At 38.6% G+C, this 144,179-nt stretch overlaps 3 protein-coding genes, 3 long non-coding RNA genes and 1 gene segment (V, D, J or C); 5 read left to right on the top strand and 2 right to left on the bottom strand.

The window, feature by feature from the left end:
* The first annotated feature begins 38,123 nt into the window (after window positions 1–38,123).
* LOC141359386 (GTPase IMAP family member 7-like) lies at window positions 38,124–38,786 on the top strand. The gene has a single exon (XM_073861761.1). The coding sequence runs from the start codon at window positions 38,124–38,126 to the stop codon at window positions 38,784–38,786; it is 663 nt and encodes a 220-aa protein (XP_073717862.1).
* A 366-nt stretch (window positions 38,787–39,152) lies between these two features.
* LOC129454246 (Ig kappa chain V-II region 2S1.3-like) lies at window positions 39,153–51,847 on the top strand. The segment is given in 8 exon segments: window positions 39,153–39,328; window positions 42,995–43,108; window positions 44,673–44,758; window positions 44,954–45,994; window positions 48,751–49,086; window positions 50,317–50,403; window positions 50,599–50,693; window positions 51,282–51,847. Coding segments are annotated over 5 exon segments (579 nt in total).
* Window positions 51,848–54,632: 2,785 nt separating this feature from the next.
* Window positions 54,633–55,844, top strand: LOC141359316 (uncharacterized). Its single transcript, XR_012365734.1, has 3 exons — window positions 54,633–54,715; window positions 54,850–54,944; window positions 55,112–55,844. It is a non-coding gene; the product is annotated as an uncharacterized lncRNA (long non-coding RNA).
* A 6,895-nt stretch (window positions 55,845–62,739) lies between these two features.
* Window positions 62,740–66,837, top strand: LOC129452626 (uncharacterized). The gene is made up of 3 exons (XR_008647194.2): window positions 62,740–62,882; window positions 63,835–63,935; window positions 64,596–66,837. It is a non-coding gene; the product is annotated as an uncharacterized lncRNA (long non-coding RNA).
* LOC141359427 (uncharacterized) lies at window positions 66,835–67,460 on the bottom strand. Its single transcript, XR_012365858.1, has 2 exons — window positions 67,286–67,460; window positions 66,835–67,051 (listed from the first exon to the last, which is right to left on the bottom strand). It is a non-coding gene; the product is annotated as an uncharacterized lncRNA (long non-coding RNA).
* A 338-nt stretch (window positions 67,461–67,798) lies between these two features.
* atp6ap2 (ATPase H+ transporting accessory protein 2) lies at window positions 67,799–75,961 on the bottom strand. Its single transcript, XM_055216606.2, has 9 exons — window positions 75,804–75,961; window positions 75,061–75,191; window positions 74,854–74,982; window positions 74,456–74,551; window positions 73,364–73,501; window positions 71,857–71,910; window positions 71,421–71,570; window positions 69,432–69,551; window positions 67,799–68,530 (listed from the first exon to the last, which is right to left on the bottom strand). The coding sequence occupies exons 1-9, from the start codon at window positions 75,853–75,855 to the stop codon at window positions 68,336–68,338; spliced, it is 1,065 nt and encodes a 354-aa protein (XP_055072581.1). The 5' UTR covers window positions 75,856–75,961; the 3' UTR covers window positions 67,799–68,335.
* A 356-nt stretch (window positions 75,962–76,317) lies between these two features.
* Window positions 76,318–119,537, top strand: bcor (BCL6 corepressor). Of its 5 annotated transcripts, none has more exons than XM_073861859.1 (14): window positions 76,318–76,340; window positions 87,756–87,830; window positions 89,085–92,087; window positions 93,307–93,363; window positions 93,736–93,943; window positions 95,625–95,918; window positions 96,846–97,229; window positions 101,099–101,406; window positions 103,214–103,492; window positions 111,062–111,228; window positions 111,977–112,122; window positions 114,080–114,157; window positions 115,210–115,360; window positions 118,264–119,537. In XM_073861859.1, the coding sequence occupies exons 2-14, from the start codon at window positions 87,828–87,830 to the stop codon at window positions 118,556–118,558; spliced, it is 5,373 nt and encodes a 1,790-aa protein (XP_073717960.1). In that variant the 5' UTR covers window positions 76,318–76,340; window positions 87,756–87,827; the 3' UTR covers window positions 118,559–119,537. The 5 variants fall into 5 exon arrangements, with proteins under 5 accessions (XP_073717960.1, XP_055072580.2, XP_055072579.2 ...); XM_055216602.2 differs by lacking the exon at window positions 76,318–76,340 and adding an exon at window positions 79,939–81,004; XM_055216605.2 differs by lacking the exons at window positions 76,318–76,340; window positions 96,846–97,229 and adding an exon at window positions 79,932–81,004.
* Window positions 119,538–144,179: the final 24,642 nt, after the last annotated feature.

Genomic DNA, 144,179 nt, shown 5'->3' with positions numbered 1-144,179 from the left:
TATGTTTCATCAGAATGTTTTGAAGTTCCCTGTTTACATCAGAAACAGTTGCATGTGGAAGGCAGCACGTAGTTGAGTCCCTGTTGTTAATGTTTCTGATAAGTGAGTCGCCCAATATCAGAGTTTTGGGCTCGGATGCGCTCTGCGCTGAGTGCCGCTGTGTGCTCGATCTTGAGCGGCGGTTAGCATCAGCTGCTGGCTGATTAGATCGGTGTTCAATCACATTTATCACATTTGGGGATTCCTCACTCATATTCATTAATATTTCAAATCTGTTCTCAAGATGTATAGGTGGTGGTAGAAAGTCAGTGTTTGCAATCCTTGTCATAGCTGTATCTGGGGTAGAGGAAGCTACTGCAGCAATATGTGATGCTCGTGACAGTCTGATTTCTCTAGTGATTTTGGGTCTTGCTCCCTGTTTGTACCATTGATTGGTGTGTTGATCATTAGATTCATGGGACTCACCGGCTGTATGCTGAGGGCGTCCATGATGACGAAGCTCTTTTGTGTGTTCAGTCTGGTTTTGTAGTCCTGTAAGTAACTTTGTTTCAAGAACAGCAATCCTTTGTAAAAGTCTGTGGCAGTTTGTGCAGCAAGTAGATTGTTGATGAGGCATTCCTTTTTCTTATCCTTTTGAATGAAGGCAGCTGTGTTTTTCCTTCTGGAATGTAAGCTGATGGCGGTGGGAGGCTAGACAGATGAATAATGCCACTTTTTTTGTAATCCTCCAGTCCCGAAAGTTTAACGTTGATGCCAAGCTTTGTTGTTTGAGCACTATGCTGATTTGCTGATTTGCTGAAGTTAAAATTATAAGATAAAATATAAAAAGCGATAGAGCAAAGCGCGGAGCAGTAAGCAAGAGCGTCCGAACAGTAGCGAAGCAGGAAGTAGAGTGGAACTTAAGAGGCTTACAGCATCTGTTTTTACAGGAATAAAGTTTAACATAAGCATACATTATTTAAATACCAATGTAGTGGGGTCTACGTTTTTTATCTATTTTATTTTGATGTGTCCGATGACGTCAAAGTACCGCGAGAGCGATTCGAAATTAGACCACTACGTGTGATTTCTCTACTCGGTCTCGCGGTACGTTGACATCATCTGCCTGTCGGTTCTTGCAGCGCCGCATGAAGTCGAACGCGCAAACAATTGCTGACCTCCGAGCATTCCTCTCTGCTCCTCGCCATAATGGAGCAGCTGTATTTGCAAATACAAACACACGAAACGAGTTTGCACGAACATAAATGTGATCTTGGAAGCGTTCAGAGTAGCAGTCACATGTAAACATAGGTCGCACTTTTGACGTAGGTGCGAGCTCTGGGCTGGCGCATACATACTCTGTGACGTTGCCTGCTTAAACATCCGTTTGTCTCAGTTTACATGCAACCGTGCAACCGAAGATTTTCAAGATCTCCACTCTGGCCGGAGTTTTTAGAAACAATCGGTTTCAGAGGTGAGTTCTCCGTTTGCGTGTAAACGAGGGGCACAAACGAAGGTAAGTCTCTCAGTTTTTAAAAATAACCATGTACGTGTAAACAGAGCCTTAATGCATTGTCTCTTGTCTTGTGTTTGCTGGATCATTGTCTTTTGTTTGTCATGCCTGGTCCCAGTTTGTTCTTGTTCTCTGTTTCTTGCCTGAGTTTGGATTAATGTTTATATTTGTTTTAATGTTATCCTTTTGGTGAACTCTGCAATTAAAATTGTGTGCCATTTTGTCACTGGGAAGATACCTTTTAAAAAGGTTCTAATGTGTACTATTTAGGTACAGATACCTTTGAGATACCTGAGATGTACCAATATGTACCTTTTAGGTACAAAAGTGTAATTTTTTGAAAAGGTACCACCCCAGTGACAACTTTTGTACCTTCATGTACTTTTTTCTGATTAGTGTGTTAAATCACAATGTGCATTTCTTCTGGACAAATGTTGCAAATAAATTAAGGCATGATTCAGAATACCCCATACATTTTATTAAAAGTGATATGATTGTCAAATATGGTTGCCCATACGTGAAATGTGACTTTTGCATTTAACCCATCCCACACACACATTGGTACGGTATCCATTGTTTTACATTTGCAAGTCTTACAGAGAAAAAACAGATTCAAATGTTTTCAAACATTTAAAAAAAATAGAAATAGATAAAACAAAACATAGTAAAGCTACAATAAAAACACAACTGTCTCTGTGCACTAATCTTTATATAATGTGATCATTTAAAGCAACACTATGTAGTTTGAATGTAAAAATGACTTACAGCTCCCCCATGTGGTTGAAAAGCGCAACAGTGCCTGGTATCAGACACTCTTCTGCAGGCAGGGGGAGGGGCGGGGCTGTGTGCTCTACCCTCCACCGCCACTTTCAGAGTGTGCTTGTAGCAGCTAGGAGGCTGCTCAGGTTGCAGCAACAGTACAATTTGTCCAGTTAAAAGTTGTTCTATCACTGAAATAATTTTAGAGACATTATTTAAAGGTAAAAAAACTACATAGTGTTGCTTTAATTCTCTAGATATTTTAAGAAAACCTGTACAGCAGCTCCAATTTCAATCCCTTAATTATTACTGCTAAGTATTTGTAAAACCTGTCACAAAATCCCAAAAACATTTTACAAAAGCATAATAATAAAGCTTTTTTATTACAGAAACATATAAAAGCCTGTAGAGCAAACTAAAATAAAAGGTTTGTGTTTCACTTCTTTATCGTGCATTCAAACTACAAGGCAAATTAACCAGCTACTTTTTGAAAAACCATCCCAGCAGTATTGAAAAACCTACTGATGCAAACTTTCTCAAATAATAATCAAGTACTACCTCCAGTGTCATATTTTCACGAAGCTTGGTATCTTCCTCTGTGTATATAACAGTCTGAACTTGATCTTCCTCCCTTTGTTTCTGGTCTTCTTCCTGTTTCTTTGCCTGCATTATCTGCAGTATATCATTTGTATAGCAGCCTCCTCCATTTCTCATCACCATATCCTCTATACTCTTGATTATATTTTCAATCTGAACTGTGTTGTTCCTGAATCTGTCCCGACTCTGATTCCAGTATTTACTATCAATAACATAACAGCCACCTCCACACTTATCAACAAAACTCTTCAGTTCAATATTTTCTTGAACAAAATCATGAATTGTTTCATTGGAATCAAGTTCATCACCTCGATTGAACACAATCACTGAATATTTTAAAGCTTCTTCTCCAAACAAATCTTTCACATAATCTACAATTTCTTGTTCTTGTTTAGTAAACCTGCCAACTCTGAAAACAATCATGAAGGCGTGAGGTCCTGGAGAACACATGATCATGCATCTCAGGATTTCTTTTTTCAATGTTTCCTCACTCATTTTGGTGTCAAAAAATCCTGGTGTGTCAATAACAGTCATTTTGCAATAATTTCTGTCTCTGGTTACTGATTTACATTCAGGAGTTTCTGAAGAGGATCCATGAGAGGGAGTAAAAACATTTTCACCAAGTATTGTGTTCCCTGTGCTGCTTTTTCCATCTCCAGTCCTCCCCAAAAGCACAATTCTTAATTCTTTCTTCTGTGTTTCTACTAAGAGAAAACAAATATTACCACTTTATAGGTTTAGAAGTGTTTCTTTGCATTCATGGAATAACCCTGCCCTCATCATATTTAATAAATACATTTCATCAACCAATCTGATGCTAGCAATCCTAAATATACAAAATGTTCAACAAACAGTGAGCTTTTCTGATTTGCATTCTATGCCACGTATTGTCACAAAGATATGTGTAAACAGCATGGGCTTTGACATACACCTGGCACAATGCAGCGCAAGGTACACCGCAAGTGTTTTTGCTAATTTCACTTTCACTTCCAGTGCCACATTGTTTAAATATTAAATGCACTTGCGCCCCTTTGTCCACCCATGGGCATGCTGGTCTGAAAACGATTTGTGTCCTCATTGATGGCGTGTTTCTATTTTGAGGCAACTGAAATAGACTACACCATTGGCCAACTAAAACCAGGTCTAAAGTCAATGGTTGATGCTGGTTTTTGTTATTTAAAATGCCCATGTATTTATTACAGTGAGATTACAGTGATCATGTATCCATAGTTTTTCAGCAATTACAACCCATCGTTAAACTAGCAAAAGTGGATTCGGACATGCCCTAAGGGGCGTATACACCAAAGCATTTAAACTCGGCTAAAACGCCAGGCAGACGGCAACTGTAGGCGCTTGCCAGCTTTTCTTCAGCTGAGTGCTTTGGTTGCTTTGATGCTTCTGCTTTGTTCATCAGTCGTTAAATGATGCGCCGGTTGGTTGTTGTGATATTTGTCTCGCCCTTCCTCCACTGTGATTGAATGGCCGAGTAAGAAGTGACGAGCTGAGCTTTTAACCCAAGGTTGAACCTTTTTCAACTCTCGGCGCCTTAGCGGGGAAAAACACAGAGTGCCGGCCGGGGCTCAGCGTAGACACAATCCGGCAGCTGTTGGTGTTTTTGAAAAGTGTGGCGTTTACATTGGAATCAATTAAAAACATATGCTGTAAACAGTGTTGGGGGTAACGCATTACAAGTAACTGTTTAACTAAGTAATGCAATTAGTTACTTAATATTGTAATGCATTACTTTTAAAAGTAACTTTCCCCAACACTGGCTGTAAATGCTTTGGTGTGCACACCCCATAAGTGAACTTGCACCATCCGCTTTAGACCATGCACTTATGATCGTTAAAATATGTCCCCTTATTTCTACACACTCAGCAATTTGAAACTTTAATTTTATTATTTAAAACCCAAAATAATAGACTTATACTGTAGTACCTGTAATTCCTGCCATCTTCTGTGGTCCTCTGAAGAAGTTGTACACTTTCAGAAAAAAAAGGCACTAAACTGTACCTTTTAAGGTACAATTGGCCATCACTGGGGAGGTACTGTTTTGGGTGGTACACTAGGGGGAACTGTTTCGTACCTCTGGTTAGCACCTTTATAGCTTGTTTTGGGTACATAATTGTACTCTAAGGACCTATTGTGTCTCTTTAAAAGTTACAGTGTGATGTTCCTTTAAGAACAAAATTGAACCTCCACAGTTTTTTTCTGATAGTGTAGTAGATGTATGAAAGTCCTGGAAACAATTATACACTTATGTAAAAGTAATATAAAAAATTGTCTGATTTTTGAAATGATAGACACATAGACACTCGCATTGTATTACAATGCAGTTTGTGTTATATTAGAGAAAATTAATTAATGAAAAAGGCGTATTTGAGAAATTATTTGTTTAAAAAGCAAGATCAATTACAAGAAATGGGAGGAAAAATCGATATGTACTTTACCCTTTTCAAGCTGCAAGTTTAATGTGAAACCACTTCAAAAGTCTTGACCACTCAGGGATAAATATCTTGCTGGAAGAGTTCCTTAAATAACAATAAATGTTATTTTATTTTGCTTTCCAGTGTAATTATAATACTACGCTAAAACATTGCCACAAAACAGCAGAAAACTTTAGCCTACTTGAAAGTTTTTGAAGGTCAATGACAAAACAAACACAGCTGCAAACAAAATAAATGTTGCTCTTTACACGTTTCAGAGACTTAAATCTTATCCTTATAAATCATTACTACTTTTATACTTAGTCTTTCATTTGGTTATTAATCCTATTTGAGATTAATCTTTTTGCAGTAACATTTATAATTAATAATAATTTAATTATATCTACCAAACTGAAGTCACAGACAGTTTTTGGTCATATTTCTTATTTATACAAAAGAAAAATGACAAGGTTTCACTCACCTATCAGTTGACTTCTCTTGTAGATCTTAGATAAATTATCATACTCACTAAGGTACACTTAATATTCATACGTATGTGCCTTTTGTGTCATCAAGGAGGTGCAAACGCAGTGTTTACCTACGGCATTTAGTTCCTTTGAACAAGTTTCTGCTTGTATTTCTGGAACAGCATGCACATGAAACCTGTTTTATTTGAGAACATCAAAGAAACATCATTTAATTGTATTTGCAATCAGTATAATCAAGCAGGACTAGTTTATCAGGTGCATCCCCTTAGATCTAACCCATGATCTTTGAGATGCAAACACACTGACTGCTCTTGTAAATATGATTATGTGCTTTAGTAGATTTAATGAAATTAAATGACTGAACTATATTTTAAAAATTGAATTATTGTTTTTTTAACAAAATATTAAGTTATTAATTTAAGTAATTCTAAATGAACACGTTGTTGTGTAACTTTAAATTAATTGTATCATATATTGTATAATCCATCTAACTTTGCAAGAAAGAAATTAATTTAATAATTTTAAGTTAAAACTTCATGAATGGTTTCAGTAGATTTGTAGTTTGAGCATGCTTTGCATATACTGCATTTGGAAAGTAAATTTAAAAAAATGAAATGCTATTTTGTGTTTTATTTTTGTTTGTTTGTTTTTTCACTAAAAGAAAGACTTGTTAATGTTTTATTTTCATTTATCTTTAAGAGTTTCTGTTTCTCTTTTGAATTTTACATAGTTCAGAAAAGTGGTGCGACTCTGGGGACATGATGATATTCGTGATATTCCTGATGTGTTAATTCATTCAATAAGCAATAACTGTGCTAATGCTAGTATACTGAGAGCAGTCTCTTACTCATCACATTGTGGTATATAAGAATAAATATGTAAAAAAAGCTAAAGAAAAGCAGTTATTTCTAAGTTAGCAGCTTGTGATCTGTTCCCTTAACTTAAGTAAATATTGCATGATGTTTTTGTGATGCAGGTTTAACTAATTTAACAATTTAACTAATTTTACATTATTATATCAGGCAGATTCCATTAAAACAAATAAGCCTTAAAAAGTATAATATTGTTAACTCTATTTTTTAAGTAGATATCACATATAATTGTTTCATGCTACTTGCAGATATAAAAACAGAAATGTATATTCAAAGTAACTTACTCCTATAGAACCTCTTTTCTCTTGCGTGTGCCCCTCCTTGTTTACACAGAAGGCACATACCAGTATAAACTATTTAACTATTGTTAACCCTTCTCCGAAGGCACATACCAGTATAAATTATTTGACTATTTTTAACCCTTCTCAGAAGGCACATACAGTATAAACTTTTTTAACCCTTCTCTGCCTATTGTTTTGCTGTGTTTCTGTGCATATGTATTTATTGTACATTCTTGCACTGTATGATGTCCTTATGCTTTACTGTACAACAATAAAGGGGAAAGTGCTTTATGAGGTATTATTGTTATTATGTCATTAAAAGTATTATGCTGTTGAAATATTTATTGCTATTGAAATAAATATACTATTTCATTTTTAGACATCGTACTATAGTTTAGATTTTTAGAACAGATTCTCAATGATGATCTGGTGAGATATCGTCTCTTATTGCTGTTTTTGTCTATGATTTCATAATCATTTGCTTTCTTTTGACAGCTGTGTTTTAAACAAATGATATTCCAGTTTTCAACAATAGTCTGAGCAGAGATAAACTATAACTTATTCAAATATTAAAACATGCAATAGTCTCTAAAAAACTAAATATATATGAAGAGATTGGTTGCAAAACGAGATAACCACTATTTTTTTTAATTGTTCAGAAATCTCGTTTTTTGGTTGTGCATTCCAATTAATTTCAATTCAACTGCAGTTGTTTTGTTTTGATTTAAACCTTCATAACTTAAAAAATACAGCTAAGTAGCACCATAAAAAAATAAAATAAAATGATAACATAATAATAAACATGTTTTGACAAAAATGTTAAAAAATGGATTTATCTCGTTTTGCAACGAAACTCTTCATATATGACAAAACACAAAGGCTAATAAAACCATAAAACATTTTTTATTAAAATTTTTGTGGAAGATTGTGTATGGCTTAAACATGAATGTGGCTGAAGGAATAAAAATCTCCTTTAAAAAATCCAACATGATTAAAATAATTTATTAGAAATGCTGTTATGGTGAATAAAAATACTGAATACAATTTTTTGTTTAACCTCCAAAATATATGGCCTGTAAACTTTTATTTTGTAATTACATTGTAATATATTCTGTTGCTGATTCCTGCCCTGTCATAATTAGCTGAACCTCTGTTTACTATAAATCAGAGCAAACTTGTCTTACTCGAGGGCCACGTCAGGTTTTGTAGGTAAAGGTTGAACAACAAATGTAGCTTTGTTTATTACAAATAGGGGTGCACCGATAAATGCCAATATAATACGTGGCCGATAACTATTCTGAATCGCATAGCCAAAATTATCACAGCTATTTCATGTACTACGGCTTTTGATCAGTAAGTCCTTATCAATCTGAAATCACTGTTCCCTTTCAGTCGGTCACTACGACGTCACGTCGTGACCGACGAATTGGGAACTCGCTTAGAGAGACCAATCTGCTTCGCACTCTACTAAAACGCCAATGAACTTGGCATTGAGATAATTGCATAATGCTGGCGCCGCCCCACCAGGTGCGCATATAAGCCGCAGGTGCAAATGTGGAAATTAGCTTTTTCGCTTCGAAAGCCGGCATTATCTGCTACTGAGAAGCTACTCTCTGCTCTTCTGGGAACGGTTGCTGAAGTTGATTGACAAGCAGTACTAACACAGCGGACACTCGCAGTATTCCACTGCTCTGCATATTTTTTGTTTTGAGTTTAGTGTGTGCGTTGTCTCTCCCTGTGCGCATCATCAGCTGAGCACCTAAAGAGTGATTTCCCTAAAGAGTGATACGTGAGAGCTCTATGTCTTTTTAAAGACAGCCACTCTCTCGTATATTCGGAGATCAGCGTCCTTTTCAGGATACCTTTTCCTCCGTGCGATCTTGGGTGCGAGAAGTACAGGGATTCCAGTGACGGTCACGAGCGCTGTCTTCGTGCTTGCGCATCGAGCACTCCGAGGCTGCGTTCGTGGAGAGCTCTTGTTCTCTCTGTGAGAGCATAACCCTCTTGGATTGCGGAGACGACTGTCGTTTCAACGGGAACGACGTCCGCGCCTTTGCAGTGCTGAACGCCGCCATGGTGCAGCTGTCAAGCGCGCGCAGGACGCTCTTCGCATCACTACGCTGAGTAGGACGGAGGATGCGTCCTTCACCTACCGGCCTTCTCATCCTCAGCCGGTTGAGGCTCCGGTGGAGACTGCAGAGTCGTGTTCTGCGATTTCTGAAGAATCCATTGGACCTCCTTCAAGTCCCGTCACTTCTGCAGCATCAGAGGGGTGCCCATTTTTCCCTCCGAGGCGGAGTCGTCCCGGAGATGGCGGCCGTGCCCGCTCGAGCGGCGGTAACGGTAGAGTTGGAGGGGTTAAACCCTCTCCGCCCGAACCGTCCCGCCCACATGATTGATACTTCGGAGCTGCCCGGGCCTCTACGGTCCTCACCTCCTGTCCCTGCCTTTCTCGACGGCACGAAGAGCTGACGTGATTTGCGGCCGTCTCGGCCGTTCAGCTTTCACCCCTCACCTCCCTCACCAATGGAGCCGCTAAGGGGGGATCCCTTCAGTGGAGCGCGGGGTTGCGATGCAGCTGCGTTCCTGGAGGGACCACCCAACCCTTCTCTCCCTTGTTTGTATAGACAGTCGTCCGGTTACGGGCGCTGCCCATCAGGCATGCGGAGACGCGGCTTCAGCCCTGCACGCAATAACGTTACTGCAGGTTCACCAAGCGAAGGCTTTAGAGATTTACGAGGGAAGCCGCGACCTTCAGTCGTGCGATGTCCACCCCAGTGTTCAAGATCGCCACCTTTGGCTATGTCTGGCTTACATGACGGACGCAGATGAGAACAACTTCTTGAATGCTCCTGTCTCACAGACCGGCCTCTTCGGCGAGCCCGTGGAGTCGTACAGCTCCGCTGCGCAGACTGAGGCGATCTCCTAGGTCATGCCCCGGCGAAAGAGAGCTGCCCTTGGTCCACCACGCCGGCTCCTCAGTCTGCCTCTCGCCGTCGGCGTCCTGCGGCGGCCACCTCTGTTCCCCTCCTCGGACCCCATCTCGGCAGCGCATGGCAACCGGTCGTCAGCAGCTCGCCCCGCCCGCTTAGCCGCTTTCCGTGAAAATCGGGAGTTTAAGTGGCCAGTAACGGGCGACCCGGATTGGCAGAGGATCACTCTTCAGGAGACGGTGATTCGCTCCTTCCCCCGGTAGAGGGTCGGGTGGAAAATTCTTGGTTTGCGTCTGTTCCACCGGCTGTCCAGCCGGTACCCACTTAACCACACATAAGAGTGCATTACTCTTCCCTCTCCAGGTCTCCAGAGGATCGAGAGAGCCGTGAGCAGGCACACCAGCTCACCCTACCTCTCCTCTATCGCCAGCGGGTGTTTTTCCGGAGTCTGCGCTCTCTGCGCAGGAGACCAGACGACCGTCACCCTCAGTGGGCTCAGGTCAGTGTCACACACACACATACTGTAGATGTTTATGCTGTCACAGCAGACGCACCAGCAGTTTCACCTGTCTCGCTTCGCTGCCCCACCGCGGGTACTTTGGTAGTGTCGTTAATTCTCCTCGTACGGTCTCTGGATGCTTCGCTTCAGTTCCCAGCCCGTCTCGTTGAGTTTTACGCACTGTCCGCCTCGGTTACGAAATACAATTACCGGCACTCCCCCAAATTCTCGGGCATTCGTTTCACTATAGTGAAAGCGTCCGATGCACATGTACTGCGTGCAAAAGTCGATGTCCTGCTGGCGAAGGACATTTCGAGCCGGTCCCTCTTACAGAGAATGATGATAAGGTTTTCCCAGCCTTTATCTCATATTACCCAAAATACGCGGTGGGTTACGACCGATTTATTTACGCACCGGCTCTACAAATGTGATCCTTTAGGATGATACGCCGAGGCTCGTATTTCAATATTCAGATCGGTTTGCAGCCTTAGACCTGTAGACGTGTACTTCATGTGTCCATCTCCCCTCGTCTTAGACCGTTTTTCGCTCTGCGTTCGTGGGGTGGGCATAATAATACTAAGTACACCATTCGAGCTGTCTCTCTCTCTCCCCGTGTCTCCATGAAAGTGCTAGTCACGGCATTAAAATCTCCGAGAGAGAGAGCGTTGTTCACATTCTGATTATATTTACGTCAACTATAATGGCTCGTTCTTGGCAGACGTGCGCGAACACAGAGATTTAATGCTTTAGCATCTCGCTCGTTTAAGTCATCAGGTCAACTGGGAAAAGAGCAACTTTGCCCCGTGCAGAGGATCCTTTTCTCAGTATGGAAATAGACTCGATCGATTTATTGGCGTGTTTTACAAGAGCACGCAACCAGCAGTTCTGACTTGCCTTGGTTTAATTCGAGGGAAGTACGCGGTCTCTCTGAAACAATTTCAGAAGCTCCTGGACATATGACAGCATGCTGCGGCTGTGACACTGCTCGAGCTGCTTCATATGAGACCGCTTCAGCGTTGGTTTTACGATCGAGTCTCGAGGAGAGCGTGTCGCAACGGCATACACTGTGTAACCATTACACCTGCGTGTCATTTCAATTTTACCCCGTGTCAGACCCAGCATTTCTGATAGCAAGATATGCCCCTGAGTCGGGTCTCCTGGCATTCTGTAGCAGATACGATGCCCCCAGCACGGGATGAGCAGCCACGTATGACGGGCTTGCAGTCTCAGGGGTGTGCATAGCCCCCCAACTGCCGCGAGCGGTGCGCTGTATATCTGGGACTTGTACGTTCCGCTATGGAGATGCGAGGGAAGGATGTATTAAGCCTTGTTTATGCTCGCCGCGTCCGCAAGAGCGCATTGGTGCGCGCGGCAAAAATGACGTCAACGCGGAGTGGGCGGTCGCGCGCGTTGGGTGCGCGAGACCCCATTTCGCGTGGCGCTGTGCACGGCATTTTTTGTAACTTTCCGCGCGGCTCCGCATCCGAAAATGACCGAACTCGATTCTGTCCGAGCAGGCAAGCCTGTGACGTATCTCTTTGATCAATCCAAGCAAAACAATGTATATATTTATCTGACACTCAGGAAGTAAAGTATGGAAACTTTGCAGTTTAAAACACGAATTATTTGACATGATTCAGAATGTTTGGCTTATATTTGTATTGAATGAACCACTGGATGAGGAATAAAATACAAACCTTAAGATGTCTGTACTGTTTGTTTGGTAAAAACGTTAATGAAATGATAATGTTTAATAATGACATATTTAAAAGATTGTTGTTTTATTCATGTTCTCATATTTATATATATCAAACTCTAATGTTAAAAGCACTAGGGTTGTTCCAGCGGATGACTTCTTCTATCCTCTTCTTTGTGTTTGTTTTTGACTTTATTGCTCGCGTCGCCGCCTGGTGGTTAAAAAAATAGTGCAACAGCGAGCGCGTTAACTATAAACGCCTCGTCCGTTTGGTGAGACGCGCGCGCGATCCGCGGAGGCTTGCGTTGCGGACCAAAGCGCGAGTATAACCAGCCCTTAAGCCGACACCGACAACATTGCGACTGTTGCGTTATTTACCGTTAAGGCGTTTTTTGCGCTCTCGTCACCTGTCGCATCTCGCTCGTCATCTCCTCCTTTGGAGTCAGAAGCATCTGGGTCCCTTCGTGCCATTTACATCCCGGGTACGCTCAATACAGCGGCAGACACGCTTTCCCGAGCTGCGCGCACCGGCGAATGGCGACTCACCCCCAGACGGTTCAGCTAATTTGGAAGAAGTTCAGTCGTGCGCAGATCTATTTGCGTCACCGGACGATACCCACTGTCGCCTGTTTTATTCACTAACCGAGGGCAGCCTCGGCGTGGATGCGTTGGCACACAGCTGGCCGCGGGGGACGCGCAAATACGCATTCACTCCAGTGAGCTTAATCGCACAGACATTGTGCAAAGTCAGGCAGGACGAGGAGAGCCTTTTATTAGTCGCCCCGTACTGGACGACCAGGAATTGGTTTTCAGAGTTAATGCTCCTCGCGACAGCCCCTCCCTGGCGAATTCCCCTAAGTAAGGACTTTCTTTCTCAAGGAAGGGGCACATTATGGCACCCCGCCCCGACCTGTGGGATTTCCATGTATGGTCGTTGAGCGCGCGCAAGGTTTAGGTGATTTATCGCAAGCGGTATCTAACACCATCGACGCGGCACGAGCACCGTCCACAAGACGGGCTTACGCGCTTAAAAGAAACCCTTTTCGTCATCTGGTGCTCTTCGCAACGTGAGGACCCCAGAGAATGCTTAACATTGTGCTTTTATATATCTTCAACATAGGTTAGATGGTAGGCTGTCACCCTCCACCATTAAAGTTGATATCGCCGCTATTTCTGCTCATCACTCACTTATTAACGGCAGATCAGTTGGCCAGCATGATTTGGTTATTAGATTTTAAGAGGCGCTCGCAGGCTAAACCCCTCGCGCCCTCCCTCTATTCCTCCGAGACCTGTCCATGGTGCTGAAGCCCTACTACAGGTTCCGCGTTCGAGCCTTTGCAGTCTGCGAGTCTGAAGTTTTTTGTCAATGAAAACTCTGACCCTGCTAGCATTGGCCTCCGTGAAGAGAGTAAGGAATTTACATGCATTCTCTGTTGACGATTCGTGCCTTCAGTTTGGTCCTGCTGTCTCACTGAGACCCAGACCAGGCTACGTGCCCAAAGTTCCCACCACTCCCTTCAGAGATAAGGCGTGAGCTTGCAAGCGCTGCCCCGGAGGAGGCAGACCCAACCATGGCTTTGTTATGTCCCGTACGAGCGTTACGCATCTACGTGGATCGCACGCAAAGCCTCAGGACTTCAGATCGGCTCTTTGTTTGTTACGGTGGTCAGCAGAGAGGGAAAGCTGTCACTAAGCAGAGGATGTCTCATTGGATAGTTGATACTATCGCCCTTGCTTATGATCTGCAGGGCATTTCTTGTCCATTTAATTTGAGAGCTCACTCTACTAGAAGTGTTGCCTCATTTTGGGCACTCGCTCGTGGTTCCTCGCTAACAGACATCTGCAGAGCTGCTGGTTGGGCGACACCTAATACGTTCATTAGATTTTACAGTGTTCATGTCGAGCCTGTCTCCTCTCGTGTTCTTTCCTCGTTAGGGGAAGCACAGAGAACAGGCTCGCAGGTCGGCTTGCAGCCTCCGACTGCTGCTCCAAACTGAGCTCAGTATGGAAGGCCATCGAGGCAAAAACGCGTAATAATTTGTTTTGCCTTCCTCCGCTGCTTGGCAGTCTGATGTTGCGGAGCATCCGCTGCCAGCCTCTCACTAGCTGCATCCTCGCGAACCTGTGTTTGGCTCGGGCATCCACATTGCGTCCCACCGGGTTCCTTTGTGAGTATTTTTCCGTGGGGTTAATCCTACTAGCCCACGTTTCCCTCAGCAGAGCACTGCTTTGCTTACACAGCCACGGCTGTCATTTATACCTCAACTACGGTTGACTTTCGCCCACCAATAGCCCTTAACGGGGCGGTGGCTTCCGCAGCGTCCCTATACCGCTCAGATAGGGCGCTTCCCAGTCGCTGGCACTACTGTGGGGTTAAAGGAACATCTAGTGCCCGGCCTTCTGCCTTAAAACCTAATTCTCCTTATCCTTAAAGGATAATTCCGGTATTTAACACTTTGAGTCTCATTTCTGGTTTGTTTTGGATGAACTACAGTGATGGACACAGAAATTTTGACAATGGGTCGTGTCTTGACTTTTCGACTCATTTAGAAGCGTCTCTTGACTGCTTCAGAATGGAAGTCAATGGCCATGCACAAAATGTCATTAAAACAACACTTAACATTCATTTTCAAAACTGTACTACTCACCGAGTGGTTCGTGGTGTTCGTTGATGATTAAAAACAAATATATTGGCGCAATCCGTGTTATTTGCTATAGTGGAACTATTTTTTCAGATACCTCACAACCGCGTATATACTTCCGCTCTATATTTGAGTCTGAAGCATGAATGAACGTAGTCCAACAAACTGTAATAAAACGGTAGCATACTTTCAAAATCAAATTTATTTATAACACTTACACCATCAACATCAAATTCCACACATCCAATATGTTTTTTTTCATCGGCAGAACAATAAAGAAGATATTTTGCAGAAACCCCAGTGCTCCGTCATGCAAGTCAACAGATCCGCACACTTTAAGAGCTAAAGCATATATATCCAATACAACAGTAATCCCCCATAACTCTGTGTGACATATTGACGTCTTGTGAAGCAAATCAATCAGTTTTTGCAAGAAACTGAACGTTATTTACAACATTATTAGCGTGAATGCCAAAGCAGGAAGCGTGTTTTACGTTCAAGGCGATCTCTTCCACTGGTGCAGTTTGGTGGCTGTTGGCTATGGATGTTGGTCTCTCTGCGCCACCTATAGAGCGGGAGCGTGAAGCGCACTTCCTGCTTGGCAAAAGCTCTGCATTAACGCTGTAAAAAATATATATATATATTCGAATCTCAAAACTGAAAATCGAATGTCAACCCACGGAACGAATATTCGACTATTCTGGTCCAGCCCTACAAATATGGGAAAAATTTATTCTGAGAGAAACCGAGCGAAAAACAACAACCACATGTAAACAGTCCCTTTTCTGTTTCCCGGCGGCGGAGTGATATATCAGCGAGCAACGAGTCTTCCAGAGAAGTCAATGTAATTTTACAAAATGCCAAATAAAACACGACAGAAACTGTATTTCGCTACACAACTTGTTTTTAATCATCAACGAACACCACGAACCACTCGGTGAGTGGCACAGTTTTGAAAATGAACGTTGAGTGTTGTTTTGGTGACATGTTTGTGCGTGGCCATTGACTTCCATTCTGAAGCAGTCAAGAGACGCTTCTAAATGAGTCGAAAAGTCAATACACGACCCATTGTCAAAATTTCTGTGTCCATCACTGTAGTTCATCCAAAACAAACCAGAAATGAGACTCAAAGTGTTAAATACCGGAATTATCCTTTAAGTGGAACCGGAGGGCTTTACGCAGACACTGGAAGAGGTCAGGCCTCAGTGGCGTTTTGGTAGGGATTCCCAATTCGTCGGTCACGACGTGACGTCGTAGTGACCGACTGAAAGGGAACGTCTCGGTTACGTATGTAACCCTCGTTCCCTGAAGGAAGGGAACGGAGACGTCACGTCCCGTCGCCACAGGGCTGCTCCCTGCTGTTTATCAGCCGGTCACACTTTCCGGCTTTCTCAGCGAAACGAAGCTAATTTCCACATTTGCACCTGCGGCTTATATGCGCACCTGGCGGGGCGGCGCCAGCATTATGCAAATATCTCAATGCCAAGTTCATTGGCATTTTAGTAGAGTACGAAGTAGATTGGTCTCTCTAAGCGAGTTCCCAATTCGTCGGTCACGACGTGACGTCTCCATTCCCTTCCTTCAGGGAACGAGGGTTACATACGTAACCGAGACGTTAGTTTGAATCGTTTGTAACATGCATTTGAAAAAGCAACACTTTTCAAACACAATTATTATACATATTTATTATCATGAAAATACCTGAAAAGGTTTAAAGATAAATATATCCTTTCCTATAAGCCATTTCCTGGAGCTGCGTGTCATAGGCTGCGTTCAAAAACTTAGGCAGCTGACTTGTTTCCTCGCTGCCTCTTAAGGAAATGACTTCGGAGGCATGAAGGCAGCTCAGAGAAAATGCTTTACACAGACTTTAAAGGCGGCGTGTTTAAAATATAAACAGAGAGCGCCTTTGTGTTAACTAATCACATTTTTAAAAACTACAATACTCATTTCTTGCTAGAAATGCAATTAAAAGGTGTAAAAAGTGAAAATATACATTTATTTACACTAAATTTGTGCTCCAGCCGCTTTCATGGGCGCCAAGACCAGGCTTGACCAATCACATTCCCCATGCGCCCAAACACATAAAATTGTGGAACAAGATCTCAGGAGTCAGGAAGTAAACCTAGCATTGTATTCGGACATGCCTTGATGCCTTACTGCCATTGGAATACTGCCTCAGATGGCAGCAATTTGGGCTGCGTCCAAAAACTCTAAATTGCTGCCTTCTGAGGCAGCTTTCCAAGGCAGGAAGGCATCAAGGCATGTCCGAATTCAATGTTAGGCTTACTTCCTGTCTCCTCATGCGTAGGCGTACAATAAGAATGTGATTGGTCGAGCCTGGTCGAGTTGAGTTCGAAAAAAATAAAATGGCAGCCAAGGAAGCGACCGGAGCACAAATTTAGTGTAAATAATGGTAGATTTTCACTTTTTTTTCTCTGTTTATATTTCAAACACGTTGCCTTTGAAGTGTGTCCAAAAGTCTTTCTCTGAGCTGTCTTCATGCCTCCGAAGTCATTTCCTCATGAGGCAGTGAGGGAAAAAGTCACTGCCTTGAGTTTTCGGACGCAGAAACCACATACTGTACAGTAGGTACTGAATAAGATGAAGTACCTACTTACTTGCCGTTAAAACAGTAGGTAGTATGAATCTTGGTAGTATGAATGAGATTCGGACGTACTACATCCGCCATGTTGCTACATTACGTGACATACGTCGTCATCACGTCATGTCATTCCAGCGCGAAAACAGCCCCATGCCTTTTCTTCTTCGTTGGATAACTCCTCTCCCGGGGCATCATGGGATAGTGAAGTGTCCATTGTATGCACACTGCAAAATCTTACCGGAAGTAGTAGGTCATCCGTTTACTTTTCGCATACTGTTTTTTGAATACTATGTATTCGACATACTATTCGCCTCGCCTACTGCTTTTCGCGCACTATATAGTATGAAGTAGGTGGTTTCGGACGCAGCCATAGCTGCATGTGTGTGGTTATTCGTCTACAGCGCATATTGAGTTTCTGCACAATAGCGCCCTCTGGCTTTTGGATGTAACAGCATTTCTCTGTAATTCATTGAGAAGCATACAAGCATCATCTGCCGATATATCGGTGCACCCCTAATTCTAAATCAACATTCAGTTCTACTGTATATACTGTACAATAGATTTTCATATTCACCCAACTTTTATAAACACTTTTCACTTCTTTTACATTTTGGAAAAAACATATAAAACTCTACTCCTGTGCATATCACTGATATAGAAAACATCATAGTTTTACAGTCTAAGTCCCCTTATATATTTAGCATAGTAAGATTGTGAGCCATTTTTACAGCTATCGTCATAAGGATGATTAATCATGGTTTTACTGTGTAGTATTTTAAGCAGACTAATTGCCATTTGTATTACCATAGTTTTACTACAAGTAAATACAATGGTGAGAGACCACAAATGGGTGGTTACAACAAATAAAAAGCTATGCTCAATGTAGTTAAAGCATGCTTCATTTTCTTAAGGGCAAATAATTGTATTTCAGTATATCAGTCTATACTAGAGTTTTCTATTTTAGGAAACATGCATGTGTTTTGGATGTGACAAAAAAGGACACAAGTTTTTTGGATATAACATAATTTGTAGAAATTTTGTCAAATTAAGGCACAACCCAGAAGCAATAATGGCCAACAAATGGAGAAGGGACAGCTCTTCAAAGAACAAATAGTATTTATTTTAATTTTTAAATGTGTATTTATGAGGAAGAAATACAGTGTTATGGACGTGGCAATTTTGAAATTTGCATTTGTATTGAAAAAAAAAAAATACAAATGCTTTAAAAACTTTAAAGGAATAGTCTACTCATTTTCAATATTAAACTATGTTATTACCTTAACTAAGAATTGTTGATACATCCCTCTATCATCTGTGTGCGTGCACGTAAGCCCTGGAGCGCGCTGCGACGCTTCGATAGCATTTAGCTTAGCTCCATTCATTCAATGGTACCATTTAGAGATAAAGTTAGAAGTGACCAAACACATCAACGTTTTTCCTATTTAAGACGAGTAGTTATACGAGCAGGTTTGGTGGTACAAAATAAAACGTAGCGCTTTCTAAGCGGATTTAAAAGAGGAACTATATTTTATGGCGTAATAGCACTTTTGGGAGCACTGCGACTCGCCTGAAAAGTCCGCCCTCCCTCTCCCTCTCATAATGGGAGAGGGAGGGTGTTACTGCGCCGAGTCGAAGTACTCCCAAAAGTGCTATTACGCCATAAAATATAGTTACTCTTTTAAATCCGCTCAGAAAAGCGCCACGTTTTAGTTTTTTTTACCACCAAACTTGCTCGTATAACTACTTGTCTTAAATAGGAAAAACGTTGATGTGTTTGGTCACTTCTAACTTTATAAGCTAAATGCTATCGAAGCGTCGCAGCGCGCTCCAGCGCTTACGTGCACGCACACAGACGACAGAGGGATGCACCAACAATTCCTAGTCAAGGCAACAACACATCTCAATATTGAAAATGAGTAGACTATTCCCCTAACAGAGATATTGCATGGGTATTTAAACCACAAATTATTGTTGACATATGAGATACCAGTATGGTTAAAAACTTTGATTTAAAACTTTGCTTTTGATAATAAGGTTGACAATTGAATGGAATTCCCAAAATCTACAATAAAAACATAAGTTTGTGCATTAATCTTTTATTTCAAGTGATCATTTCATTTTTACACATATTTAAAGACAACCAAGCTTAGATTTCATTACCTTAATTATTATTGCATTTACAAATGTATTTAAAACCCATCACAAAATTCCAAATACTACATAAAGCTTTTCAATTGTGTCATTTTTACTGCAAAATACCTAACCTATAGAGCCAGTTAGCGCATAAAATAGAAATGAATGATTTGTGTTTCACTTCTTTACTTATGCACTCGAACTAAATGGCCAAGGCACTTGACTGAAAAGCCATTTCATCAGATCTTTAGCATTTTCTGATGCAAGCAGTGTCAAAAAATGTTTAAGTACTGCTTGTATAATAGATTCCTTTTTTTTTATAACAGACTGATCTTGTGTTTGCTCTCTTTTTAGTTTCCTCTCTTCTTCCTTTTTTCTTGCCTGCACCATCTTCAGTATTTCATTTGTGTAACAGCCTCCTTTTTTTCTCATCACTATATTCTCTATACTCTTGATTATATTATCAATTTGAACTGTGTTGTTTCTGTATCTGTCCTGACTCTGATTCCAGTATTTACTATCAATGACATAACAGCCACCTCCACACTTATCAACAAAACTCTTCAGTTCAATATTTTCTTGAACAAAATCATGAATTGTTTCATTGGAATCAAGTTCATCACCTCGAGTAAAGACAATCACTGAATAGCTTAAAGCTTCTTCTCCAAATATATCAATCAGTTGTTTTAAAACTTCTTTTTCATGTTTAGTGAATCTGCCAACTCTGAAACCAATCATGAATGCGTGAGGTCCTGGATAACACATGTTGATGCATCTCAGGATTTCTTCTCTCACTATTTCATCACTCATTTTGGTGTCGAAAACTCCAGGTGTGTCAATAAGAGTGATTCTGCAGTCATTCATGTCTCTAGTTTCTGATTTACATTTAGTGGTTACTGAAGAGGATTTAAAAGTGGAAATAAAAACATTTTCACCAAGTATTGTGTTTCCTGTTTGGCTTTTTCCATCTCCAGTCCTCCCCAAAAGCACAATTCTTAATTCTTTCTTCTGTGTTTCTACTAAGAGAAAATATTAGAACTTCATCCAAAAAGTATTCACTTAAAAAAGATTTGAAAACTGAACACAGGATTATGAATACAAGCGTCTCTTGCTTTTTAAGACAATCATTGTCACAGTGACATGTTTTTTTCTCAGAACATTAATTAAAGTTACACCTGTCAGGTATGAATGTTAAAAAAGCTCAGTGAGGAAGAACAGATAATAATATCTGATATAAATTTATTTATTTTGTAGAAGCTTTTAACCAAAGCAACTTAGTAATGAAAGATCATTTTACATTTTGTCAATGAGATAACATAAAGTACAGTTTACAAAGCCATGTTAAGTACTAAAGGCTATAGCTTGGAAAAAATGAACATAAACAATTTCATTCAAAGTGTAAATTGCTAAAATTACACTTTCTCAAAATACTCGCAAGACACTCTCCTAATAGTAAACTCTGATTACGCATGAGATTAAGCGAGTATCTGGCAAACGCGAGCGTCACTCTTATCATAAACACTTTTAGACGCGTCTGCAGCAGGCACTTACCCAGCTAGAAATAAAAAGTTCTAAGAACGTTCCCTGAAAGTTCCCGAATGTTCCCAAAAACATTCTGCCAACGTTAAAAGCGGCTAGTTTTTTTTAAGTTCTAGGAACGTTTCTGTTGTCTGAACGTTAGAGTAATGTTACATTTTACCATTTTAAACGTTATGACAATGTCATGTTTTAATGTTCAACCAATGTTTAAAACAACAGCTGTTTATTATATTGACTTGTTTAATTGTTATGTAAATGATAGAGAAACATTGCATTTTATTATATTTATAAAACATTATTTCTGTATGCAGTAAATATATTGCTGTAGAAAACTCAATTCACTTACTAGGTTTAGATGTTGATGTTTGTTTCATTTTAAGTCACCCTTATTGTGATTAGTGTTTGTTTTAGTTGGTCTCTTGACACTTGACTTTTAGCTTGCTAGTTTTTTCCTGGTTGTGTTAACTTTGTGTTAATGCACCACATTTGTTATGAAAAGTTAATAGTGTATTTCTGTGGTTGTTGGTACATAATGGTAAAGATCATCACCTAATTCATTTACTAATCAAAACTTTATTTTCTGTCAAAAATGTAAATGAGATCCAGCACTTTCACAGCATTTTGTCATTAAGGAGTTTTAGAAACTTTGGCCAAAAAATATCTGCTGTATAACTGGGATGCACAAACATCAAGAATCAGAGTATGAATCTCAATCATGGTGACAATTAAATGAAAAACTTCATGCTGCAATGCATGCTGGGTATTAACAAATTACAAACCTCATTCAGGACTCCCAGCATGCACTGCGGCATGGATAAATAAGGATTTTTTTAACCATTTTAATTGTCACCATGGTTGAGATTCATAGTCTGATTCTTGATGTTTGGGCATCCCAACTATACAGCGGATATTTTTTGTCCAAAGTTTCTAAAACTCCTTAATGACAAACCGCCGCGAAAGAGCTGGATCTAACACACAATATTGGCAGAAAATACACTTTTGATTAGTAAATGAATTAGGTGATGATCTTTACCATTATGTACCAAGCACCACAGAATTACACTATTAACATTTCATAACAAATGTGGTGCATTAACACAAAGTTAACACAACCAGGAAAAAACTAGCAAGCAAAAAGTCAAGTGTCAAGAGACCAACTAAAACAAACACTAATCACAATAAGGGTGACTTAAAATGAAACATCAACATCTAAACCTAGTAAGTGAATTGAGTTTTCTACAGCAATATATTTACTGAACATTCAGAAATAATGTTTTATAAAATAATAAAATGCAATGTTTCTCTATCATTTACATAACAATCAAACAAGTCAATATAATAAACAGTTGTTGTTTTAAACATTGTTTGAACATTAAAACATGACATTGTCATAACGTTTTAAAATGGTAAATGTAACATTACTCTAACGTTCAGACAACAGAAACGTTCCTAGAACTTAAAAAAAACTAGCCGCTTTTAACGTTGGCAGAATGTTTTTGGGAACATTCGGGAACTTTCAGGGAACGTTCTTAGAACTTTTTATTTCTAGCTGGGTATTTTGACATCACACACGTGATGCGAATGGTTCATATTTGGAACCCACATATGGAAATGATGAACCACACATATGACAGGCTTAATTCATGTTAGGCTTGTTTGAGATGCGGCTCGCTTCGCCTGAAATTTAAACGAGAGCAGGCAGCTGCAGTGAGGGGAGGAGTGAATAAAGAGTTTTTTGGTTGGACACTTTGCCAATCAGTTGCCGTTTCTCAATGTCAAGGAAGGATCCTCGGAAGCCAGAATTTCGAGGATGCTATGTCATCGACGTCCGTCGAAGGACTGTTCCAATGTCGAGGATCCTCGAAATTTCAGCCAAGGACTGAGTCCTTGGTACGAGAAATATCCCATATACAGAAAAGGATGCATATGTGTGTCCTTCCCGCACTTCACGCGCTGAAATAACTCACAATCCTATGTGCGCAGCACCGAAAGCACACCTTTCAATCACGCAATGACGTAATGACGTGCACTTGCTAGCCTGCTCCATTTAACGTGTTCTCCGAATGCTCAAGAGGAGCCTCGCCTAACCTCTCAAAGAAGTGACTTGTAAGGACTTAGTCCTGCCAAGGAAGTCCCAGCTAGAAATAAAAAGTTCTAAGAACGTTCCCTATAGGTTCCCAATGTTCCCAAAAACATTCTGCCAACGTTAAAAGCGGCCAGTTTTTTTAAAGTTCTAGGAACGTTTCTGTTGTCTGAACGTTAGAGTAATCTTACATTTTACCATTTTTAAACGTTATGACAATGTCATGTTTTAATGTTCACACAATGTTTAAAACAACAACTGTTTATTATATTGACTTGTTTAATTGTTATGTAAATGATAGAGAAACATTGCATTTTATTATTTTATAAAACATTATTTCTGAATGCAGTTAATATATTGCTGTAGAAAACTCAATTCACTTATTAGTTTTAGATGTTAATGTTTTGTTTCATTTAAAGTCACCCTTATTGTGATTCGTGTTTGTTTTAGTTGGTGTCTTGACACTTGATTTTTTGCTTGTAAGTTTTTTCCTGGTTGTGTTAACTTTGTGTTAATGCACCACATTTGTTATGAAAAGTTAATAGTGTAATTCTGTGGTTGTTGGTACATAATGGTAAAGACCATCACCTAATTAATTTACTAATCAAAAGTTTATTTTCTGTCAAAAATGTATATTAGATCCAGCTCTTTCACAGCAGTTTGTCATTAAGGAGTTTTAGAAACTTTGGACAAAAAATATCCGCTGTACAATTGGGACGCACAAACACCAAGAACCAGACCACGAATCCCAATCATGGCGACAACCAAAATTGTTAAAAAATCCTTATTTATCCATGCTGCAGTGCATGCTGGGAGTCCCGAATGAGATTTGTAATTTGTTAATATCCAGCATGCATTGCAGCATGAAGTTTTTCATTTAATTGTCACCATGATTGAGATTCATACTCTGATTGTTGATGTTTGTGCATCCCAGTTATACAGCAGATATTTTTTGGCCAAAGTTTCTAAAACTCCTTAATGACAAAATGCTGTGAAGGTGCTGGATCTCATTTACATTTTTGACAGGAAATAGACTTTTGATTGGTGAATTGGTTGGGTGATGATCTTGACCATTAAAGGAATAGTCTACTCATTTTCAATATTAAAATATGTTATAAGAATTGTTGATACATCATACATCACGTCTCTTGTACTGTAAGTACACGGAAAAAAATAAGACAAATGATGCGCGTTTGGGTCGGATTTTTATGAAGCATATGTGACTGTTTATGTAACAGGCAAAGACAACTTCGCCAACGAAATGTTTGCCAAATAAGCATGCATTTGTATGACATCAAAGTCTATCGCCTAAACACAGAAATTCTGTGTCATGTTACTTCAATATCATACAGTATACACTCAGCATGAAGTCAAGCACACAAATTGTCGTCAGTATGGCCTACATGAAACACGACTGCCATCTACAGGTTTTTGTATTTCCTGCGTCCCCCACCGAACCCCCCTTCTGCGGGATCTTGCAGAATTTCGGAAGTGCTCGCGGCATTCTGGTCTCAGAGACGCGCATTTTTAAAGGCCACATCTGTACACAAAAATCCCCAGAGTTAAATGAACACTGCTGGATGTAGTGTGTTTACATGTTATAAGTTTACATGTTATAACACATGTTATAGGAAAGAAAAGGCAATAGTAATTGAATATTGATGGTTGATACATACACATTGTCAAACATAATCATTTAATGAACAGATTTATTAATATAGTTTTCCCCCCCTTATCAGAAGCATCGTTTTCTGTTAATAATGAAATACTACAGTGTAAGGTCCAGAACTCTCATAGCAGTTTATCATTCTGAAGGATTTTGATAGTTTGCACATAAACATTAACCACTGCACAATGTAGATGCACAGACATCAAGAATCAGAGTATGAATCTCAACAATGGTGACAACGAAAATGTCATTATTTATTCATGCTGCAGTGCATTCTGGGAGTCCTGGATGAGATTTGTAATTTGTTGATACCCAGCATGAATTGCAGCATGAAGCTTTTCATTTTATTGTCACCATCATTGTGATTCATACTCTGATTCTTGATATTTGTGTGTCTTCGTTATACAGCAGTTAATTTTGAGTGTCAGTGTTTTAAAATTCTTCAGAAAGACAAACTGATAAGTGTACAAACAATAAATAAATACATAAGTTTTCATGTGATGATGTTTAGACTTTATTTACTGAACTGACCACCACCAAACGATTGCACTCTGCCATAACAAACATGTCTTAAACACACAAAGTTATAGCAATCAAAAGACTGAACAAGGCAAGAGTCAAGAGTCAAGTTTAACTAAATCAAACACTGATCACAATAATGGTGACTTTAAATGAAACAAAATCTAAACCTAAAGTAAGAAAATGACTCTACAAGTAAGATGTAAAATGCAATTTTAGATTTCAAACAGAGATGGTGAGAGAGAGGATAACAGAGCGTTTAATTCTGCTTCATTGTTACTTTTTAACACTCTGTAAGATTGGACAATATATAATACATCCAGCAGTGTTCATTTGATTTCTCTATGTGAGGGCTTTCTGGGGGCTTAGTGAGGGCTGCCCATGCAGGGCCATCGCTAAGGGGCCAACGTTTCGCCAGTGAGCAAACCTGTGCGGGGCCCTTAAAGGGGTCATATGATGAAAATGTTAGCATTGCCACTTTGTAGGTGTGAGCAAAAACAGGTCATTGAAATTTGGCTTTCATTATGATGTCATAAGGATATCTTATTAGAATAATACCGCCTCCTTAATCTGAACTTTGAAAGAGAGAGAAAAGAAGGACTTGACAGCACAATTGAGTTTGAATTACAACAAACCACCATCATTGTGATCAGTGTTTGCACTTCATCCGCTCATTTGCATTTTAAAAAACACACCCAAAACGACACATTTTTGCTCAAACCTACAAAGTGGCAATGCTAACATTTTCATCATATGACCCCTTTAAGCTATGCCCATACAGGCCCATCGTAAGCTTACTTGCAGGGTAGGAACTATACTCTCATTCTGGCGTAATAATCAAGGACTTTGCTGCCGTAACATGAGGCGCAATGATATTACACAGTGCCCGAAAATAGTCCCCTGCTATTGAAAGTTACCAAGGGGACTATTTTTAGGCACTGCGTTTCCAAATGTGCGGGCACCACATTGGAGACCCCAGTGCTAAGCTATGCTAAAAGTGATATCGCCAGACCTGGAGATCGGCTGAATGGATTCCAAAATGGTAAAAAATCAAATGTTTAACTCTAGGGGAGCTGGAAAATTAGCATATTTAAAAAAAGTGCAGTGTCCCTTTAACTCAGGTTTTTATAGACGGTTTCAGCAGTAACAACATAAACAAACAGCTTTTGTGGAACTTCTGGTAAACTCCGCTAAGAATCAATAAAACAAAGTTCTTTTTAGAGTAGTTTATTTCTGATAACAAGCTAAATAAACAACAAGTTGATTACCTTAGTTCATATTTCATAGCTAAAGCATATAAAAAATTATACTGAGCTAATGTTGCTGGAAAATGTGTACTATGATGATATAATGTTACCGGATGCCAAACCTCCCTTCACATAGCGGTGATTCATGATCGCCGTCTCCCATGTCTTTAGGAAACCAAAATATTTGTTATTTTTGACGAAGTATTTGTAGCAGAGTTCATCTTAGCCACTAGTCAGACCATTAAACAAACAGAAACCGGAAGTAAAGTTCCGACCAGGCGCTTAACCGCAACAACGCACGTGTGTCCGATGAAACCGTCTATAACTATTTTCTTGCATTAAACCTGCAACTGAAAACTATAGTATCTTTTGACAGTATGTTACACAGTATTTTAGTCAATTACATTTTTTAAATAAAAATATATTTATGATAAAATATCATTGGATGTTAGAAATTGCTAGATCAAACCAGTATGATAAAGAATAACTAGTTATTAATCCTGGCAGCAAACTTCATGTCCATCCCACAACGAAGCCAGACGCCAGTGTAACCACACAGGACTAAGAAGTTAATGACAAAAGATCCTATTTTATCTTTATGTGAAACTTAATGTGAGGTTTAAGTTTATTCTTAAAATATGTCATTTTTATGTTCACTCTCAAAACCCTAAATAACAGACTTATAATGTAGTACCTGCAATTCCTGCCATCTTTTTAGGTCCTTGTAAGATGTTATACAGCAGATATATGAAGGTCCTTTATTTCTATTAAAATACACAGATATACAAACAGATTTATACAATTACCGTATATCCCGTTATAATATTTGTCTTTTAGTGAAATATTACCTCATTTACTGGTTAAAATTATTGTATCAAAATGCTATTTGTATTGTATTACACACAATTCATACAATTCTTACATGTTTTAAGTAAGGATGTGTTTTAAACAAAGCAAACTATATCACAAGCAATGGAAGGCAACAGAAACATACCTGTCCAGACAGCTGCAAGTTCAAAAGTCTTGAACACTCAGGGATAAATATCTCACTAAGAAGAGCTCCTTAAATAACAATAAAACAGTTCTTTATTTTATTTTGCTTTCCAGTTTAATTCTATTAACTTTAAACAAGTACACTAAACACCAGAAAGGTTTTTATTTTAACTTACCTGAGAGGTTTTGTTTAAATCAATGATGAAACAAACACAGCTGAGAATAAAGATAAATGTGGTTCTTTACACAGTGTCTGCTATAGAGACTTAAAGGACAAGTTTGGTATTTTACACTTAAAGCCCTGTTTTCAGATTGTTTATGATGAAATAGAACAGTTTTGACTGAAATTTGGACATATGCGGCTGCCCTGAGAATTTTCGGGTGTTTGTTGTATCACCTCCTACCTCTATAATGGGTGTGTAGGTGCTCTGGAACAATCCTTCCTAAAATGCATTAAACTTTCATTTACAAAGGTGTGAAACTCACAGAGTGGTCGGGGTGTTCACTGATATGCTCACACAAAAATCGCTCCAAAAGATGCTCCATCATATGTCCAAATTTCAGTCAAAACCATTCTATTTCATCATAAACAATCTGAAAACAGGGCTTTAAGTGTAAAATACCAAACTTGTCCTTTAACAAATCCACATCATCAGCATCTTATACTTCTTTACTTAATAATTCATTAAAACTTAAATACTCAGGCCTGGTTTCACAGACAAGGCTTAGCTAAAGCCTTACTTAAATTAATGTTTTTAAGTATCTTTTATAAACATGCCTTATCTTAAGACAAATCAATGGCACTGGCATATTGTAACATCAGCTATTTTTATCTTAGGATTTACCTTAAGAATTGTATGTGAAACCAGGGGATAGTATTTTAATAGGCTATTAATCCCAGTTTAGATCAATCTTTCTGCAGTAACATTTACAAATAATGTCATATGACTTAATCTAAAAATACACTGAAGTCATATTGTGACAGTATATCTATAGTGTTTCTTATTTATATATTTTATTAAAAAATGACTGAATGTTTTACTCACCTGTTGACTTCTCAGATCAAAGACAAATGATGATACTCACTGTGGTCCACTTTATACTCTTATGTGTAGTCAAGGAGGGGCAAACACAAGTGAAGCAGTTTCCATATATGGGCCTTAGTTGCTTTAAATTATATAAGTTCCTGCTTGCATTTCTGAAAATATAGGCAATCAATCAGGCACAGCGTGTAGTGTCCTTGCAAAAGAAATAAAACATTCAGGGTCTACACTAAACATAAAAACATGGCCAAAAAATATATTTGCTGAAATATATTTTTGATGTCTACAAAACCCATAATTGTTTTGGCCATTTTTGGTATATTTTGAAATATATTTTAAAAATAAGTACATTTTAAAGCATCAAAAATATATTTATCCCTCCAAATATGTAAATCCAAGGAAATATATTCATGTTGCATTGAAAGAAAAAATTTGTTTTTGTAATTAACCTGTAAACATAAGTTTTAAAAGGTTCAAATTAAATATAGTTTTAACTTATAAAATATTTTTTTGTAAATAATTTTTTTGCCATATGGGATATAAAATTAGAAATTAGAAATGCTTGCCCTTGAAATGCATTTTGAAATGTTTGTTAAATAATATATGAAGGTTAAAACTAAATATATTTCCAAATTCAAAAATATATTCATCGGAACATTACTATCTACAAAATGTATTTAGCATATATTTAAAATATATTTTTGGCCAGAGAAATTAATTTTTTTGCAGTATGGGGCTGCAGATGGGCAATCGTGGCTGGGCCACACAAGGGCACGCCACTATAGAGGTGAGCAGAATTGTATTTGCTTATTCTGCATAGTGCTTGTGTGGTCTGCCGAATGTAAGCCCTGAGCAGTGTTGATACCAAAATTGGAAGTTGAATTAATGTCTATAGAACCAATTTATTAAGTTGACTGTGTGTGTGTGTGTGTGTGTGTGTACCTGGTAATTATCACTTGTGGGGACCAATTGTCCCCACAAAGATAGGAATACCAGTGTTTTTGTGACCTTGTGGGGACATTTTGATGTCCCCATGAGGAAACAAGCTTATAAATCAAACAAAATGATGTTTCTTGAAAATTTGAAGTAGTAGAAGGGTTTCTGTGATGGTTGGGGTTAGGGAATGGGGTAGGTTAGGGGAATAGAATATACAGTTTGTGCAGTATAAAATGCATTACGTCTATGAAATGTCCCCACAAAACATGGAAACCAGAATGTGTGTGTGTGCGTGTGTGCGTGTGTGTGTGTGTGTGTTGTGGCATGCAAGAAGTGTAGGACCAACTGTAAGTGTGACCATATTTTAGATAAATGTGTTGAGGGCCCAGAGCAAAAGCGCTCACAAAATCCTGCAAGGTCAGGTGATTTAGAGAAATCTATGTTTTTGTACATAAAACATAGATTTCTCTATGTTTTACATTTTCTCTTTTGTACGCAGAGATGTGAAGCCCAAGGTTGGGTAAGGGTGAATGAGACCATGTTTTGGCAACGTGTCAGCACGCAGGGCTTGAGTGAAACCACGTTTAGGTTACATGTTGGGTCCACATGTTGGGTCCAGAGCAAAATTGTATGTTCTATATTGCTCTGGAGCTCATAAAATATTGCTCAAGTTTATGTTTTATATTGTTTTATGTATGTGTTGCAGGGCCGTGCAGAGACCTTTGGAGGGGCAAGGGCTCAAAGTATAATTAAGGGCACATAGAACATTAATTGCTGACACGCATATCATGAATGCAAATAAAAAAGCAAAATATCATAGAAAAGACCATTTTAAGTATTTTGATTTTTTTTTGCAAATAAAGTGAGACAGGAAAATCTATATAGACAGAGTTGGGTGTATACAGTTTGCAGTTCTGTGATGATGATATCATATATTGCATACGTTTACAGACTATTATTGATTTTTTTTGTCATGTTTAAAATAAAATTCAATTCTAATCCTGTTGAATATAATATTTTTTTAATGATATCAATAATAGTAAAAATAACAATTATAGAGGATAATTCCGGGAATTAGAAAATCAGTATGAGCCTGTTTACCAGTTAAAACTGTTTATTAGGCTAATTCATGTATCAGCATCTTGATATGCCACACCTGTGAAATGGATGGATTATCTCGGCAAAGGAGACGTGCTCACTATCACATTTGTAAGCATTATTGGGTAGTCAGCAGTGTAGATAAAGATAAAGAGTGTCCTTCATCTTGAAAAAGAAGTCTATAAAGTTGAATATATTAAAGACAGAGGTCAGATGCTGGATTTTAGATGATCTTTGAATAAATTCTGGTGTGGTTTGATTGTTTCACTTTGTTGGCTCGAGAAAATAAAAGAATTTTTGTTTGGCACCTAACCTTTGCCTTTGAGTTTTTTCTTTTTGCCAATACAAGAACTATAAATGTATTGTTGATTAATTATATTATGATTACAATTAAGATTAAATTATGTTTCATTGATGTTCTGAAATTAAAAATGTTTCATGTAAATTCATGTAAATTTGCATCTTGTCATTGCAGAAATGCAAGCAGGAACTTATATGATTTAAAGGAACTAAGGCCCATAGTTGGAAACTGCTTTTGCCCCTCCTTGAGTACACACAAGAGTATAAAGTGGACCACAGTGAGTATCATCATTTGTCTTTGATCTGAGAAGTCAACAGGTGAGTAAAACATTCAGTCATTTTTTAATAAAATATATAAATAAGAAACACTATAGATATACTGTCACAATATGACTTCCGTTGATATGACTTAGAAACTGTGTAAAGACAAGACTAGAGCCACATTTATTTTTATTCTCAGCTGTGTTTGTTTCATCATTGACATTCAAAACCTCTCAGGTAAGCTAAAAACATTTCTGGTGTTTGTGGTATGTTTTAGTGTTTAGTGTACTTGTTTAAAGTTCATAGAATTAAACTGGAAAACAAAATAAACTAAATAACTGTTTTATTGTTATTTAAGGAGCTCTTCTTTGGGAGATATTTATCCCTGAGTGTTCAAGACTTTTGAACTTGCAGCTGTCTGGACAGGTATGTTTATGTTGTTTGCCTTTCATTGCTTGTGATATAGTTTGTTTTGTTTAAAATTTCTTAAAACAGATTTGAATTGTATCTAATATAATACAAATTTTGATACAAACATTTTAACCAGTAAATTAGGTAATTTTTCACTAAAAAGACAAATACTATCACAGGGTATAATTGTATTAATTTATTTGTATCTCTGTTTATTTTAATACAATTAAAGGACCTTCATATATCTGCTGTATAACATCTTACAAGGACCTAAAAAGATGGCAGGAATTGCAGGTACTACAATATACGTCTGTTATTTAGGGTTTTGAGAGTGAAAATAAAAATGACATATTTTATATAAGAATAAAATGAAAGCTCAAATGAAGTTTTAAAAAAGGATTTTGGCATTAACTTCTCAGTCATGTGCAGGTTACACTGGCGTCTATAGCTTCATTGTGGGACGGACACGACATTTAGTTAGCTTTAAGCTAGTTATTCTTTTTGATTTAGCAATTCCCATCATCTAATTATACTTTTATTACTTTTTAATTTAAAAATTGAATTGACTAAATAGGTTGGAAGTGTGTATAGTAATTGTCTTTTTGTGGACTGAATAAAGTGGCTTTCTTTTTCTGTTTGCACTATTTTAACAACAAAACCCAACGCTGTGTTTTAATTCTTGAAATGATGTTGATCTTTAAAGGCTATTGTATGATTATTAGTTGGACTGGACTGCAGCCTTGAACTTTAAAAAGCGACGCGCATCACACCCACTGATACGGACGTGCAGGCAGAGCTTAAACGAATATACTTAGATTGTCGAGTCTTTTTTGGCTTAAACGAACAAATGCTCATATGTTATAGCTGTCTAAGTGATTTTTTTATAGTAAACAATTGGTTAGTCTACTGTATGTCTTAAACGAGTAAACATTTTATTGCATTCGGTCTTATAATAAGCCTAACCTGTTGAAATCTCTTCCATCATTAAAGTTAATTAAATAACAGAAAAAAGAAAGAGAAATCACCCTACTGTAACTTCTTAAAAATTAAAATTAATCCATATTTACTTTTAAATAAATAACTATTTTTGCCAAAAATCCTTAGTGTTGAGCTCTGCTTGAAATAAGTTTAAGGTTTAAGGTGGAGTTTAGATTCTCTGAACAACTTTTATGAAAGCTACTGCCCCAGCTAGAAATAAAAAGTTCAAAGAACGTTCCCTGAAAGTTCCCAATGTTCCCAAAAACATTCTGCCAACGTTAAAAGCAATTAGGTTTTTTTAAGTTCTAAGAACGTTTCTGTTGTCTGGGCGTTGGAGTGATGTTGCATTTTGCCATTTTTGAGCGTTGTGGCAGTGTCATGTTTTGATGTTCACACAGTGTTTGAAACAACGGCTGTTTGTTGTATTGACTTGTTGATTGTTATGAAGATGATAGAGAAACATTGCATTTTATTATTTTAGAAAAGTATTATTTCTGAATGTTCAGTAAATATATTGCTGTAGAAAACTCAATTCACTTGCTGGGTTTGGATGTTGATGTTTCGTTTTGGGTCGCCCTTGTTGTGATTCGTGTTTGTTTTGGTTGGTCTCTTGACACTTGGCTTTTTGCCTGCTGGTTTTTTCCTGGTTGTGTTAACTTTGTGTTAATGCGCCACATTTGTTATGAAAGTTAATAGTGTAATTCTGTGGTGTTTGGTACGTAATGGTTAAGATCATCACCTAATTCATTTACTAATCAAAACTTTATTTTCTGTCAAAAATGTAAATGAGATCCAGTGCTTACACAGCAGTTTGTCATTAAGGAGTTTTAGAAACTTTGGACAAAAATATCTGCTGTAAATTGGGAGGCACAAACATCAAGAATCAGAGTATGAATCTCAATCACGGTGACAATTAAATGAAAAACTTCATGCTGCAATGCATGCTGGGTATTAACAAATTCCAAATCTCATTCAGGACTCCCCGCATGCACTGCAGCATGGATAAATAAGGATTTTTTTAACAGTTTTAATTGTCACCATGGTTGAGATTCATAGTCTGATTCTTGATGTTTGTGCATCCCAATTATACAGCAGATATTTTTGTCCAAAGCTTCAAAAAACTCCTTAATGACAAACTGCTGTGAAAGAGTTGGATCTAATATACATTATTGGCAGAAAATAAACTTTTGATTAGTAAATTAATTATCTTTACCATTATGTACCAACAACCACATAATTACACTATTAACATTTCATAACAAATGTGGTGCATTAACACAAAGTTAACACAACCAGGAAAAAACTTACAAGCAAAAAATCAAGTGTCAAGAGCCCAACTAAAACAAACACTAATCACAATAAGGGTGACTTAAAATGAAACAAAACATTAACATCTAAAACTAATAAGTGAATTGTGTTTTCTACAGCAATATATTTACTGAACATTCAGAAATAATGTTTTATTAAATAATAAAATGCAATGTTTCTCTATCATTTACATAACAATTAAACAAGTCAATATAATAAACAGCTGTTGTTTTAAACATTGTGTGAACATTAAAACATGACATTGTCATAACGTTTAAAAATGGTAAAATGTAACTTTACTCTAACGTTCAGACAACAGAAACGTTCTTAGAACTTAAAAAAAACTAATCGCTTTTAACGTTGCCAGAATGTTTTTGGGAACATTGGGAACTTTCAGGGAACGTTCTTAGAACTTTTTATTTCTAGCTGGGGCAGTTAATATTAAATATTTTGCCTCATTAACAGACATAAATCAGATGTGAGAAATAGAAAGGTTTAAAATATTATGCATTATGCAGTTAGGAATAGGAATATGTAGGCCTGTGGTATGTGAAGTAGGGTCTAATCAGTGATTATGAGATTAATTCATGCTTTTAAAAAACATTGTTAGATCGTTATGTTTTTACGTTATATAAAATGATGTATGTATAAAAAAAACATAAATAAGTAAAAAAAATTACCAAAAATGTTTAGTTTCACAGACAGGTATTCAGAGGCATCATGCCCATTCAAACTGGTTTTTATCTGTTTTATATGCACAACATTATCAGCTCTGTGCGGCAACCATGTCACTTTTCAGAGATTTTCGCCGATTTGATAGGGTTTTGATGTTACATGCTAGTTTATTAATGAGAAAGGCACTACAGACGCAACAGAGCCCAGTCGCAGATGTCATTAGCATCTGAACACGGTCGCAGGCTCCTTGCTACTGCATTTTGCTATTTGAAGAATTAAAACGTCGTCAGAAACGCTCACAACATTTCCAAACCCCAGTACGATAATGTCCAGTTAACCTCCGCTGTGTAAAAAATTTATAAAAATGTGACAGTCTTGATGTTATATTTGTAGATTTCTAGATTAATCTTGGTACAACGATAGAGATCACGAGGCGTGGAATCACATGCTATATGAGGTACAATTTAGTGCAATTTTTTTTTAAGTTTTTAATATTTGCAATTAAAATAAAAAGTTGAAAATAAACAAAAAGTAATACGACATTATTTATTTTGAAGCGTTGACCATTAAAATCAATCACGTGTCTGTTGCTTATGTCATTTTAATTGTTTATGTACTTTATGGATTTAAATTACATCCTTCTTTTAGCAGTTGTTGTGCAAATGCTGCTGCACATGGCACAATTAAATCATAGTCAAAACAGTCAATTAAAAGTAATTAAACATAACGCATATAAACAAAAATATGTAAATACGATGCTAATGTCATTATTCTGATTGAATTAACTGATATAAGTATTTGACACATAAACATTTTCACATGAAGGCAGAGCTCAGATTGTTAGAAATGTAAGTGGCAGTGCCATGAAGACTGTGAAAGCTCATTTTTTAATGTCTGTGTATGCACAAATTTCTGTGAGCTGTGCACACTGTGGCCCCTTTAAAAATTGGTGCATGACACCCCTGCATTTATTTACACATCAATGAATACCCTAACAACTCATTTCAAAAGCACTCTTGGTGATTTGATAACCAGGCCTGATTACAAAACACACAGTTACCAAATATAATACCAATTAAAAATAATGCGCAGATGCGGTTTATTCCATCTCTTACATTATGTTGAGTTATATATTGTCAAGTTTTACTATAAGTTAGTATATTTAGGTTAAAATCTCCATACTCTTTTGGTAGAAACACAGAAGAAAGAATTAAGGATTGTGCTTTTGGGCAGATCTGGATTTGGAAGAAGCAGCACAGGGAACACAATACTTGATGAAAATGTTTTTACTCCCTCTCATGGATCCTCTTCAGAAACATCTGAATGTAAATCAGAAACCAGAGACAGAAATCACTACAGAATCACTGTTATTGACACACCTGGATTTTTTGACACCAGACTGAGTGATGAATCATTGAAAAAAGAAATCCTGAGATGCATCAACATGTGTTATCCAGGACCTCATGCCTTCCTCATTGTTTTCAGAGTTGGCAGATTCACAGAACGAGAAGAAGAAGTTATAAAATACATGATTGATTTATTTGGAGAAGAGGCTTTAAGATATTCAGTGATTGTGTTTACTCGAGGTGATGAGCTTGAGCACAATGAAAACATTTATGATATTCTTAAGCACAGTGAAGAACTGAGGAGTTTTGTTCATGTTCACTGTGAAGGTTTTTGTCATGTTGTTGATAATAAATACTGGAATCAGAGTCAGGACAGATACAGGAACAACACAGTTCAGATTGACAATATAATCAAGACTATAGAGAATATGGTGATGAGAAATCAAGGAGGCTGCTATACAAATGAAATATTGGAACGCGTTCAGGCAAGGAAACAGACAACCATTTTTTCCTTTTTTTTACGCGTTTGCTCATGGATTAGGAGGAAAGTGTTTGGATAGCTGCTCATTTAGTTTGAACACAAGAGCTATTCCTTTATGTTGATTTACTTGTGCAAATTCAGTCCCAATTAGGATGGTGGCATGAAATGTAATTTAATTTTAAATGTTGTTTTAAATTTTCATTTTAAATTTTGTTTTAACATGTTGTACTATATAGTGTCTGTGTTATATTGGTAATTTTTGTGACTAAAATTAGCTCATGTATATTCAAATTTATATTATTCATAAATGTTGGGAAGAATCATGCATTAGAACTTCACTGGTGTATCTGTACTTCAAAAATGTCCCACAAGACAATTTTATAATAACGTAACTGTAATATGTCTTCTAATCTGCATTTTTAGGCAGGACATTTTGTCATGATTCTGCCATCTCATCCTTTGTTTAATCTAGTCTTGCAGGATCATGACGGGCCCATGATTTGTGTGGGATCACGTGGTCTTAGTATTGGTTTTACAAGACCACGTGTTCCCGGTGTCTTGTCACTTTTACCTCGCTCCCTTGTCACCCTCATTGTTTAATCCATGTCACCTGTTGTCTTCATTAGTCTAGTCTAGTCTAGTCTAGTCCCGTGTATTGTGTTCTATCAGTTTATTGTTTAGTGTTACCCAATTTAGTGTAGTCCATCATATTCTGTATTCCAGGTTATGTTGGTTTTCCCCCTTGTGGGTTGTTGATTTCCGTTTTTGTGTCACAATAAATTCCCTTTTTTTTTGTACATCTGTGTCTTGCACTTGGGTTCTTTTTTGGGGTTTTGGGTTCTCTACTACGTATCGTGACATTTAGAGATAGGACAGGAAAAGTTATGAAGTTTGTGATTTAAGCCACACATCATGTACGAAAATACATAAAATTAGGAATGTCAAAATTCAGTTAAGTAGCAATATTTTATGCCACAGTGCTTAACACAACTTTAGTTTATTGTATTTAACATATTGGAAAGAGAAAGAACAGAAAGCATTGATCCAGTGATTGATTTTAAATAAAACAACTTGAAATGAATAGTCATCAGATTAAAGGGGTCGTTCTGTTATAATTTATTTATCCTGTTTGAATTGCAAACCTTAATTTATTCAGTTAAACACAAGAGAATATATATTACACAGAATATTAATGACTGATAATCTAACATCTGTCACACAAGTTAAATAGACTCTACACAGTGAAATAAAGTTGTGACAAAACAAACAGGAAATGTGTTTTCTCTTTTCTTTATACTCGAATAAGTACAAGAAGAACATGATTCATCTCTCTGTTAACTCAGTATTTCAGTTTAAAACAAAAATCTACATCTTATGGCATTTGGGTTTATTTGTTTTTTGCTAAAACAACAGAACATTTTCACATAATACACTCTTAGAAAATAAGTTACAAAAGCTGTCACTGAGGTGGTACCCTTTCAAAAGCTACACCTTTGCAACTAAAGAGTCCATGTATATAACTGTGTTGTGACTGTTTTAAAGAACAGTTTTTGTATATTTTCTCCTAGAGAGTAGAGAAGTGCCTTGTTTTATACAATCATACATTTCTAATTGATAAAAATCAGTATTGGAGAGATGGAAATATGTGATATTACTTTTTATGTAAATATCCCATTTATGCTGCTTATATCAACTCATACGGAGTTATAAAATATATTGTCAAATGTTTTGTAAGTAAGTATATTTAGGCTAACATTTTGATCTTCATATTCTTTCAGTAGGAACACAGAAGAAAGAATTAAGGATTGTGCTCATGGGGACAACCGGAAATGGGAAAAGCACCACAGGGAACACAATACTTGGTGAAAATGTATTTCTTTCCTCTTCTAAAACCTCTTCAGTAACTGCTAAATGTAAATCAGTAACCAGAGACAAGAATAACTGCAGAATGACTGTTATTGACACACCTGGATTTTTTGACACCAAAATGAGTGAAGAAATAGTGAGAGAAGAATTCCTGAACTGCATGGTCATGTGTTCTCCAGGACCTCACGCCTTCATGATTATTTTTAAAGTTGCCAGATTCACGAATCAAGAAAGAGGAGTTTTAAATGAACTGATTCATATATTTGGAGAAGAAGCTCTAAAATATTCAGTGATTGTGTTTACTCATGGGGATGAATTTGAGCCCAATCAAACAATTCATGATATTCTTCAGCATAATGAAGAACTGAGGAGTTTTGTTGATAAGTGTGGAGGTGGCTGTCATGTTATAGATAATAAATACTGGAATCAGAGTCAGGACAGATACAGAAGCAACACAGTTCAGATTGACAATATAATCAAGAGTATAGAGAATATGGTGATGAGAAATGGAGGAGACTGTTATACCAATGAAATCCTGCAGAGCGTTCTGGCAAACAGAAAAAGGAGGAAAATGAAGGCCATTCTTTTTGGTCACGTTTATCAGCAGTAGGCTCGTGGCTACGAAGGAAATTGTTTTGAGTCATGTAGTTTGACTACACACTACACAATATACACAATCATTTCATGTTAGTGAAACAGCAAGAACAGATATTTGGTCGCACTTAACAAATGCTACCACTTCGCACTTAATTCTTTAATAGCAGCAAATACACAGTATTTACTCAACTTGAGCAGTCATCTCAGATATTGACGTCAGGACAATATGATCTTATTTACTTAAATGTTCTTATTTTTAAAGAAAATTCCTGACAGGGTCATAGTTAACCTTCTTATCATCTACCAGTTTCACAAGACCACAATAAACAATGAAATTTCTTGTGAGTTAATTATCTTGTCACTTGATTGTATAGGGTACAGATTGTATGTGGGTTCTACATTTGAATGTTTTCAGATCTTCTTTTCTATAAACTAATAATAGTTGACTTCCTGTATTAATGTCTTTCTATATTTTGACACATCCTGTAAAAGTGAAGTCAACCATCTCACTGCATTAAAGTTTAACAAGCATGAGGACCACACCACTTTTATTCTGTAAGTTAATCTTACTGTCATTATCTTGAGGTCCGGTTATGATATTTTATGAGGTTTAGTGTAAATCACAGTGTAAAACAGTCAGATATAATGTGGATGATGTTTGTGTGGTTTTCTTTACAGATATTCTGTTGTGCTGTCAATCTACAGAGAGTTTAACTAATAAACAAGTGACTTTAGGGGAAAATGTGACGTTAAACTGTAATATTGATGTTAAAGACATTTATTGGCTTTTCCAGAAACCATTAGAATGTCTAGAGGTGATATTTCATACTTTTACATACCTCAGCTTTGTTTACTGATAGAAGACTCAGAAAAAAATATTCATCACAAACTTACAGTCGTTTGTTTATTAGTAATATAACAATAGATGAATTGGGAATATATTATTGTGCAAAAGCTATCGTAGCTCTGAAGCTCAACAGTGGAACAAAACTTTATACTACTGGTAAGTGTTTATAAAATTATCAAAAAATCTATTCCTATACCTCACATGTGCTTTGCATTACATGTAATTGTAAGAACTATCAAATATGTGGTACATAAGTGAGATTCTTGCTTCTAATAGAAACTAAATGATGTAATAATTGTAATAAAACGTATAAATTATTATACATTTCAAAGGCTTTTCAAAGCTTCAAATCAATTGAAACGATTGCTACGACAAATGATTCACTCTTTCGAAGCGCTCGAAATACATACATATGGCGCCACCTGCTGGCGAAAACGTCTTAAAAGCAACAAGATTCAGTCCAAACATTTGACACTTTTTACAAAATAATTGCGTTTTTTTAAATGTTTTTAAAGAAAAATGAATTATTTAACTTGATTAAGCCATTAAGTTGTGTTTTTAGTTTTATTTAGGACAAACATACATCATTAAAAATCTAACTCCCCTTTTTAATTATGCACATGTTTGTCATTAAAACTGTCATTAAACAAAATGTAGGCAAACCTATAGTGTTATCAGTCAGAATGATGAATGTTTTATGAACTTGCATAATAAAACTGACCCGAGATCACCTAAACATATTAGACACTGGTCTATTGTGATTAAATCCCCCTAGTGGTGAACCATCGGAGTTTCGAAAGCCTCGTTTGGTAAAATCACGTGACTTTGTCAATTTAAAATACGCCCCGAACTAATGATTCGAAACAAACGATTCGTAAATGTTTCGAGGCTTCAGGAAGCAGCTTTGAAATCCCCATCACTATTGAGAATGTTTTTTTTTTAAACAAAAGAAAGACAAATTGAGGTTCCTGTTCATGTGGGAGTGGAGGCTAATGACGTGGCCTTAACTGGGCTAAATTATTCCCTTTATAATATAGAAAAACATGCAATAGGTAAATGTAGACATTGTGATCAAACAGAGACAATACAGCATATTTTATTTAAGAATAAACCTTATTCGGGAAATATTGGGTATAGAAACTTAAAATGTACAAAGCCTTTTGGAAGTATACAGCCATTATGAAATTTGTTAAAGGGGTCATATGATGAAAATGTTAGCATTGCCACTTTGTAGGTTTGAGCAAAAATGTGTCGTTTTGGGTGTGTTTTTTAAAATGCAAATGAGCGGATGAAGTGCAAACACTGATCACAATGATGGTGGTTTGTTGTAATTGAAACTCTATTGTGCTGTCAAGTCCAAAAATGTGTCGTTTTGGGTGTGTTTTTTAAAATGCAAATGAGCAGATAAAGTGCAAACACTGATCACAATGATGGTGGTTTGTTGTAATTCAACTCAATTGTGCTGTCAAGTCCTTCTTTTCTCTCTCTTTCTCTCTGCACTAAACGGCAGTGCAGTGGTTGGAGAGTTCAGATTAAGGAGGCGGTATTATTCTAATAAGATATCCTTATGACATCATAATGAAAGCCATATTTCAATGACCTGTTTTTGCTCACACCTACAAAGTGGCAATGCTAACATTTTCATCATATGACCCCTTTAAAGAAATAGGGCTATACGGGATAATTTCCTTGCACATCTGTGCTCCACACTCCAGTTCAGTAGGTGGCGGTAGTGCACCAACGGTTCGTTTTCCAACCGCCATAAAACATCAGAAGAAGAAAAATTTAGACAAATTTAAAGTCGCTCTTGTTCGCTCAGGGATTTTTTTTAAGAAGAAGAGTCTCTTGAAATTGCGTTTTATTTATTGGCAAAAAATATCACAAAAAATAAACATCTGTTCACAGCCGTACTTACTTAGTACTATTTTCTACAAAACAAAAAAACATATTTAAACTTATTATAAACAGTTTGTTTGCGTTTTGGTCTCAAATAGTGATAGGAGAAACGAAGCTTTTCGAAGCTTCAAATCAATAAATTGATTCAGTTTTTCGAAGCGTACGAAACACCACACGCGCTGGCGACACCTGCTGGTCAAAATAGTGTAAAAGCTGCAAGATCTGTCCAAACATTTAACACTTTTTACAAAATAATAGCAAGATTGTTCTAAAAATATGTTTTTAAGAAAAATAAATTATTTAATTTAATTAAGACATAATTAAAAGTGCATTCTGTGTTTTAGTTTTATTTATGGCAAACAAATCATTAAAACGAACTCCCGAAGCACATTTTTGTCATTAAATGTCTATAAACAAAAAGTAGACAACATGGTAGTGTTATTAGTCAGAAGGATGAATGTTTTATACACTTTTACAATACAAGTGAAGCTCCTAACCAATGATTCGAAACAAAAGACTTGTAAATGTTTTGAAGCCTCATGAAGTGTGCTTCGAAAACGCCCATCACTAGTCTCAAATGGACCAAATTTATCTCTTTAAAATGGGTTCTTTGTTAAACCAAACCTGCTTGTGGAAAGCAACTGAATAACATTTACTTGAATTTTTATTTAACTTTGTTACTGTGTATAACTATGGGAGGTTTTTTCAGCCAAAATTAAAACTTTATTTTCATTTTCAAGGTGATAATGCATCTTTCCTTCCAAATTGAAAAAAAAAATGCAATTGATAATTTTTAATAAAATCTCAAGGCATATATAACGTCATGACTCACTGACTCAAACTGATTAAAAGTGATAGGCTTGCAAACATTGATGCATATTTTATTTCACTTTAGGCTAAAATACTGTAAATAGTTAGTAAATAAATAGCAGTTCAGGATAAATGATTATGTGGTTAATGTAAAATTCAACCTCGATTTAACTTCAATGAGTCAGTAAGTTGTGAAGCCCAGCAGGCAGCGCACAGCTTTCACTCCTCTTTAAGTTTCTCTTATTCAGTGTAAATGTTTGTGATTTAATGTGATTATGTCATAGATCATCTTAATTATTTGTGGTCTCAATCTACAGAGAGTTTAACTCATTAACAGGTTGTTTTAATTTCAAAATGATTTTGTGGTTTTTACTGAACCTTCCCGTTCCTCGATGATAATGTGCACTATGAAAGAAAATAATAATCCTAAATATTATGACCACAAATTCAAAAAGAACAAGGCAAAAACAGCTTTATTGATCAATGATATAACTATTGATAAATCAGAAATATATGAAACAAGGCATGGCGCTTTAAGTCAGTGATGGAGTCAGATTTTACACCACAGGTCTTCTAATATCATCAGAGTAATCCTTTGTTATGTGTTTTCCTTTCAGTTATACAGTAGTTTATTGTATTATAGCTGTATTTGTTTCTGCAAAACCCAGATTCGTTCCAAAATCTAACAAAACAATGCACTGAGCCCCAACAGCAGACAACACATCAGATTGTGATCGCTGCATACATCATACTGAACATTGTGCTTTATGTTGCAATAACTGGTGAGTTGTGTGATCAAAGCCAAACATAACACAGTCACAATAAACACAATAGCATTAAAAGTACACTATCAGAAATAAAGGTCTTTTAAAAAGTAAACCTTTGTTACATATAGAGAGCATATTAGTACACTGCAAAATCCCGGGAGTTAAATTAACACTGCTCAGTGTTTATATAGGTCCACTCTCCAGAGAGTTAAAAAAGTAACACCGGAGAGAGTTAAAAGCAGCAATCTGTGACTTTCTCCTTTCTATCACCATCTCTGTTTGAAAACTGAAATTGCATTTTACATCTTACTTGTAGAGTTATTTTCTTATCTTAGGATTAGATGTTGGCTGTTTCATTTAAAGTCACCATTATTGTGATCAGTGGTTGTTTTAGTAGGACTAGACTCTTGACTCTTTGCTTGTCAGTTTTTTCTAACTGCTATATCTTAGCGTGTTTAAAACACATGTTATAGCAAAGAAAATGTTACTGTGTGATTGAGTATTGATGATTAAAACAAAATGTCAAACATAATCATTTAATGAACAGATTTATTAATATAGTTTTTCCTCCCTCATCAGAAGCATCATTTTCTATTAACAATAAATTACTACAGTTCAAGGTCCAGAACTCTCATAGCAGTTTATCATTCTGAAGGATTTTGATAGTGTGCACAAAAACATTAACCACTGAACAATTTAGATACAAAGACATCAAGAATCGGAGTATGAATCTCAACAATGGTGACAAAGAAAATGGTAAAAAAGTTCATTATTTATTCATGCCGCAGTGCATTCTGGGAGTTCTGGATGAGATTTGTAGTTTGTTAATACCCAGCATGCATTGCAGCATGAAGCTTTTCATTTTATTGTCACCATCATTGTGATTTATACTCTGATTCTTGATGTTTAAGTGTCTACGTTATATTGCAGTTAATCTGTAAGTGTCAGTGTTTCAAAACGGTTCAGAATGAAAAACTGCAATGAGATGGCCGGATCTCATACTACAGTATCACATTATTGACAGAAATAAATACATCTAGTAAGAAGTCACTAAATACATTATTTTTTAGGAGTGTTTTTTGAAAGCATATCCTAATAACCATCACAATCATAGAAATGCACTAGTGTCTGCTCTTTGGCCACAAAAAACATGTTTTAAACACATGCAATTATAACAGCCAGAAAGAGCTGAAAAGCTAAGACTAAGACTCAAGGGTCCAATTGGAACAACCACTGATCACAATGGTGGTGACTTTAAATGAAACAGCCAACATCTAAACCTAAGTTAAGAAAATAACTCTACAGGTAAGATGTAAAATGCAATTTTAGTTTTCAAACAGAGATGGTGATAGAGAGAATAAAGTCACAGATTGCAGGTTTTAACTCTCTTCGGTGTTACTTTTTTGACACTCTGGGGAGTGGACCTATATAAACACTGAGCAGTGTTAATTTAACTCCCGGGATTTTGCAGTGTACCTCAAAGCTACATACTGTATCTTTACCTAAATGGTTCATATAGTGGGCAGTTTTTTACTATCACTTTAACAGTGTTTAATCAGAGATTGTTGTGCTATTTTAGGTCTATTAAAGATCAGCCATAAACTATTCACAAAAAATCCTAAATATCAGAATGGTGGACAAGAACAGATTCTCAATGGCGATCTGGTGAGACACATTTCGTATTTCTGTTTATATCCATGATTTCATTTTGCTTTCTTTACCGGTGTTGTAAATATGTCAGATTTCAATTATTCACAATAGATCAACATAACTTCTTTAAATTTTAAAACATGCAATAGTCTCTAAAAACAGCATTTTTAACATGCAGAAAAGCTTATTTATATTTTATTGCTCTTTCAGTATACAGAAGTGGAGTTTTGTTTGTGTGACAAAGGCGAAACATCCAGTAACAAACAGAAACAAATTACAATACAGCCATAAAACATATCAAACTGTTTATAGATTCCTGTTATGAGACTGAAGTCAAATCAAGAGGATTTAAAATTATTTATTAGACATGCTCCTGGTTTCACAGACATGACCTAAGGCTAGTCCTAGACTAACACATGTTTGAGTTGTCTCAAAAGGAAATAACTTGCACTACCAGATGTTAAAATATGCCAGTGACATTGATTTGTCTCAAGATACACACCAGTAACGTATTATATCTAAGACATGTTTATAAAAGATGCTTAAACATTTTATTTTAACTAAGGCGTAGTCCTGACTTTAGCAAAGCCTTGTCTGTGAAACCAGGCCATGATGTTATGATTTCCTATTTACCCTCATGTAAAACCAAAGTGTGCAGTATATGGCCTGTAAACTTTTATTTTGTAATTATACTGTTCTTTGCTTACTTCTTGTTCGTGTCCCCTGTTATGATTGGCTGGACATCTGTTTACTTTAAATAAATGTTTATTTGTCTTTTATATTATTCTACATTTCTTTTATATAATGCATATTTACTGTCTCTCTCTGTATCTCTGATGTTTTAATCGTATGGTTTTGTTTTGGTACATGTGTGACTTTACAGATGCCTCTTAGTCTCTGGATTAAATAAACATCATTTTATAAATCAATGTACTCAAGTTGAGCAGTCATATGTTAAACGCTGAACAGTCTGATTTTGTTTTCTTTCTTTATTTGTTACAGAAATGTAACTCTTGATTTACAGGTTGAATCACAGTTCGTTTATCGGAAAGTTTATTTAAGAAAGTTGTTTTCTCATGCATCACCTGTGGTTTTGGTCACTCTATGTATTTTTCAACTAATTGTTGACTTCCTGTCTTAATTTTTTGCTGAGTTTTTGTGGTAACGCTTCCTTTAAAAGTGAAGTCAACCATCTCACTGTATTAAAGTTGAACAATCACAGAATGAGGACCACACCGCTTTTATTCTTCTGTAAGTTAATCTTACTGTCATTATCTTGAGCTTTTGCTTTATATTTGAGTTTTAATGTAATTAACAGTATATCAGATATAATGTGAATGATGTTTGTTTGGTTCTCTTCACAGATCTGCTGCTGTGCTGTCAATCTACAGAGAGTTTAACTAATAAACGAGTGATTTTAGGGGGAAATGTGACTTTAGACTGTGATATTAATGTTAGAGACATTTATTGGCTTTTCCAGAAACCGTCAGAATCTCTAGTGGTGATATTTCGTACTTTCACAGCAGACTCTACCTCAGCTATGTTTACTGATCAAAGACTCAAACACAAATATTCAACACAAACTAACAGTCGTTTGTTTATTAGTAATATAACAAAAGAGGAAGTAGGAATATATTATTGTGCAAAACTATACTCCTCAGCTCTAACGCTCAGCAATGGAACAAAACTTTACATTGCTGGTAAGTCTAAAATTACTAAAGAAATATTTTTTGTACTGTACACTTATGAATGTTTTAATACAAATCATCTTTGCTGCTGTACAATGCTGATCAAAGAAAAATCAAATATTTGTGATACTGCCTGTGAAAACCAAAACTAAAGTAATTTTTACTGTTTTCTACATAAACTCATATAATGTAAAGAACATTGTGTGAAAATATAACCTTGATATCTTAACTATTGACTAAGTAAGGTCATGTCAATGATTGAAATTAATGTGAAATCAAATCTTGATGCTCCAAATATCATCAATTTCACAGACAGGAACACATATATGGTATTTCTAAAAAGATTAAACTCAGTTATTCTTGTTATTTAACAAAAGCTGAGACAGAAGATAATGATCACCTACAACACAACAACACAACCACAACACAACATTCAGCTCTGACACTTAGATCCATCTTATTGAATGTCCTGCTCCTCATCATAATAATAGGTAATATTTCTAAGTTTTATTAACAGTAAAAGTGCAGAAAAAAACACAAATGTGAAATAACCAATCTGTTTATGTGGTATTGTAAATATTATTCATCTATTAATTTAATGTTTGTCTGTATCACATAATAACCTTTAAGTTTAATGCAAGTTTTGTTTAATAATACATGTTTTATTATTTTATAAACTTGACTGTGTACTTTAGGTCTGTTGATGGTAAGATATCGTAAACCCAGAAAAAGTGCAAAACCACAGTCGACTGCTAAGGTCGCGCTTAAGCAGATTAATGACCTGAATACAGCTGAGGTAAGACAAACTCGTGTTTGAACACCTCCAAACTTGAAAAGGAAATTGTTTAAACAGCTAACATATATTTTCTGTTCATATAGTTTACAGAAGTGGAGTTTCATCTGTGTGAATAACATTGCAGTGAGGCCCGCAGCATTTTTACATCACAAACTAACACAATATAAATCTGTCTGTCTGTATAGCCTAACAATACAAATACTTACTAGTCCTGTAAATGTTTAACATCATGTTTTTCATAACATTATGTTTATTAATAAAGTACAGTTATGAATAATAATAATAATAAACACCGTTTTATTGAAGTGGCTTTATGCTAGGCTATCCTAGACTAAAACACATGTTTGAGCTGAAAATAACTTACACTGACAAATGTTAAAATATGACAGTGTCATTGATTTGTCTCAAAGTACAGTAATGTATTTTATCTAAGGCATGTTTATAACAGATGCTTAAACATTTTAATTTAACTAAGGCCTAGTCCTGCCTTGTCTGTGAAACCAGGCCATGATGTTATGATTTCCTCTTTAATCTCATGTAAAACCAAAATATGCAGTATATATGGCCTGTAAACTTTTATTTTGTAATTGTACTGTCATTTGCTCTTTGCTTCCTTCCTGTTCCCTGCTGATTGGCTGGACCTCTGTTTACTTTAATAAATATTTTTTGCGCAAACCTTATATTTGATTTAGTGTATCTATATGTATCTCTGATGTTTTAACTGTATTGGTTTACACTGTAAAACGTTCAATTTAAAAGATTACGTTTTCTGGTTACCTCAAAACATTTTTAGTTAGTTCAACTAAAAAAATATTAGTTAACACAACAACTTTAAAATAAAAAAGTATACAGGCAACATCTGATAGATTTACAGGTTGAATCAGTTTGTTTATACTATACAGACATTTTTTAAAGAGCACATATTTTCAAAGTACAATATGCAAAGGTACAAATCCCAAAGTAAATGATGACATGAGTTATCGTTTCTTAAATCTCTTTTTTTGGACGACAACAAACAGAGGTATTCAGGCCAATCACAACGTACTGGTAAGCTGGCCAATCTGAGGACACGGCACTTTTCAGAATGATGAGCTTTGTACAAAATCAATGCTTGCAATGTTTTTAGGGAGGCAGGGCATAAAGGAGCAACAATAAAGTGTGATATGTGGAAAATAATGTGTTTTTGAGCCATAAACCACGGAAACATTGTATCAAATACACAAAATGTAACAACTTTAAGAAAGTTGTTTTCTTATACAGATAACCTGTGGTTTTGGTCACACTATTACTTATTAATAGTTGACTTCCTGTATTAATGTCTTCTGTGGTAACATTTCTTGTAAAAGTGAAGTCAACCGAACCATCTCACGGCATTAAAGTTTAACAATCACAGAATGAGGATTACTACGCTTTCATACTTCTGTAAGTTAATCTTACTGTCATCATCTTGAGCTTTTGTTATGATATTTTATGAGGTTTAATGTAATTAAGAGTGTATCAGATTTGTGTGGTTTTTCTTACAGATCTGCTGTTGTGCTGTCAATCTACAGAGAGTTTAACTAATAAACAAGTGACTTTAGGGGAAAATGTGACGTTAAACTGTAATATTGATGTTAAAGACATTTATTGGCTTTTTCTTAAACCGCCAGAATCTCTAGTGATGATATTTCGTACTTTTACATCAGGCTCTACATCAGCTATGTTTATTGATCAAAGACTCAGACACAAATATTCAACACAAACTAACAGTCGTTTGTTTATTAGTAATATAACAAAAGATGAATTAGGGGTATATTATTGTGCAAAAATACACTCATCAGCTCTAAAGATCGGCAATGGAACCAAACTTTACATCTCTGGTAAGTGCAAATCAAATCTTCTGTTTATATTGTTGTGTTTATAAATGATGTAGGATTTTCTCCTATTTACTACTACTAAAAACACTTTACATGAAAAAGGGAACAAAAACTACATAGTGTTGCTTTAAAACAATTCATATAAGTAAATTCATATCACAATTTTATAGACAAGATGTAAAAAAAAAAAACAATATAGGTAACTGGGTTTTTATCAAAACTCTGTTGGGGAAAGTTACTTTTAAAAGTAATGCATTACAATATTTAGTTACTCCCCAAAAAAGTAACTAATTGCGTTACTTAGTTACTTTTCATGGAAAGTAATGCTTACATTACTTTTAAGTTACTTTTGCGTTACTTTTTCTTACTTGGCTTAGGCTTGATCTATTTTAGGCCTTGCAGGTGTTTTTTATGATCGCAAAAATGTTAAGCTCTGGCCTGCCATCCCCGTTTCTGACTCAAACTGTTCCCGCTCAGGAGCACAGAGTTCGTAATTTTACGTTAATTAGTAATTCAGTTCAGTTTCATTTAGTAATTTTTTTTTTTTAATTGAATTAATTTAACTGAAAAGTAACTCGTATTACTTTTTTAAAAAAGTAACTCAAATATTAATGTGTACATTTATAAAGTAATGCGTTACTTTACTCGTTACTTCAGAAAGTAATATTATTACATAATGCGCGTTATTTGTAATGCGTTACCTCCAACACTGGTGGTTACTACAAAATATTGGTTTGATCATTTATTTTTTGAGCTTTGAGACGTAGTCAACACATCAATATTTAAGAAAATTACAAGATTTTTTTTACCCGTTTTCCCATTATACTGCATTGTCACTAAAGCAGTACCCTTTAAAAAGTACCAGATGAGGGCCATTGTTTGACCATTTTGACAGAGTGTTGAAAGAGTCAAAATTATGTTGCTGCTTGTGTGGTTTTTACAGTTTTAAGGCATTTTACAGGTTGTGCCCAAACTGTGAGACTTACCGAAACATTACATATGTGCTCATCTTATAGCTAATAGTTAAAATCAATAAGCTAATCAAACATTTTGGTAAGATTTCAAACTTTCTTTACACTCTAAGCTGGGTTGATTTAACCCATTGTTGTGTCAAATATAAACATTTCCTGGGTTAATTTAACCCAACAGCTGGGCTCGACCCTTCGACATCCTTTTTTTGAGTGTTTCTCAAACACACAACAATGATGTTAAGAATTTCCTTTTTTTAAACAGAGCCTCCGCCACAAGATGAGAATCAAACCAACCATCAGCCAATTCTGACTGTCATATACATCCCAATGATGTTTGCTGCAATAATAGGTCAGATATCTCAATTCTGATGAAGTACGTTAAAAAATCCACAATAACTGTAATGCACAAATATCAGAATTATCCAAATAATCATGCATAAATATTATAAATAAATATTATATAAATGCAATAATTTTTTTTTATGTTTATGTTACATTTTTAAATGATAAACGTCAGGTTTAATCTGGGGTTATTCTGTATTAGTTGTATTACAGATCAAACTTAAAACTTGCAAGAAAAGCTCCAAAAAATGTCAAGGTGACAAAATAAAACAGCTTTACACGCCAAACGCATCTGAGGTAAAACGCTGTGTGACATCACATACTGTATGGATGTTTATGTCACTCAATTGTTACTTATTTCTATACATACACTTTAAAGAGTAACTAAACCCTAAACCAACTTTTTTTTGTTAATGATCTGTAAGAATGATGCTTTATTAGTGCTGTTCATTGATTTTAGTAAGTTTTTTGACATTTGGATACAAAGTGTTTCAATACTGCAATATATGGTGTAAAAACGTCTGAGTGCTGCCCTCTTCAGGTTGAACGGTGGCTACTGCAGTTGAATTTTCCTATTGGATGTTGAGTCCAAAAAATGACTCGTGACGTAAGCAGATTCAAGCTCACCACGCCCTTGTTACGATCTCAGCACACACTTGGTATGAGCTTAGTTCGTCCCCTCTATCTCCGTTGGGATCTGCCCACTTTTCTTGCATTTTTCAAATATTGCCAGTGGGCGGAGTCAGGCTCTGACCAGGGGTTTAGTTACGCTTTAAGTCCATAGATAAAAAACAGCAATATGACTTATACTGATTGTACATGCATGAAAACTGTGTTGAAAAGTAAAGTGTTTAAACAGCTAACATATATTTTATGTTCATATAGTTTACAGAAGTGGAGTTTCGTCTGTGTGAATAACATTGCAGTGAGGCCGGCAGCGTTTGTACAATACAAACACTTATTAGTCCTGTAAATGTTTTACATAATGTTTTTCAACACCTTTAATAAAGTATAGTTGAATAATAATAAACACACAGTTTTGTTGAAGTGGCTTGATTCTAGGCTAGACTAAGACACACGTTTGAACTAAAAATAACTTACACTGACAGATCTTAAAATATGCCATTGATTTGTCTCAATATACAGTAATGTATTTTATCTAAGGCATGTTTATAAAAGATGCTTAAGCATTTTAATTTAACTAAGGCCTTGTCCTGGCTTTAGCTAAGCCTTGTCTGTGAAACCAGGCCATGATTTTATGATTTCCTATTATGTAAAACTAAAGTATGCAGTATATGGCCTGTAAACTTTTATTTTGTAATGGTACTGTTATTTGTTCTCTGCTTACTTCCTGTTTCCTGCTCTGTCGTGATTGGCTGGACATCTGTTTACTCTAATAAATGTTTATTTGTCTTTTATATTATTCTACATAATATTTTATATGATGTAGATTTAGTTCTCTCTCTCTCTCTCTCTCTCTCTCTCTCTCTCTCTCTCTCTCTCTATCTCTGTATCTCTGATATTTTACTGTATGGTTTTGTATTGGTACATGTGTAAACATTCCTTCAGATGCTTCTTAATCTTTGGATTAAATTAACATCATTTTAAAATCAATGTGCTCAACTTGAGAAGTCATACATTACAGTCTGATCTTGTTTTCTTTCTTTATTTGTTAATTTTTTTCCCCCATTACAGGTAACTCTTGGCCAGAAGTTACCCAATAGTTTCTCTTTATAATGTTTTTTTATGTTTTATATTTTTTTATGTTGTCGTGTCACAATTGAATAGATTTACGGATTGAATTCTAGTTTGTTTATACTCTTAACAGAAATTTTATTCAAGCAAGTAATTTTCTCACACATCACCTGTGGTTTTGGTCACTCTATGTATTATTAAATAATAGTTGACTTCCTGTATTAATGTCTTCTGTGGTAACACTTATTATAAAAGTAAAGTCAACCATCTCACTGCATTAAAGTTGAACAATCACAGAATGAGGAGGACCACACCACTTTTATTCTTCTGTAAGTTAAGCTTACTGTCATTATCTTGAGCTTTTGTTATGATATTTTATGTAATTAACAGTGTATCAGATATAATGTAAATTATGTTTGTGTGGTTCTCTTCACAGATCTGCTGTTGTGCTGTCAATCTACAGAGAGTTTAACTAATAAACAAGTGATTTTAGGAGGAAATGTGACATTAGACTGTGATATTGATGTTAAAGAGATTTATTGGCTTTTTCTGAAACTGCCAGAATCTCTAGTGGTGATATTTCGTACTTTCACAGCATCCTCTACATCAGCTATGTTTATTGATCAAAGACTCAGAAACAAATATTCAACACAAACTTACAGTCGTTTGTTTATTAGTAATATAACAAAAGATGAATTAGGAATATATTATTGTGCAAAACTATATTCAACAGCTCTAAAGCTCAGCAATGGAACCAAACTTTACATCGCTGGTAAGTGTAAATTAAAATTTCTGGTTATATTGTTGTGTCTATAAATGATTTTCTCCTATTTGCTGAAAACAATATTACTATAAAACCACTTTAAACGAAAACAGAACAAAAAAGGAGCTGAAACAGAAAACCAGGACTGAAAGTCATTATTATACAGGAAGCATGTAAATAAAAGCTCGTAACATTGATAATGTTATGTTAATGTTTAAATTTAACTTAAAAAAATTAAGTGCAAAACCATACTTGTGTTATTTAAGCAAGTCATATCAGGAAACATCACAATTTAATAGATGAGATGTAAAAAACAAGGTTTTTAATTTGGCTTAATTTAGGTTTGACCCAAATACAAATGTTCTGTACTTACTACAAAATATTGGTTTGATTATTTTTTCTTTTGCAGTCAACACATCAATATTTAAGAATTATTTTCAATTTAATAAAATGTTATTTATGTGGCACTTTGCACAATTGTTTAATTGTTCCAAATCAGCGTTACATTAAAAAACGGGAGAAAACAGAAAAATCAGAAAGCAAATAAAATAGCAAAGTAGAGTGGATTAAACCGTAACGTAACATATAGTTCAAAGTGAAGCCAATGTCAGCTGACTCCCAAGGGGTTGAAAAAACTTCTAGGAGAAAAACCCTGTGGGAAAAAGTCCTCTATAGAGAAAGCTAAAGCAGATCCTATAAAATATATACAATATATTAAATACTTTATAAATTTGTATGAAAATTAAAAAATATATTAAAAGTTAAAGGAAGCGGTTGGTTGTTGCTGGGCAAAAAATACTCTAAAAAAATGCTGGGTTATTTTTAACCCATGGTTATACTTGGGTCGAAAAGAGGAACAAATTTACCCAGAAAATGTTTAGATTAGTGATGCACCGATGTATCGGCCGCCGATATTAATCGGCCGATATTTGATGAATTTGAAACCATCGGCATATCGGCAATAGCTTGAGAAAGGCCGATACCGATTGTTTATTAATTAACTGCATAAAGAAATCCATTATATTTAAAAAATGAGTTAATGTTGTTAATAAAATAAATGCTGAATAGCTAAAACCACCTTTGAAGGTTGTCATGCTGTCTTATTATATTTGTTTTAGCTTAATTTGTGCCTCTCTTATTATGTTGGTCAGTTGAATGTTAATTAGATCCAATCCATGTTCAGTAAAAATAATTTGATGCAGAAATAAACTAGCTAATAGACCAACTGTATAGTATTGTATACAAGTGTTTAATATCGGTATCGGCATCGGTATCAGCAAGAAGTTGTCTGTTTAAATCGGTATCGGCCCAAAAAATCCTATCGGTGCATTTAGATGTGATCCAACAATAGGTTAAAACAACCCAGCATTTTACAGAGTGCACTCTAAAAAAACAGACGGTGCTATATGGCACCAAAACTGTTGATTTGAATCGTGACCATGGAAGAGCCGTTTTTGGTGCCATATAGCACCGGTGAAGAACCGGTGAGGCGCCTGTGTAGAACCATATAGGGGCCATATAGCACCACTATAGCACCACATTTGGTTCTACATGGCACTATATGGCTCTACACAGGTGCTTCACCGATGCTATATGGCACTAAAAACGGTTCTTCTATGATTACGAGCAAAGAACCACTTTTGGTGCTATATAGCACCGTTTGTTTTTACAGAGTGTGCCTTTAGCACAATTGTGTTTTTATTGTTGTTTACTGTGTTTCTCAAACACACAACAATGATGTTAAGAATTTCCTTTTTTTAAACAGAGCCTCTGCCACACAACCATCAACCAAACCTTCAGACAACAACACATCCTATTCTGACTGTCATATACATCCCAATGATGTTTGCTGCAATAATAGGTGAGTATATATTGAGTACAAATAATAAATCCACAATAACTCTATACTGTATATTTAATGTACAAATATCAGAATTATATGTTACATTATTTAGTGATAAACATCAGGTTTAATCTGAAGTTATTCTGTATTAGTTGTATTACAGATCAAACTTAAAATGTGCAAGAAAAGCTCAAAAAAATGTCAAGATGACAAACTAAAACAGCTTTACACTCCAAACACACACGAGGTAAAACACTGTATACTGTATGGATGATTATTTCAATCAATTGTTACTCATTTAGATAAACAACAGCAATATATAACTTATTCTGATTGTAAATGCATGAAAAACATTGAAACCATGTTGAAAAGTAAAGTGTTTAAGCAGCTAACTTGTATTTTATGTTAATATAGTTTACAAAAGTGGAGTTTCGTCTGTGTGAATAACATTGCAGTGAGGCCGGCAGCGTTTTTACATCACAAACAACAACAAAAAAATAAGGAAAAAACCAAACACAATATAAATCTGTCTTTACAAGTATTTACTAGTCCTATAAATGCTTAAAATAATGTTTTTCAACACCTTTAATAATAAAGTACAATTATCAATAATAACACAGTTTTGTTAAAGTGGCTTGATGCTAGATTATCTTACACTAAAACATGTTTGAACTGAAAATAACTAACACTGATAATGTAATGTATTTTATTTAAGGCATGTTTATAAAAGATGCTTAAAAACCTTAATTTAACTAAGGCCTTGTCCTGGCTTTAGCTAAGCCTTGTCTGTGAAACCAGGCCATGATGTTATGATTTTCTATTTAACCTCATGTAAAACTAAAGTGTGCAGTATATGGCCTTTAAACTTTTATTTTGTAATTGTACTTTTATTTGCTTTTTGCTACCTTCCTGTTCCTGTTCCCTGCGCTGTCATGATTGGCTGGACATCTGTTTAAATAATGTTTATTTGTCTTTTATAGTATTTTATATGATGTAGATTTAGTATTTCTCTCTGTATCTCTGATGTTTAAACTTTATGTTTTGTATTGGTTCTTGTGTGACCGTACTTTACAGATGCCTCCTAGTCTCTGGATTAAATTAACATAATTTGTGCTCAATTTGAGCAGTCATAATAAACGCTGATGTCAATACAGTCTGATCTTGTTTTCTTTCTTTATTTGTTAAAAAAATGTAACCCTCTTACAGATAACTCTTGGCCATAAGTTACCCAATAGTTTATCTTTATTATGTTTTTTTATGTTTTATATATTTAATGTTGTTGTGTCACAATTGGATAGATTTACAGGTTGAATTTGTTTAATGGAAATTTTATTTAAGAAAGTTGTTTTCTCACGGATCACCTGTGGTTTTGGTCACTCTATGTATTGTTCAACTAATTGTTGACTTCCTGTCTTAATGTATTGTTGAGTTTTTGTGGTAACACTTCCTGTTAATGTAAAGTTAACCATCTCACTGCATTAAAGTTAAACAATCACAGAATGAGGACCACACCACTTTTATTCTTCTGTAAGTTCATCTTACTGTTGATTTCTTGTAATGATATTTACAAGGTTTAGAGTATTAGGTTTATAAATGAATAATGTGAAAGATGTTTTTGTTGTTCACTACACAGATCTGCTGCTGTGCTGTCCATCTTCGGAGAGTTTAACTAATAAACAAGTGAATTTAGGAGAAAATGTGACGTTAGACTGTGATATTGATGTTAAGGACATTTATTGGCTCTTTCTGAAACCGCCAGAATCTCTAGTGATGATATTTCGTACTTTCACATTTGCCTCTACATCAGTTATGTTTACTGATCAAAGACTCAGACACAAATATTCGACACAAACTTATAGTCGTTTGTTTATTAGTAATATAACAAAAGATGAATTAGGAATATATTATTGTGCAAAACTATATTCAACAGGTCTAAAGCTCAGCAATGGAACCAAACTTTACATCTCTGGTAAGTCTAAAGATACCAAAGAAATACTTTCTTGTATAATTTACACTTACAGCTAATGTTTTAACACAAATCATCTGTGATGCTGTACAATGCTGTAAACTGATCAAAGAAATATCAAACATTTGTGATACTGCCTGCCTGTGAAAACCAAAACTAAAGTCATTTTTACTGTTTTCTACATAAACTCATCATATATAATGTAAAGAACAGTGAGTGAAAATATAACCTTGATAACTGTAATATTGACTAAGTAAGGTCATGTCAATTGAAATCAATGTGAAATCAAATCTTGATGCTCCAAATCTCATCAATTTCACAGACATGAACACATATATGGTATTTCTAATAAGATTAAACTCAGCTGTTCTTGTTATTTAACAGAAGCTGAGACAGAAGAGAATGATCAACTACAACACAACAACACAACCACAACACAACATTCAGCTCTGACACTTGCATCTATCTCACTGTATGTCCTGCTCCTCATCATAATAATAGGTAATATTTCTGAGTTTTATTAACGGTAAAAGTGCAGAAAAAACACGGGAACATACAAATGTGAAATAACCAATGCTTTTATGTGGTACTGTAATATGTCGCTTATTCATCTATTCATTTAATGTTTGACTGTATCACATAATAACCTTTTAATAATCAATTTTAATGCAAGTTTTGTTTAATAATACATGTTTTTTTGTTTGATAAACTTGACTGTGTACTTTAGGTCTGTTGATGGCAAGATTTCCTAAACCCAGAAAAAGTGCAAAACCACAGCCGACTGCTAAGGTCGGGCTTGAGCAGATTAAGAACCTGAATACAGCTGAGGTAAGACAAACTCGAGTTTGAACACCTCCAAACTTGAAAAGGAAAGTGTTTAAACAGCTAACATATATTTTCTGTTCATACAGTTTACAGAAGTGGAGTTTCGTCTGTGTGAATAACATTACAGTGAGGCCGGCAGCATTTTTACATCACAAACTAACAATAAAATGAAGACATAAACAAACACAATATAAATATGTCTTTCTGTATAGCCTAACAATATAAATACTTACTAGTCCTGTAAATGTTTAACATCATGTTTTTCATAACATTATGCTTATTAATAAAGTACTGAATAATAATAAACACACACACAGTGGCTTGATTCTAGGCTAAAACATCTAAAACACATGTTTGAACTGAAAATAACTTGCACTGACAAATCTTAAAATATGTTAGTGCGATTGATTTGTCTCAAGATACAGCAATGTCTTTTTTCTAAGGCATGTTTATTAAAGATGCTTAAACATTTTATTTTAACTAAGGCCTAATCCTGGCTTTAGCTAAGCCTTCTCTGTGAAACCAGGCCATGATGTTATGATTTTCTATTTACCCTCATGTAAAGTATGCAGTATATGGCCTGTAAACTTTTATTTTGTAATTATACTGTTATTTGCTTACTTCCTGTTCCTGTCCCCTGCGCTAACATGATTGGCAGGACATCTGTTTACTCTAATTAAATGTTTATTTGTCTTTTATATTATTCTACATATAATCTTTTATATGATGTAGATTTAATCTCTGTATCTCTGATGTTTTAACCGTATGTTTTTTTATTGGTACATGTGTGACCGTACTTTACAGATGCCTCTTAGTCTCTGGATTAAATTAACATAATTTTTAAAATCAATGTGCTTAACCTGTTACACTTTGAGAGATTTTTCTGAATTTCCGCATGAATGTGGCATGTCCAAATTTAAAAGCCCCTCATAACCACATACAGTGGAGTAAATGTAAAATTTCGATGTCATTTTACAGGAAACACCTCCAAATTTAATAAAACAATGTTAAAAGTGCTAAACAGGGTTGAATGTGTTGTCAGTCCTCTAATAAACACAAAAATAAATAGGCGCTTTTTGATTTTTTTTAAAGTCTTGAAAGTGTAGGTTTCTGGACCACCTGTTCAGGGTGGGAAAATACTTTTTTTTGTTTGAATATCATAAAAAGCTGCTGTTTGTGACAAATGTTATTAATTATTTTGTTTTTCATATGATAAACCACCTAAAAAAAAAATTGTGTTCTAAATACTGTTTTGAAAGTGTAAATCTCAGGCCCTCTGTGCTCTAGCATGATAATAACATGATAACATAATAATAAACATGTTTTGACAAAAATGTTAAAAACTGAGTTATCTCGGTTTGCAACGAAACTCTTCATTTATTCGATGATTGTTGTATATGTGATGATAATATATAAAAATTACGCTGTAGCCTTATTCCTGAGAGTGAGAACTTTCATTTGATATGAGACTTGCCCATGTTTGCAATACTTGAAAAATATGAAATATGTGAATATTAAATGATATAAAATATTGGGGGGATAGTGTAAATTAAGTGTAAATAACTTTTTTTTTTACAGTAAAACATATGTCATGTAAGTGATGCATATCTGCAGAAAGTAGAGATTCTAAGCTTTTAAACAGCATCTCATATGTGGTACTGGGTCCATGACAGACCATTATAAATTAATTGAATATTTTATATTAAGTCATTTTGGACCCTGTACAGGGACCGCAGAGAGCAATCATACGTTAAACCTTGATGACAATACAGTCTGATCTTCTTTTCTTTATTTATTTGTTAAAAAAAGTAAGCCTCTTACAGGTAACTCTTTGCCATAAGTTACCCAACATGTTACCCAATTATATATTTATTTTGTTGTGTCACACTCGGATAGATTAACAGGTTGAATTCTAGTTCGTGTTACTCTTAACATAAAGTTTAAGAAAGTTGTTTTCTCATGCATCACCTGTGGTTTTGGTTACTCTATATATTCTTCAACTAATTGTTGACTTCCTGTATTAATGTCTTGTTGAGTTTTTGTGGTGACACATCTTGTAAACTGAAGTCTACTTTTCACTGCATTAAAGTTTAACAATCAAAGCATGAAGACCACACCGCTTTTATTCTTCTGTAAGTTCATCTTACTGTCATTATCTTGAGCTTTTGTTATGACATTTTATGAAATTTAATGTAATTAAGAGTGTATCAGATATAATATGAATGATGTTTGTGTGGTTTTTCTTACAGATCTGCTGTTGTGCTGTCAATCTACAGAGAGTTTAACTAAAAAACAAGTGATTTTAGGGGGAAATGTGACGTTAGACTGTGACATTGATGTTAAAAACATTTATTGGCTTTTTCTAAAACCGTCAAAATCTCTAGTGGTGACTTTCACAACAAATTCTACATCAGCTATGTTTATTGATCAAAGATTCAGAAACAAATATTCACCACAAAATAATAGTAGTTTATTTATTAGTGATATAACAAAAGATGAATTAGGGGTATATTATTGTGCAAAACTATACAAAACAGCTCTAAAGCTCAGCAATGGAACCAAACTTTACATCTCTGGTAAGTCTAAAAATACTAAACAAATATTTTCTTATATATACACTGTACACTTACAGCTATAAATGTGCTGCTGTACATTGCCGTAAACTGATCAAAGAAAAATCAAACTCATCCTATATAATGTACAGTGTGTGAAAATATAATCATGATATTTAATATTGACTGAATAAGGTCATGACAATGATTGAAATAATGATTAATTTCAATTTCATCAATTTCACAGACATGAACACATTTATGGTATTTCTAATAAGATTAAACTCAGTTATTCTTGTTATTAAATAGAAGTTGCCTATAAGAATGAGACAGAAGATAATGATCAACTACAACACAACAACACAACCACAACACAACATTCAGCTCTGACACTTAGATCCATCTTATTGAATGTCCTGCTCCTCATCATAATAATAGGTAATAATTATAAATTTTACTAACGTTAAAAGTGCAGAAAAACACGGGAACTTACAAATGTGCAATAACCAATCCTGTTATTTAATGTAGTGTACTTACATGTTTATTTACAATTTTAATTAGATTTAATGTTTGACTGTATCACATAATAACCTTTGAGTTTAATGCAAGTTTCGTTCAATAATAAATATGTAATTTTTGATAAACAATGTGCTTTAAAACTTGACTGTCTACTTCAGGTCTGTTGATGGCAAGATGTCGGAAACCAAGAAAAGGTGCAAAACCACAGCCGAATGCTGAAGTCGAGCTGAAGGAGATTAAGGACCTGAATACAGCTGAGGTAAAACCAACTCGTGTTTGAACACCTTCAAACTTGAAAAGGAAATTGTTTAAACAGCTAACATATATTTTCTGTTCATATAGTTTGCAGAAGTGGAGTTTCGTCTGTGTGAATAACATTACAGTGAGGCCGGCAGCATTTTACATCACAAACAACAACAAAATAAAGACAAACATAAATACAATATGAATCTGTCTGTCTGTATAGCCTAACAATACTTTATTATTAAACATGTTGAAAAACAATGTTAAAAATTTATAGGACTAGTAAGTGTACTTAGTAATTTGTATTATTAATAATAAACACAGTTTTGTCGCAGTGACTTGATTCTTGTGTTTTCACAATATAAAAACCAAAACACAATCCATCCATTCTGTTTCTAGACCTATTGCATTCTGTCAATAAGTGCTAACAAAGCCACACCAAGTTCAAAGTTGCACACGTAGGGCATGAGGTCTTAAAAGAGACGTCTGGGTTACTGTGCAAAATGCAACCTGTTAACCTACACATGCAAGTGTGAAGGAAACTAGGACTGCAAAACCACAGATGGGTGCTGTCCGAAAAAAACTGCAAAACTGTGCAACACATTTGAACACCAGTTCCGGGTTGAATGCATTTTATCTAATAAGTCAACGTTAATCAAAATGATCTTTGAGTTTATTAAACATCAAGAGATCATTCGTATGCATGAAAAGATAGTGACAGAAAAGAAGCAATATACATTTCTATTAGCATTTACTCTAAATTGAAATATCTTAAATGGAGGATAACAGAGTTGAGAATCACAATATATCGTTTTTAGTGTTAAGTTTATATAGTGGTTTTTTTTTCATGTTCATGACAATCACTATCGAATTTAAGTTTCAAAGCACAAATAAACCAACAGATAGTTCACAACCACTGAGGACTACTTTTATCTTCACACTTGTACCTTTGACTTAATAAAATACTTTAATTGCAATGTAAAGCGTTTGGTCAAAGTGAGTTCAGGTTTCACATCCTCATTGTAATGGTGACTGATGGCTTCACTTCAGTGTGTTTAGTAACACTTCCTGATAGACTCATAGAGTCAACACATCTCACTTGCAGTTTAACAATCACAGAATGAGGACCACACCGCTTTTATTCTTCTGTAAGTTCATCTTACTCTTGATTTCTTGTAATGATTGGATATTTACAAGGTCTTTAAAGCTCTGTATTAGCTATATACATGAATAATGTAAATTATGTTTGTGTGGTTCTCTTCACAGATCTCCTGATGTGCTGTCAACCTACAGAGAGTTTAACTAATAAACAAGTGATTTTAGGGGGAAATGTGGTGCTAGGTTGTCATGTTGACATATGTGAGGTTTATTGGCTTTTTCTAAAACCGTCAGAATCTCTAGTGGTGATATTGCGTACTTTCACAGCAGACTCTACATCAGCTATGTTTACTGATCAAAGACTCAGAAACAAATATTCATTACAAACTTACAGTCGTTTGTTTATTAGTAATATAACAAAAGATGAATTAGGAATATATTATTGTGCAAAACAATATTCAACAGCTCTAAAGCTCAGCAATGGAACCAAACTTTACATCTCTGGTAAGTCTAAAATTACTAAACAAATATTTTCTTACATACTGTAAACGTACAGCTGTATGTTTTCATACAAATTATATGTGCTGCTGTACATTGCTGTAAACTTATCAAAGAAATATCAAACATTTGTGATACTGCCTGTGAAAACTGTTTTCTGCATAAAATCGTCCTACATAATGTAAAGAACATGCTGTGAAAATATAATGATATCTTTAATATTGACTGAGTATGATTGAAACGAATGTGAAATCAAACTTTGATGCTCCAAAGCTCATTTATTTCACAGACAGGAACACATATATGGTATTTCTAAAAATTATGATACTCAGGTATTTTTGTTATTTAACAGAGGAGAGACAGAATGAGACAGAAGAGAATGACCAACTACAACACTTGCAGAACAACACAACCACAACACAACATTCAGCTCTGACACTTACATCCATCTTACTGAATGTCCTGCTCCTCATCATAATAATAGGTAAACAACTTGGTTTTGCAAGTCTAGTCTACTATTTTAAGTTTTGACCTGTGAAAAGTTGACATTTACCACCAGTGGCGGCCGGTGACTTCTTTATTAAGGGTGCTCGATGCAAAGCTCGTCACAACATGTATTTAGCCCGTCATGTGTGTGGCTCGTCATGAAAACTTATGTGCATCATGCGTCATGTCAAAAGAAGTGTCTGCTGCAGACGCTTCGAATGGGTTTATGATAAAAGAGACGCCCAAGTTTGCCAGATACTTGCTTATAATCTCATGTGTGATCAGAGTTTTGTGTTAAGATAGTGTACGGCAATTTTTTTGTGAACGTGTCTTTTATCAAAAACCCTTTAGACGCGTGTGCAGCAGGCACATATTTTGACATGACGCACTGAACACATATTTTAGCATGACGAGGAACACACATGACACTTCGAACACATATTTTGAATTTGCGCCCCTCGGAAGAGAAGTCATCGGCCGCCACTGCTTACTATTCAGAAACGTCCATACACAATCTCATAATAATTGATTATTCCTTAAATTCCGTATCTTTGTCTGAGGGTCAAACATAAGGTCTGTTTGCACACACACAGAGCTACTAAAGAAGCTGCTCTGTCCAACAGCCAATTAGAGCAGAGCTTAACATTATTATTCATGACCCTTTCAAATAAGGTAAAAAAGGCCATTTCATTCTAAAGGCAAATCCTAGGGTTGTAAATGGACATGTAAAACTTTTGCAGTTAGTAAAGCCACATACCATCTATGTAGATATCAGAGAACAATTTAATAGAATTATTTCAATGCATTCTTTGGCACCTTTAAAGTAACACAAAAATATATGTTTTTTTCAGTGTAGCAATAAACTTTCAGCTTCATGCAAATTGTGTTCAATAATACATGTTTAATTGTTTGATAAACAACGTACTATTAAACTTTACTGTGTACTTTAGGTCTGTTGATGCCAAGATGTCCGAAACCAAGAAAAAGTGTAAAACCACACCCAAATGCTGAAGTTGAGCTTGAGCAGATTGAGGACCTGAATACAGCTGAGGTAAAACCAACTTGTGTTCCTCAATCGCATATTTGTAACTGTGTAAAGTCATTTGTTGTGATTTATTGTTTTCTAACTGTAAAAAATACGCAGCATTTTTGTCAAATCAACACAAACAGTGTTACTTTAACTTAAAAAATTAAGTTACATTTCAACTTGAATTTATATGTTTAAAACCAAGTGGTTTTAACTTCGTGCTGCATTTTTTACATTGCACATAAAATCCCACTACATAATGTAAAGAATAGTGTGTAAAAATAATCTTAAAATTAGATTATGAGACTTTAACCTCAGTGTAAAAGAAATGTTGGTTCAAATAAAAGAAGTGAGTTACCTGGTTGCCTTTTTGAATTAACTAATATTTTAAGGCAACCAGGTAACTCACTATTTTAAGTTAAACCAACATCTTTTTTACACTGTTTCTACAGACAGGGTCACAATTTTACTCATTAGTTGTCTAGTCGAATCATACGAGCGAACAGAGCAGCTGAAGATGTTTCGAAACCTCACTGGTGGTGAAAAGATGGTGGAGATGATCTTTTTCACAACCGATAAAGCCACTTAGATAAATGATATAACATGTTAAGCCACCATAAACCAGTAATAACAATTATGGTTTTTAGGATGATGATCAGCTAACTGATTTTATTCATCTTGTAGTATTCTGAAATCCAGTTGGCCTCACAATCTACAGAAGCTCAACTCAGCCATATCAACGCAACGTACGTTCTTCTAGAGAAACCAAAACCAGACGCCAGACATAGACAAACACGATGATCTTGATGTGTGAAGTCTCACATACTAACACATACCGTGGGTGTTGGGTTTGAACTTGCACAAGAGAAACATTAATATGCCCCACTCTGATTCCAGTCTTACAAAGGTTATGTTTCCGTTCTCGGTTTGCACAAAAGTGTTTTTATAAAATACAGAAGTTCAGCTGCCAAGCAATGTCAGATGCTGGTCGTAAAGGTTCCTTCAGAGGAACTTTACTTCATGTTTTACTGCTGGTAAACAGGGCTTTGTGATGGGCATGTGACGCAACCACATGATACAAAATGTGACCCTGACCCACGAAACCAGTCATAAGTGTCATTTTTTCGAAACTGAGGTTTATATATCATTTGAAAATGCTGTATGGTTTGTTAGGATAGGACAATATTTGACAATGAGAGTGCAAAAAAAAATATTGAGAAAATCACATTTAAAGTTGTCCAAATGAAAATCTTAGCAACACATATTACTAATGATAAATTCATTTTTTATATATATTTACCGTAGGAAATGTACAAAATATCTACATAGATCATGATTTTTACTTAATATCCTAATGATTTTTGTTGCAAAATTCAATAATTTTGACCCATACCATGTATTGTAGGCTATTGGTACAAATATACCCGTGTGACTTATGACTGGTTTTGTGGTCCAGGGTTATAAATGTCATTGTCAAACAAAGCAAATAGTCGATGAGAAAAACATCCGTCTAGACTCTAGATCAGGGGTGTCAAATTCATTTTAGGCTGAGGGCGGGATGCTAAATAATGCCACAATGTGAGGGCCGAATACATTTTTAAACCGTAGTATGCTGCTAATTGTGTTAGAATTAACCAAACAAACTAATTATATAGCAAGAAAACTAGAAAAACACACAGCTCTGTGAAAACTACATTTCATAAGTCACACTCATACTGTATCAGTGTTGAGGAAAGTTACTTTTAAAAGTAATGCTGCGTTAGAGGCGTCAAGCACGACTGATTTCAATGTTAAGTCAAGTCGCGGATGAGGCGTTTGGCGTGGCGTGGTAGACGCAATTCTGCCTCATTCGCGCGTCTAGTTCGCAAAGGGTGCTTTTTGTGCATTTTGTGTTTGAAAAATGTGAACTTTGGCGGATTTTCGCGCCGCGTTAACCAATCAGGAGCCTGCTTGCTGCTGTGGCGGCAGCCCCGCCCGGTGTCACTCATTCAACATGAAGGCTTGATATTGTACGTGAGCAGTCACCCGGAGCTATACGACGCAAGTTCTTATTTCTATAGACCTCGCTTGAAAGAGTGTCAGTGAGGACATTGGGCAACCTGGTATATACATTTCACTTTTGAGTCATGTGACGTTTATCGACCCGCACCGTTTATTTTCCCTATATAGTAAGGTGACTAAATACAAACCGGTAAGTTAACTCTCTCGATAAATGCACAATCAACATCAGCCATCCTGCAAACAGACAACCGCATAGCACTTGCCCCTCCCACAAGACGCACGTCAAATGCTTGCTTTTCCCGCGCGTCTACTTCGCTCTAGACGAGTGAATGCATTCAAACTGTTCAAGCAGCAAACTAGGCGCGGTAGACGCGATTTTGACGCCTGAAATGCAGTTGGTGTAAACACAGCATAATGCATTGCAATATTAAGTTACTCCCCCAAAAAGTAACTAATTGCATTACTTAGTTACTTTTCATGGAAAGTAATGCTTACCTTACTTTTGCGTTACTTTTTCTTACTTGGTAATTAAACTGAAAAGTAACTTACATTACTTTTTTTAAAAGTAACTTAAATATTAATGTGTACATTTATAAAGTAATGCGTTACTTTACTCGTTACTTCAGAAAAGTAATATTATTACGTAATGCGCGTTACCCCCAACACTGCACACTATACACACAAATTTACATCTGTACAAACCCACTGGCCTTAGGTTGCAAAGCCTTAATTTAACTTCCTTTGCATGAAACCTTAACAAAATTATACCTTAATGCCATAATTATTTATAAACCATTTACTTCTCTTTGGAATATATTTGTAATGAGAAGAGTCATTTAGAAAATAAAATGAATCCTAGATGGGCAGTGGCCCAAACCAAAAATGGCACTAAGGGGGGGTGGTAGTACTATTATGGTTTTAGTAAAGTATTATAAATATGATGTGTTATATTACTAGCATCAACTTAGACAAGTGATTATAATAGGAAATATAATAACAAGAATTTAAGTGTGACAATCTGCTAAATATTCAATATGATTTACCTGAGCTTTGAATCCATGTTTGCAATGTTGAACTGCCTTTAGCAGCCTCACTTTCCGTTCTCTGTCTTTATTTTGTGAAGACCTTGGTGATTTTGTCTACAAAGTGTGCCAACAACAGCAAATTTAGTGTTTATGTTAACTTCAGAAACATTAAATCGATTAGACAAGCATTGTAACGTTAATACAAAGAATGTGGATATTTTGTTTGCTTGCCAAGTTGTTAGCACTTTTAAAACACCGACAGCAAATCATTACCGGAAGAAATACATAAACAAACTTCCAAATTACTAATTCTGCAGTTTAATAATTGATATAATGTAATGAATCTACCTGTTAAACCAACGAAACTTCGGAAACTGCCGTTTTTGCTCTCCAGTCAGAGAATGGACACACAGAGATGCTGCGGAGCGGGCGGGAAAACACGAAGTGGATTTCCGGAATCAGTGGATTTTTAGCGGAGCGGTAACATAAAACGCCCTGGGCACCGTGTTTAGTCTATGTTCCGCGTTTTGCTGCTTTCCGCAAGTCTCTCATACTCATATTAAAAACGAACAAGACACCCGCCTGAAAGGGTTTTTAAAATATGAATTTAATATTACTGACATAAATCATCACGCGGGCCGTATATTTGACACCCCTGCTCTAGATGCCGGTGTTTCGCGCAGAAATAAACCATTAAAATTTACAATATTCATGTCATTTCCTAAAACGGGGGTCCTTCCTGTTTCAGTAAATATTGACTTATCTTAAATATTTTTTGAAACGTGTGCATTTTTTAAAATATGCATTGTACATCTGTGATCTTTGTAAACTGTATGTATTGTAATTAAATGAGATTAAAACTTGTTTTAAGTGACTGATGAAGTTTTATTAGAGTTACACTTGTTTATATCATTTAACACCACATTGTTTTGTATTGTTTTCAAGGGTAACATCTGTACACAACAAACAGTCATATGTTACAGTAAATCTTTCATTTTCCACATTACCATTATAGTTACGCCATAAAAATGGCATTGCAAATGTACACAGGAATGGTGTAAATACACAACATTCAACATCTCAGGAGGATGAAAACAGCACAATCGAGTCAACACCAAACAATAAATAGAGTTAAATTTCAATTTTTTACATCCTAACAACTTCAGGAGATTCATATCTATGTTTTATTAAGGAAATCTGCAAGAGAAACGCATTTCTGAATCTTATCAACAGGCATCAATAAATAATCTTTACCTATGTGTCTCTGTGATTTTGTAATGTCCGAACATTTCATACAATAAGCAATTCTATTGTGCACATACATCAAGTTTCAATACACAAAAATAAAACACACACATACTCAAATACACAATACAAAGCTGGAATAGAAGGCGGGGCTCAGTCCATACGGATCTTCTGATTGGTCATTCTGTAGATGATGCTATCGTATCCTGGATCCATGTTCCAGAGGTTGTATGAAATGGCGATGACAGACAAAGCTAAAACGATCATCAGCCAGAGGATGATGTTGAAGATCACAGCGTAGTCGTAGTTGTACTTGTAGGCCAGATTGTAGGGGCTTTCTGGTTTACTCTGAAACGATCAAACGCTTAAATGTCAGTCGCAGGGCAAAAAGTAGGTCAGTGCAATAATGTACCGCACACAACTTGTTTTTTACCTTAACACAAAGGTTTCATTTGGTATCTAAGGCGAACCATACGCTACGGTTGCTAAAACCACATTAGTGCCAGCTAACTACATGACTACCACTACTAAGTGAACAATCAATGTTAAACATCTTACAGCACTCGGCTTCAATCGATTCTTCCTTTTCATACCCTGATGAATAAAATCATGCTGAAAAAAGTTTTTTTTAAACACATCAAAGCACTTTGGCATGTTTTCTTGCTCATCTTTAGGTAAATTAAACTAGACTGGGGCTGCAAAACGATTAATCGCGACCAATCGTTTGCAGAACAAAGCCCCTGTTTACATCATATATGTGTGTGTACTGTGTATAATAATTATGTATATACAAATACACACACATGCATCTATAATAAAAAAACTACAATTTAATATTATTAAAACTTTTAATTCACATAATTTTTATAATGTAGTACTCAATATATAGTATATCTTCTATAGGATCAGCCATGTATGGCTCTCTTTTAAAGGGACACTCCACTTTAAAAAAAAAGCAGCTGTACTTTGCTACTTTCTGTCCTATGATTTTTTGTTTTTATTAATGTAAAGCTGCTTTGGAACAATTAAACATTCTTTTTATAAAATTTTGTATTTATAGTTATATATAATATCAATCATATATAAATATAAACATGCATACACACATGTAAATATTTATTAAACATGTACTTGCATACATACACATATATTGTATTGTAAACAAAAAAATGTATTCTGCAAACGATTAGTTGTGATGAATCATTTTGTAGTCCTAAACTAGACTCGGACTTAATCGGTTTTAACTTACAATCTGCTTGGACTCGAGGATGGATCGAGACTTCCTGGTAAGAGGAACTTCAAACGTCTTCACGGTGACTACTTCGACAACTGCATTGTTGGCATAGACGCTGGAGACATCATCCGCAAACTTCACATGAAAGCAAACAGAAATAAAATATATAAATAAATTAATGAATAAATAAATTAATGAATAAATAAATAAATAAATAAAAATAAATAAATAAATAATAATAAAACAAATAATAAGCTTAGTTTTCCAAAAAATATATTTTGAATTAAGTATTTTTATTATCCTGTTATAAATCCTGTTATAAATGCATAAACATTTACTAACTTTAGGCCCGGTTTCACAAACAAGGCGTAGCCAGGACTACGTCTTACTGTGGGTTTACACCAAACGCGAAACGTGCAATCGCGTTGCTCGCTCTAGATTACTTGCGGGATTTAACTTCGTGTCATGCGAAGCCCATATCGCGTTAATCGCATCACCCCACGCTGATTGCGTCTTTGCATTGACTTTGTATGTAATCTACTCGCGCAAATCGTTGAACTCGCATCTGGTGTAAACCCACAGTTAGTGAAATTAAGATATTAACTGGTGTGCATCTTGAGACACAACACTGTTGTTTTGTGTATTTGAAAGTATGTCAGTCCTTGTTATTTTCATTAACATCAAAAACGTATTTTAGACAGGGACTAGACTTAAGCCTTGTCTATGAAACCAGAAAATTATTCTTATGCACTTTTGCATGAATTAAATCAAAAGTAAATATATGAAGAGTTTCGTTGCAAAACGAGATAAATCCATTTTTAACATTTTTGTCAAAACATGTTTATTATTATGTTATTATTTTGTTTTATAGTGCAACTTAGCTGTATTTTTTAAGTTATGAAGGTTTAAATCAAAACGAACAAACTGCAGTTGAATTGATATTAATTGGAATGCACAACCAAAAAGCAAGATTTCTGAAAAACTAAAAAAATGGAGTTATCTCGTTTGGCAACGAAACTCTTCATATCTTGTTTTAACTATCTGTATTTTTTTTTTTTTTGGGACCATAGTACAGGGTGTAGAGAAAGGTACAGAATCGGCAAAGGACCGAACCGTAAATCAAATCCGGGTCGCCAATAGCGCCCCCTAAACCATCGGCTCATGTGAGAATCTATATCGTTTTAACCAGAAATCAACACACACATTAACATAATTAAGAAAATATTACTTGGGGGCTGTTTACACTTGGTATTAAGATGTGTTTTCATCGATCGGATCACAAGTGGACAAGAGAAACACATTACGTTTACACATGGTATTTAAATCCGTCTCTTTTGTCCACATTCGACCGCTTCTGTCCTGACTACTGTGAGGGGGTGGTCTGTGAGACGGTGGGCGAGTCTCTCTGCTGTCATTCAAACCCGAGCTGGAGTAATTATGAGTTTATATGGACGCAAACTAATATTATGTCGGAGTCCACTGCTTGTTTAGCAAGTAAACATGCTGCACAGAGTTTTGTACGTGTGTATGAAAGAGCTTACTCTGAATTTTCAGCGCAATTGATGAAATAGGATCGCGCAACTTTCACACTCTTTCAAAACAAAACTACGAAGATCAGATGCTTTAGTTTTATCAATGAAAGGCTTAAAAGAGCGCTGTTCACCGTATGTTCACGCCAGAAGTCTAAATAAGACGTAAAACGTGTGTTTAGTACCTCAGATTAGATAAATGGGCGGAGAGAAAGCGGTCGCGTGTGACTGTTCGAACGCATTCAATCACATGTGCGTTCCGCAACCCCAAAGCGATCCGATCGAAAGTGGTTTCGACTACCTCTGGATGTGGTTGAAAGTGGTCGAAAGTGGACGAGCTCAAAACGTTTTGAACACCGTTTACACCTGGCATTAAGGTCATCCACTTGTGATCCGATCGACGAAAACGCATGTGAATGCGTGTAAACAGCCTCTAGGAGGCTTTGTTGTGATTAAGGAGGAGACATATCGGTACCTTCTGCAGCGCGGACGTCAGGATCCTGGTCGCATCCAGGAACTGCGGTGAGTCGTTGCCATAGCGACGAGTAATCTCCTCTAATCCTGCTAACTCCAGGGAGTAGAGATCAGGAGCCGGGTCTTTAGCCAGGTGCTTGTGTTTCTGTAACTGTACACAAAAACAAACCGGTTCACCTCAATAATAAGTTGTTTGAACTTTTGGAGCTTGATAGACAAAACTGTGTTTCTTCAAAAGCTAAAAACAGCAGCATGTGGGATGAATAAACGGAGATAAATCAATTCCTATAATGAAGTCAGGCAACACAAGACTAGATCAAACAGATCGGATTCAAATATGTTTAATGGTGTGATGGTTATATCAAATAGGAAACTGCAATGCAAAGTAGACACTATTACAAAATACCACAAGGTTGTGTCAGTCAGAGGAAACCTACCAAAGCTGAGATGTCATAAAGCACCTGAACCTCAGAAAGGAAGAGAAGATCGGCCTGAAACACAAACACATACAGTATATTTAGACCAACATCCGGCCTGCTATGTTTATTGTCTTCACTTTATCTAGTTCAATACGGCTTACATGTATAAAAATGGCACGGCACGTTTACTAAACGATGGTTTCGATCTTTACACATCTTTCACATGCTGCTATTTCCTGCGATGTAAAAGGCAGGGTTCCTACTTTCAGAAACTGCTTCATTAACTGTTATTTCCCACTAGATACTTAATGTATGTGCATATTTTATTTTACCGTAACATATTTGACATACAGTTTAAATGTTACCTTAATATAATATGGACAATAATTTTTTTTTACAAATATTATACAAATGTGTTCATATATGTATATTGTTCAAACATAAAACTTTTGTATAATTCTAGCTTTAAATCAGTATTTTTTGAGGGTTTCTGCAGGTTTCACCAAGTCAAATGTAAGACTTTTTAAGACCATTAAGAATTAAATTCAACACCTTTTTTGTTGGGTCTGCACATAATGCACGCATCTTGAGGGAGAGCCACTTGCAAAAGATGTGAGAGGAGGACAATTCTCATTTGTAATGTATTAGCTCAGTGCTTCTCAAATAGTGGGGCGGGACCCCCAGGGAAAATACTTTTTCAGGAAGTGATTTTTAAAGACATTACACACACCCCAATCACGCTGATAAGCCGCTTGTGTTTTTTATTATTATTTATTGATTAAATTTAATTTTTTAGTATCAAATGGTCAAAAAATATACTTTAAATAAGGATAGATTTTTTTATTTCTGGCAAATGATGCATTTTAAGTCTTTTCTGTTACAGACTAAAAAACAATGTTAATAAAGTTATTCTTTGTTGTAAGTTGATCGATATTTCCTTTTTTTATGTTTTCTTTTTGTGTTTTCTCAATGTTAATAAGGATACAATGTTTGGCAGGTGTGTAATTTTATAGACAAATTATACTATTTACAGTCGCGGCGGAGAGTTGGAGGGGCGCAAAATGTTTACCTCTTCCTAGGGGGGGCGTGACAGAAAATAATTGAGAAGCACTGTATTAGCTGGAGGCAGTTAATGTAAGTTTGTAACCATAATAACCCGAATGGCGTCTCAACCATCACTGTGGTTAAATGCATAAGCGATGATGATCAAAAGTAATTACAGAGCATTTGAATGATCATTAGAGGTACACTGTAGCGTTACATGGACGTAAATTAAAATTAGAGACCTAGAACAGCAAATTTAAGGATTTTTAAGGACTTAAATTTTGATTTTGAAATGTAAGACTTTTTAAAACTCAGCAAAAACCCTTTATTTTAATAAGTAAAAATGTCTAAAATTTCTTTAAAAAAAAAAGTCATGCATGTTTTCTTTAAATCTTGAATATGTTTTTTACAATACTAGAATTGTTTACTAGCAAAAACACATGAAAGGGGTGTGGTCTAGGAGGGGTGACATCATCTTCACCTCGTTGTTGCGGCTGAGAGACACAAGAGGGAGCGAGGTGAGCACAGATCCGTCCTGAGAGAGACGTCCTCGAATCTGCTGCAGGGTCACGGGCAGATCTTCAAACACCGTGTTGGCCATTCCCATCATATACAGCCTCTAAAGCACACAATAAAACATCATTAAAACTAACATTTAAACAAATTTAAAGCATTTCTCATATGTAACCATGTCTGTGAGATCCAGGTTTAAAGAGACACTCCACTTTTTCTGAAAATATGCATATTTTCCAGCTCTCCTTGATTTAAACATTTGACTTTTACCGTTTTGGAATCCATTAAGTTGATCTCTGGGTCTGGTGGTACCACTTTTAGGCATAGCTTAGCATAATCCATTGAATCTGATTAGACTATTAGCATTGCGCTAGAAAATATCCAAAGAGTTTCAATATTTTTCCTATTTAAAACTTGACTCTTCTGTAGTTACATCGTGTACTAAGACTGATAGAAAATTAAAAGTTGATTTACTAGGCCGATATGGCTAGGAACTATACTCTCATTCTGGCGTAATAATCAATGAGTTTGCTGCTGTACCATGGCTGCAGGCGGCACAATGATATTACGCAATGCCTGAAAATAGTCCCCTTGGTAACTTTCAATAGCAGGGGACTATTTTCGGGCACTGTCGTGTCAAGTTTTAAATAAGAAAAACATTGAAACTCTTTGGTTATTTTTAGCGCAATGCTAATGGTCTAATCAGATTCAATGGATTATGCTAAGCTATGCTAAAAGTGGTACCGCCAGACCCAGAGATCCCCTGAATGGATTCCCAAACGGTAAAAATCAAATGTTTAACTCTAGGGGAGCTGAAAAATCTCATGAGCTAATTTTGAAGTTAGGAGCATCAAAGTTTGATTTCATGATGTTACTCCATAAATATTAAAGACATCAAGGTTATATTCACACTGAATATTCTTTACATTATGCAGGATGATTTTATGAAGAAAACAATAAATAAAATGACTAGCTGTGTTTTTGCAGGAAGGGTCACATGTTTCTTTGTGTGTATATCACATTGGTGCATTAGTGAATAAGAGTTTTTGCTCGGCCATACCTCCTCGCTGGGAGCGAGTTGCAGGACCACAGGGGTGCTGTCCGCAAAAAGAGTGTGCACGGTGTTTGCCACACTGTCTAGAGTGAACGGCACCGGCTGGAAAGAAAGAAAGAGGTAGAAAAGAGAAGTGCAAGGGAAAAATCAGTCTTGTGACACACAATATGGGAAGTTTCGCAGGGAAACTACACAACTACCCAACGCTGGCCTTTATTTCTAGCTTTGTAAAGATAATGTAGTTTTGAAGGTCATTTTCAACTTATTCATTTAACTGCAACATGTCATTTTGGCAACCTGCTTATTGAATCAAATACAAAAAAAGAGACCAACACATGATATCAAGTTCACGCACTACAGCCTGGGTCGACACTGACTCATTCATGTGACAATGTCTCACTCACATTTTCAAGAGGGTAAGATGTAATGTTTTTAGGCAGGTCGAGATTCTCCGTGCCACGAACGACGATCAAAGCGTTGGCACGAGGGCGCTCGAACAGAGAGCCGGCGGAGAGACCCGGCCAACCGAGTTCCTGCAAACAAACACTAACGTTTATCAAAGTGCTTATGGAAAAGACTTGTAAATAAAAGGTATTTGACATATGGGCTACCTCAGGAACAGAGAAGCCCATTGTCAGTGCAACTAAATCAGGGATCTTCTCGCCGGATATGGGCCACTGTCCATCCCGAAAGTTCACATACGGCGGACTCCGGAGAACTGTCAAACTGTCTCCCAACACACCTGATGGGAAAAAAACCGATTGAGACTTTGGGGAAAACAACATATTCTTATATACACAAATAAAAAAAATTATATGTATATAGTGTGAATAGATGAAGCAATACAGAAATTTGGGGTGAAACTGTATGACTGGACTATAAACTGCTATGATTGCCATTGCATTATTATTCATTTCTATATACATTTAAAATATATATTAATAGCTTTTACCTTTACATAATATTACATAATTAGATAAAAAAAAATATCTTCATCTTTAACAGAATATGCACACTGTACTACAGTATTAATGTTGAGGTCCTTTAAACCGTGACTGTCACATGACCTCCCTGCGCTTCCTCATTCACTACAAACATTTATCAAATAAACGTAAGCTATACAAATACAACATCTTGTCCATTTCAATTATTATAGCAAGATTAAACGAACAGAACTGCCTGAAACAGGATGGTTTCTTCTAAATATATCAAATGTATACTAAAGATGACATGACTGCAGATGCTAGCGTTTCACTGCGGACGCCATTATTTCATTAAACAACACAGAAAACGGCACAAATCCAACATCATAAAACCACACACGTGTCAAAGATGTAATATGATGCGAATTTACCTGATAAAACGCCTAAAAGCGCAAATACTGAGCTGAAAATTGATCGATTCATCCTGGGAAGATTTTCTGATGGACTGCGCTTCCTCGCTACACAGGTCACATGACAGCAGGCTGACGCGGACTTTCTGCGTCATGACGTCACAGCAGGCCTCTTCTGCTTTTAACAGTCTGCAACCTACATAAAAAAATATTTAATTAATATATTTATTAATATTATTAATTGTTTTTATATTCACTGTGTAAATTTTTATGCAATCAAAGATAAATAATTAATAATAACTAACAAAAAAAGAAGAGAGGACTCTTATAGATTTAAATCTTTCGTTTTGTACTACCCCTTGACTTTTCTTATTTTTTATATTATATTTTTATTTTGATTTTGCTGGTGAGATGAGATCTTATATACGTATGTGTACCGTCATTTGCTTTTTTTATAAGTGACCTTTAACCCGGGTGAACACGTGACATGCAGCGTATCTGTTGCTCAAATTTTCTATGGAAGCATTTCAGGCATAATCCATGATAGGACTTTTGTCAGTGAGTGAGTTTTGCTTTAGATATATTGTAGTTTTCTGTAACGTAATAGTCTTTAAGTTCAACCGAAAGGTTTTATATTTTTCTGAGCTCTCAAAAATAACATTCCATCAGCTATTATTAGCAATAAATTAAATGAATACTGCATCGTTTTACAGTATAATCATGTATAATTACTGTAATTATAGATTTAAACACTTGATTTGATTTCATCTATAACCTAATTCAAAAGCTTTCCTTTCCTGTCCAAAATATACAAACGATTAATTTAATCCAATTCCTACAGAAAAAAAACAGCTGAATCCAGCATAAGCTGGTGTGCTGGTTTTAGTTGGTCTTCATCTTGGTTTTAGCTGGTTTCGCTGGTGTAGCAAGCTGGTCTTAAGGTGGTCTAGCACTCTAGTTGGACTTAAGTGGTCAGGCTGGGAGACCAGCTGACCCACCAGCTAAAACCAGTTACCAGCTTTATACCCTACTGAAAAATCCAGTTAAGACCATCAATAAGCTGGTGAGCTGTTTTTAGCTGGTGGGTCAGCTAGTCACTTTTTTAACATGGTCTAGCTGTGTTTTGGTCATTTTTTTTAAGCTGGTCTAGCTGAACTTAGCTGGTCAGGCCAAAAGACCAGTTGACCCACCAGCTTGACCAGCTTTGCCAGGCTGGGAGGATTATCTTAAATCAGCTACTGCCACATTAAACCAGCTAAAACCAGCTACCAGCTTATCTGGTGGATGGGAGGGACCCAACACAACACCATTAAATAATATTGAAATAAGAATGCCTACATAAATCTAATTTAAAGCATATACAATCTAATTTAAACCTAAATATTCTTGCTTTTAAACTTGACACTTTCTACTTTGTTGACCGGTCTTTTTTCAACTTTGCAGATTGTATTGCAATACCCCCGTTGTCCAGTTGGAGGAGCTCTGGTTACGTCACTTAATGCTGTACACGCGCTCGTGTTGGCCACTTTTTTACTGGTTGCGCAAGATCTCGGCTGAAGCGCGGCCCGTTATCTCCGGGCAGCAGCGATCATTTACCAGCCAGCGTCTGTGAGATTATTTACACGTGTGCTTTAATGCAAACTTTCGACACATTTCCCGTTGGTGGTCTAATGTAGGCTATGTATTTAATAAAATATTTCAAATGAACAAATTACAGATTAAATATTAAAATAATTACTAACTGTAATTGGCGGTTAATTTTATAACCTATATAAATAATGTTTAGGTTTTAAAATGTTCAAATAGCAACATCAGGATTAATTGTAAGGGGGTTTAGCCTAAAACAAACACCAGAATATCATCCACCCAGTGCTGAACTGCAATATGGAAATATTGAAGTCGATCCGTTTTTTGTTTCGTATCCTCTGAGGCTTTGTGTTTGGCAGCTTGCATTGCGCGCGATGTTCTCGCCCTAATCAGCGGGACCGGAGCGCGCAGCCGCTCGGACTGTGGAGCGCGACCCCGTGACACGGCTCCTCTGATTTTCACATTCCATTAGGTAATTCAATAGCAGACAATTAGAGTGACCCAGCCATCGGCCCACCCAACGGGACACAGCCGACACAATGACCCTGATGGGGATTCGCTGCAGAGGTCTGCCTGCCTGGAGTTCTGTGTCATCCATTTGAGGATGTAAATTATTAATGAGATAAGCATAAGAGATAGATAGATAGATAGATAGATAGATAGATAGATAGATAGATAGATAGATAGATAGATAGATAGATAGATAGATAGATAGATAGATAGATATTATTGTTTCCTATTAATATCTATTTAGATATGTCTATCTATCTACTATATTTTTACTGTATCTGTCTGTCTGTCTGTCTGCCTGCCTGTCTGTCTATCTATCTGTCTGTCTGTCTATACCTTTTAAGCTGCTCCTATCGTTTTGAATGACAGATCGCGCCTTCAAGTGACAACTTCTCGATGAGCGGGCATTAGCAGCGGCGCTGATGGACGCCCGCGCGTCTCTTCTCCTTCCTCCGTCTTTTCATTGCGCAAAATAGGCGAAGCACTGCGCCTCGGGCACTCAACACAATGGAGTGCTCGAGAGGGTGGGATTGGGGGGAGAAAGACCCCATGCATGTATAAATGGATGGGGGAAGGTAGGGGCGGCCTTGACGAGATCAGATTAAACAACAACACAAAAGCCCCGCCACACTCGCCTCTTATTTATTTAGATTTTAATGAATGGGGAGCGTTTGTGTCAGCTGAAGAATCCTAATATCCTATAAGGCACACAGTGCTCTGCCCGCGGTAATTTGGGCCTAATGGCTTGTTTATTTCTGGGTTTATTTAGGCAATTCTCCAAACGTGTACAGAAGATTTAAAGTAATACTGCACGTTGGTTGTATGTATTTACTATAAAACCAAAAGTGACAAAAAATATTTGGAATAAATGAATGAATGAATACACATTACCGGTATGTACAGAAAAATAGCATTACAAAATTGAGCTTTGCTCCTCAAATGCAGTTCCTTTAGGCGTTGTCTCTTTCTTATCAGTAGATAACATTATCGTTGTGTTTTATCTCTTTAAAATCGTACATTTTACAGTCTTCACATGGTATTTTGATTGAATTCAAGTCATATTTGCTACCGGTTAACACTGAATAAACACATCTAACTCCTTAATTGTTAGGAATAATTATGTCATGCAGTGGTCATGTGTTCATGATAACTTTACCATATGACATAATTTCATGCAAGTATTAATAATAAAAAACCAAAAGTGTCTTTTTACTTTTTTAACATAGATTTAATACGTTTCCATCTGACATTATACGCAGAAAGATTAAAAATGTGTAATAATTACCCTTGAAACAAAGTTTTAATCGAATATGATACAGTTAAATGGAAACATTAGAAGGCCCGCTTTTACGGGACCGTACCCATCTGTGTCTAACTCCATTCCTTACTTTCGCTAAAGCGTGAATCGTTCTCCTGTGCGCAAAGCGCACGCTCCCGAGCTCTTTTCGCGCGTTCCCCAGCGCTGTGACCTTCGGGTCGCCTCCCCGGGGATGAAGCTTGTGTGTGGGGGAAGGGTTTGCCTGTCAGGCGGTGGCCAATACATCCTCCGTCAAAGCCCCGAGCAATCCTGTTACGCACGCACGCAGCTCCTCTGCGCGATTATCCTGCTCCAGCTTCTCAAGAGGTTAAAAACAGGGGCAACAAACTATAGTTGTCAAAGTAATGTTTAACTTTGACTAGTTTGCGTTTATTATATGTGATGTTTTAATAGTGTTGTGGGATATGAATTAAAACTGATTTATTTTAACCTGTCAACAAGATTTAAGTATTTAAAATAATTATAAAAGCAAATTGTGAGTTAGACGTCAGATCTGCTAAATCCCATCTGAGAATTTCTTTAAAGAAAATCTTGTTTATAGTTTTTGTTCAATTATTGCTTTAAAACATTTCAATCACTTAGTTTTAAGTACACTTGTTTCTAAAGTTTCTAATTTTCCACTTCTGCATTAAATATTTTTCCAGGACGTCCCTTTATTGCTATTATTTTATTTTTTTTGGTTTATTAAACGTTCTTAAGTTATGCACAAAAATGAAAATGTTCCCCACCTAAAACATCCCAGAAATCCACCACACCATTCATTCCTGCTGAAAATATTGGCCAAAATACAGTTTTGTGGTTTTCCAGAAGCCTCTCAGCTGCGCTGCCGATTAATTTTGTTTACGGAGCCCGTGCGCTGTTCTGCGTGAAACATTCCCCCTCCCTCTCACTGCATTTTACACGGCGCTTCGAGTCGTGCGGAGGGAGCACAGCCTACTGGGTTTATGGTAATTGCGGTTGTTCCCCCGACTGGCCTTCTGGGTAGTGTGTGTGTGTGTGTGAGAGAGAGAGAGAGAGAGAGAGAGAGACGAATCGAAATCGAGCAGGCGAGTCTAGCGCTCAGCTTTCATTCCCCGCCGCACGAGCTTACAGAGGCACGCACTCATAGAGCAGTCGTGCGAGTGGTCCGCGCGTTAGGGATATCGCATATCGGAACCGGGACAAAGACTGGAGAAATTTCCCGGGAACGCCAGGGGCTTGGTACGTCAGATACAACCAAGTAAGCGGAGTCAGTGCGGCGCCTTTGTCGGCAAGTGGTACGTAAACGTGCGCGTGAGGACCGGACCGCGTAAACACGCGCACACACATTGCTGTCGTACTCTCGGCGTGGCTCGTTGTCTCGCCCGAGCCCAACATGGCGCTGCGAGGCGTCATATAGCAGACTGAGTTCAGTTTAACCGGAGCCGCGGGGATTTTTCGCCACCTGTGCGTTCACGCCGTTTGTGTCAAACTCGCCGTGCTCCGCGAAACCAAGGGAATTACGTTTGATCGCCTCTGTATGGATGTACGTGGATCCCCTACATGTGTTTACAATTTGTTTGGAGTGGATATTCATATTCGGCAAGTCCGGAGATACTTTGAACTTCTAAAGGACTTGAAAACAAAGAAAGACGTAGGGTTGCTAGATTAATCTAAGTTACAGTAATGCGGCTTTCAACGGGAGCATCAAATCCTCTTTGTTTTAACGGGAATCTTTGCATATCTCAAACACTATTCGTGTTCTCTAAAGAGTGAAAACTTGAATTTAGAAAAGGAAATCCCACAGAATCTATGCGACCACTTGGACGACAGACATCAATACATTCAGGTAAGAACATTTCGTGCTTCTATTATTGATGCTTCCTTGCCTTATCTGCTTGTGTTTGTTCCGTTACATTGTCCACTGTAGGCAAATGCGTGCGTATCGCGCGGACGATTGGAAAAGCTGGTCGGGTATACTTATATCCGGGACTCTTTAAAACTTAAACGTCTACATTTTATGGTTAGCTTCTGCTGGAAGTGAAATAATTGCAGTGTTTGGTTTTAAGTGGCGTTTGCGTACAAGTTTTCAACATCTTTGTATCTTGGGTGATTTGTTATTGCGTCCGATATTCGTGCAGTTCTCCTTGTTTTTTGGTTTAATTGTGTGCGAATATTAAGGGATGCTGTTAAATGACGCTAGATCTATATTGATAGATTTAATGTTTCCATCGGTCCACTGTTTTCTGTAAACCAGGTTACGGGACTTTCCTTTTTTTGTAGCTGACCTTTTTCGCTTGACGCGCTGCATCATGCCGCCTATTCAAAGCGAAAACATATCGTAGATTTGTGGAACTCTTGGTTTCTGTGAAATTCACGTGTGATCATTTCTAGTATTGAGTAATAAGACGCTAGACCGCCTGCGAGCGCGCGCTTACGGTGCCGCGTAGACTTTCTATTTTCCAAACGGGATACACCGAGAGCGCTATTGATTTCGCGAGCCTCGCCCTTCTGCATGTTATCTACCTTATGAATATATTGAATGCATATTTCAACATAGTACCTTTCCAAGTTCATAGGAGACCAGAAATGAAGGTGACCTCCAAACATATACGTGTTTGGAGGTCACCTACATTTCTTTATTCGGCGCGAGCTTTGTTCGGGACTGAAAGGACACGTTCACGGGCAGAAGAAGCCTTGTGAATTATTGTAAACTGAATTAAACATTTTGTTGTTTGACATTGAGAGGAAACGATTTTTCAGTAGACCATTTTCCTTCGTGGGGTAATTAAGTGACTCAACAGAAGTCGATGTTGCTTTATAGACACTTCGCGACCTTCTTGCGCTCGAAGTTGGACGATGTCTGTTTGTGTCCGGGACAAGGGGGAAAGTGACTTGGCCAGTTCAGTGTATAATTTGGCATATAGTCCGTTTAAAGCACAGGATTTATATTTTGTCCAATCATGACAATCACAGCCAAAATATTTTTATTACATTTTAAGATTTTCTGACACCCTGTCTCACACCACATGTGTCATTCTTTAATAACACAAGCAATGGTGCGGTCTCTTATTATGAGGTGCTCTGTTTATTCCAAGTACTAAAGAGCAAAATGGTGAAAGATAAGTTGTAGGTTTCTATAAAGGGTTGACCTATGAACCATTATCGTAATGGCTTGTGAAACACGCATAACCTCGAGATTGCTTCAGTACGTGTAATGCATTTCATTTTGTGCAAAAGACAATAAATTACTAATTACTTTTTGTGTCAAGCAAGCTAAAGTGATTTTAGACTCTTCCGATATCAGTTTTGTTGGTCATGCTCTTGCTAAAAGTTGGGCCGCTCTAGTTAGGAGTGTCTAGTCAAACCTTTGGTTAATTTTTCACAGAACTTTTGCTATTCTGCATAATTAAAACGCCGTGGACGCTATTAATCAAACATGTCAGAGCGCATCTGAATGAACCCTAGTGGAAAGAGAACGCTCGATCCATCCATATTTTCACAGGCTTATCTAAACGTCTACCTCAGATTTTTGGCTTCCAGTATTTTAATCTTACTTACACAGTCAAGTGTAAAAGTGCAATAGTGAAGTGTTTTTCAATGCCACACGCCTTTGTGGCTCTACGTAGAACTCAAACACAAAACATCTAATCCGTTGTTGTCATAATATATAAATATAGTAACCTTTAATCAAAACTCATAGGAACTCTTTTGCATTAGCTACTTATTTTTCCAAAGACCTACATGCGTAAATTAAAACTTTATAGGTTTAATGCCAATATAATTTTATTTTCTGCTTCAAATATATCCTTTACATCTGGTAAAGATGACTGTTGTAATGCTTTAAAAGATAAACGTGAATATAGCCTAACAATATTTGTTATGTACGTTTTTGCTTTTGTTGTACGTGTTGGCACACATCGGTTGCCTTTTCAGCGTTTATTTCATCCACGTCTCCTGCGCGCCCTGCGAGACCCCCGGCTCTCTGGATTTGTTTATTTATAGCAGTCAGCTCAGTGTGAGCTCACGCCTGCACGGTCTCCTTACCCACGGAGCCTGTCTGGAGACAGACCAGCCTATATTCCGATGTCGGCGTCAGATTTGAAAGGGAGAAAGTGCGACATATCTGACCCGTATTGTAATGCTCTATACATACCCGCTGGTGTAATTTAGACCAAGTCATGGCCCGAGATAAACCGGTGCCACAGTTAACAGAATATTTTAAGTGATTGATGTTGGCCATGAATGAGGCAAAAATTAGACCACCAAAATGAACCACATGCAGATGTTTGTCTGCATTTGAGGTTACTGAAAGAGATCAAATGATACGAAATTAGAGACCAGCCTAATATGGTCAATATTTTAGGTGGTTTTGGTGGCATTTATTGTTGGACAGTGCTACAGGAACGACGAATGTTGTAGAAATGCTTTATGTAAAGGATACACTTGAATTTTGATTTTATTGCATTACAGTCGGATTTCATTTTAATGACAATTTCAACATTAAAGACTCTAAGCAATGTGGCCACCCTCTAAAATTATAGTTTTAAATCTAACAGAAGCCTATAACTGACAACAACTTCATGTTCACCCCACATAACTTTAAGGTATCACTGAACAGAAATTCTGATGGAATTTCTTTTCTGACTCGGGTTGCCAAAGTTTCTCTTTGTTTTGGCAACCCATTCGGCTTTATTCGCCAGCCTTTAGCTTGTGTGAGGGTGGAGAGATGCGCCCGGATCGGTTTTCGTTGTTTGGCTCCCGCTGGAGACGTCACGGTTTGATTGAAGTTTCTTCTAGGTCCGAACGGTCCCTCGGGACGGCGCGTACTGAAACGGGAGAGCTCTTCTCTCCCGCTTCACCGATCTTTTGTGCCGCAGCAGGAGCCCCGGCATGCACGGATCGCCGCGCGCCCCCGGAGTGACGCCTACCCACGAATACATTGTTTTCTTTTCGCTGTTTATTTTTTCCCACACGTTTAAAGCTTTTCGTTGTCTTGCACCTTATTCCTGTTTGGGACACACCTCATTACTTTAAAACTTCCCAATTAGGCCCAAAAGCGTAACCTAACTTCTGTAGTTTCAGACAAAGCTTTTAATTTTTGTATTTTATTGGCAATATCGACTATGCAGTCTATCTTGAATAAATGAATACTAAATAGTAATTAATACTAATTGAACAGGTAATGGTTTCCGTATTAGTTCCGTATATTGTTTCTTTACACATGCATGCATGACAGCAAAAGCGAATGTGTTTCAAATAGGCCTATTAACACTTCCGATTCCAAGTCTAATGACAGTAAAATGGGGTCGAGAGACAATCTAATATCCCATTTGTCCCATCTCTTCGCGCACGACCTAAAACAACCAGCCTACCTGGGGTAGAGCTGAAAATCACAAAGAACCCAACCCGCATCGATTTCTACACAGAAAGAAAGGGAGATAGAGAGGCTTGGCGAGATCCAGCGTTATTCTCTAGAGAGCACGCGAGCTACCCACCATTTTACAGCAGCGCAGAGCGCACGAGGCAGACTGGGAGGTGAGCGCGCGCTAGAGAGAATGGCTGCGGGGGCCGCACGCGGAATGTGAGCACTGTCAGCGCGTGGGGCTTGCGGCGGTTTGTGTCGTTTCTCGCAGCTTAATGTCTGCAGGCAGCCTCAAAAACTCCTTTGTACAAGTTTCGTCTTAAACATCCGCGCCCTGATTTGTTTTTTCTTCTTTTTTTTTCTCTATAACGGGCCAGCCAAATGCACAAGTGCATATGACAATAAAGTTTGCTTTTCTTTGTTATTCAATTATCCGTGTCGGACCCTTTGGCTATAGCTAATTAGGTTTTTTTCATTAAAGTTAAATGAAAAGTCATGTTATGCTCTCAGCCTACCTCGCAGATTCTGTATCAATTTCCGTTTCTCAGAAATATGTTCATACATCGTGCTGTATTATAAACGTTTGTTCTGAATATACAATTTTTGTTTTAGTCTCATCCAAAAAAATGTTTTTACTTCAGCTGGCATTCTGTCTTCCGCTTACGGATATTATAAACATTTTACTGCCGCTTTAAGAGCCGTTGAGAGTCTCGGCGCGGCGGACGGTGAACTTGGCGATCTGCCACAGTTGACGGTGGGCCCCAGGAGTTTATACGTGGAAGTCTCAGCGGCCACCCCTTCTCCACACACGAGTCTTAACTGCAAAACCCAACACCTTCTTAGCTGAACATTTAACACTGTCTTTCATGCTCTGCGCACTTTATAACATCTCGTGTTTTTTCTGTCAACACCGACCTGTGGCAGTGGCTTTTACGCTTGCTCGTGCCCTTGGCGTCTCCTTGTCACGCTGTCACACGTACATCTTTGCCTTTCAAAACAATTAGTTCTACCTTAAAAATATAATAATGGCTATTTAAAAGAGTATTTTCTTTTTTTTAAATAACAACCCTAATTTCAAACTAAAACTAAGCCTAAATAGCATTATATATTTAAATATTTGTATCTAATTTATGTTTCATGTTTTTCTTTGTGCAGCTATGTTTGCATTTCTATTTATTTGCTTATAATTGCATGCATTAGCTGTATGCTCTATTAGCTAGGACACGCGCTGCACATTATGCGATGCAAAATTAGGGAAATATTTCCGTCAGCGCCTTGCTGTAGCTGAAACAATAAATCAGTTATGCTCCTGTTAAAAGCAACGTTTAATTAAGGTTGAATATGTGCTCTAGACTAGTTTATTTTGTGTTATGTTTTTAAATATTTGGTTATGTTCACCTCTGTACAATGCGCTGCATCTTGTGCCATCAACCTTGCGCTTTTAAAGAAGCAATGTAGGCTTTTTAGGACATGTCCCCCTAATTCTGTTCAGTTGCGCTCCGTCTGGCTTTTTTGAACGCACGAATGCGTCCCGTGTGAACGTCCCCAGAGGTAAACCTGTCGTTCAGCGTATTTTAAAAGTCTAGGTGATTAGAAACGAAGTTAAAACGCCCCGATTTGGTGTTGGCTCACCTGCATTAAATGACAGACAAAGAGCCTGGCGCGCCTGGTTTGTGATTGATGTCTTTGAGAGCTGAGGTTTCTTTTCTCCGTGGGGGGTGAGTAGCCCTCTTACCCATGCGCCCCTAAAATGCATAATGTCCACGCCCCCGCTGGCGCAATGAAAGGACGGGTCACAGAGGGGACGGAAAATGAGAGTGCAGAGAACGTGACTGAATGGCCAAGGCGAGAGTCTCTGGTGCGCTCCCTACGGCAGGGTCGGATTATAGGCTTTGAGAGCAGTGAAGATTTGGGGGAAGGGAGGCAGACGATCCAGGAACAGAATTTACTGAAGTTTAATGTTGGTGCAATTATGAAAGAATAATTCATTTGCTCATTGGAGTTTCTTTAATATGGACAATTTTAAGTCCCCATTCCTTTGTTATTTATTTTGCTTTTTGAAATGCCGTTTAGATTGTGCGTCAGGATCTACGTTTTACAATCTAAAAATGTAAAAAATACGTAAAAAATACCAGAGTGAAATGTACTATTTCCACATTTATTTATTTTTGCACCATTTACAATAAATACGCAGTGTAAGCGAGATGCATGTTTGAAAACATACACATCAGGATAGCACTTGTTAACACAACATTTTGTTGTGCAAATTCCAATTAGGTTTTATAATAATTTGTCATATCTTGCTAAAGGTGTGAAAAATATATAATTGTTTGTATTTAGGATACAAAATGTATTTGATATATTAACATCAAGAACACAATTTAATCTATTGTTTATTGTTATTCCCACAATAAAATGATATCAATTTGAGACATTGTAGAAATAACTTTCCCTTATTAAAATTCAAGATGTGCCCAAAAACTCATTGTGGTGCATGCATAATACCCAATAACATCTACTTTCTTTGCATAAATGCAAGATGAATCGTGATTTTCTGCATTACTTTTGTTTATGCGTTGAATCTGTTTTGCGGCAGGTTGCTATGGAAGTGACGCATACACATGCACATCTGTGTGTGTGTGTGTAGGCTGGTTTGATTGATGACAGAGGGCAAACTGCATCACTCCTTCAATGGCAGCAACTGTGGCCACGTCTCTAGATAAGCTCTGGGGCTACGTTATTGAAATCTGGGGTCTGTAGAGCCATCAATAACAGAGGCGCGGCTCGCCTACCCAACAGAGCTCTGCTGTTATGTCTTGCCAAGCCGTGGGGCTGGGCGGCAGTATTTGGGGAGGGGTGGGGACGGGAGGCGCGTTTGATTGCTGCTTTCTCCTCTGTAATGATGAAACCCCTCTCTCTCTCCCACCCCTTGCGTTGCTGTATATGAGTACAGAACGCAGAGGGATTCCTTATCATAGCCTTTGAGATAACAAGGCACGTGGCCTTGTAACCATTCGTTGAGACGAAAGCGTGTTGAGGTACTGCCCTATGGCCTTACCACCAAGTGGTTGTTTTGCATGTCCTGTTTCTCCACTTGAATCATGCCAGTTTCTCAGCTTGGTGTTCCCTATTGTTCTCTTTTCATCTAAACTGAAAACGGTACTATGTTGTAAATAAATAAGAATTGTAAATCTTGAGAGTTGCATGATGTCTAAAATCTTTTTTTCCCACACAGATTATTCTTGAGATGGTGAAGACAATAGAATCTGTTGAGAACTAACCGAGACATAAAGTCATCATTCAAAGCATGGTAAGCACCTTCACATTACCCCACAGCAACTAATTTGTGGAAAATATGTGTGTGTGAGTCCATATACAGTACTGTGCAACAGTCTTTGGCCCCCATGGATTTTTGCAATGTTATTGTGATCATATATAATCGTTTCTCAGTCTCTTCAATAGAATACATCCAGAAAATACAGGAAATGTGTATATAGTATTAAAAACTATAAAGAAATGTAAACTGAAGTGTCAAGTTTTTAGGGTAAACTCCCCTTCCACTTAAGCAATAGCAGGGAATGCAGGTTCTCTTAAACCTAAATAAAATTAAATCTTAATAACTAATTTTAAAGAATTTAGTCTTTTTACTTCATTCTGCTCCAAAACGCTCAAGATGTGTTAAGTGCCAAGAGAGGTCACACTAAACACAGACGATGCCTATAGAAGACATTTAGTCCTTTAGATATTTTTTTTTACATATTTCCTGTTTGTATCTTAATAAAATAGATATGGATGGACATTAAAACTTCTAAAACAACAAGTCAGGTGGTGGTGGCCTAAGACTTTTGCACAGTACTATATATGTAGCAAAGTTCTCCAAAATTGAGGGGCAACACTTTAGTTTTGCATTTCCTTTTTTATAATGAGACTTCTTTTAAGATTTCAACTGTCCTCTCTCATTGTGAAATGCATTAACCCATCATAAAGCAGAGAGCACAACCTGCTTTCTTGCATTAATATTCTCCACTGTTGACAGATGCACTCCCACAGAATGCACAAGCAAGAACTGGCATAATTTAACTCTCAGGTATCTCCCATGTATGATGGAAAGAGTGAACAGTGCTGTCTTGCTAGACTGCTCTGAAAGCATACATTGAAAACGCCTGTTGCTTTAAGAATGATCTCCACATTCACCTGTTGGGACCCTGAATATTTGTTTTGATGTACTGTTAGTTAATTTCTTTGTGAGGCGGTGAGATAATCACCAAAGAATAATGTGAAATGATTCACATTTTTTTGTGAAATCATGACCACCTCATTTTGTCTAACATTTTTGTGGCTGCCACCTCATGTAGTCTCTATTTCAATGATGATTCTGTCCTTACATTTAGTGAAAAGTGAATCTCATCTCTAGATAGCAAATGGATGGATCATACCTGATGTTAATCTGGATTGGCATTTTGTTCCTTTGTCTGCCTGTTGTCTGGTTCTTATTGCTTTTTGTTTATTGTCTTCTTTTACACCCCCCATCCCACCATGACCATTTTCTGCTCTTCTGTCCCAGGTGGATGCGAGTACAACCTGCAGAATGAACCCTCTCACTGCGCTCGGCATCGATCGGACCGGCTTGAGTCTCCGTGTTCATGGAGGAATGGTTTATCCGCCAGGAATCCGGACCCTGCCAACCGAAAAGGGATTTGTTGGTGATAGAATCCCAGACCTGCTCTACAAACCAGATGTGTCCCTCGACACCAGAAAGACCTCAAACAGTTATCCTGGACTTTATAAGAGTTCTCCACCTGGGATTCAGAAGCCGCTTGTTGTGCCTGGGACTGGTGCAGATGCATTAGGGTTGGATAGACGCGTTTTACAAGCAGACAAGCCTCCCGAACTGAATTTGAATGGTAACAGCTATTTGCGGGTTCCCTGGATGAATCCATATCATGAAGCTGGAATGTACTCTTTTATAGACTCCAGTAAATATAATGCTTTAAACATGTATAAAGCATCAATCTTGTCACAACCACCACATTACCTTCCCCAACATCTGGCCTACCAGTCTCTATGTGCTGGAGCAGGAGGAAGTGCAGCTGGTGCTGAGCGCTTATTTTACATGCCCCCTTATCCTCCTGCACCTATATCTTCACCCCTCGCCCCTCCTCTCAGGATCCCCACTGCCACTGTTGCTCCTACAGCACTGTCACCAATGATGCACCACCAGGACAAAACCATACAGAGCATTGGCCCAAGGATTCACCATGAGCCCTCAGCATTTGGGCAGCAGACCATACATCAGCAGACACAGGTCCACCACCAGTCCTCTAGTGACAGGCAACACAACAGCAGTGTAAACAATGCCAGCAACAGTAAGTCCATCCGGACCTCATCCAGCAAAAACACGAGCATCACTAGCAGTAGCGTTAGCTGCAGTAGCAGTGTTGGAGTTAGCAGCAGCTCCAGTTCCATATCAGTAGACACATGTCCTTCCCTGGTAATGCAACCTCCCCGTCCTACAGCACGCCCCCCTCAACCATCTGCAGCTCCACCTCCTCCACCACTTGTGGACAGCACTATTGAGTTCCAAAAGCATCTGTACAGAAGTCCTTCCTCAACTTCCTCATCCTCACCATCAGTTGCTCACCCTGTATACATTAGCAACATTTCCCAAGAGCTACGCTCTCCTATTCGACCTGCTAGCCAAAAGCCTAAAGCCAAAGAGGCAACCTCGGATTCGAACAGAGGTGTAAGGAATGAAAGAAAGGGCAGCTGCTCACCTGTTAAGACCTCTTCAGAGAAACCATCTGAGAAACAGGGGCCCGTTACCAAAGACCCAGCAGATAAGCCTTTAGACTTGTCTGCTAAAATCATGGATTTTGAAGGACCTCCCAATGGATATCAATCAAAATTAGAGGCCTTAGCTAAACTTGGTTATTCCCCCACCTCTCGTTATGGACTTCCCCCAAATAGGGAGCTTTTAAAAGAAACTCTTTCTCCATCCTCCTCTGCTGTTAGCACTTCTTCTAAAACACCAGAAAGACCTGAGATAATTAGCACTTTACCCTCCTCATGGGTTGTGCCAAGTCCTACCCAGACAATCAGCTCTGAGGCTAATCAAAGCAAAGGCTGCAACATCATAAAGAACAAGAATCTTGAGCATGTAGTGCCAGAGCCGAGAAGTTCCTCTTGTCCCAGAATTGATGACCAAAACAATGTCTCAGTCGCAAATTCTGTCCCTGTTGTCATAACTTCAACATCCCGGCCATCATCTGCCTCACCTTCCCCCAAGATGAATGGTGAATGGACAAAGTCAACTCCCATTCCACCAGAAAAGACTCCAACTAATAACCATGGACACCCCTCAGCTACAAAGCCCTCAAAAACACTAAAAAAAACAGAAATCCCTGAAATTGGCTATAAGCACCAGCAATCTCATTTAGAAAATGGACATGCACCAAGCCATCTTTACATGCCTCAGGGTGAAGCATATCTTTCTCCAAGCTTAGCATTTTCTAGCAGATATCTCTCCTACCCAGTACCTGAAAGTCTGTCCCTTTCTCACTTGCAGTTGCCTGGTAAAGGGCCAGTGTACCCTCACCCAGTGCTATTGGGCACTAACAACCTGTATTCAGCGCGTTTGCCTCCTAAACCTGGCCTCCCTTTTGGAATACCACCTAGCCATGGAGAGTATCTGACCTACCATGAAACACAAGAGATGCACCCACTGATGTCTCCCCACATGCCCTTGGACCACAAAGTCTCTGAGCGTCTTGAGCTGAGACCCAGGCCATCAGACAAACCTTGGCATCATGAGGAACCTTCTTACAAGCGTCAGGGCCTCACAGAGACAGAAACAGGTTACAGATCAGAAAGGGAGTCAGAGAGGCAAGAATTTCAGGGCTGTAGGTCTCAGAGCAAGCATCACACAGTCAATAAGGAAGATATTGTCTGTATTGACCTGGTCCATGATGACACAGATGGCAGTCCAGAGCCAGACAAACATAGTGTCACTGATGCCAAAAGCAAAGAGCCAGCTAAGCCAGTCGGCAGTGGGACAGGGAATGAGAGTGGCAGTAGTTCTGAGGGTAAGGAGCCAGAGCTCATGCAGATCTTGCGTTCTGGCCAGCCTTCCATATCTAGGCCAACTGAGTCGGAGCGGCGGCCAGAGGTATGCAGTCCACCTCGGCCTAAGATGCAGGCTGACTCTCCTTTGCATAGCCAGGGTGAGGAGAGCTCATCTGAGCATAGCCCACTACCAGATATGTTGGAAGAGCAGACGTTACGCTGTGCCAGAACATCAGGTGAGAGGGCTCGAGCTGATGGTGCAGAATTTAGAGTTGATCGGCACAATGCTAATCGACAATATGTGGACCTGGGCAAGGACATGCAAGAAGATGCAGAGTCCCACGAGGATGAGGAAGAAGGACATGGATTGTCTAAAAACAAGAGATCCAGCCTAGCCAAGCGAATAGCCAACTCATCAGGTTATGTTGGCGACCGCTTCAAATGCGTCACAACTGAGCTGTATGCGGACACTAGCAAACTGAGTCGGGAACAGCGAGCCTTGCAGGTGAGTTCCACACCTCTTGTACATTTGTTAAAATGAATAGGAAAGTCACACAACATTGTTTAAGAATCATTCAGAAAACCTAAGCTGTAGTAAGATTATAATTTAAACACCCCACACTTTGTTTTCTGGTAGAATCTTCACAGAACTTTACAATTTCAGATAGTTCTCTAAAGTCCAGGGTTTCTTTTCATTTCCGGCTTCGAGTGAGCACTTGCATCTTACTTTGCTCACTCTTATTGAACGCCTCGCTAATTACGGTTCTCTGTAACCCACCCTCCCTCTCCTGCTCTCTCTTTCTATCGTTTCTTGCTCCCCTACTGTGAATCTGTCAAGCAGGCTCTAACGGCAGCAGTGCCACAGTTAGCATGAGAGAATGTGTGTTTGTGTAAGAACACACACCCTTGAATGTGTGGTTCAGTTAGCAGCTGAAAGGGTTAACACAGCATGTCGTCTGTAGCTGCTCTGGCCAGTCGTGCGGAAGCTCAGCTGCTGAGTGTGTGTGCAGGCCAGGGCCTAGCTAGCACATAATGCTGCAGGCAACTGTTAACCTGCAGGTGAGCCCTGGAGACTAGTGTGTGGGTTTGTGTCCGAAAAACGTGTCGGTCATACTTAAACATAACCACACACTTTCCTACAAGCTGCTTCTTGTGCGCTGTTCCTCTATTTACTAGCATAAATAAACACATGCACTCACCCATGCCCCCTATAGCCATGTGCATGTTGGAAGCTCTCCCAGATTTAGTGAAATCCGGCCCATTCGTTCCTGATGGGGAAGATTAAAAACTCTTACCAGCTGCAGTGGGCAGAGAGCTCGCCGACTGGCAGAGTCATTAGTGCAGACACACACACACACAGTCGCCCTGCTTAATGTACAAGGAGAGAGAGAGAGAGAGATGGAGAGGCTGACAGAGGACAATAGCCCCATTTCAGAAACCCCACATGATTTCGAAAATAAGCCTAGTTTTGTCTGCACATTTCCACACATCCCACAGTAATATTTATATCATTTACACAACAGCTTCTAAAACTTTATTCTCAAATGTCTTGAATTCCACCATGTTATTATAAGAATTAGTGTCTTGCTTATAATGCCTTGTTATAGTAATTCTTGTAGTTCCGTAGCAGGGTAAGTTGTTTGTATACAGATGTGTTAAATTTGTGAACATTTTAAATTTCAAATAAAATGAAAAAGATATTGAGCCCCATTCTGATTGCTTAGATGGAAGGATTATCACAAGAGGACAGTAATTTAAGTCAACCAGCTGCGTACTGGGAGGTCAGTTCATTTTATTTTTAAATTACTAATCAGTTAAAATGAGTAACTTTTGGTTTTGCTCCCACAGGCAGTTGTGAAGTCAGATTTGTCCTTTGTTTTGTTTCCCCCTTTATCAGGGGCCCTGAAAATTGCATGGTCAAATTTTAAGAAATCCCTTGACTTCACTTGCATCATTTAGCATTTGTTATTAGTTTTTTGGTATGCATCTGCTGCATTTACTTGCTTCAGCTCCTGTTCAACTTTTTACTACAGATTTATTTTGTGCCCATTTTATACATTTTCCTGCATTGTACTCTAAGCGCGAGAAAGACGTGCTCGTAACACTGGGTCTGGATTCACGATTGTGCTGTGTATGTGTGTGTGTGTCTGTAGCGTGCGATGATCCGTTTCTCGGAGCTGGAGCTGAAGGAAAAGGAGGGGTGTGTGTCGTCTGCAGCGCCCGGCTCAGGGAGAGATCGGGAGCGAGAGAGGGAGTTGGCAGAAAGCCAGCACAGAGCGGGAGACTGGGAACGAAGCCAGCCAAGCTCCAGGCCCTCCGCAGCCCTTTCAGTCCTCTCCGATCACACAGAGCAGCACAACGGTAAGACATAAGCGCACACACATAAGTGCAAATCTCTCTTACGATGTCTGCCACTCTTGAACTCCTTTTTATCTCTCTCTCTCTTCACTCTCTGTGTCTTAGTCTCACACACTTTGGTGCGCCATCTTGATCGCATGCTCTCTTCTTTTGTCCTATCTCCTGCAATCTTCCACATGCATATCATTTTGGAAGCGCTCTCATTCTTCAACTCCCCTGCACACTTCCTCTCCATGTCACTAGGGACGGTCCCTGTGCTGCGGCACTCCTGCAACAGCGCTAAACCAGCGGAAACAACGTGGTAAACATGGCTTCCGCCACCGCCACCCTCAAACAGGAGACACATGCATAAATAAGCACATGCTCACTCTCCTTCTTTCCCTCGGTCTCTCTCGCCCTCACTTTCTTTGCAGTTTTGACTCATGTATTTCCACTAGAGCTCTGCTAATGGCCTATTGCCATCAGATTTCCAAATCAACACTTTGCTGCTATGTGACCTTGCTCTCCCTGTAGGCTCTCACAGAGGCGAGGCGTTTCCTGTGTATGTGGGTCAGAATGTGTGTGCGCGTACGCTCGCATGTGTCAGCCACACGGACAATTAGCAGCGCTCTGGATTACATAAACAGAACGTGTTCGGCAGGTCGGCAGTCGCTACGATGCTCAGAGGGCAAATAAAACGGGAATAAAAGACACTTCCAGGGAAGATCTGGCAGCATCTTGGTTCTGTGGAAGTTCACAATGGCTGCAAGATCTCATCATTTTTATTAATCGATACAGCTCACAAAAATTGATTATTTAATTATTCAACACTGCATTTTTACGTTCTCTCTGGCCTCCAATATATCCCCCTTATTCTCTTGTGGTGACGCGAATGATGTTACCATGGTGATCCACTTTAGTCCAGAGTTGCTATGGTGCAGACGTTGCCATCAATTATGGGATGCATGTGGTGTTAGTCACATGCTTTGTGTGTGTCAGTGTTACCCCGGGGCAGGGCAGACTGCATTCTTGCCCGGGCCAGTATAAGGGTAGTTCTGTTTGGCATCGAGAGTGCATTAATTAAAATAGTTTTACCAGTACGTGTTAAATCTATATTTATAGATAGATTTTAGATAGCGTATAGAGAGAGTGTTTTATATAAACATGATTGTAATTGGACATTTGCCATACGTGTGGCTTTATGAGATTTAATTTTTGTGTACATGACGTTATATATGGTAAGAGTTCCTGTGTTGCGTCTGTGTGAATATCGGACGAGCCCCTATTGCCTGTCTTTGATCTACGCCGCTGCTCTTAGCTGCTGGGAGACATTCTCAAGGAGCGCTTTTCACTGCCACACACAGAACAGGAGAAAGGGGAGGGGGGGACTAGAGCTGGCTTGCCGCTTGCGATCTTGGCACGAACGTTTTGGGCTAATTTAAGCGAGCAAGCCGCCCCTGTTGCTGTCTAGCGCTCTGTGTAGGAAGGGTGTGGTAGACTTAGCACAAACACACAAGTGTCCAGAGTAGGGGTTTGTTTTTCTCTAGCTCTTTCCTGTCTGTCTGTCTGTCTTTCTCTTTGCTCCAGTGGCCTTGTTTTCCACTGGCCTCTCATTCTTCTTTGAACTTGCATTCTGTGCGGTTGAAAGGGCCTTTCTTTGCAAGGCCATGACGTAAAGTGTTTGACTAACACTTTGGCTTTGCAGGTGTGACGCCAACGTGTGCAAACAACAGAGTTCCCGTGCTCCAGCGATGTGGCCTGCCGGCTGACGTCCCGCAGTCCCGCCGAGTGGAGGAAAAAAGAACGAAGGATGTGAAAGGGGAGGAGGAGGGGTCTGTTGGCACGGCGACGAGCAGGAAACGTGCACTTGGTTTGGAGCCGAGCCAAGGCCACCCTGATTGCACGCACGCCGCAGAAGAGAGAGAAAAAGAGGGAGAGAGGCAGACGAGAGGAGAGGACGATCACTGCATCGCAGCGAAGAGAGCAAGACTGATTTCAGGTAGATATTTGAGCTGTCTGTCTCTTAACCGCCTACAGTGTCCTTCACTGTGTCTGTCCTGTTTTTCCACCTTTTAATCCTATTGTTCAGTCTACAACGACTAGTCAGTTGGTTGCCTAATAACTAAGTTGACTAATTGGATTTAAGAGGAAGCCTTTTAATTAAAGTATTACGTTTTCATAGGATGCCGCCTGTCTTGTTCCCTTGCACGTCTCACTTTATTCCTAGGGTTGAGCTGTTCCTCTTCTCTCCAGCTTTAATCCATTTGCTGGCCTTTTCGGTTCCTTGATTTGTGTTTATTACCGTCACATGGTCCAAATAAACACAACTGCTGGGCATTATCTGGCCATCTCTGTCTTTGCGCTCCTCCTAAAGGGCATTTTAGATCAAAACCACCTTTGTATAATCACACATCATTTAAACACGATCCAGAATGCTTCGATTTGCCAGCCAGATTTTTGTATCTGTACAGGGGTGTCTGTTTGTTGCAGTGCATTAGTTTAAAAGCTATGAAACTCACGCTTGTTTGTGTTCCTGGGAAAGCAACACTCATAACAATAGGAAAACAACCATGCTTTCTGGTTAAATAGCTTCTTCTAATGCATCTTTGAGATCAATGTATTGTAATCGAATCACGCAAACCACTTTCAGGAGGTTTTAGTTTAAGTGCTAATTTACAGACAAAATTTGCATAAGACACAATTATTGTAAACATTAAGAACGACGATTTTAACCATTTACTATTAAAGCAAGTAATATATGAAGTCAGACCATCTGCTTAACGCAAACCGATCACAATTGGTCACCGGAGCCTCGTTTGCAATGCATGATAAAACTACATGCCGTCTGTCCCGACTGACCACTTGTGATCGGATACCTCAAGACAGATGCAGGGTGTAACCAGATTGCTTGTATCTCCATCCGCAGACGTGTGGCCACAGCCCTCTGAGCAGGAAGTAAAGAATCTGAAAGTGTGTATCGAGCTGACAGGTCTTCGGCTTAGTAAACCCCGCCACCTCCATAATCTCCAGGATCTATGGGATAGACAGGGACAGCTTAACCATGACAGGCCTCAATTTGGAGCTCCCAACCTGGGCTTGCCTCCCAAAGCCTCACTTCCACCGCTACAAACCACCAGGAGGGAAAAGATCGACCCTTGCCCCACAGAGGTCCAGAGAATTGCCCTCGGTGCCCCAGCTGCGGATCGAAAGGTCAAGACAAACGGATTGGAAGAGAAGGCGGTGAAGAGGAAAGGAGAGGTGGAAAGAGGTTGGACTAAGGAACAGCTGGAATATGCAGAATCTGAAACGGGTACGTCCTCACTTTTCCATCTCATTTAAATGCGAGTCTTTGCTGGGTCGACAGTGGAGAGCAGGGCATTCTGGGTAAAAAACAGAGTAGGCTGTCTGTAGAGATCTTTAGGGGACGTTTGTGTCAGCTGGACCTTGGACATCAGACGGAGAGAGAGGAGTGGTGTAAATTGGTTTGGTCATCTGTTATCCTGTTTTATTTGTGTGACTGATCGGTCTCCTCCCCAAACCGTTCAGGTAGAGTGCAAATATACATTTCAAAGATATACCACCCTCATCATACTATAACCTTATGAATACAAAGTACATTCAAACATAGTACACCTTAGATACAACACACTACATATTGTACCTACTAAGCCATAGACCATACATCCTACCCTCTTTACCCTATACATGATACTACACCTACGAAGAGCACGTCTGCAAAGGGTGCTCTAAGCAAAGAGCGTCTCATTTAGTTATGCAGGGCAGAGAAAGACCCAGAAGGGGGGAATCGAGCGGAGAGACACGAGCAGTATGCAGATCAGTAAGAACAAAAGAGACAGACAGTGAGAGAGGGAGCGAAAGGCTGTTAAAAAGGAGAGGGAAAGGGTGGAAAGGAGCAGCGAAAGATAGAAGAAAGAGATGAAGGGAGAATATGGGTAGAACCGAGGTGAAAGATGAGAGCGGGAGAGAAACAGGAGTGGAAAAACAGCAGGGAAAGGCAGATTAGAGGAAAGCGGAGCGCGTCGGCCCGTGTCTGTGGCTTCGGGATCGGAATAATGATTCTTGTTGATTGACAGCCACACACGCGTTCGTGCGCACATACTTAGACGCTCGCTTCCTTGTTGGTATAAAAGCATCGGCGAGAAAGTGCATGCCGCAGAGTAATGAGCCATGAGATTCCACAACTGTGCAAATAGCAATGTGTGTGTGCTGCCCGTCAGTATCTTGGCTGCTGGATATTGTGCTGGCGTTCTGTCAGGAGGATTAGAGAGAAGCAAGATGAGAGATGAGACTCTTTATCTTTCTCTCTCAGTCTCTCAGTCGGTGTCTTTGTGTGTGTTAGGGAAGTTCAAAAGTACATTTTAAAAACGGACTAGTTTGGTGGGTTGTCTTACTATTTGACTAATTGTTCTTGTTTAATTAGGCTGGCTTACTCGGACATGGTTTTTATGATATGTTTAGTTCATGCGTTCAATTATGTGGCAGCCAATTGAATGCAGGGGTGTTAAGGTGATTTTGATAAGTAAAGCTATTTTCTTATAGCTCAATTGGAAGAGCGTAAAGATCATGGGTTTGATTTCCAGGGAACACGGGTACTGATAAAATGTATAGCAGGGGTCTCCAACCTTTTGTGAGCACGGGCTACCCCAATGGATAAAACAATCCGGATGGCTACATTTTTGATAGTCTATTCAAAACTTTGTTGTTTTACTTCTTTATTTTATTTTACTTATTGATATGTTTTATCATTGTTTAAAATGTTACCATAAAAGAAGCCAAGCTAATATAAAATCTGTAATAAATAAATGTATGTTGGAGACAACTGATGTATAGCTTGTAATGCATTGCATTCAGTATGGAGAGACAAATTGCCTATTTTTGCGACTATATCACGTTGTGTCTAGCTAAGACACGGTGTTAGACTAATGCTACGTACACACACCAAACATCGCGTTACTCGCTCTAGATTACTTGCGGGATTTAACTTCGTGTCATGCAAATTTTTAGCTTGAGTTGAAAATTTTTAACTTGGACGAAGACGATTTGAAGCGAATAGTGTATGTTTTCGCGGCAAACGCGCAGCCCATATCTCGTCATTCACATCGCCACACGCGAAGACACGTCTGACTTTGTATGTAATCTACTCGCGCAAATCGTTGAACTTGCATCTGGTGTGAACGCCCAGTAAAGCATCTGCATGAAATGTTTTAACCTGACACTTCATCTTAACACTTGTGGTGGTCGAATGTTGCAAAAAATTGTGCGAGACGGTCAACTACACAACCTGCATGGCCCTTCAACTAGTGTAACTAATATGTGCTATACATGTTTATCTTGGTTTAACTCGAGCAGGGCAGTGGTTTGCTGTTTAACGCATTATGGTGTGTGTGTGTATGTGTGTGCTTGCCCAGTTGCGTGCTAATGGGAGGCTAATATCCCCCAGATGTCCCTGTCAAAATCCTTCTCCTGCTACACACACATACATCTCGCTCTTCTGCTTAGGGAATTCATACGCACGCAGACTAATTTGCGTTGTCTGTGACAAGGCGTGAGAGAAGACGCGCATGCCAGTGAATCAAAACTCTCCGCAGTAAAGCCCCAGGGTGTGTATGTGTGTTTAGTACGCCGGTTTTGTTCTGTTGATTTTAAAAGCATTAAGGTCTTTGCTTCCCTTTTGCTAATTGAGTGTTGCTCTTCGGCTAGAGAGCACACACACTTATGTGTGTGTGTGTGGGGTGGGTTTGGTGAATCTGGTCTCAAGGGTCTCGGGGTAGGACTTTAATTAGCCTGTTGAAGGAGAGAAGCACTTTACACAGACTGGAACAGTTTGCCCATGGGGATGTGTTCTTACACACACGCACACACGCTAGGCGGTGCACAGCTGGTGGTCTCTGTTGAAGGTTCTCTGCGTCAGGTTTACAACAGAACCGGTTATGCCGATATTATAGCACTTTTATGCAGGCCATTGATGTGTGCTAGAGCATATTGCATATTTGTGACATTAGTCATAGTAGCCAAGTCGTATTGGTTGTTTAATTGGTGATATCTAGAAAGCAGTGTGTAATTCTGATGTAATACAGAGTAACGATAGCAGAGGGAGCACCAAATTGTAAAAATTAGGAATGCAAATTTTAACTTGAAAGTAGGTTTGGTAATTTTCACTAAAATAAATATTATTGTGAAACTAACACTTGTTAAATTATGTGACAATCCGCTTGTTAAGTCTGACGTCACACTTGGACCTGGAAACGGTACCGTTTACGTCATAACTTAACAAGTAAATATGACTGTCTATTTCATATACAGATTATATCGTTCATTACAGATGACCATTAAAATCATCAGGTTAATATGCATTTGTATATTCGTATGTGCCGTTCTCCTGGCGTACTCTGTTTTCGATTGCACGCATGTAAGAGATTTCCTCTGCGCGATGGTGTTCTCATAGCTGCTGCGTGCGACGGAACGGAGGATATGATGAATAATGAAACAGATGTGGAGCGTGCTCGGTTTCAGCCTCCCTCTCTTTCTCTCTCTAGTCCTCGTGCTTACCCTTTTATTGTCTGTCTCTCTCGCCGCTGCGTTCCTCTCTCTAGTTACATTTTTCCGTTTCTCCTTTTCCATTCTGTTTTATTTTTGGTATTTACTTTTATTTTATGCACTTATTTTCTTTCCTGCTTTTCCTTTCTCGCCTTCTCTATTGGTTTACGTTATTGCAATGATGTGTAGTGTTTGTCAGCGATCCGGACAGAAGAAAGATAGGATGTATTCATGTTTGTGTGTTCTCGCTCTCCCTCCTCTATCTATCCTTCATAACAAGGTGGTCTGCCTTCTGTTGTCCATTCTACCGCTGTCTGTCTGATTTACCTAACAAGACCTCCAAGAGGCTTCTGTTGGTTTGATTAGTCTGTGTTTTGCCCACAGTGAGCTTCTCTTAAAACATTAAAATGTAAAGCCTTCCATGTTTTGTGCATTTAGAGGTTATTTTGCTTTTTTCAAGCTTTAAGCATTTAATACAAATTTTCGCACTTCAGAGTAACATTTTATTACGTTCAAATCTATTAAGCATTTTTTTCCTAGAATGGTCCCAAAAAGTGCAGAAAAATCTTTGTCGTTGTAATCGCTTGCTGTTCTAATAAGTCCATCTCTATGTCCCCCTAGGTGTTCCTCCCCTCTCCGATGGCTTTTGTGGAGATTCCTCCATACGAAAATTTTCTTCCCCACTTCCGTCACACATCTCGGACAAGCGACAGCGTTTCAAAGAGCACCGCAAGTCTGTCGGCTCCTCTTCACCTTCCCAAGACTCGGACTGCACCTTCCCGTCTCGTTTGCGTCGGCATGGCGACCCCGAAAAGCCAAAGGGCAAGCGGCAATGCAAAACCAAGCACCTCGGCCAGCAAGAGCGCAGGATGTTGTCGCAGGCCACCAATGAGGACTGCCCTGAACTCAGCCCTGTCCACCAAAACAAGGTAAGAGCTATCACACCTCGGGATATAATCTCTAGTGATTGACTTTCTTGTGGTGGCCTTAGCGAATTCAACATTGCCAGGATTAGTAGCATGCCATTAACGGCTCAAGTGATTGGCTCCAAAGTCCAGAACTTAGTGGCTATTATCATACTTTAAAAGGTTGCGCTAGCTGAGAGACTGCCATTGAGATGAATGGAAATGATAATGGATAGATCTCCTTGGTCTGCCATGCACTTTCATAGTAATTCAAGGTCGCCATCATTCATTTATGTGCACAAGAACGTCCTTTCTTTGTCAGCGTGTGAGGTGAACCGCTGCGCTCTTTGCTTTGGCTTGCAACCCAAGCGCTCTCCCTGGGCTCAGCGAGGAATCGTTTAAAAACGTGTCTCCAATCACAACAATGTTAATCATCCCAATTAGGAAAGCGCCGCGGCTCTCTGGGATAGCTCAACGCAGACGGGAGGGGGGTCACGGCGTGTGTGTTTAGAGTGCGGTTGCTTTGACCTCCTTGTGCTGAAAGGCAGATTCCCAGCGGAGAAGCAGGAATGGGGGTGGGGAGGAGTGAAGGCCAGGTCAGAATTCCGAACTCACTCTCTCTCTTTCTCTCAAGGAAAATGATTCCCTTAGCGAACACGCTGTGCATTCTTTAAATAACATTCAGCCTGTGTTCTCCCTGTTGCGGAGTTGCACTCAGATGCAGCACACGTGCATCCAGATTTGACATTTTAAAAATGCAAATAGTTTTCTTTTAATGCTAAATTTTTGTTTGTAAGTCCAAACATGTGTGAGACTTATCCTGAAGTCTAACGCCATATTGCGAGAGACGCATTTTCAGCAGGCTGTGTGTTCGTGTGTGCGTGTTTTGCTCTGACAGCTGCTGCGCTGTGGAAGTCCTCTGGGGTGGGTGGAGTTCCCGCCCTCAACCCCCCCTCCCCGACCTTCAGGCCGCTCGCATGAACTCACAATCTACGCATACACGCAAGCATTCCAGCTCATCTGTCCGCTCCACTGCGCTCCACAGATAGAGAGCTCACAAGCGGAAGGCGGGAGAGATAAAGCAACGGGAGAAAGCCAAAGTCTTCCGTCGTTTCCTGTTTAACTTTCCCTGGCGACAGGCACGGATTTCACTGTGACGGATTTACAGCGCTCCATCTGCCTCACAAACAAATACTGAACAACCGCCTAGAAAGATCCACGTCATTCCGTAAAAAATGTGTTAAGGGGGAAGTTAGTGCAAATTTGAAAAGTCTCTGTTTGTTTCAACCCATTTCACTGCACCAAAAATAACCTTGCTGACCAGGCGGTGCTCTCTCTGTGTGCATGAGAGGAACTTTTGTTGGCCGTCGTACTTGTGTGTCTGGTTTATGGTGAGAAACTAACAGAATGGTCTGACACACAAGATAGTCTTGTTCCAAACTCGTGCCATTAGTTTAGCTAAAATCAAAATTTGGGGGGAAATCTACCCATCAATGCTTTACGTTTACTTTGAATTTTAAGCAAATATATTTATAATAAAATTATTGGAAATTTTAATATTCTTAATTTCAAGGCCTCGCTCTTGATTATATCACCCTGCCTGCTTGTGGCGGTGATGAATTAGTGCTCCACCTGAAACCGAGCGAGTGGCTGTTTTCCCCTCCATCTTTGTCTTTGTCTGTTAGAACAGAGAGAGAGCGAGAGAGATGATAGTGATAACTTGGGGAAAAAAATCTGTGTGTGAAATATGAGGCCTTGTGATGGTTGGATTATCACAGCGTTGCGATCTGTCATACATGCCAATGTAACAGCACTTTTGTTCTTCCGCCAGGTGCTGAAACGTTCTGCCCAGAAGCGGCCAGCATCCCTCTCCGATTACGAGTCCTCTCCGGTAAAAGCTCGTCCCCCTTCCCCCGCCTACCAACCTGCCGCTCCACCCACCCCTCCACACACTGTCCCAGAAGCAGCGACACCTCCAGTTGCCCCCGCTCCTCCAATGCCTGCCGAGCCCCCGGCCAGCAGGCCCATGCCGCCTGAAGCGCGCCGACTCATCGTCAACAAGAATGCCGGTGAGACTCTACTGCAGAGAGCTGCACGTCTGGGATATGAGGTAAGTGTGTGGATCTCTCTCTCTCTCTTTCTCTGTCTCTCTGGCTGTTCTCTCTCACTCTGCTCGCATCTCATTATTTCTGCGTGAGACTGAGTCTGACATGCGAGAACCCCTGACAGGCACAGAGCGATCGCTTGGCGCGTGTGCACGCACATACTTTCTCCCCGCCTGCGACAGCCTCTCTTTTTCTCTCTCCTCTGTCGAGCGCGCACACACATACACACACGTTCTTCTCATCTCTTTCTCCGCTCGGCTTTTGCACTCCCACTCGCAACCTTCTTCACTCGCATTTATTCTCTCACTCTCGCTGACACGTTTTTTTGCCGCATGCTTTTTCTGACTTGTCCTTGCGCTTTCTTTTCATTTCAGCGTAAAGTCCTAATCCTTAAAAAAACCTGCGGTGGATCTTGTAAAATGTTGCCTGCCTTTTTTGTGTTTCTTTCATTTTAATGCCAGGATATTTTCAAAGAATGTTGGAAATGACTTGATTTTATCAGTTAAAATTTAATTACATCTTTTATTGATTTGATGGATACTATTAGTGGCGCTTACCAAGGCAAACTTTGGTTTATAACTTATAACACAGTTTGTGCTACAGATACAAGCGAAAGGCTAATAAAACAAATGGAAAATCGCATAGACATATATTGAAATGTAAAATTTTGTTGGTTATTTCTATTTCTCCTTCCTCCAGTTGTTGTGTGGTGAATTGTATTTATTATTAATAAATATTTGATGTGGTTTTGAAAAAATGGTGGGGATAAATATTTCTGTAGCACTTCTTGGAATATACTGCTGTGTTGGTCGCTAGTGTGTGTGACGGTGTATCGGTCAGTAGTTTGGAGTGCCTGTTGTTGTAGAATTTGACGGTATTTTACAGTTCTGAAATACGGTGGTTCTTCGGGTTCTGGAATGGTGCGACGTTCCGTGTCCAATTTGTGCAGATTAATGGGGAGCTAGATTAGTTCCGGCAGCGCGTCTGAAAGGACTGGCATGGAGAACAGGAAATGAGAGATTACTGCTGCAAGCGCATGATTTCTCACCCCCACCCCCCCTTCTCTCCGCGGTGCCTTGATTTCCACTGAAAGGGAAAGTTTCTTATTGCATTTTACGGACCATTTTTAGCATTGAAGCGGGCTGCTGTTTGAGAATAGAGCACGCTTGCTTGGTGTCGGAATCAAGCTAGTATACGGTTACAGATTTATTTTTCAATGTTTCATCTGTTACGCTCGTTTTCTTTCACGTTTTGCGTCTATCAAACATCCACATGCGTCTGTGTGCTTCTGGATTCTCTAACTGTTCCATTTTTCCATTCCATTGTTTTGTTGTTATGTGTTTCGAGTACTTTGGCAGTTGTTTGAAATGACCAGACGGTTTCATTGCGGTCCCCCGTGTATATCCGAGTACACACATCTGACTGTTTTCACGCACATACCGAGACATGCGTTTTGAAGTTTCCCCTCCCCCATGGTTTCTTGTTCGCTTGTTTGTGTTTCCTCACCTCCTTTCAGCTCTTAACTTGAGAGTTTTACTGCCACACACACACACACACACACACACACACACACACACACACACACACACACACACACACACACACACACACACACACACACTTGTCCATTATGGTCCGCCAACACAGACGTTTTGCTGTGTTACGATGCTGCTTGTTTACATTCGTGTTTTGTTGTCGCCTCCTTTTATGACTCAGAAAATTGGCCTTTGTGTGTAGATTGAAACCTATCGTTATGCGTTTGTGTGTATATGAATATGTGTGAAGCGTCTCTCTCTCTCTCTCTCTCTCTCTCTCTCTCTCTCTCTCTCTCTCTCTCTCTCTCTCTTATATTCTGCTGCAGTTGGTAGACTCTGTCAGTAATTCCGCTCTCAGGCAGAATGGCTCTTTGCCATTAAGGTCCAATCAGCGATCTGACAAGTGCTCTCCGTAATCTCCACGTTAATTAATCATTCGGCTGAAGGTGCTAAACACGTGCTGTTTTAAGCCATTAGCTGCCCGTTCCACACGCCTCCCGATCTCTCGCTGCCCGAGCTAACGCCCGCCATTAGCGACTAAGCAGACGGGTGGGAGCTTTTTCAGCACATCTGATAACTGATAAAGCAGTGGCTTATTATCACAAAACAAAAAGCAATAGCTTTCATATTTTTATTATTAAAAATCCTAAATGTACATTTTAAATTTTTAGACTAAAAATAAATTTTTAAATAATTTCTGGCTACACTATTTATCAACCTTTTTTAACTAGTAACTCTATTGTTTGTTTAATAAAAGTGAGTTTTTAATAATAGCAATTATTAAAGATTAGCTATTTAGAAATTTGGATAGAGCTAACATGTTGTGTTAGCATTGGATTTTCTTGTGCTTGTTGAGAGTCGTTACCTCTGAGGCGCAGGGCTTTGTGATTTCCCCGCTGCCGCTCGGGGTCTAATTCTGCTCTAATGGCTTTATAAATGCGCTTGGTGACAACGGTTAAAGGCGGCTGTTTTCGCGGGGCCGTGCGTGCGCCACAGATACGGCGGGGGAGCAATGGAGCGCGCAGCGCACTCGGCGCCATTCTGTGTGTGTTTGTGTGTCAGAGGAAGAGAGATAAAACGTAATCCTTCCCGCCCTGTTTATTCCTCATTTCTCTCTCTCTCCTCCCCCTCTGCGCCCTCGCATTGGCCCTTAGCAGGTGGGTACAGACCTTCCGTCTGTCTGTGTGTTTTTTTTCAGCCGACAGCGGCTTGTTTTTCTAGTCTTGCGATTTGGTTTCACCCCCTGTGCTCCTGGTTCATACAGGAAGCTGCTCTCGCTGTGTGTGTGCGAGAGATAAGCTACGAGCGGTGAGCTGCCAGCGCCATGCGTTTGTGTGTTAAGCTATGAGCAGCTCCGTAGCGCTGCCAGAGTTCTAAAATATGACATGACTGCACAGCCGAACCTTTCAACACGGACCTCACCAGCTGCTCCGTGTGTGCGTGTCAAAGTCAGGGGAGCGAGAGTTCACACACTCAAACGTGGCACTCCATCTCGGTCCCAGCGCAACTGCTGTAAACACGCAAATAGCACGTAGCCTTGCGCGCTCCCTCGCAGTCATTTCCATTTTCTCATGCGCGCGCACCTTCAAAACAAAGCGCTCCTGGCTTGATGAAACTCGTGGGCCCCTTTGAGCAGTCCTGCGTGTGCGATTGAGTCATTTTGGCCTGCATCTCATGCATTAACCAGGCTCAAGTGGAAAAACCGGCGTGTTTTCCACAGTTGACTGCCTGAGCGTGTCCGCTGATCAGACTGTCCGTTCAAGGCTGCTTACAAAAGATTCCATCCGTTCGGCGCTCTTCTGCGCAAGCGGATCTTTTGATGTAGGCGCCGACCACAAAGCACAGCCTGTGACCTTAAATAACCCAGTGGCATCTGTTCACCTGATCTAACTTCTTTCTCTGTATATCTGCGATTTGCATATTTTTAAATATAAAACCAATATAAAGTGAAAAGATGTTTGCAACTAGCAGAAAGTGCAATTGTGCGTGCAGGGTCACAGCCAGTGAGGCGTGTGTGTCGGACACACCCTGTTTTGTCACCGTCTGCCAAGCCCGGCAAATAGCAGGATACAGATCTTCAGCTCTCAGACTGACGGCAGTTATATCACACATAGTCTAAGCCTCAAACCACACGATCATTGGTCGCCCACTGTTTGATCTTTGACCGTCTGATGTATATTGCACACAAAACTGGCAAGTGCTTTCTTGATCTGGCAATCTTAAATCTGATTGAGTGGTTCTGGGGGCCATGTTTATTTTTTATCAGTCCACCTGGAAATAGTCACATTTACATGGTAAACAAGGGAAACAATGAGCTCCACTGAAGTTGAAATAATCTTAAAGTGGAAGCAAATCTTTCTTAGATAAAGCCATCCAAAAATCTGTGTATTTCTTCCTATCAAGGTGGGCGGTTCTTGGCCACAATAAACTGCACTTACGCCTCTAGTCAAAGGTCTGGCTATGCAAGACAAAACCACACACATTCACACTCATCTATTTAGCGTGTGTTTAATTGGTTTTCACATTTGTTTAAAACGCATGCAATTCTAACTAGTTTTATTTCTAAGATAATACTCGTTTTCTTTCCATAAGTAGCAGCAATGCAGATTTATGCAGGTATACTGACAAAAACACTCGGCAGCTTGCGTAATAAAGCCTGACTGATAAAGACAGATGTGTAAGATTGCGTTAAACATTAAATGAGAAATCTCACACGCACACGCTCAGTCCTGCCCTGGCCGGCTGTCAAGGAAAATTCCTGATGCGTTAATGATGCACTTCTTCTAAGGAGGCCACCTCAACCCTTTTCCCTGTGTTATCAAGACTCCCACTCAAGTCCTGCCTCTTTCTCAATTAAAAACCACACGAGGGAGTTTCTCTCTCGCTCCCATTCTCATTTCCTGCTCTATCTTTCATATTTTTTTGCTCTTTCACTGTCGTTTTTGTCTTTCTGTCCCGACTCTCACTTTCCAAAGCGATGTGACGTCTGTTCAGTCTGAAGGCTGTTTTTTTCCCCGAGTTGTGTGTAAAATTAGAACATTCGTCAGCGCTGTGTGTAGCCAAAGGATCATTAAGCCAATGCTCTCCCGGTCAGACTCGAAAGAAATTCACAAAATTCAACCCGAACTTTATCAGCTACTTTAGATTTCTAGCACTCCAGCTGTAGAATATTAGAATCCTTTGTCGTCTACCTTAGAATTCTAGAACCCTTTATCATTGACCTCGGAATTCCAGAACCAATTATCATTTACTGTGGTATTCTAAAACGCTTTATAATTTGCCGCAGAATTCTAGAACCCTTTATAATTGACTTCGGAATTCCAGTACCAATTATCATTTACATCTGTATTCTAAAACGCTTATAATTTCCTCAGAATTCTAGAAAACCCTTTACCATTGATTTCGGAATTCTAGAACCAATTATCATTTACCTCAAAATTGTAGAGCGCTTTATTATTGCCTCAGATTTGTAGAACCCTTTATCGTTTACCTCAGAATTCTAGAACCCTTTATCATTAACCTCGGAATTCTAGAACCCTTTATCATTGACCTCGGAATTCTAGAGCGCTTTATGATGTGCCTCAGAATTCTAGAACCTTTTATCATTGACCTCGGAATTCTACAACGCTTTATAATTTGCCTCAGAATTGTAGGACCCTTTATCGTTTACCTCAGAATTCTAGGACCCTTTATAATTTACCTCGGAATTCCAATACCATTTATCATTTACCTTGAAATTCTAAAATGTTTTATAATTTACCTCAGAATTCTAGAACCTTTATCATGTATATCTGAATGTAGACCTCATTTACCTAAGCAGTTTATATGGAGTTTTAGAATATATATCATAGTCTTCGAATTATAGAAATTGTGTCAATTATGTTTATGAAATATAATTACTTTCCTGAATGCCTCAGATCTTGTTTTTTTAGAATTGTTGAACGCTTGAGAAATTGAAGGCTTGTTTAGACTGGAAACAGGTTTTGTGAGTCTTAAACTAATGACTAGACCTACAGAATCTGACTACAGAGAAGAATGGTTGCAGTTCAGGTCTGCTTTTGGAAAGCTTCCCTTTCTCGTTTTTGTCTTGCTCCGAGTTGTAGTTCTTACTTCTTTTATTTTTATTATGTGGATTGGGTTGACTAGGCTTTGAGGTTGTGGTTAAAATGGTTGAACGTTGCATGTCAGATTCAGTCTGGAGTTGTTTTGTGGAAATAGTCATGAAAGGGTTAAATGTCTGAAACGACACTGATTGCAGCCGTTTTTGCTAGAGACAGCTGTGGAGAAAACGCACAGCAACGAGGAGTTCTGAGGAGAAATAACGCAGAATCTTCTCGCTCGACTGTATAACACAGCTTTTATTGTCTGTTTAATGTAACTCCCAAATATTCCAGCTGAGGAACTCCCAGAGGCGGGAGAGAGGGAGACCTCACTGGGAAGGGAATGAGGCGATGGAAATTGAGAAATTCTCCTCAACCGCGGCTCGCTCTCGGTAATTGAGCGTGGTAGGTGTGTGCGTGCGTGTTTTTCTTACCGTGTGTTTCGGCCTGCACCTCCCGTCCACCGCGGAGCGAGAGTTTCCCGTTTGGGCTCGTTAACGGCTCGGCGCCGCCGCTAACGGCTCGTTTTTTTGAAACGCTGCCAGCAGCATGCCGTATCCTGGATACGGAGCCGGCGGGAAGCGCGAGGCAGAGCTGCTGGCAGCGGCGCGGGTCGTACCACCGTAGGGGGGAGGGGTTGAATGAGCTCTCTGAGACGCTGCCAGGGTTGAAGTGCGAGCTCTACGCCTACTGAATCCTAATGCCCTCATTCGCCTGAGAGTCGAGCGGCCACCAGCCCTCCCCTCTCAAACCCATCTGCGCCTGTGTGTGCGCGCGAGAGAGCCCGTTTGTTTTTGTTGCCGCACGCATGAGGGGTCGGCTGCAGTGATGGATGAGGGAGTTTCTTCATATCTCGAGTTGACAAAAGTCGTCTCTTATTAATTGCGCAAGGTCTGTCAGTACAATGGTGGTTTAAAAAAAAATTGAACGTTTTCTGTTTGCACCTGTGTTTTAAATTAATTGCCCAAATTTAAAAAAAAAAATGCAGTATAGGCTACATAACTATTATTATTATGGTAAACAGTTGTTCTTCAACTTGTCAATATTTAATATTAAAGTACTTCAGTTTTGCTTCAGCTTATCTATTCACTATTATGTTATGTATATTAATGGCTTATACTTCTACATATAATGAAAATCTGCTCTTTCCATGTTTAAGTGCTATAATTGGGTCCCCAGTGCTTGTATCAACTTAGAAAATGTAAAAAAGAACAACCCAGTAACTTATTTTTGGTAAACCATTCTTTGCAAGAATGTAAAAAAATAGGTAATTGAAATTTGACTCCCACTTGTAATGTCAAAAGGGGATAATACCGCCCCTTAATCTGCACTATCTAGCTCGTTTGCATTTTAAAGGACAAATGAAAACTGCACATTTTTGCTCACAACTACAAAGTGGCAATTTTAACATGCTATAATAAATTATCTATATGGTTTATTGAGCAAAAACTTCACATACGTACGCTGGGGACACCAAAGATTTATATTACATTTTAAAAAAGCCTTGTGAAATGCCCCCTTAAAAAGTAATGTCTTCTGAAGTAAAAACAAGAGATGTGTGTGAGAAAATAATGTTTTGAGCCTATGTATTGAAATATAATGGTATAATTAAGAACAACTTCTTGGCAATCAGCATTTTTCTATTTTTTTCCAAATCATTTTTACACACAAACAAACACGCACACACTTCTCTTGGTTGTGTCAGACGTGTCGTATATGAAAAGTGAACAGCAGGCTCGAGGCAGGATTCAACAGTGAAACCCCTGATACCTCACACATCAATAATCAGCTCTGGGCAGATTTCTCTCTCTCTCTCTCTCTCTCTCTCTCTCTCTCTCTCTCTCTCTCTCTCTGCGCTCCTTTAATGGTGTCTAATGAATTTCATTCCTCTCTGCACCATAGAAACTACTCACCTCTCTCTTTCTCTCTCTCGCTGTAGGATGTGGTTTTGTACTGTCTGGAGAATAAAGTGTGTGACGTGAATCATCGTGATAATGCTGGTTACTGCGCGCTCCACGAGGCCTGTTCCCGCGGCTGGCTCTCCATCGTGCAACACTTACTGGAGCACGGGGCCGAAATCAACTGCAGCGCGCAAGACGGCACCAGGTACCCACGCGCACACACACACTCACACTTATTAAGCCAAAGCCAAACTGCCCTTTGGATCGACTCGTTTCCATGACTTCCTGCGCTTTCGTCATAATGCACTTGAGAGCGCGTCCGTGTCTCCGCGGCTGCGATAATTACACGTGCGCGCACGTGCTGACGCGCGCACAGCCGTTTTCAGTAATTATATGTTGCTAATAATGGCTTTACAACAACAGAAGAGGCCGAGAATCTTAGCTTGGATAATTACCGCGCAGAGAGCAGATTAAGCGCATGAGATCCGTGTCTTCGGTATGCACTTAAAAATCCAATTTCATTTAGCGTTCTGATGCCTGTCTGAGAGATGAATGACACTGACTGGTTTTAATGACTGTGTTATTGGCCAATAGGATCAGATAAGATTAAGGTAATTACGGACAAATTGAATAATTGAACTGAATAAATTTTTTTTAGAAACTTTACAAAATGGTAAACAAAGTAACGTTTTTATTTTATTTTATTAATGGTGTCTTAAAAGACTAAAAGAAAGTATTTTATTTTCACAAGATAAGTCTTACTGAAAAATTAACCAGTAAAATAATACAATTTGATCAAATTAAATTTATTGGATGAGGTGCATTTCCGCTCGATATTCAGTTTCACTTAAAATTAAAATTAAAGTATCGCACTCACAATTAAATATTACGCAAATGTCTCTAAAATTTGTTATGTCTGCCTGTAATAAACAAGTAAATGTCTCTTCCGACAGGCCTCTCCACGACGCTGTGGAAAACGACCATTTGGACGTAGTACGACTGTTGCTGTCGTACGGCGCCGATCCAACTCTAGCTACCTACTCGGGCCGCAGCCTGCTGAAGATGACCCACAGCGACATAATGGAGTGTTTTTTGTCCGGTAAGAGCACTCTTCCCCTCTTCCGCCTTCATCCCTACAATTCCCCTCCCGTAGCAGCAGAGGGTTCGGCTCCACGGCTCCGCTTGGCTATCTGGTTACTAAGCAACAGCTGGAGCAGAGGAGAAGCCTCTAGCACCGGCAAATCAGCTTTTCCCAAAAGGAGATTATGTGTGTGCGTCTGTCTGCGCTTGTCTTTATTTGTTTTCAGGCGTTGTGCGCCTGTTTCGAAGGGTGTGCAGGTTGTCTCACACAATCTTTTTTTTGTATTATTGGAACAGTAATGTGGGCCTGGAACAAACTGTGATCTGAGATTTTTCTTGATTGGTTTAATTGACACTTATTATAATGACACAATTGTATACGCGTTACCTTAAAATTGTTCAAATTAAGTTTGTGAAGTATTAAAGCGTCATATGGATGGATGGGATGTGTTTGATGCATGTGAAGATGAGACTTGGCATTTACAAACGCCCTTTCCTATCTCGCCCGAACTTAACTTTCTCTCCATCCGTGGCCTTCGTTGTGTTTTTCAAGGCACAGCTTGATTAATGGTCCGAAAGTTTTGGAGCTCAAACTAGAGGACAACGCAAACAATTTGTACACAGCCTGCGTTCGTTCTTGACGGTAGTCGAGAGTACTTTCACCTCCAGAGCTAAGTGTGTGTGTTAGCTTTAAGGCGGCCAGTTAAAGGGCAGCACAGTCACATGGTAGAGGTTCACACTGACTGTGTGTGTTTGATTATGCATGAGTTTGTGAGACCGTAGAGCGCTCGGGCCTGGACGCACAGGGCAGCATCTTGTGTGTCTGTGTGGGTGTGTAAATCAGTAGGCATGTCCCGTTCTGCTGTCTGCTGCGCTGATTTAGAGACCCTCCCCAAATTTGTTTTCCCTCTGTGGGAGACTTCTAATCAAGAGCCTTCTCTCTCTCCCTGTCTCGCTCGCTCACTCGATTTCTGGGTAGAATCATTAATGGCTGCGCTGGCAAATGCGGTTGCTGTAGCCGCTAGCAGCACCACGCCGGGCCAAGTTGCATCTGAGCACGCAACCACAAGCGCTTGCACAATGTCAGATCCTCTTGTGTTTTGTAGACGTGAATTTTTTTCTTGATATCCTGTGGTCTGGTTGCACCACTGGTCAACATTAATGTTGTTAAGCCTAAAATTAGTTTATTTTAGTAGTGTAAACGCCTGTCCTGCGGTATACGTAATGGGAATGTGTTCTTAGTTATTGGCATTTGTATCTGTATTGTCAATATAAGCAGTATAAGCTTAGCTTTCGAATTCGAACACCAGACCGTATACCAGTGGCGGCTCGTGACTGCTTATCCGAGGGGCGCAAATTCAAAATATGTATTCGGAGTTTCATGTTTGTCTCGTGTTTTCAAAATATGCGTTTGTTGCATTATGTGAACCATGTGCATCATGTGTTTTGTCAAAATAAGTGCCTGCTGCACATGCGTCAAACTGATAAAAGAGTTCGCGTTCACAAAATACACGCAAGACACTCCCTTAACAGTAAACTCTGATTACGCTTGAGATTATGCGAGTATCTGACAAACGCGCGCGTGTCTTTTATCATAAACCCTTTAGACGCGTCTGCGGCAGGCACTTATTTTGACACGACGCGCGATGCACATATGATCACTCGACGCGCCGAACACATATTTTATAATTACAAACCACACACATGACGGGCTACATACATGTTGTGTCGAACTTCGCATCATGCGCCCTAGAAAAAAAGTCACCGGCCGCCACTGCCGTATACCTTCTTAACATCAACATCATTGTTGATTTTCATAATAAAAGATCTTCAATCTGTATCCGTCAACATTTCTATCAGCTCATCCAGCTACTTCCTGTTTACATCACTGATATATTCTCTCTCTCTCTCTCTCTCTCTCTCTCTCTCTCTCTCTCTCTCTCTCTCTCTCTCTCTCTCTCTCTCTCTCTCTCTAGATTACTTTGCCGACCTGCAGGGCAGAGCGGACGATGACCCTGGTGTGTACTGGGAATTTTACGGCAGCGCAGTGTGCGGTGAGTAACGCTCGAACACACACGCACACACTTTCTCACAGAAACGCAGTCCCAGAGTAACAGATGAAGGAAAGGCAAAGAAATATCGCTGAGAGTCAAGCACAAAGACAGACGGAGAGAGAAAGACAGATAGGTATAGGCCTGGAGGTAAATCGCTAAGGGAACCGTCAATGTTTGTAGATGGCCATTGATCTAAAAACGAAAAATAAATAAATAACAGCCGTGTGTGCGTGCTCTCTCTCTCTCCCTCTCTCTCTCTCTCTGATGTTTACTTTAAAGATTTTACCCGTCCTCTGGGTGGTAGGTTTGGCACCATGGGGCAAAAATGGGTAGCAGCATTTTTTATTGCTCATTTTTTCCCTCTCTTAACGAATTCTAGCTGCGTATCGAGAGTTCCCCTGGCTGCCATATATCAGCAGATCGCTCTCTCTCTGTGTGTGTGTGAGCGGGCCTGACTCCAGCTGGCCGAAAACAAACCCCGTGCTACTGCACATTTTCCCTCGGATTCCTGGAATAACAATGCCGAGAGAGAAGGGAGGTGTGGAGGGGAGCCGTGCAGCTATTTTTGGGAGGCTGCGCCATTGACGTGCCACCTCGGACAACCCAAATTGTTCAAACGAGCCAGGGAGTGAGGGATAGAGGTAGAGAGGCGCCTCCGTTTGTCCTCGTTTCGCTCCGAGGCTCGAGCAGTTCTGCCAGCCCTCGCAAATGACTGAAGTGCTTCGACACGCACACGCGCGACTCCTCCCGCGGTGCCGCTTAATGGAAGAGAGTGCAAATAGGAGAGAGAGCGTTAGGAGAACGGCGTGTGACGTGCTTCGGACGAGCATGTCTCGGCGTGAATCTCTCTGGAAGAGGGAGGGCGGGTGAAAAGGGAATCCGTGGGGATATATTAGGAACAAAATCCATTGGAAGCTCTCAAAAACACCTGCGAGTGCGAGAGGGAGGGAGAACGAAAAATAGATAGGAAAGTGTGTGCGCCCTGGTGCGGTTTCATAATTCACACATTGTCTCAGGTTTCTAATCGATCATCGTCTCTCTCTAACTAACAGAAGCTGCCGACGACTCGTCTGGTTACGATATCCTGGCCAACCCCCCGGGACCCGGCGAAGACGAGGACGAACAGAGAGAAGTGTTCGAGTTTGAATTCTCCGACCGACCACTGTTGCCGTGCTACAACATCCAGATTTCTGTCTCACAAGGGTAAGAACATAACACCACCTTTGAACTTGTATGTCAGACTACTTTTCTTTAGGGCAAAAGACATCTCGGCATAAATGTCATGGGTGTTGAAATCCTTTTCAGGTGAAAGATCTGTAGATCGTGACTGACAGGAAATTATTAATATACTATTTCTGTTGTTTTTTGCTAAATTTATGAATCGGAGAAGTTTGTAAAAAGTTTGAACATTGTTAGATTGTTGGTTTTACTTTGCTGTGTTGTATCGGTTCATACAGATTTTTGTAAATTTAAAATCTAGCCATAGAGGCATTGAGAATCATTTGTCAAAGTTTCATCGTTACCATATAATCGTACAATCCACAGTTGATTTGCTTGAAAAAAAAATCTAATATAAATGGAAATTCTGGACATTGGTAATCGTTTGTCGTAATTTAAACGTTATCAGAAGATCCAAAGCAATTCAGCTGGCCTGATCTCACGAGAATTCGTACGTATTTTATGAATTGGCTATAAAAACATACGATTAACATAAAAGAGGTACGAAACCCCACCACTAACCCATCCCCCAAACCCAAAGTCACAGGGGGCAAGGGCAAATCATAAAAAAGGGTACAAATATGGAAATTTCGAAAAATCGAATTCAAAATACGTACGAATTAGCATTGATTCTGCATTGATTTAATTGTATTTGGTAAACGGAAAGTTAAGAGACTACCATGCCGCTAATAACAGTCAAACTAAAAGAACCGATAAAAACAAAAATTACAAACAAAAGGTTGGCATTTTTTGATCATTATTAGTATCGTCAATTTCACACTGTTGTCAAATTGACGTACGTTAGCTTTGACCTGCCATGCAAGATTTCGTTGTACCTGCGCCAGGTGTTTCCCCAGGGAACTTCACGTCGGGCGTAGAGCGACAGCCAGTCACGATGTTAGTTTAGTGTCAACGAAGATGCGAGGCCCGTTGCGTTTAAACAGCAGAGAAACGGAGAGAGAGAGACAGTCTAGTGACATGCTGCTAAACAGACACAGCTAATTACCTCCCACACAGACTCTAGCTCGACCGGTATCGCGCTCCGCTCTCTCTCCAAACCCCCCCTCCACACACCAACCCGCTCCCAGGCTCAGCTGCCGCGCTCACTGTTGTGTATAATCTTCAGTCTGCGCTTGTCTCTCGGCTGCCTTCCCCTCCCCCGTCCTCGCTCTCGCTCGGCACTGCTGGCTGATGCAGTATTAATGGCTTTCTGCTCTCCTCACATTTCCTCCCCCTCCTCGCTCGCCTGCTCTTCCTCCCTCTCTCTCTCTTTTCCCTCACCCACTCCATTCAGGGTTCAGCGCTCCGCGAGAGCCGCAGACCGCCTCAAGTGTCATCGATTGAGCGCTGCCTGTTACTGCTTTCCGCGGTGTGTGTGCGGGTGTGTGTCTGACAGGCTCGGTCTGGCTCTTTTTTTAAGACTGCATAGCCCATTGTGTTTTCGTGCAAGTTTAGGCCTTGAAAATCTTTGTGAAATTTCGTCTAATCGTCTGTATGTGTTTCTACACAAGGGCAAGCTGTAGACGTGGTGTGCATACTTGCGTATGAGCGTGTTTTTGTTTTGTCTTGTGCTAGCTGCAATATATGAATTAGTGTGCAGTGTGCAACTTTGAGATGGAGTGCTCATGCAGGCAGCCAAATTTGAATTTGGCTTGCTATGCCTATTTTCTAAACTTGTTTTATGAATAAAATGTCCAGAAGACCTAAAGTGAATCATAAATGGCAATGCTAGGTTGTTGTAGGTATTGTAAGAGCGCTATTATGTGATAGCGTATCACCGTCTCATGGCAATTCGTACGTATTTTACGAAGTGTCTAATTTGTATTATTTCGTACGACCACATTCGTACATTTTTGTATGATTTGCTTTTGGCCCTGTGATGTTGGGGTTAGGTTGGGGTTTTGTTATTGTTTTTATGATAATCGTACTTTTTTTATGATTCACTTTAAATTATCCAATACGTACAAAGACCTAAAGTGAATCATAAATGGCAATGCTAGCCTGTTATGGGTATTATAAGAATGTTACTATGTGATAGTTCAATGCCGTTTCATGGCAATTCGTAAATTTTTTTACAAGGTGGCTAATTCGTATTAATTAGTATGACCACATTTATACATTTTTGTATGATTTGCTTTTGCCCCTTTTATGTTGGGGTTAAAGGTGGGGTTTCGTTATAGTTTTTTATGACCATCATACATTTTTCTATGATTCACTTTGAATTAGCCAACATGGAAAATACGTACAAATACCTAAAGTAAATCATAAATTGCAACGCTAGATTGGTGTCGGTAGTATAAGAGCGTTACTATGTGATAGCGCAACACCATCTCATGGCAATTCGTAAATTTTTTTACGAGGTGACTAATAAGTTAGGGTGGGGTTTTGTTATTGTTTTTTTTATGATAATCGTACATTTTATTATGATTATGAATTTGAATTAGCCAACTTTTTGTATGATTTGCTTTTGCCCCTGAAACGTTGTGGTAAAAAAATGTGATAGCTATGTGATGGCGTAACGCTGTCTTATGGCAATTCGTACGTATTTTATAAAGTTGGCTAATTTGTATTAATTCGTACGACCACATTTGTACATTTTTGTATGATTTGCTTTTGCCCCTGTGATGTTGGGGTTAGGGGTGGGGTTTCGTTATTGTTTTTTTTTATGATAATCGTACCTTTTTGTATGATTCACTTTAAATTATCCAGCTCGTAAAATACATACACATTTTTGTGAGATCAGGCTAGCTCAGATTTCTCTTAATTCAAGTATCTAACCAAAGCTTCCATGATTAAAAAATAGTGATGCTTTCCTTAGATTATAGCCAACAAAAATCCAGAAACCTCTAATCTAATTAATTCCCCTTCTCTCGAATTCTTTCCCTCAGACCGAGAAACTGGCTGCTGCTCTCAGATGTGCTAAAGCGCCTGAAGATGTCTGCCAGAACGTTCCGCGCCACGTTCACGCACATCGAGGTGGTGACGATAGCCGAGGCAGAGTTCTACAAGCAGGCGTCTCTAAGTCAGCTCTTCTCTTGTCCAGAGGAGCTCGAGGGATTTATGCCTGACAGCAAGGAACTCTTGGATCTGGTGGAAATCAGTGCTGAGCTGGTGGCGCTGTTAGGGTCATCGGTCGAATGCTTGGACGACCGCTGGGAGCCAGCATCCAAACCTCGTTCATGAACTTTTGCACGCACAAACACGACGCAACCTCGGACAGACACGAGGAGCACTAGAAGTAAAGGACGAGGATGTTCTGGGACTTTTCTTGACCGTTAAAGACATTTTTGGACTGGATATGTTTGGCTGCAAGAAGGTTTCAGGACATCTTAATGCAAATTTGTACATAGTGTACATTCTGCAAATAGAGAAAGAGGACTCGAGATTTGGACTGCCGTCTCTAACTTGGAGATACGAAGCCATGCTCGAAACATGACACTCTTTCATATAAAAGAGATGTTTTCTAAATAGGAATATAACTATATATAAATAGTCACTGTATTTTATTTGTGTGTATTATATATAGATATAAATATATATATATAAAATATAAATATATATATGTATATGTATACGCTGCCTTTTATGTCTTGTTTGGTCAGGTTTTTTTTATAAATGGATGTTCAGAGAACTGGTGTAAATATGTATTTGGGTTTGGATCTGGGTTTTAATCGTGATGTCCACATTGAGGTTGAAGCAGCCCTGTGGTCACCTAGGCCGAAGAGGCCACTTCACTTTATCCGTGAAGCCACTTTAGCGCACTTCATCAGTGATTTCATTGCAAGACGTTTTTATGATGTCAACTAGTAACCCGTTTGGGATTTTCCAGTCTCAGTGTTAAACTCTAAACTACAAAGTTCGTACTCCGTACGCAAGCTTTTGCTTCGACTACAGTCACTTATTTATGAGTAGGAATGAAGAAATTTTAATGTGCCGTTTCTTTGTAAAATATTAAAGTAATTGTAAAATACTAATCTGACGCTTTGTTAGGCAAAGACGTGCTTGAAAATGTAAATAATGGGTTGACTATTTCAGTAACATGTTTCTGACGTGTGTTATTATTGTTTTTCGAGCAGTGTTTGGACTTTGTAATTACATACGCTATCATTTGTATTTATATTTTACCAAAAAAAGTTCCTTTAAATAAATGGCAATAAAAGATCTTGTACGTCTTGTGCTCTTCCATATTTACACACCTAATTTTTCCTGGTTTATTAGTAAACATTATTACATAATTTCATCTCTTTTTAAACATCCTCTTTAAAATGCCTAAATGAATATAAAAGAGTAACGAACACTGTTTCACATTGGCGTTAAAAGAGCTGCTCGTTTTTAATTGATGCACAAAAATGAATTGGATCATTAAGCCTCTTGGTTTATTGCTATAATCAAGAATTAAGACCTTAATTCCATAACGACTCTTGCCATCAGATGAGTCCCTATACAACGTACGATGGTCACATCCTGTACCGCTGGACAAAACAGGAAATGAAGACTGAGTCACCGGATATTAGAGGCCTGAGGCTGAAGTGAGGGAAGCGTTTGTCTGCCTGATAAGAGTGAGGACATTATTGGCTCTGTTAACTTTCCATAACTTTAATGCAATAAAGAGCTGTACCGATGACGTATTTTTGTAGGCTAACCCGGAAGTTGGGTTCATTTGGGTTCCCTCTGCAAAAAGTCCATGGAATTTTCCATAGGCTTTTGGATTATTGTGAAAAATAAGCTGTGTGATCAAGAGTAGGTTGCGATGCATGTTTTGTCCATTAAGATAATAGTCACAAAATAAAATCGAAATGCATTTGCTAGAAATAAAAATTATTTATAAAATTCACAGAAAACATGGCATCAAACAAGTTTTAAACGATATAAAAAGGTGTAAATATTGGCACGCTTATTTTTATTCTTCGGTTAACACATGTCGAGTTATGTGTATTTGTTGGTTGTTTATCAGAATGTGTAGTCTGAGGGGTTGAATTGAAGAGGTGTAGATTTTAATCACCCCGGGTAATTACCCATTGAGAAGTTTAATGCCCCCGTTTCAGAGTGGTCACGATTGGTTGTCTTTGTTAAGATAAACTGACTGTGAATTTGTTAGTCACTATCAGTGATTAAAATGTGCTTATACTTGTGGTTAAAAGCTGGAAATCTATGTACTGAGTATGTGCATATTATTTCGCAACCTAATTAGGAAATGGAGGCTATGAGATGGAAAAACTATAGAAAATAAATAAATAAATTAGCCTACAATTAATTACCACTAAAACACGAATCGCCAAGTAATATATTTCATTATATCTTACTCACATGAGACTTTTACTTGCATGTAAAAATAGACTGTCCTATGTATCTATTTATCCCAAAATTATGTAGATAGGCCTATATCACCCAGCGCTAATTTATTAACTGTAGACAGTGCCTACTTTAGACATAGGCAATTTAGTATTTGATTAAAGGTTTCCAACCTTTTAGTCTCAGATGTTAAAGCTGAAACAATGTATTTATAAATGTATTATTCATTTTTAACCGGTTTCCGGTAGAATTTTGAGGAAGATATTAAACCAAACAAATAAACAAATTCACGAGTTAACATGTACTCAAATATGAAATAAAGCATTTTGGGATATTAGCCGAAACCTAGAGAGCTAGAGGACAGAGGTGAGGGGCGGCTATATGTAGAGACCTCTTTGCACTTATTGGTTAATTCCATATAAACTTTATTAGACAAAAACACTGTTCTGGCCACTGGGCCTCATAATTTACGTTTTTTTAAAGAAATTAAAAGCATTGTGCTTGTAAATAAATATGGGTAAAAATCTCTTCAACCATACGGTCCCACTTGGCTATTTCTGGCTCTGTGAGGCGTCAAATGTTGCGCGCAATATAATTTAGGAGTTATTGCGGATATAGCCGTACGCCGCCACGCGTGCTGAACGCTGGACTACTGGGAAGAAATGTGGCCATCTAATTAAAAAACAATTAAATTACATTAGGCTTGGTAATTACTCCCTCCCTCCCCCTCCCCGGTTCTGTGTTACGATGGTTAATCCCCTCTTTATCTATCGGAGAGAGCTCTGACATTGACGAGACAGTTTTTTTAGCGCGTAAATTGAGAGAGAGAGAGAGAGAGAGAGAGAGAGAGAGAGAGAGAGAGAGAGAGAGAGAGAGAGAGAGAGAGAGACTAGTGTCTACTGGACGTGAGTGATGCGTCACTACCACCAGAAGAAACAAGATCGCTTCCATTATAATTAACTAACGTTACTGAACTCTACACACTGCAAGTGACGGCCTTGACACGGCTTCAGTTGACGGACTGCTCCGCCACTAGCAGGTCTATTTTCCGTGTTATGCCGAAATATGATTTCGTTTACATTTACATTACATTTATGCATTTGGCAGGCACTCTTATCCGAAGCAATTTACAGTGCATTCAGTCTGTAGGCCGACACTTCATCAGGACTGAACTCGTGAGCTTTGCGCTGCTAAAACAATGCGCTATTAATTTAGCTACAGAATTTCAATTTCAACAATTCATCAAAGCTTAATTTATATTTTAGCTTTTATTATATGTCACATTTTATAACGATAAAATAAATAACTTAATTAATTAAATAAGAAGTTATCGGCCTCGGAATCCCAAAAAATGTAGATGGGTCATTGACCGTCTGAAGTAAATGCCACATTTTTGTATTCGTGTGGCTTTTAATTAAACAACTGCTTTTATATCGTAAAAAATTGTTTACCTTGAACTGTTGCAGCATGAAATGGAGTTTAATCATATGGATTCTTAAGGAGGGGCAACCTTCCGATCTCTCTGACGAAGCCGATACGGAAGTGACCTAAACTGCAATTCATCGACTGGCCGCTAGAGGCAGGCTCCAAAAGAGAGTAAATTCCCATAAACCCCCATGTTAAAATGACCAACTTTACTGTAGTAAATAATGTTTACAGCCTGGTTCAAAAGGTGTTTTTAATCTTTATAGCTAATTTTGCCATGTAATCTTTAATGGCAACTGTGAGGGGGGTGAATTTTTCTTACTCATCCGTTTAAATTAAATTAATCCTTAATTAAGGGCGTGTCCACTTACTTCGAATTCATAGACGATGCCGGACTGTTGCACTATGCATTATAGTTAGAAAAAAGTAGATTTTCATAATATCAAAACTTTAAATTTTCTCCGGACTTAATGTGAAATACATGTCTGACTGTTGGAACGAACCAAACAAAACCTAGAAAATCGCATTCATGACGATTTATAGTGATTTTATTTCCGTTAAACTATTGCTTACAATGACGATGATGCAGGGCTCCCCTGTTTCAAGATGGCAGCTCTATTTGACGCATTCGTTCCAATGAACTGCCGTAGCAGAGGTAAACATATTTATGGGTTTACACCAGCCGCGCTTGAGGCATCAAATTTGCGTCTACCGCGTCTAGTTTGCCGCTTGAACATTTTGAGTTTCCAAGCTTCATTCTCGTCATTGAGACATTCACACGGAAATTTGCGTCATGGGAGGGGCTTCTGCGACTCCGCTCACTTCATGTAATCATGTCACTACTAGAGCAAGCTCCTGATTGGTTAACGTGGCGCATTTTTATGCCAAAGTTCAACTTGCGCGTTTCCCGTGGCAACACTCAATTTGCGCCATTCGCGCCATTCGCGGGAGATCTCCAGATGCGCGTCAACACGTCTTCACATTGACTTAACATATCACATGCGCTTGACGCCTCTACCGCGGCTGGTGTGAAAACAGCATAAGACTCTAAATGAGGCAAGTGGAATGGATTTGAAGAAGCAGCAGCGTGAAAGTCAAGGCTGTAGCTAAAACGCGGAACGGAGTTTAATTTATAAGGGCATTCCTTTAGTGGAATGGATTATTTAGTGCACAGACATATGTGCTAAATTAGAGAAAAGGTGAGTGGGTCCAAAATCATTGGACAGTGGGTCTTGTCCCACCCACATATAATGATTTTGACGGCCATGGAAGAAATTAAAAATGATTTCTGGTAAACTGCACCTTGTGGCATAGCTAACTTTGCAACACGTGCTTGCATTGCAATAAAAGCGTTAAATGCAATTAACTAAATGCAGCAAATTCACGTTTGAATAGCTAGAGGCGACTGTGGGGCCTACATATAAGCTCGCAGCTGTTTGACCTGCGATTAGCGAACCGTTTGAGGTAACTTGTAGCTACATTTTTGTAGCTGCAATAGCTGCTAAATCTGCATAACGTTGAAATCTGCATCACCAAACAAAACTATAAGGCTTCCGTTTACATCTACAAAAGCTACAACAAGAGTGTAATGTGGCGTATAGCCTTCTGATTTTGTGAAGTGGCACAGTGTCACCCAGCAAGCGAAGCGCAGGGTGTATTTGAACTCGGGGGCAAACTGGGCATCCGCTTTAATGCAGCTGTCGGAAGGTTGTGTGTGCGCGTGTTCCCGGGGCCGGTGCTTTACCCATCTCCGAGACGGGTTTGGCGTGGAAACGCGCATTTCTGGTTCGAGGGCAGGCAGGAAAAACGCTCTCTGGCGGATTAGGTAACCTCTACACTAATTAATTCTGCGAAGGGCCTTTCAGAGCGCCGCATGCGGCTCTCAGAGTGAGCGAGAGAGAGAGAGTGAGAGAGAGGGAGGCAGGCTGAAAGGATTGCATTATTCTGCGCTGCGAAAGGAAATCAGAGAGCGCCGGTCTCTCGGGGCCCTGGCGGCGCGCTCTAATAGCTCAGCGCGATCTCGGCGAGGATATTGCTGCCCTCGAGTGTGTGCGTGCTGGCAAGTGGGGGCTGGTGAGAGCCGCACGGATATTTTTAAGAGAATGCACATAGGAATACAAAAACAAGGGGACATGGTTGACTTTTTAGATGCAAGTAGGCTACGTGTTTAAAAATAAAGATTCCTAATTGGTTCTTTGTCGGGCTGTATGGTTCCATAAAGAACCTTTATTGAACCTCTCGGTTACAGAAAAAAAGTTGAGGTTAACAAGGTAAGAAATCATTCTCAACGTCACCCCAAACTAAAAATGTTGTCATTACCCTCAAATTGTTACAAACCTGTATGAGATTTTCTCCTCTGTTGAACACAAAAGAAGATATTTTGATAAATGATGTAGTTGACTGTACCCACTGACTTCCATAGTAGGAAAAACAAATACTATGGAAATCAGATATTGTCAACTGTGCTACCATCATTTATCAAAATATCTTCATTTGTGTTCAGCAGAATAAAGAAACTCATACAGGTTTTGAACAACATGAGGGTGAATAAATGATGACAGAATTTTTATTTTGGGGTGAACTATCCCTTTAAAACAAGCATAACCACATGATAGGTTATTTTAATATCTTTTTTTATAATCTAAACATGCTCAATGACAATTCTGCATGTTAGTGACTGTCAGAATGGGTGGTTTGCCGCAAGGCCATAGATCCATCATTTTTGGTTCCCCAAAGAACCTTTCAATTGTAGGTTCGTACAAGAACCATTTCTTTCTGACCTACAAAGAAGCTTTTGTGCAACAGAACGGCTCTGTGGATGTTAAAGGTTCTTTAAGAAACCATACTACTCAACCTTTCTGAAACCTTTATTTTAAGTGTTTTTGTTTAGTATGCAGCTGGGACCAGTTGTAAGGGTGATGGTTGTTCCCTTGAAACTTCTAAAAGAATCTTCAATGAACCAGAATAGTTTAGTGAAATTGCGATCTCTGCACCAGAATCATTACATTCCTTACGATTCTCATCCCTATGTATGAGTTCCTGTTTGAGTATCAGCGTGTTTGCGTGTGTGGGTTGGTTGCACGCGTGGCGTGAATGGTAACAGATGTTGCTTGCTTTCTCTCTCTCTCTTGCGAATCAGTTCTTTCCTGGAGATCATCACCTGTCAAACACATGTTTCCGAGCAAGGCAATTCTCCTCATAAACAAACACGTTAAAGGATTAGTTTACCCGATTTCGATCATTTACTCATGCTTATGTTGTTCCAAAACTACTAATTATGTATTTTTACCTTTATGTAAAATCGCACAAATATCCATGTGTGTGCTTATGTGCATGAAGTGTAAAGATGAAGTAGCCTGCATTCTTACGAATAAAGGTGGTTTTTCAGAGCGATGCCTTAGAAGAACCAAATTTGGTTCCACAAAGAACCTTTCAGTCAAAAGTTCTTCAAAAAACCAAAAATGATTAGCACCTTTATTTTTAAGAGTCTACCCATTAAGGTGTCCTTTAGTTCGCTCTGTTATCTCACACATTCACACACACTGGTGGATTGTGTAGGAGTTGGGCTCTCCAGTAGGTAACCGTGATCTTGCCATCTGTCCATGCAGTCAGACGCTGGCAGCGGTCGTAGCTCGAAGGCGTGAGCGGTGGCGAGCTGGAACAAGGACGCGGGCGCACAGCCAAAGCGATAGAGAACACACGCTAGTCTGGTTTCAGGTTGCGACGCCTCCAGCAACAGCTATAAATCAGGGTTATCACACAAACATGCACACACACTCGATATCCACCTGCACATCATTTTAGATCGCTTGCGATTCTTCACATTTATCATCATGTGCAAACGTATGCGAATAAAGGATCCAATAATCCAATCTAGTATACATTTTGTATTAATTCGTACAAAAACCGTATGATTACTGGAAAAAAGCAACAATAAAGCGCCACCCCTAACCCCATATCCCAATGTCGCAGGGGCGAAGGCAAATCATACTAAAACGTACAAATGAGATAAAATACATACGAATGAGATAAAATACGTACGAATGAGATAAAATACGTACGAATTAGATAAAATACATAAGAATTAGATAAAATACATACGAATGAGATAAAATACATACGAATGAGATAAAATACGTACGAATGAGATAAAATACGTACGAATGAGATAAAATGCGTACGAATGAGATAAAATGCGTACGAATTAGATAAAATGCGTACGAATTAGATAAAATGCGTACACTGTAAAAAATACTTTGCTGCCTTAAAAATGTTTGTTAAATCAATTTACAAGTCATGTCAACAGAGATGAGTTGTCAAAACTTATACAATATAGTTGAGAAAAGTTAACTTCATTTTATAAGTTATAACAACTCACCTGTAGTTAAAACAACTCATCTCTAGTCAAGATAAATAATAGTAAGTTGAAATGACTTGTAAATCCGAGTTGAATCAACAAAAATTTTTTATAGTGTACGAATTAGATAAAATATGTACAAATTCCCATAAAAGATTGTGTTGGATCCAAGGGTTGCCTACTAAAAAATCCAGCAAAGACCAGCATAATAAGCTGGTAGCTGGTTTTTGCTGGTTTAAGGTTGCAGTAGCTGATCTTCCCAGCCTGGCCAAGCTGGTAAGCTGGTGGGTCAACTGGTCTTCCAGCCTGACCAGCTAAGTCCAACTATACCAGCTTAAAAAGTGATCATAACACAGCTAGACCAGCTTGCTACACCAGCTAAAACCAAGCTGGGAGACCAGCTAAAACCAGCACACCAGCTTATACTTTTCTTAGCTGGATTTTTCAGTAGGGTTTCGAGGGAGGATATACTAATAAAATGTACAGCTTGGATGCAAAATGTATAAACATAAATGCAGAAGATATATTTGCAATAATATTCAACAAGGAAAAGTAGTTAGTGATGTTATTTCCCTACTGAAAAATCCAGCTAAGACCAGCATAAGCTGGTGAGCTGGTTTTAGCTGATCTCCCAGGTTGGTTTTAGCTGGTTTTTGCTGGTGTAGCAAGCTGGTCTAGCTGTGTTTTGCTCACTTTTTAAGCTGGATATGCTGGAAGACCGGCTGGCCCAACAGCTTAACCAGCTTTGCTAGGCTGGAAGGACAAGCCTTGACCGGCTACTGCCATATTATACCAGCTAAAACCAGCTACCAGCTTATGCTGGTCTTTGCTGTATTTTTCAGTAGAGAATGGGATAACAGTGAACCATTTACTGGACCATAATCAGGTTGTTTGCTGGCAGGGGTTGAACATGAGGGATTTCTGACGTCACCATAATAGAAAAATTGCTTCAGAGGCGAAGCAAAAAACATGAATGAACATTTTTTAATTTTGCCCAAAATTTTCTACATTTAAAAAAATCATGCATCAATTAATTTTGCACACAAGAAACTTATTTTTGAAGTTATTAGGGTCAATTTTGAGTTCATGTTGGCGTAAACAACTATGTGCGTGAGACAGCCTGTATTTTCTGCACTGCACGGTCCAAGCGCATTTAGCTATCGACAAATCTGAGTGCACCCTCCAATTTCATGCCCCCGTACACACTGCGACTAATTACCCCACAGGAATGTTACCCGACCGTTCCGAGCCGCACGCAGTTTAAAAAGATTTGTGTCCTAACACTTTCATCCCACGAGGGGAAAGTAAGACCTCGCTTTTTTGCCTGCTCAGTTTTATTCTCTCTCCCCAAGCGGTTTCTGTGTGCACGGAGCGTTTATGGCCGTTATGTGTGCAAATGCGCGTCAGGGGCAGCAACCTTGAGACCGCGTCTATAAACACGGTCATGTGGAGGAGAAGCCACTGGCACAATCTCTACTGCTCTCAGATGATTACAAGCCAGAGAGAGAGAGAGAGAGAGGTAGGGGAGCAGATGTGATAGCTCAAGATAGTCGGAATACACAAAAGCCTCCGTCCTTGCTTACCTTGGATCTCCGTGTTTCACAATAAACCAAATTCCGGACTCACATTTCAGGAACTACATCTTTTGCACAGGCAAGCTATTCAACGTAAAACTGTTTGTATATTGTACTGTTTCTTTTCTCATATATATGGTTAGGTTTTATTGTAAATCCTTAACCTAAAGGTTAAATTTATGTTTCCATACCATCATAAAAATAAATAAATTCACAGTTAAGATGAAGTAATAACGTTGAGAAACAAATAGCAACTACTGTAAGATAAGAAAAGTGGGTTGTTATCAACCCAGGGTTTGGTCAAAAAGGGACGAACCCGGCCGTTAACTAATGCTTGATTGTTTTAAAGGTGCAGTGTGTAAATTTTAGCAGCATCTAGTGGTGAGGTTGCGAATTGCAACCATCGGCTCAGTCCACTGCTCACCCCTCACTTTTGAAACGCATAGAGAAGCTACGGTAGCCGCCACCAGAAAAATATGTTATCGCTGGAGACAACTTAGTAAAAAAAGTTTGTCCATTAAGGGCTTCTGTAGAAACATGGCGTAACAAAATGGAGACTTCCACAGAAAGGGGACCCTTGGTGTATGTAGATAAAAACGTCTCATTCTAAGGTAATAAAAACATAACGGTTCCATATAAAAAGATCTTTATACAGCCCTGATTTTGTATATTATTTTGCATTTTTGTCAAGAGATCCTTCTAAAAATTACACACTGTACCTTTAACCCATTGTTGGGGCAAATATAATAATTTTCTGGATATTTTAACCAAATGGATTGGTTTGTCCCCTTTCAATGCTGGATTGAAAATAACCCATTTAGAGTGTTCTTTGGAAAGAAAAAATGGTTCATGCATTTGCTCTTTATTTTTAAAAAGGTAGTAAAAGGGTTTTGAAGTACGGTAAAATGGTTTTATAAAGAGTATAATGAGTAAAGAGAATTTATGTATTTTAAAAGTCATTGAAATTTTCGCTCGTAATCTTTCTGAGCGCCACCGCATCCGTAAACCTAATCCAAGCCCTGTTCCAACAGCCCGAGGGCCGGTATCCAGCAGAAAAGACAAATAAAAGCTCTCATTGTTCAAACACTAAACCCAAGCTGACACTTTGACCCGTCAGGGCCCCCTCGGTTCCTAAAAGCTCAACCATGTTTTGCTCTCTGCGGGGTGTGTTCACTTACTCCGAGGGATTTCAAACTTAAAAAGACAACTGAAATAGCATTTCAACTTCCCAGACGTTTTTGTTCCATAGTGTTGGATCCCTCTGATGGATATTTCTGGAAAAATCCATCCACTGACGATGCGGTTACAGGCATTTCGTTTGAAGCCCAAGAACACTCAACCTGAGGTGTTTTTGGGGTAACCCAGAGCCCCCAAAACATGTGGCCCATCTTAAAAGACCAGCTGCTAGAAAGATTCCCTCGATTCATAAACCGTTTTCCTGCTTTCTGCATTTCTCTCTGGTTTTCCGCTCCCAGGAGGCTATTTTTCTTGGTCTTGCCCGAGCAGCGCAGTCTGCTGACCGTGGCCCTGCACACACACACTCGCACATTCATCACTCCGCTCGTACCCCAGCGAGCAAACGCACCGGTTTACAGCAGCAAAGTCAATAGCACAAGGCTTCTCCCTGCTGTTTATATGCCCCTGTGTGGAATTCGGATTTTAGGCGAGGAACGGTTGCCAAATAAGCCACCATGTGTGTATTTAAATCAATTAAATTGCGCATTATGAGCAAACAAAATAACCAGACAAAGGGTTATTATTTTTTACGAGCTACATAAAATAAACAATTTGGGAGGGAGAGAGAAAATATCTGTTGGATTTTAGAATAATGTTGCTGTATTATGTAATTTTGCAAGCATGATGCTTACATTTATGCATTTAGCAGACGCTTTTATCAAAAGTGACTTAAAGTGCATTTAATCTACAGTATACATTTCTTTTACAGGAAGGATGTTCCCTGTGAATCCAACTTGTGACCTTTGCGTTGCAAATGCAGTGCTGTACCAACTGAGCAATGCATATTCACAAAAAGCATTGGTTTAAGTGGCATTATATAGAGTTTTCATAAAAACATTGCCATGAAGCATTAACCGCCAGTTAAAATATATAGTTCCTGACATGTCATGATGTAACAGTTAACTTGTATTCATGTTATAAACAGCTGGTGAACAGTTGTATTGTGTATTAATGCTGTACACACTTAAAAATAAGTGTGCTATGTTCTGCACAATTTTTGGTACTCCAAAAACCCTTTAAAGTGTCTTTATGGAACCATACAACCTAAGAGTTCTATTTCGAATAAATTAGACGAATATTTTTAACCATATCATTTTTAAATACACACATCTGCTAAATTCAAAGAAGTGTGCCTCCAAAACATTTCATATTGAAGCCACTATTGTGTGCGCAGCCACACCTGGTTCATAACCATCGCCTATTAATTATTAATTGCCTTGACAGGGTGCGCAGGAAACCGAGAAGGTTTTTCCGAAATCCCTGACGCCTCGCGCCCACAGCCTGTTTGCGTTACAGGCTACTTGATCGGCGAGAGCAAAGAGAAGAAGAAAAGCGCTTCGGGGGGATGAAGAGGAGCGGGGGAGGAGGTGCGGACCGCGTGCTTGGCAGTAAATTCGAGCACTGACATGAATTTGGCGAGGGGCCGGTCCCTTTGGAAACTCCCATGTGACGGCATTACAGGCCTCTCTGTTATTGCGCACACACACGTGCGCATGCGCGCACGCATCGACTGCGCCTCAAAATCTGCGCTCTCGGCCAATAAACAATGTAACTCAACCTTTGTCATTCCATGTGTTTATTTGAGGGGTTCGGACGTTGCTATACTTCTTCTTGAGACAAAAGTAAGAAAAAGGAAAAACATTTTTATATGACTTTTTGAGAAGTTAAGTATAATGTACCACATTTGTACCACTTTTTATTTCATGGTTAAACTATGAGACCATGGTAAATTTGTGGTTTTGCAACCATGGCCAAAATCTCACATTATAATCTTTGGAACAATTTGATGTATTACAAACCTATAATAACCATGTTTTTTATTTGTAGTAAAACCATGGTAACTTAGTGTAGTAAAACTATTATACTCCAAATGGAAATCAATAGGGGAATAAACTTGAAATAAAAATAAACCTGATCAAACGGACACATATTCAAAAGAATATTATGTCCCAAAATGTGCTAAATTATTTTCCACAAATCTTCTTGATCCGTTCTAGAATCGGTTTCCTATTTAGCGTCGCGTCCAGAACGAGTACGTGAGCCGATTGTTGATTCTCGCGCTGGCTGCTGTCGGGGTTTAACGAGCGCAGCGTGTCGTTAAAGCGCCGGTTTACGAGGCTCCTTTATCGTCCCACTCACACGCATATACGCGAGCGGCACACAGACTAGAAGCCCTAAAGACTCAGATTTAATGCTTCCTGCCCGGGCTGATCTCACTCCCACAACCAGCTGCTGCTTTCAATTGCCTCTCTCTCCCTCGCCCTCTCTCTCTTTCTCTTCTGCTCTTTACCTCACCGGTGCCTTTGGCGACGAAATGTTTGTTAAAGCTGCCCGCGTCTCTGAGACGATACTGTTTCAAAACAGCACGCACACACACTTGTGCGTCTGAGGATCCCCCTGACTTCGATTTTTCACTAATTAAGATACTTATAGTCAGACCAACAAACCCTGCACATTGAAAAATAAAAGTTTCTACAAGGTCAGCTTATGGTTCCATAAAGAACCTTTAAAAACCACAGAACCATTCTGGCTTTCGGGTGCACAAAAGGTTCTTTGTAGTGGAAAAACGTTCTTTGAAGAATCTAAATGGTTGGCATCACTGCAAAGAACCCTTTTTAGGATATATTAAAGGTGCCAGAACAAAAAAATGTATAGGCATTGATGAATAATAAAAGCTATTTTCATGGTAATGACATATCATGAACTTCAAATGCGTTTGTTTCCTCATTTTTAAGTAAACCTGCACGCAAAAGAATGCTGGAAAACAGGCCAATCTCAACAACACTCTGACGTCATAGTCAAGATGTACGCCCCCATTATTAAATTACACATTAAATTAATTACAAACACTTCACATTTCATTTCAACTTACTATTATTTATCTTGACTAGAGATGAGTTGTTATAACTACAGGTGAGTTGTTACAACTTATAAAATTAAGTTGACTTTTTTCAACTATATTTTTTAAGTTGTGACAACTCATCTTTGTTGACATGACTTGTAAATCTGTTGATTTAACAAAACATTTTAAAGCAGCAAAGTATTTTTTACAGTGAGGTTGTTAAAATTATAAATTAATGCTATATGCTAGCGTTCAGGCTGAAGTTCTACTATTGACTTTACAGTTATGTTTTTCAGGTCCCTAGGCTACTGAAAAAAAACACACACAAACTTACCACTCAGAAATGTCCATTACAATCTCCAAACAATTAGTTGTTCCTCAAAATCTGTATTTTCATGAGGCTCAAACATATAAGGTTTGTTTACTAATGTGAGCTACTGACATGAGCCTCAGAGCAGAGCAATCGGAGCAGAGCTCATTATTATTGTTCATGACCCTTCCAAATAGGGCAAAAACAGACTATTTAATTCAAAGGACAAATCCTAGGGTTGTAAAAAGAAAAATGTAAAAACATTTCTGAATAGAATGTAAATATCAAGAAAAATGTAACATATTTCAATGCATTCTTTGGCACCTTTAAAGAGTGTACCGTCATTTCACATAGGTCATGGTTATTTGTGAGGCCTTCACTCAGATGAATAGATACTCACCATATGCGTTATTGTTCTGAAAGTATAGTAATTATTATATAAATATTATTATACAAGTTGTAATGTAAAGTATTCATATAAAATGACTGAGTATCAGATTTGGGACAATGGCATTGCGTTGGGTGTGAGGGGGTGTTTCCATTAATCATTGTTTAATAAACTTGGGTATCCTCTGCACTACACCAACAAAGTAGCATTTTTTGTAATTTTATAACCTGTTTCTATGACGTCGCAAAAAATACCTTTTCCAGAGTTAAATTCAGGTGACTTTTTTCAGAATTTTATATGAATATTTTATTGCTATCCATCTATGACACACACGCACATATACACGCACGAACTCAAAGAGCTCGCGTTAATCCGTTTGTCACGCTAAGCGTGCTTCCCGAGAGCTGAAAAATTATTCCTCCTTTTCCCCCCGCGACGCTCCACGCACCGACAGCGTGTGCGCGCGCGCGTTTTAATGTTTTTGTGTGTGTGTGTGAGAGAGAGAGGGGAGAGAACAGACAGGCAAGCAGCTGCAAATGTTAAATTGTATCCAATTACTGCCCGCGCGGCGATACGAGGGGAATAATTCTTTCCGTATGACAGCGCGATTCGATTATTCCGCACGCGAGAGACGCGCTCCTTATAACTGCGTGAAAAACGTCCCCTGCGCGCACTGACGATGAACACACACACACACACACAGGTCCGTGTCACATTGCTTCCTGTGTGTGTGTGTGTGTGTGTGTGTTTGTGTAATGACGCGTTGCGTGTACTAGTGTTACACTCTTGATTGACAAGGGAGGAAGAACTCATTATGGTCCGACGCTTTGAAACAAGTCGGCGTGCGTCAAGCGCATATCCAAAGGTCAGCGACCTCTGACCTCATCCTATTTCAACAAGATTAGAACCTCCAGTAACTGTACGTTTTTGAAAGGCCTCAGGGTTGAGTTTTTTTACAGGAACAACAAACAACTCACCGCCAGATTATAACTCCTCTGTGTGTTTTGTCTCTAACGTGGTTAGGACAGGGATTAGGTGTGGGTCGGGCTTTACAGATAATCAGGTAGCAGCATCCCCAATAAATGAATCAATCAGAAGTAAGAAATAAAAATCACAAGGAGTCTAATGTTGATAGTTTTTAAAGAATTTCTAAGAGTAAGCCTTAATTGGGATAGTAGGCTATAATAACTGTTATTTTTGTTAAAATGAACATCTTTTCTACAGCTGCAAGTGCTTTTGGGACAGATTATATGAATGGTTGACTGATATAAACTGATTTGATTACGAAATTTGGGGTCTTTGTGGAAAACAAAGATGTTGAAATTTTGTGTAATAATATGTTGATTGTAGCCAAGTTTTATCTACATAAATGTAGATTTCTCAAAGTTTCTCCTTGTTTTGTGGCCTTTGAAAATGACTTTAAAATTTTATTTCAAACCCTTTTTATTTTCAAAAAACAAAAGTGCCTCAAATCTAATTATTGTTGTATTTATTTTGTTATTTATCTTTTATTTGATATTGTTTATTTATATAATTATTTATTTTCAGCTCTCGTGATGCTGCTTTATATATCCTAATTTATTAGTGTATGCCTATTTGGTTTTTGCAATATATTAATAAAAAATAAAGTTGATAATTTTTCACTTTCAAATGGTTTTCAAGATCCTTGTTTTTAAAGCAAGCACGCAAATTACGATTGGTCGTGAGACACAATGACGTATGACATACTTGTCAACACCTCAACGCTAGGTGGTTTGGCTGTGCACGAAAAAGTTTGACTCTGCGCATGCGTAAAATGATAATCGCGCTTTGTTAATGTTGAGGTAAAATTTTGTCTGTTCTGTATCACGATGTATATGACAGTTTTTGGATGTTTTTTCATGCTTTTCACGACTGGACATCGACAATCAAAGGTGTAATTTGACTTTTTTTGCCAAACATATTGGCCGTTTCTCAATTCAATGCGTATCATATGCAGGCTGCATAACGTTATGTCAGCAAGCCTGGTTTATTTAAGTTAACTGAGCATTACATTCGCAAGTCATATACATATTTCAACAATTTACGATTAACTAAGAATAATAGTCAACGTTATAATTGTTGGTATTTTATAAAAAGACCGTCTTGATGACATGCAGCCTAAATATGCGACCTCCGGATGCTGCAGCCTTTGAGAAAAGGCCTTTGTTTTCCACAAGGTCACAGGTGGCTGAAACGACACGTGCGTAAGTAAACACCATATTTTAAAAATATATTATACTTGTATATTACGGGTATGAGTACTTCAAACGAATATACCAATTTTTAATATAATATTATAAAACGTACCATTTTGAACATATATCATGATACAGTAATACCTTGTTTTTGAAGAAGTGTACCATGGTGCTCTTAAGAAATGCATAAACAAACATCTTATCCACATAATACGTGACAAAAAAGTGGTTAAGCCATGTTGTCATATTCGAAAATGTATACAATGTCACTTTTTAAAGATGTGTATAATAGTAATTCTCTAAATGCGTGTAAATTGTCACAACAATGTATTTTTTAGGAAACAGGCATTGAATGAGTCTTGAGTGTGCGTGTAAGTGCATTGTCAGGTTCTTGGGCTGGCCCAATCGTTTCTGAAGTGAACCACTCAGGGTAATGACAACGAGTACTGAGACGTCATGTGTAAATGTCACGTGTAAATTAAGTTTGCAGTGAAGTGTGTGTGTATGATGAAACCACAGACTTAGATGCATGGCTAACCTCACATCGACACCGTATGCATTAGTGTTTGTATACATCAAATGTTTATACAATAGTCATCCAGCGTATATGCCACCTTTAAATGTTTTAAAATGAACCAATCATTTGTCAGCTCAAAAGTAGGCTGAAGAAATAGCAAAGTCACTTTAGGGAAGTCGCGGCACTTTTGGACGTCTTCGCAATGCCTCCGGGCAGTTATTTCAGTCATGCAAGAGAGTCCAATCAGCTTGAATGGGGAACAACAGATATCTCTTATATCATGTGCTAAATTTACAATTAAATAACATATTTCTGACCAACAAATTAAATCTGGCTTTACCATAACTTGTTTGTAAGCTCAAATTGTGCTAAGAAAAACCTTTATTCGAAGTCATTTCAAATTGACAAGCACCTCGTGCAACTCTGTACAGCAGTGGTTCTCAAACTGGAGCCAGGGTGCCATGAAATTGTGCCAGGGGCACCAGTTTTATGACATTTTATAAAATATATCAATGTATCATAAATTCTGTGTTAAACCTTGGAAAAATAAGGCTACTAACCAACAGCACTACAGCAGTCATACATTTATTTTGGGGGGGCATACATACAATATACATACATAAATCAGGCCTCTGAAAGTGCTTGAATCTGTTTTATGCAAGAAGTTTTCTGGAAAAAAAATCCATATTATTCTCTGTGTAGTGTAGGATTATAGACTTTTTAAGCACACTTGGCTAAACTGTTCGTTTTAAATGTTTATATCTTCTGTATGCGAATGTTGATCTATACCAAAATGCTTTTTTGGATAGTTGTGTTTGACACATGAAAACGTCTCTGGTTATGTATGTAACCCTTGTTCCCTGAGAAGGGAACGAGACGCTGCGTCTCCCTTGCAATACTTCCTGCGTCCCTGTTATGCCGTCTTCGGCAATATTTCAGATAGCGATATACTTCCTGGCTTTCGCGTCACCCTGTCTTTGTCGTTAAGCCTCACCATTGGTTAAATTTGATATACACATTCAGACGCACTTACCCCTGGAGGCGTCCCCAAAGTGTCACCGCAGTGACGCAGCGCGAGTTCCCTCGAAGGGGAACTGTAATAATATAACTTAAAGGTAACATGATGTAACGTTGCTCTCACTTGAAATTTATCCCCACATTTAGTCCTTGAATTTGAGGGTATTGGATCTGGAAAGTCCTTGAAAGGTCCTTGAAAGGTCCTTGAATTTTAAGTTAACTAAGGTGTGGGAACCCTGTTTTACCTGGAAGGCGGGAGTCCCCCTATAGCAGTGCTCAGTCTTGTTATATCCAATATTTTTGGAAATAGTAAGAGAATACATTGGTGATTTTGATCCAAAATTGTCTTTTTTTGTAAGCAGTGTAAACGTTTTTGGCATGCGGTACACTTTTATCCCAAACACAGGATAGATTTCATGCACCGTTACGGTCTGAAGTGCGTCCAATGGAAGTTCAGTTCGTATTGCACGTGACATTTTTCTATTGCATTCGCAATGCTGGTTGAAGGATGCTTTTGCGGACATTAGCATACATTACGTCATCTACAGTAAGTTTTAACTAAGGTCAACGACTATTGCAGAGTACGCTAGTCATCCTCTTGAGGTTTGGTACTGCCGCAGTACCACAAGGATGTACATTAATTATTCCCATGCGTTGGTCACGAATTCCCATATGCATGCTTGCATACCGTATGTTTCTATAGCGCAACACCTGTAAATGACACAGACTCCAGCCTAAGATTTCCAGCCCACTTCACACAAGGAAATAGGGCGAGATTGTGATGAAGTTTAAGGGCTTCCTGTCAAACACACATACACACACTCAGTCTCTAAGTGGCTGCCAGTCAGACAGCAGCTGTAGGGGCCGCCTGGTTGTCAAAGTGTCGACTGCCACTGTGGCAACCGCCACATCCCATAAAAAACAGCCGTGTGTGTGTGTCTCTGTGTGTCCACCGTTACACAGGGGAAACATAGCAAGGTGAATCGCCCGTGGCGTGCTTGTCTTTCCCTGTCTAAACTCTCTCTTCCTCTCTCTCTGGGTTTTTAATATTAGATATTAAAGTCTGAATAGATAATAGAAGTTGACAGCCTGCCTCCGATGTCTGTTTGGCGGATATCCCATTTATACACGCACACACACAAAACCCTTTAACCTTTTCTTTTTTGCTCTCCATCCTTTCCTCCATCCCAGGCGCTCTGATGTCCTTGAGATTATCCCTTTTCGTCTCGCTCTCATTTGTTCAAATCAGCCTCCCCGGTTGTCACTAGGATGTGAGGTACGACCTTGTGATCGCGTTCCCTCCCCGGTCTCGGTGCCTCATCTGTTCTTCGTGAAGGAGAGCGTGCTGCGGGCAGGGCTCGTCTGACGTTCAGGTGTCTTGGACAGATGTCACATCACAAGTGCCCTGTGTAGACGGCTTCCTCTTAGCGTCAAGATCTTTTCAAAAAGGCAAGAATTAATGTTTGAGTGCTTACAGTCTCTCTCACTCTCAATTGTCAGTGTTTAATGATGTTTATTGGCATAATTATAGATGTGCAGCACTGCCAAAGCATTGCACCTGCTTACCGTAGTGTTCCTGTAGATCAGTTGATTGAGCAATGCAAAGGTCATGGGTTTGATCCCAGAGATCAGATGAAAAAGAATGTATAGATTGAATGCACTATAAATGGCTTTGGATGAAAGCATGTCAAGTGTAAAAGTAAAGGTAACTAAAACATTTAAAGCCATAGCTTTTCATTCATCGTTTTGTGATGACATAGAAGAAATATGCCATGTTTCTTATTATGCTATAGAAACTTGCTCACCAAAGCTTTTACGACGGATTATGTTTTTAATTGTTTCCAATGGAAGTTCAGCGTTTCCAAAAATGCCAGCAGCTGGCGGGTTTATTTCACGCTGAAAGCCAGCGCTCTACGTTTTTTCCGCGCTCAGCACTAAGCACAGAGAGATGAACATTTTATTAATCTATGGCACGAAATTTAGCTTTTTTTTAAGCACAAATGTATTTTTCGTGTCACGAATTTCTATAGTTTTTTGTGACCGTGGCATGACTTTTTTTCTAATTTTTTTCTATTGTTTTTTAAATCATTGTCGCTTGGTGTTGGGGTTAGATTTGGGGTTTGGGTTAGGATGTACTTTTATTTATTGATTTCTACATGTTTTTTTTTCTGCTTTTAAAACCAATCTCGTCTTGGGGTTTGGGTTAGGATGTCGAAAAATGTAACAGAAAGTGATTTTAACCCCAAACCCACGCGACAATGGTAAAAAAAAGAGAGAAAACAATACACAAAATGACACAAAAAAGAAAGTCGTGCCACGGCCGCAAAAAACTATTTATAGAAAGTGACACGAAAAAGACATTTGTGCTCCAGGCACGTAAAAAAGCTGAATTTCGTGCCATGGACACAGATCGATTAATTACAATTTTCCAGCCTGGTCTCACAAAATACGTGAAATAGTCACGCATTACTTTGCTCAGTTTTGCGTGGCATTTTCGCGTTTTTCCACCGTTTTACGTGCCCGTGCCACGACTTTCTTTTATGTGTCAGTTTCATGTATTGGTTACTAAACTGTTTTTCCTATTTTCTTTCAATTGTCGCTTCGGTTTGGGGTTAGAACAACGTTCTGTTACATAAAAAGACATCCTTACCCAAACCCAACTCTAACCCTAACGTCAGGCGACAATGGTTTAAAAGGATACGAAAATGTTTTATAAACCAATACTTAAAGTGACATCCTAACGCGAATAGCAAATCTAACCCCAAACCGAAGCAACAATTGTTTAAAAATAGGAAAAACAGTTGAGTCTCTTGCGTCTACAAGAGAATGTAGTACGTAGCCCAGGAGATGCATTGCATTTTACATTTAGTTATTTAGCAGATGCTTTTGTCCAATGCGACTTACAAATGAGGTATATTTTGTCGCAATGCACATGCGTTGAATGTCTGTGTACACGTACGAGTCAAATAAACTATATCTAGTTCAACCAAGTGCATACGTTTGTATAATCCATGCTTAAGTGCGCAAAATAAACCAAACTCACAGGGAAAATTGCAGTTCTCATAACGCAATGATTTGCAATAACTAAATGATTTTAATACTTCAAAAAGTAATGCACAGTTAGAGTTTTAGGTTGATGCAAATTTCAGAGAGACTGGTGAGACTGGTTTTGCCCAGAAAGAATGTGAAACATTTATTTTTAGTTTAAATATTATTAAAATAGATTTTACAAACTTAAAGCATTACCGTATCGCATATAATATATCGCCTGTTTTGTCAATACAGCGCAGCTTTAGTTTACAGCCAGTTACCACAAAGCTAAAGAAGGCAGATGCCAAATATGTAAATAATGCAAACCTTAAACGAGAGATACACTCATTTAGAGATGACTGCAGAAGCGAGAGGAAGCCGTGATCTGTGTCACAGCGAGAAAGCGAGAAGCATAAAGAGAAAAAAAGAGATCTTTGTCGCCCTGTTACAACAGTATCTGTGCTCTGAATGTGCGCGTGTGGGCCGATATAACGCCAGCAGGCACAATCTAGCCTGTTTATCACATACACAGTTTCTAGTGAATTTGTGGCATTCAGATTCAACTTTTCGCTCAGCTATGACTTGGTGTCACACACACACACACATGCACATGCACAGGATCCTGGCATTCATCCCCAGCACATAAACAGCCATTAATCGCTGCTCACACTGGTGACATTTGGAAGAAAGGTCGCACTTTAACATCTCTGTCTCACTCTCTGTCTTACTCTCCCACAGTCGATCTGCCCACCCCGAGTACCGGCAGACAAGCCACGGCTCCAGTAATTTTCTGCCTTGGGCCGCTAATCGTGCATTTGCCGCTCGAGAGAGGAATTTGTGGCCCGTGTTGCCAGTGCCGCCTCGTACACGTGTCTCAACCAGACGGATAGGGCAAGATTCCAGAGATGGGGAATTTTCTGGTCACGAAAGCCAAAAGGTCATGTGACGCTACGAAATCACAGATGCACAGCCGATGGTCATAAAACACCTTCCTTGTGTTTTCGTTACATCTGTAATGCTTCTCCAGACAGATTAGTTTTTATGGTTTTCCCTTTTTGTGGAACTTGAGGAATTTGGCTGCTTGCATTCAGTCTTTCCGTGTCGGTGTTAAATATAATACCCTGCTTATAGCTGTACGACAGACATCAAATACGTTCTGACTGGCTGTTATTTTGACATCTTTATGCAACATTTCCTTTTAGTAAGGGCAGAAAAATAGCTCGTGTCACACCTGGTTTAGAAACGATACCGAATGTAAAGCAATGTGTCAAGAGAAATCTGTGTTGAGTTTAATGCAGTTTTGTGGCAAACGCGCGACCGTCTACGTGAATGAACCTCGTTGTTTCGCGTTCTCGCCTGCGATCTTCCTTTCCTCGTGATTTCTGTCAGTCTGTTAGAGGAACAATAGCGGCATTTCATCCTGAGATCAACCAGCGCGAGTGACACACATACACACACACACGGCTGTGTCTGTCAGAGGATAAAGCAAACGGAGAATCTGGGAACACCGAAACAAATGATGAGAATTACAGGCAGATAGGAATTGTACCTCCTCTGTTTTTACTCCAATTTTTTTTACATATTTACACATATATATGTAGAGTTTGGTTCCAAAACACAATAAACGACATTTTTAAAAAATGAGTTACCACCAAAATCAGTATTGTATCAAGTAAGTATTAAAAAGTAATAATTCTTAATTTTACGCAAAATCCGATATCCGCCTGTCATCTTTTTACCCAAAACGCTATAAGCGCCAGTTTTCCTTTTCTGCCGAATGCAATAAATCCGCTCAACAAATCACAGCGCACCATTCCACGCATTGTAAACAATAATGGCGGCGCGTTAAATACACAGAATTCTAGTTTTCCTCATCTACTTTGTACTGTGTGATCAACAAACAAACAAAAACAAAATAATACTTTGATGGCATTGATAAACCTGTGGTGATTTTCTGTGATGGGAAAGATCGTAAGCCTTCAAAATCTAATAATTTACGTAAGAGGCACTCGGACGACGGAAAAATGCCGGCTGTTGCTTGTTCTCCCGACAGCATAAAGCTTCTGTCAGGCTAACACATTGACTCCAGGGGATCTTATGAAAAACTTTCCATAATTTTACTCGAAGTCAACGAAAATCGAGCTAAACCAAAATATTTTATAGCGGATCGCTGTCAAAAAAGTTCAGAGACGACATCCCAACAGCAGCAATGACAGTGTTCTTAATATGACAAAGTAAGTGTTTTGATTAATGACATTAATGTTTATTTTTTTAATCAGTGTATACCACTAGTCAACTAAATGAATATAACTTGACAAAGATGAATAAACATTTATATATTGATTCAATAGATTTATAGCATTTTGAAAAAAAAACTTTATTGCATTTTGCGGAAAAAATTATACGTTTTTATAATAAATCTTTGAAAATCAAATTATGGATTTGAATTTTTATGTTTTTATAACCTAAAGATGCTATGTAAAAGTTTGTAAAAGAAAATAGTGGTTTTCATCTTGCAATGACTTTGGCGGCATGAAGGCAGCTCCGGGAAACGCATTCGGACATCCTTCATAGGCGGCGTAATGAAATTCTGTTTGAAATGTAAACAGAGAGCACCTTTGTGGTAACTAATCGCATATTTGAAAACTGCAATACTAATTTCTTGCTAGAAATGCAAGCAAAAGGTTATAAAAAGTAAAAAATTACATTTTATTTACACTACATTTGTGATCCCGCCACTTTCTTGGCCGCCATTTTATTTTTTCGAACTCACCAGGCTCGACCAATCACATTCCCCGAGCACACACACAAAGAATTGTGGGACAAGACGATAAAAGTATATCTGGATTCAGACGTGCCTTGATGCCTTCCTGCCTTGAAATGCTGCCTTTGAAAGCAGCATTTTAGAGATTTCGGACGCAGCCATATAGTGATTGTCAATTTTTTGAATTGTTGCCTGGACTTTCCTGTCTGTCTTTCACGTTTGTGTGCATGCAATCTTTCTTTTGAAATTCACTCACTCTTCACGCATGTCTAGAAATCCCTTTCGCTGTCCGTTCAGTAGCGTTACATTAAAACATGCACAAATCACAGTTCAGTCGGTCGTGGGTTCTTGAGTGGCAGGTTTTCTGGTTGTGTTTGTTTTGTGCGTCCGCAGTGAACAGCCCACACACCTCTCTGTTGACACTGCATGCTTGGTCCCAAACTGCAGCTGAGAGAGAGAGAAGAGAGAGAGAGAGCGAGCATGTCTCGTCTTTTTCCCAGCGTTCCTTGTGCCAGACTTCAGGACTGTTTCAATGCCAAACACAGATCACAAAACATCTACATATAGTCACAACTCTTTCTCTGCGTCTCTAATTTTGTGATTTTAAGACTCCAGAAGCATCTGTTTATCTTATCCAAGATGCATACTGTTGTTTTGCAACACATCATCTGCGTTTTTTATTATTATTCCTCTTTTTTAGTTTATCATTCCAGTTTTGTTTGGCTTTTACTCTTTCGTTTTTGTTTATTTTTCAGCTTATTGTATATTAGTTACATTACTTTTTTCAAACACTTTAAAGGGATGTTACTAGTATGGAAGTCAATGGGGCCTCAAACATTCCTCCAAATATCTTCTTTTGTGTTCATCAGTTTTGAAAAAAATATATATATAAAAAAATATATATATATATATATATATATATATATACTGTATTTCTTTGTTTTCTTTTAAAAAAATTTAAAATGTTATTTAATAACTTTAGTTATTATTTTATTATTAATTTTAACTATGAAATGAAATGAAATGACAAACACAGTATGTTTATATTTAGTATATTTAAAACTAAGTAGTAATGCATTTTATTTAAATTCTCAGTTTATTTTAAGTTTTAATCGCAGTTAGCAAGAACATTCACATTTCTTTATAGTTCTTGTGTACTGTAAGAATCTTGTTGTCATTTACATTTATGCATTTGGCAGATGCTTTTATCCAAAGTGACTTACAGTGCATTCAAGCTATTAATTTTTTTCAGTTTGTGTGTTCCTTCGGGATCAAAGCCTCAACCTTTGTGGTGCAAAGGCAAACTCAATTTAGCTACAGGGTTTAAAGGGTTAACCCGCAGACGGCAGCGACATGCAGCGAGCATGTGGGCGTTTGGGTGTGTTCTCACTGGTGAGAGCGAGAGAAAGAGAGAGAGAGAGAGCGCAAACGTGTGCATGTGCGTGCTTTTGGTGTGCCGATCCGTCGGGGAGACGCGCTTCACGCCTGCTAGTGTTTAACTGTCAGAATCGTCCGCTATAACAAACCCCTCCAGCGCCGTAACCTCAAGCTATCTCACTAACACACCAAAGTACTCACTCGACAACCACACACACACACAAACACACCAGAGGTAAATATTGTCAGCAAGCGCCCTCCGTCCTGGTGTACAACACAGGCGAGATAATCTAGGAGAGCGCAGAGCAAACCCAAGACGAAAACTTTCATCTTTCGTGTTTTTCAGATTTTTCGTTTTTCTGGTTCCCTTCTCTGTCCACCAGCTATGATTAGAGAGTGGAGAAATGCTGCTTCCCAGAAGAGTACGGCGTCTAAACAATTCGAGTCGCTCGCACAAAC

This window comes from Misgurnus anguillicaudatus, chromosome 23, assembly GCF_027580225.2.
Source record: "Misgurnus anguillicaudatus chromosome 23, ASM2758022v2, whole genome shotgun sequence".
Taxonomy (NCBI): Eukaryota; Metazoa; Chordata; class Actinopteri; order Cypriniformes; family Cobitidae; genus Misgurnus; species Misgurnus anguillicaudatus.
The sequence above is the reverse complement of the archived record's forward strand: the minus strand, read 5'-3'. Positions and strand labels throughout refer to the sequence as shown.

Bases quoted from the DNA above. Each gene is read 5' to 3' on its own strand.
- LOC141359386 (XM_073861761.1), top strand. From the start codon at position 38,124: ATGGGGACAACCGGAAATGGGAAAAGCACCACAGGGAACACAATACTT.
- atp6ap2 (XM_055216606.2), bottom strand. From the start codon at position 75,855: ATGAATCGATCAATTTTCAGCTCAGTATTTGCGCTTTTAGGCGTTTTA. The intron at 73,502-74,455 runs GTATGGCCGAGC...TGTGTGCTTTAG, and splicing joins AACTCGCTCCCAGCGAGGAG to AGGCTGTATATGATGGGAAT. The intron at 69,552-71,420 runs GTACCGATATGT...TTTCATGTGAAG, and splicing joins TGACGTCCGCGCTGCAGAAG to TTTGCGGATGATGTCTCCAG.
- bcor (XM_073861859.1), top strand. The intron at 93,364-93,735 runs GTCAGTTCATTT...GTGTGTCTGTAG, and splicing joins AACCAGCTGCGTACTGGGAG to CGTGCGATGATCCGTTTCTC. The intron at 114,158-115,209 runs GTGAGTAACGCT...TCTAACTAACAG, and splicing joins TTACGGCAGCGCAGTGTGCG to AAGCTGCCGACGACTCGTCT.